Source organism: Microchirus variegatus, assembly GCF_963457635.1.
Source record: "Microchirus variegatus genome assembly, chromosome: 4".
Lineage (NCBI taxonomy): Eukaryota > Metazoa > Chordata > Actinopteri > Pleuronectiformes > Soleidae > Microchirus > Microchirus variegatus.
This window is the reverse complement of record NC_139805.1, coordinates 36495268-36639446: the sequence shown is the minus strand read 5'-3', so window position 1 is coordinate 36639446 and position 144179 is coordinate 36495268. Positions and strand designations below refer to the sequence as shown.

The window sequence follows — 144179 nt, the reverse complement described above, 5'->3', positions numbered from 1 at the left end:
AAGTTAAAGTAACATAATAGATTTTATTTATTTTCTTTACCTTATTTGAACACACCCAAGCTAGTTAGCATTTTTTTTTCATTCTTGATGCTATGCTAAGCTAATCGATTGCTGATTGTTAGCTAGCTTTAGTGTAAGTGTTAACGTTGATTACGTTACACTTTGGATTTGTTTTAAACGTGTTTTTATGCAACTTGATTTCTTTAATAGAGATTGTACTTTCTGTTTCAAGCTCAGGGACAGCAGGTGGAAGCTAACCTTAACGCTAATGTAGCCATCAAGCTGTTTATTGCTAACTTTAACGCTATACAACCATACTTTAAAAAAACCCAAAAACACTGAAATAACTCTTTAATAATATGACATGATAGCTAGCAACACAGCTAGCTGAGCTAGCTAAAATGTCCGAAGAGCTTCAAGAGAACATTTTGTTCAATCCTGGCGTAAAAGCTAAAATAACATAATAGATTTGATTTATTTTCTTTACCTTATTTGGACACAGCCAAGCTAGTTAGCATTTTTTTTTCCCTTTCCAATCTTGATGCTATGCTAAGCTAATGGATTGCTGATTGCAGCCTGTATTTAAACCTAACGACATAAGCGTCATATCAGTCTTGTAAATGAAACTCTTGGCATTTTTTGAAATGATTAAAGAACATTATGAGCGAACACTATTGTTCTCTTATCGCTCGATGAATCGCACAAATTGCACGCAACCACTTTTATTTTGGCATCGGAACGGAGCGTCCCGAGGAAGAGGGCGGAGCCACTTTGAACAAACCACACGTGTGAAAGGGAAAGACATCGAAACCACACTGTTTCATAAAAACCCCTCGAATCCCCGCGGTTTAACGTTTACTGCGGCTAATATAAAGGAAGTGTTTGAGTCTCGGCGGAGGACGAGGTGCAGCTGAGAGCCTCTCATGTGTCGCTCTCCCTGTCTATTGATTTGTGCCCCATTGATTGCAGCTGATGGGAAAAGCCAAATCCCCGGTGATTTAATCAGCGTAATGACGGCAGATTAGCAGATACTTTTACCGCCATTTACTGCAAGAGAGATGTTGTCCTTTTAATGACCCTTCGCTCTTTCTCATGCTCGCCCTCCCTGGTCTCGCTCTTCCCTTTGATCATTTTCCATCAACAAATAATCCCTTCCTCTTTCACACGTACGTACATAGATATATATATATATATATATACCTTATATTTTTCACAGCGTAAAACATCAACATCTCTTACTCAAACACTTCTACTTTTACCGTTAACATCACTTCTGTCATGTTTATTTCACGGAAAATCAATCGGCACCGATTAATGTTTAACCGTAGACATGTTACAACACTGTTAGCGTGCGCAAAAAACCACGTACAGCTTTGCTATCGCCTCGTATTGGCTAACAATGGCTAGCAACGAGATGCGTAGCAGAGAGTGTGTATAAGACGCGGCGTTTCTGTCTAAGATGGCATGACGTGACAGCTAGCAACACAGCTTGCTGAGCTATAATGTTGTTGCCCCTGTCAACGCAGACGTTAGCCAAAATGTTAGCGGTAATAAGCTAGCTTTAGTGTAAGTGTTATTGTTTTAAACGTGTTTTTATGCAACTTAATTTCTTCAATTGAGCTTTTAGTTTCTGTTTCAAGCTCAGGGACAGCAGGTGGAAGCTAACCTTAACGCTAATGTAGCCATAAAGCTGTTTATTGCTAACTTTCACGCTATACAACCATACTTAAAAAACAACAAAACTGAAATATCTCTTTAATAATATGACATGATAGCTAGCAACACAGCTAGCTGAGCTAATGTTCTTGCCCTTGTCAACGCAGATATTAGCCAAAACATTAGCGGTGATTAGCTAGCTTTTTTACATTTGGTTTAAACATGTTTTTTTATTATTTTAATATGTTTATTTTGATTTTGTAACTTTAACCGGGGGCAACGGGTGAAAGCTAACCGCTACGCTTACGTAGCCACAAAGCTGTTTATGGCTAACTTTCACTTTATTTTGAATTTGTAACTTAAACCAGGGACAATGGGTGAACGCTAACGTAGCCACAAAGCTGTTTATGGCTAACTTTGACTTAATTTTGAATTTGTAACTTAAACCAGGGACAACGGGTGAAAGCTAACCGCTACGCTAACGTAGCCACAAAGCTGTTTATGGCTAACTTTGACATTATTTTGAAAGTGTAAGTTAAACCAGGGACAATGGGTGAAAGCTACCCGATACGCTAATGTAGCCACAAAGCTGTTTATGGCTAACTTTGACTTTATTTTGATTTTGTAACTTAAACCGGGGACAACGGGTGAACGCTAACGTAGCCACAAAGCTGTTTATGGCTAACTTTCACTTTATTTTGAATTTGTAACTTAAACCGGGGACAACGGGTGAAAGCTAACCGCTACGCTAACATAGCCACAAAGCTGTTTATGGCTAACTTTGACTTTATTTTGAATGTGTAACTTAAAATACATGCTGTTTTAATGCTAATTGCGTCCTTTTTGTATTTGTACATGGTGAAAAATGTGAATTTCCCCAGTGTGGGATCAATAAAGTAATAGTAATAATATTTTTTTTCCACTTACACTTGAAGTGGAATTCCACAAACCCACAGAAAACCAAAGCTTTTGTATGATCTCAGCTCATATTCCAATTTTCAGCACTTCAAAGTCGAAAATGTCGCTGAATTCAACTTTACGTTCAGACTTTAAACCTGACTGTGTGTCGGTGTGTCTCATAACGCAGTCATAGATGGACGGAATAGACGTGTTTCCACAGTTTTGAGGCTGGAAAAGCCCCTGACTGTCATCTGTCAGTGTCTGAGCTCGGCCTCTTGTTCTGCTGCCAAACTCCGGCAGAGCAGCAGGAAGAAAAGCGTCTAAGTGGCTCTTTGAGGTTTTGACTCACACACAGAGACCAGATCCTTATCGCCGAGATCGTCTCACTCCACTTAAGAAGGAGCGTGTCGGTCGGAACAAAGATGTGTCTATTAATACTCGGAGGTGTTTTTTGTGCTTGAACCCTCTTTCAAAAAAGTCCTCAAACACCACACACACACACACACACACACACACAGACGCACAATTCGACGTAACGTCTGCTCTCGCTCACACAGGAAGTGTTTGATCGGCGCTGTCGTTAGCGCGATTAGCGCGTTCGCTGTCTGTGTTCAATGTGTTCGTCACATGTGGATCTGCTGCGTGCGGTCTGTGTGTAAAGTACCTTAAAGTACATGCTTAAAAGTATGTAAAAGTACAAGTGTGTGACCAGAAAATGACTTTTAGTAGAAGATGAAGTCACTTTAATAATAAAAACCACTTCAGTAAAAAGCCTTAAAGTTTGTCGGAGTTTACCGCGCTCCAGTTCAAACGTGGTAAAAACACAAAGATGCAAATGTAGGGCAACTCACTGTTAGCAAGACTCGCTGTTAGCAATACTCACTGTTAGCACTACTCACTATTTGCAATACTCACTGTTAGCAATATTCACTGTTAGCAATACTCACGGCTAGCAATACTCACTGTTAGCAATACTCACTATTAGGAACACTCGCTGTTTGCAATATTCACTGTTAGCAATACTCATTATTAGCAATACTCACTGTTAGCAATATTCACTGTTGCAATACTGACTGTTAGCGATACTCATTGTTAGCAATAGTCACTATTAGCAATACTCACTGTTAACAATACTCACTGTTAGCAATGCTCACTGTTAGCAATACTCACTGTTAACAATATTCACTGTTAGCAATAAACACTATTAGGAATAGGCCTACTCAGTGTTAGCAATATTCACTGTTAGCAATACTCACTGTTAGCAATACTCACTGTTAGCAATACTCACTGTTAGCAATACTGACTGTTAGCAATACTCACTGTTAGCAATACTCACTGTTAGCAATATTCACTGTTAGCAATACTCACTGTTAGAAATACTCACTGTTAGCAATACTCACTATTAGCAATACTCACTGTTAACAATATTCACTGTTAGCTATATTCACTGTTAGCTATATTCACTGTTAGCAATATTCACTGTTAGCAATACTCACTGTTAGCAATACTCACAGCTAGCAATACTCACTGTTAGCATTACATGGTCTTTTACTCATGTTTACGTTTAAACGTACGATGTTTACGGAGCCTTCAAGAGTCTGCTGTCATTAAACGGTGAAACGTTTTATTTACGTTTTATTTTGACGAGACGAGATTGGATTCCTTGAGTTTTTAATGTCCCGCCACAATAAAAGCGTGAGTTATAAACGTCCTGCTGCTGCTGCTGCTGCGTTCGTTAACCGAGACGACGTTTCTGACATCGCCTGAAGGGAACGTTGTGACGCCACAGAGTTCTATTCTGAAATAAAATAAACATTGAAAACAGAAGAAGAAGAAGAAGAAGAAGAAGAAGAAGAAGAAGAAGAAGAAGAAGAAGAAGAGGAAGTGGCATCTGGAAAAAATAAAGTCTAACGTTTAATTAAAATGAGGGAAAAATGCACAATTGCAATTCGAGGAATGAGTAATTTTAAGGCAAAGTCGACCGCGATCTTTGTCAACTTTGTTTTTTATTAGGTTTTTATTATGTGATGTTTAAAGAGACTGGAAAAGAATCTGATGTGACTCTGAGGAGAGGAGAGAGGAGAGAGGAGAGGAGAGAGGAGAGAGTGGAGGAGAGAGGAGAGAGGAGAGGATAGAGGAGAGGAGAGAGGAGAGAGGAGAGAGGAGAGGAGAGGAGAGAGGAGAGAGTGGAGGAGAGAGGAGAGGAGAGAGTGGAGGAGAGAGGAGAGAGGAGAGAGGAGGAGAGGAGAGAGGAGAGAGGAGAGGAGAGGAGAGGAGAGAGGAGAGGAGAGGAGAGGAGAGGAGAGAGGAGAGGAGAGGAGAGGAGAGAGGAGAGGAGAGAGTGGAGGAGAGAGGAGAGAGGAGAGAGGAGAGAGGAGAGGAGAGAGGAGAGGAGAGAGGAGAGAAGGAGAGAAGGAGAGAGGAGAGGAGAGAGTGGAGGAGAGAGGAGAGGAGAGAGTGGAGGAGAGAGGAGAGAGGAGAGAGGAGAGAGGAGGAGAGGAGAGAGTGGAGGAGAGAGGAGAGAGTGGAGGAGAGAGGAGAGGAGAGAGTGGAGGAGAGAGGAGAGAGGAGAGAGGAGAGAGGAGGAGAGGAGAGAGTGGAGGAGAGAGTGGAGGAGAGAGGAGAGAGGAGGAGAGGAGAGAGGAGGAGAGGACAGAGGAGAGGAGAGAGGAGAGAAGGAGAGAGGAGAGAGGAGAGAGGAGAGGAGAGAGAGGAGAGACCTACATTCATTTGAAGGTTGTTAAAGGACGATCAGCGAGAAAATTGAGAGAGAGTGTAAATGAGTGAGTGAGTATAAGTGAGTGAGTGCGTGAGTGAGAGTGTAAATGAGTGAGTGAGTGAGTGAGTGAGAGTGTAGGTTGAGTGAGTGAGTATAAGTGAGTGAGTGAGTGAGAGTGTAAACGAGTGAGTGAGAGAGAATGTAAATGAGTGAGTGAGAGTGTAAATGAGTGAGTGAGTATAAATGAGAGAGTGAGAGTGTAAGTGAGTGAAAGTGTAAATGAGTGAGAGTGTAAGTGAGTGAAAGTGTTAGTGAGTGAGAGTGAGTGAGTGAGAGTGTCAATGAGTGAGTGAGAGTGTAAATGAGTGAGTGAGTGAGAGTGTAAATGAGTGAGTGAGTATAAATGAGAGAGTGAGAGTGTAAGTGAGTGAAAGTGTTAGTGAGTGAGAGTGAGTGAGTGAGAGTGTCAATGAGTGAGTGAGAGTGTAAATGAGTGAGTGAGTGAGTGAGTGAGAGTGTAAATGAGTGAGTGAGTATAAATGAGAGAGTGAGAGTGTAAGTGAGTGAAAGTGTAAATGAGTGGGTGAGTGTGAGTGAGTGAGAGTGTAAATGAGTGAGTGAGTGAGAGTGTAAGTGAGTGAGAGTGTAAATGAGTGAGTGAGAGTGTAAATGAGTGAGTGAGTGAGTGAGTGAGAGTGTAAGTGAGTGAGAGTGTAAATGAGTGAGTGAGAGTGTAAATGAGTGAGTGAGTGAGAGTGTAAGTGAGTGAGAGTGTAAATGAGTGAGTGAGAGTGTAAATGAGTGAGTGAGTGAGAGTGTAAGTGAGTGAGAGTGTAAATGAGTGAGTGAGAGTGTAAATGAGTGAGTGAGTGAGAGTGTAAGTGAGTGAGTGAGTGAGAGTGTAAATGAGTGAGTGAGAGTGTGTATGTCGCTCAGATTCTTTTCTCCAACACACAGAAAAAGAGAGAGAGAGAGTTCTTTAACCACCTTCATTCATTTGAAGGTGGTTAAAGAACGATCATCAGAGTCAGAGTCAGGACTCAAACCTTCATCCACCTGATCTCTAATGTTTCCCTGTGACCTCTGACCTCTGACCTCTGACCTCACGCTCAGATAAGACGCCCGATCGCCCGCTTTACCCCCGCGGGGTCACCTCCACATGGAGCTCATTAACAACAGGAGGAAATAAAAGAAATAAGAGACGCTTTATTTTCAACACAAATAAAGACGGACTTTCAGTGTGTGTGTCTGTGTCTGTGTGTGTGTGTGTGTGTGTGTGTGTGTGTGTGTGTGTGTGCTTGTGTGTGTGTGTGTCCGTGTCCGTCTGTGTGTGTGTGTGTTTCTTTAAGGAGGTTTGAAGGCAGATTTATGTTGGTCCATCCGTGGTGAACTCCATCACTGCTCGGCACTTCAGGGCCAACGTGCGGATTGGAGTGTGTGTGTGTGTGTGTGTGTAGGAGCCGCACACACACACACACACACACACACACACACACACACACATAGATCTCCTGGAGCAGAGCCTTCACCACAGTCTGTACCAATTCATTAATGAGCTGTTACATCGTCCAAGAGAACCAGACCTGCTTTGGTTTGGCCCGACTGCAGAACAGGTCCTGTGTGTGTGTGTGTGCGTGTGTGTGTGTGTGTGTGTGTGTGTGTGTGTGTGTGTGTGTGGACCTGTCTCCCGGCCATCCACAACATCACTCACAGTTTGACTTTCAGAACTCTCCACATCATCAAAACCACCCCGAAAAAAAGGAAACGCTGGCACTGTTGCACTGTTGCATGATGGGAAAACACAGAGCCCAGTTTCCTTCTTCTTCTTCTTCTTCTTCTTCTTCACAGTCGTACATGTAACACTGTGACCTGGAGAACACAGAACACTGGAACACAGGTTCTGTGTCGGCATGTGGAACTGAAGCTGAGGCTGAGCATGGTGGTTCTGATGGTTCTAATGATGGTTGTGATGGTGGTTGTGATGGTTCTAACAGTTCTGATGGTGGTTCTAATGGTGGTGTTGGAGGTTATGATGGTGGAGATGGTGATTCTAAAAGTGATGATGGGAATTGTGATGGTTCAAATGGTTCTAATGATGATTCTAATGCTTCCGATGGTAGTTCTGATGGTTCTGACGGTGGTTCTGATGGTGGAGATGGTGATTCTAAAAGTGATGATTGTAATTGTGGTGGTTCAAATGGTTCTAATGATGATTCTAATGGTTCCGATGGTGGTTCTAATGATGGCAGTGGAGGTTCTGGTGGTGGAGATGGTTATTCTAAAATTGATGGTGGTAATTAATTATGGTGGTTCCTATGGTTCTGATGGTGATTGTGATGGTTCTAATGGTTCTGATGGTAGTTCTAATGATAGCGCTGGAGGTTCTGATGGTGACTGTGATGTTCTAATGGTTCAAATGATGGTTCTGATGGTGAGTGTGATGGTTCTAACGGTTCTGACGGTAGTTCTAATGATGGTGGTGGAGTTTCTGATGGTGGAGATGGTTATTCTAAAAGTGATGATGGTAAATATGGAGGTTCTAATGGTTCTGATGGTGGTTCTGATGGTTCTAATGGTTCTGATGGTGGTTCTGATGGTTCTCATGGTGGTGCCGCTGGTGGTTCTAATAGTGATGGTGGTGACAGTGGTTCTGATGGTTGTGGTTCTGAGTGATGTGGCTCACGGTTGATTACAGACAACAACAGACGCTGCTTCATGGGAAAGTCGTCCCGTCAACACACACACGCACACACACACACGCACGCACACACACACACGCACACACACACACACACACACGCACACACACACGCACACATATTTCTGTTAAACACCTGTCGTCCATCTCTGCTCATCATTTTCATATTAGTCCAGGTTTTGTCTCAGGTTTGTGCAAAACATTTCTTTCCTGCTGTTGTTGTCGTCGTCGTTGTTGTTGTTGTTGTTTTCTGGATCTTAAAAATAAACTCAACGAACCGTCGTTGGCTTTTTCCCAAACGACTTTGACTCTGTGTCGTTTTCTACGTCCTGAAGATTTTCAAACAACGACACAACAACAACAACAGTGTGTGACACAACATAGTGAATATATTCATATCAGAATCAGCAGCAGAATCAGAATCAGCAGCAGAGACGCTGCTGCTGATTCTGATTCTTTCACTCTCACAGTTTTCATATGCAAATCACGGTTTAGTTACGGTATGTGACAGAGACCGTCCCATTTACACACTTTTGTCCCCCTGTGTGTGTGTGCGTGTGTGTGTGTGTGTGTTGTTGCAGTTTCTCTGCAGCAAAAACACGCAGGAAGCTCACACTCAGTGCGCGTGCAAAGACTCTCGTTAAGCACGCGACACTTTCGTTTTTTATGATTTGATTATTTCTTTCTTTTTTTATTTATTTATTAGTTTGTTTGTTTGTTTGTTTTTAACGTCCCGCGCGCTCAAAAACTACAACAACAACAACAACAACAACAGCAGCAGCTCGGGCACTTTTACACTTTTACGCGTGCGTAAAAGCGCAAAAGACGCGAAAGGTTTGTAACGGAATGAAGACTCCGTCACACACACACACACACACACACACACACACCACACACACACTGATGCTGCTCAGTGTGTGTGTGTGTGTGTGTGTGTGTGTGTGTCACGGCCGGGAGCATGGGAACCTCTGGAGGCACAAAAGCGACCGAGTTTCACCACTTTTTCTTTTTTTTTTTCTGGATAACTGTAACGATCCTTTTCATCCGCACTGACACATGTGCTGTGCGCGTGCGTGCGCGCGTGCACGTGTGACACCACAAGAATAAAAAAAAAGAAGAAGAAAGAAAGAAAGAAAGAAGCAGAATTAAAGGCGCATGTTTTTTTTTTAAACTTGAAACGGAACCTTTTCTACCTCGGAAACATTTGTTTCCTCTCGTTTTCCCAAACACTTCCTGTTTATTAAATATCAAATAGTAAATAACAACAACAACAACAACAATACAGGCGCATAACGTGCGAAAGCGTGACGGGGAGGAAAAAGTCCGCGTTTCATTGGCGGAAAACTTTGAATGAGCGAAGAAGAGAAATGTTCTTACCTCACAGTCACTGCGCGCGTGTCACCAACAAATAAAAGTGTCCTCCAGTTGTGTGTCCGCGTGTGTGTGTGTGTCCTCCTGGTGTGTGTGTGTGTGTGTATATGTGTGTGTGTCCTCCCTGTCCCTCAGTTCGGATGATGAGGACACTCTGTGTCGCTCTGGTGCGCGTTTGGAGTTGGAGCTGCGGATTTAACTGCTGCTCTGTGAGTGTGTGTGTGTGTGTGTGTATGTAAATGAGTGTGTGTGTAAATGTGTGTGTGTGTGTGTGTGTGTGTGTGGTTATCCTGGCAGTGCGTCCCTCCCCTGCCTCGCGCCGCCGCCGCTGCTATTGAAACCTCCGCTGGACTGAAGTGAAGGAGAGAGAGAGAGAGAGAGGAGACAAAGTTTGCTCTCTGAGACTGAACCAGCCCACTGCTGCTGCTGCACGAGCTGCACGAGGACACGGAGGAGGAGGAGGAGGAGGAGGAGGAGACACACAGACACACACACACACACACACACACACACACACGCACACACGCGCGCGTGCACACACACTGCTGCAGCTCTGAAACTGCAGCAGTGTGCAACAGAAGAAAAAGTGTCTCAGTTTGACTGAAAGATGTTGAAAATCAGACATTTACTCTGTGTGTGTGTGTGTGTGTGTGTGTGTGTGTGTGCGTTCTTGTCTTTCTATGCCTCTGTGGACCAACCCCTGGCAAAACACCTTTAACGTGGGGACACTTTCCCTTCTGGGGACATTATGCCCCGTCCTGAACGTGGTCCCCACAATGTGGTAAAGACATTTTGATGTGTGTGTGTGTGTGTGTGTGTGTGTGTGTGCGTTCTTGTCTTCCTATGCTTGTATGGACTAATGCATGGCTAAACACCTTTATTGTGGGGACACTTACCCTTCTGGGGACATTATGCCCGGTTCCTGAACGTGGTCCCCACAATGTGGTAAAGACATGTTGATATATAAATGTGTGTGCGTGTGTTGTCTTTCTATGCTTGTGTGGACCAACCCCTGGCAAAACACCTTTAACGTGGGGACATTATGCCCGGTCCCAAACGTGGTCCCCACAATGATGTGGTAAAGACATTTTGATGTGTGTGTGTGTGTGTGTGTGTGTGTTCTTGTCTTTCTATGCCTCTGTGGACCAACCCCTGGCTAAACACCTTTAACGTGGGGACATTATGCCCGGTCCCGAACGTGGTCCCCACAATGTGGCAAAGACATGTTGTATAAATGTGTGTGTGTGTGTGTGTGTTCTTGTCTTCCTATGCTTCTGTGGACCAACCCCTGGCTAAGCACCTTTATTGTGGGGACACTTTCCCTTCTGGGGACATTATGCCCGGTCCTGAACGTGGTCCCCACAATGTGGTAAAAACATGTTGATATATATATGTGCGTGTGTGTGTTCTTGTCTTCCTATGCTTCTGTGGACCAACCACTGGCTAAACACCTTTAACATGGGGACACTTTCCCTTCTGGGGACATTATGCCCGGTTCCAAATGTGGTCCCCACAATGTGGTAAAGACATGTTGATATATAAATGTGTGTGTGTGTGTGTGTGTGTGTGTGTGTGTGTGCGTTCTTGTCTTTCTATGCCTCTGTGGACCAACCCCTGGCTAAACACCTTTAACGTGGGGACATTATGCCCGGTCCCGAACGTGGTCCCCACAATGTGGCAAAGACATGTTGTATAAATGTGTGTGTGTGTGTGTGTGTGTGTGTGTGTGCTCTTGTCTTTCTATGCTTGTGTGGACCAACCCCTGGCAAAACACCTTTAACGTGGGAACACTTTCCCTTCTGGGGACATTATGCCGGGTCCCGAACGTGGTCCCCACAATGTGGTAAAGACATGTTGATATATATATATGTGTGTGTTTTGTGTGTGTGTGTGTTCTTGTCTTTCTATGCTTGTGTGGACAACCCCTGGCTAAACACCTTTAACGTGGGGACATTATGCCGGGTCCCGAACGTGGTCCCCACAATGATGTGGTAAAGACATGTTGATGTTTGTGTGTGTGTGTGTGTGTATGTGTGTGTTTTTGTCTTTCTATGCTTGTGTGGACCAACCCCTGGCTAAACACCTTTAACGTGGGGACATTATGCCGGGTCCCGAATGTGGTCCCCACGATGTGGTAAAGACATGTTGATATATATATGTGTGTGTGTGTGTGTTCTTGTCTTTCTATGCTTGTGTGGACCAACCCCTGGCAAAACACCTTTAACGTGGGGACACTTTCCCTTCTGGGGACATTATGCCCGGTCCTGAACGTGGTCCCCACAATGTGGTAAAGACATGTAGATGTAGTGTGTCTGTGTGTGTGTGTGTTTTCTTGTCTTTCTATGCTTGTGTGGACAACCCCTGGCTAAACACCTTTAACATGGGGACATTATGCCGGGTCCCGAATGTGGCCCCCACAATGTGGTAAAGACATGTTGATATATATATATATATATATATATATGTGTGTGTGTGTGTGTTGTTGTCTTCCTATGCTTGTGTGGACCAACCCCTGGCTAAATACCTTTAATGTGGGGACACTTTCCCTTCTGGGGACATTATGCCGGGTCCCGAACGTGGTCCCCACAATGTGGTAAAGACATGTTGATATATATATATATGTGTGTGTGTGTGTGTGTGTGTGTGTGTGTGTGTGTGTGCTGTGGGGTTTCCCTTCCTCCTGATGCTCCTGGAAATTATTACTTTGGGCAACAGTCACGCAACCGAGCAGCCGTGAGCCTCAGGCTGGAGACAAGTCTGATCACAGGCTTCTTCTGCTGCTGCTTATTCTGCTGCTGCTGCTGCTGCTTATTCTGCTGCTTCTTATTCTTCTTCTTCTGCAGAAGCTCCAGCTTCACCTGCTCCATCCGTTTCATCCACAGCAGCAAAAACTGCTCGTTTAACACCATCTGTGAGGAGCCAAAAACTACAGACTGTCCCTTTAACGCCGTCAACTCACTAATGGCGTCTCTGATCATAAAAGTCGACATAACACAAATAAAAATGTGATTCCTGTGCCTTAAAGAGCTGAAACGGTAAAGAAAATTTAAAGATTTAGAGTGGTAATCTGATGAGAATTGGGATTATGTGGATTTAAAGTTGGTAACAAAAATGAGGTAAATGACAAAGAAGGACACATTTATGAGATTAGAATTGAGATTATGAGATAAAATGTTGTATAATAGAGATAAGAAGTAAAACTTGAGATTAAAGAAGTTGATATAATGACACAAAATGACAATTTTTAGAGGGAAAAACTCGTAATAAAAGGCTGAAAAAGTCAAAATTACTTGATATAAAGTTTTTAAAAAGGGATTAAAAAGTCCATGCTTGAGAGAAAAGTTGCTGTTATTTATTTCTGACTGAACTGCTGTAGGTGAGAGTGTGGACAACAGCGACATCTAGTGTCTGATTTCACAACACACACGTATATTAAACGGCCCCAATGTGTTTCGTGAGAATTCTCTTCAGTGATTCTCTTAATTTACATTTAAAATAATAAAAATGTTTCTCACTGTTGGACAGAAAATGAAAAAAGTTTTTCCTCTCACACCAAACCCCATAGAGAAAATCAGTGATTTTACAAGATTTTAACATCACAGAGACACAGGAGTTGTTGATCCACTGCTGCCTCCATTGGTTAATTTAAGTGTGTTATTTTGTCAAATTCGGCTTTAAAAAAACTTTGTTTAGATTTACTTTAGTGACACAAAGTGACCACACGAGGCAGCAGCAGACCAGCAGCTCCTGTGTCCAACGTGAGCTAAAATCACTGATTTTCTCTATGGGGTTTGGTGTGGGTTATTTTGAGTGAACAAAAACTGATTTTAGCCGCTTAACAAAAAACTCATGTAATAAAATCAACATCAGTTTAAGTTTATGACTTCTTAAGAACACGTTCACGTCTTTATTTCACTGTTAGACAGACTTTAACAACAGGAAACTGAGGATTGAAAACCGTAAACTCTCCCTGCACCAAACCCCATAGAGAAAATCAGTGATTTTACCAAGATTTTAACATCACAGCACATTAGGAGTTGTTGATCCACTGCTGCCTCCATCACTAACTTCAAATGTCTTATTTTGTCAATTCGGCTTTAAAAAAACCTTTGTTTAGATTTACTTTAGTGACACAAAGTGACCACACGAGGCAGTAGTAAGACCAGCAGCTCCTGTGTTCAACGTGAGCTAAAATCGTTGATTTTCTCTATGGGGTTTGGTGTGAGTTATTTTGAGTGAACAAAAACTGATTTTAGCCACTAAACAAAAAACTCATGAAATGAACTCAACATCAGGTTAAGTCTACGACATCTTAAGAGCACGTTCACGTCTTTATTTCACTGTTAGACAGACTTTAACAACAGGAAACTGATGTTTTTAAACCACTCACTCTCTTCACACCAAACCCCATAGAGAAAATCTGTGATTTTAACATCACAGCAACACAGGAGTTCACAGGAGTTGTTGATCCACTTCTGCCTCCATCACTAACGTCAAACGTCTTATTCTGTCAAATTCGGCTTTTAAAATCCTCCACTCAGATTAAAATCAGTGACACAAAGTGACCACACGAGGCAGCAGTAAGACCAGCAGCTCCTGTGTCCAACGTGAGCTAAAATCCCTGATTTTCTCTATGGGTGTGACTGTGTCAGACCTGTGTTTTCGGGGTGTTGCAGGTGTCGGCGAGGGTGCGAGCTGAACTCCGGCAGAGGTCAGAGGTCACGGCGCGAACCTGACGTGTTAAATAAAGCAAAAACAAAAGCCTTTAGCGGTGATTAAACGACACGAGTCGGCAAATGTTCTGTTCAACCAAACCCTCAGTTCTATAATCCAGGACGACAGTCATTATCGGGCTCGTTAGGCCTCGCCAACGTCTGCCATTAAAGCTCATTACGTCAAACTCTCTCTCTCTCTCTCTCATGTCCCGCGTCCTGACTTTACCCCCGAGTGTTCGCTTTAATTTAATCTCACAAAAACCAGGTGGCGCCGATGAGAGGAAACGCCCAGAGGTCAGAGGTCAGAGGTCAGAGAGGAGCGACCGCGTCTCACTCTTAGTTTCAGAATAATATTTGTGTCCAAACAGCAGATTAAAGTTTAATGATACAGTTAAAAATAACTATTACTCACATTATCACTGATATCACAAATAAATATAATGTTTTTTTACAAATATATTATCAACAAAAGTTATAAAAGTTGGTTTTGTGAGATGAAAAAATGACGGATGGATTTTGGAACTTTAAGTAGAATTTGGAAATTTATGTAGAATTTGGAATTCTAAGTAGAAATTGGAACTCAAGGTAGAATTTGAAAATGTAAATAGAATTTGGAACTTTAAGTAGAATTTGGAACAATAATTAGAATTTGGCATTATACGTAGAAATTGGAATTCTAAGTAGATTTTGGAACTTTAAGTAGAATTTGGAATAATAAATTGGAATTCTAAGTAGATTTTGGAACGTTAAGTAATATTTGGAAATTTCAGTATAATTTGGAAATTTCAGTCGAATTTGGAAATTTCAGTCGAATTTGGAAATTTGGAACTATAAGTAGAATTTGGAATTAAAAATTGGAATTCTAAGTAGATTTTGGAACGTTGAGTAGAATTAGGAAATTTCAGTAGAAATTGAGATTCTAAGTAGAAATTGGAACGTAAAGTAGAATTCAAAATGTAAATAGAATTTGGAACTATAAGTAGAATTTGGAATTATAAATTGGAATTCTAAGTAGATTTTGGAACATTAAGGAATATTTGGACATTTCAGTATAATTTGGAAATTTCAGTCGAATTTGGAAATTTGGAACTATAAGTAGAATTTGGAACTCTTAGTAGAATATTGAACTATAAGTAGAATTTGGAATTAAAAATTGGAATTCTAAGTAGATTTTGGAACATTAAGTAGAATTTGGAAATTTCAGTAGAATTTGGAATTCTAAGTAGAAATTGGAACAATAAGTAGAATTTGGCATTATACATAGAATTTGGAACTTAAATTTCTCTCTCTCTCGGTCTCTGGTTCCCGTCTGTTTTACAGTTTCTATTAATGACTGATATCTTCCTCCTCCTCCTCTTCCTCCTCCTCCTCCTCTTCCTCCTCCTCTTCCTCCTCCTCTGTGGTGAAACTGAATATCAGGCGCTCGGTTGTGACACAGTAATAAAATGTGATTTATGTGTCAAACCTCTAATTGGCAGCTTTTTCCTGCGTCTGTGTGGAGGTTATTTTTATGTCTGAAAAACCTTGGGAGAAACACACTTAAAGTGCGTCAGATGGTTTGTCTGAGCTGCTTCTGTCGCTGCCGCCTGACAAACTTTGATTTACGCACTTTCTGCTCGGCGACGTCTCCGAGGAGATTTAAAACAAAACGGCAGAAAAGTGTGAAAGCGTCATGGAGGCGGAGGGTTTAAGGCACAGCTCGTAATATGTTTTACTGCAAACAAACAGATTTTTATCCAGTCTTTTCATTATGAAATCATAAAAATATATAACGTAGTAAAAATATTATGAGCTGTAGTTTAACAGATATTCTCTGTTGTTGTTGTTGTTGTTGTTTTTAAATTAATCTTGCAATATTAAAAACAAGAGACATAAACTGCTCTCAATGCTGTTTTTTCTGTATACCATCGTACATAAAAATGACAAAATTAAAAAATTCATTAAAATGATTCCTTAAGAGGTTTGCAAATATTTTCAACAGATCCTTGTTCAGGGCGATGCCGACTATTATGATGGTAAATTTTAAGTCATTCCATGATAATTTTTGTTTTGCATCATGGCAAATGGATCATTTCCTGAATTTCAAAAATTCATTAAAATTATTCCTTAAGAGATTTGTAAAAAATTTCAACAGATCCTTGTTCAGGGCGATGTCGACTATTATGATGGTAAATTTCAAGTCATTCCAAGATACTTTTTGTTTTTGAGAAGAAAGTCAGCTCACTGTCAAAGTGCATCAGGGCATATTTCAAAAATTCATTAAAATTATTCCTTAACAGCTTTGCAAAAAATTCCAACAGATCCTTGTTCAGGACGATGCCGACTATTACTGTGGTAAATTTCAAGTCATTCCGAGATACTTTCTGTTTTTTTGAAGAAAGTCAGCTCACTGTCAAAGTGCATCAGGGCAAATGGATAATTTCCTGATTTTCAAAAATTCCTTAAAATTATTCCTTAAGAGCTTTGCAAATATTTTCAACTGATCCTTGTTCGGGGCGATGCCGACTATTATGATGGTAAATTTCGAGTCATTCCAAGATACTTTTTGTTTTTGTGAATGAGTACATTTTTGGATGTTATCTTTTCTTAAGAAAATGTTATTTATTGAACAGTTCAACATTGTTTTTCCACTCCGTTACGTTTCATAACAGAGTTTACCGTCGTCCACAAACTCACTCACTCACTCATTCGTTCACGTGTGTCACTGCTGTGTTATGCTAACACGCCGCGCGCCGTCGGCCTCGTAAATCGCGCGGCTCTGGGGAACCAAACGACCTCAGCGGGGCGAAGCCTCGTCGCAGTTAGGGAGGAAATATTAGTTTGATTTGTTTCCTGAAAACGGAGGAAAATTTACAGCCAAGCGTTCGTCCGTCTCTTTCCCCCCGGAGAGCGATCTGTCAGCGTCGGGATCGCCAGGCGTGGAGAATCAGGTCCAGGTTTCCAGGTTTTTCCAGGTCCAGGCAGCAGCTCCAGGTCCTCTGTGGATCTGCAGCGTGTTATTAAAGCAGAGAAAAGTTGTTACAGGGACTGTTGTTCTTGACGGAAACCCAAAGATATCCATATATCGTGCTCGCGGGACGGAGATTTATCGTCTCAGAAGACGGCGTCTCAGTTTCTCTGCTCTGGTTTCGCCTCAGACGCTCACATTTCCATGTTTGTAGCACACAAAACCCGTGTATAGGCTTTTAATGTCGTCACTTTGAGGTGATCATTTTAATTTTGGTCACTACTTTAAAAGGTCCACATGCTAATTAAACTAAAGTAATATTTTTATGTGTAATTTACACAAAACTGGATGTTGTTTTAGAGCCTTTTTTTCTCCCACTGTGACAACAAATACGTTTTGTTGTCATCGTCATACAGAGAAACTTATTTAAAGATGTAAATAATAAACAGCAGAGGGCCCAGTGTTGTTCCCTGTGGGACGCCTGTTTTAATCAATGAGCACCTTTTATTTTGGAACTTAAAGTAGAATTTGGAACTTTAAGTAGAATTTGGAAATTTAAGTAGAATTTGGAACTTTAAGTAGAATCTGGAAAATTTAAATAGAATTTGGACTTATTAGTAGAATTTGGAACTTTAAGTAGAATTTGGAACTTTAAGTAGAATTTAGAAATGTAAATAGAATTTGGAACTTTGAGCAGAATTTGGTAATGTAAATAGAATTCGGAACTCTGTAGAATTTGGAACTATGAGTAGAATTGGAAATGTAAATAGAATTTGGAACTATAAGTAGAATTTGGAACTTTTTGTAGAATTTTTGAAATGTAAATAGAATTTGGAACTATTTGTAGAATTTGGAAATGTAAATAGAATTTTGAACTTTAAGTAGAATTTGGAAATGTAAATAGAATTTGGAACTATATGTAGAATTTTGAACTTTAAGTAGAATTTGGAAATGTAAATAGAATTTTGAACTTTAAGTAGAATTTGGAAATGTAAATAGAATTCGGAACTCTTTGTAGAATTTGGAACTATGAGTAGAATTTGGAACTATGAGTAGAATTGGAAATGTAAATAGAATTTGGAACTATAAGTAGAATTTGGAACTTTTTGTAGAATTTTTGAAATCTAAATAGAATTTGGAACTTTTTGTAGAATTTTTGAAATCTAAATAGAATTTGGAACTATTTGTAGAATTTTGAACTTTAAGTAGAATTTGGAACTATTTGTAGAATCTTTAACTTTAAGTAGAATTTGGAAATGTAAATAGAATTTGGAACTATGAGCAGAATTTGGAATGAGAGGCCCAGTGTTGTTCCCTGTGGGACGCCTGTTTTAATCAATGAGCACATTTAATGATGTTATGATGTATGACATAATGTGGATTAAACACAGCAGATTAATGGATTATGGCGGGAAACAATGTTGGTTTAATAGTTAGTTTAATTCTCTTTCTAAAGTCTGGTTATCACACAGATGTCTTGATTTGCATAATTAGGAAATGTTATTACGGAATTCTCGTCCAACTTTAATTTAAAAAAAATATTCAAATTATTCAAAAAATATTTACTATTATGTTTCCAAGCAGACGTGAAAACACACAAACGTCTCGTTGAGAGTAGAATAAGGAAAAATAAACTTTATTTTTTTGCCTAAAAGGAAATATTTTACGGATATGTGTGTGTGTGTGTACAAATATACGACATTGTAAGGAATCAATTCTTATTTACAGTTGAGTTTGTCCAGTTTTTGGTTTGTTTTTCCTTGTTTTAAGGACATTAATATTATATATATCAGAATATTTTGTGGGTTAGGGCTTTGTGTTTGTTGCATTTGTTGTGTTTGCTGCGTTTGTTGTGTTTGTTGCGTTTGCTGCGTTTGCTGCGTTTGTTGTGTTTGCTCCGTTTGTTGCGTTTGCTGCGTTTGCTGCGTTTGCTGCGTTTGTTGCGTTTGCTGCGTTTGTTGCGTTTGCTGCGTTTGCTGCGTTTGCTGCGTTTGTTGTGTTTGCTCCGTTTGTTGCGTTTGTTGTGTTTGCTCCGTTTGTTGCGTTTGCTGCGTTTGCTGCGTATGCTGCGTTTGCTGCGTATGCTGCGTTTGCCGCGTTTGTTGCGTTTGCCGCGTTTGTTGCGTTCGCCGCGTTCGTTGCGTTCGCCGCGTTTGTTGCGTTCGCCGCCTTCTTTGCGTTCGCCGCGTTCGCTGCGTCCGTTGGTTCGATGCGTTCGCCGCGTCCGCTGCGTCCGCCGCGTTTGATGCGTTCGATGCGTTCGCTGCGTTCGCTACGTTCGATGCGTTCGTTGTGTTTGCTGCGTTTGCTGCGTTTGCTGCGTTTGCTGCGTTTGCTGCGTTCGCTGCGTTTGTTGTGTTGTGTTTGCTGCGTTTGCTGCGTATGCTGCGTTTGCCGCGTTTGTTGCGTTTGCCGCGTTTGTTGCGTTCGTTGCGTTCGCCGCGTTCGTTGCGTTCGCCGCCTTCTTTGCGTTCGCCGCGTTCGCTGCGTCCGCCGCGTTCGATGCGTTCGCCGCGTCCGCTGCGTCCGCCGCGTTTGATGCGTTCGATGCGTTCGCTGCGTTCACTGCGTTCGCTACGTTCGATGCGTTCGTTGTGTTTGCTGCGTTTGCTGCGTTCGCTGCGTTCGCTGCGTTCGCTGCGTTTGCTGTGTTTGCTGTGGTTGCTGTGTTTGTTGTGTTTGTTGCGTTTGTTGTGTTTGCTGTGGCCTCTCCGCGGTTCATCTTCCTCCCGCTGTGTGATGAAGAGGACGATGACGAACGGCCGAGCAGGAGTTTACGACTCAGCGTTTCCTCTCCATCACGGCCGAGGTCGGCCAAGGTCGACCGGGGGGCGAACGCAACAAAGTGTTTGATGCTGGAAACATCAGCGGCCGTTTACCTTGATTCACGACCTCCATCAGGAACCTGGAGATTGAGATTTAAACTGTGTGTGTGTGTGTGTGTGTGTACAGTTGATACGGCAAAAGGCTCGAAAAACAGCGTCAAACGTTCATTTTAATGACATTTTTATGACTTTATTTTAAAAGCATCTCCTCGAAATCCTCGAAAGTTTGGGAATTTGACAAAAAGTAATAATTCAAGGCCCTTGAAAGGTTTTTTTTGTGGGTCATTTAGGTCATTGAAAGTGCTTGAATTTTGTGCAAGAATTAGGGGAAGTTGATATTTAGGTAAAACGTGCCCTTCAGGGTTCCCATAGGTCCTTGAAATCCTTGAAAGTTTGTGAATTTGAAAAAAAGAAATTCAAGTGTTTCCGACTGATCATTTTTGTTCAATAACAACTTCACTCCTTTCCTGCACAAAATTCAAGCACTTTCAAGGATCCATGACATTTTCAAAGACTTTCAAGGATTTCAAGGAGGCTTCCCATGGGTCCTTATATTTTTAACATTTGTACATTTGATTTTTTTTTTTAATTTGTCAAGCCCTTAAAGGTAGCTACCCAAAGGTCCTTGAAGTCCTTGAAAGTTTGTGAGTTTGAATAAAGAAATTCAAGTGTTTCCCACAGAGACTTGCTCAAAATTCAAGCACTTTCAATGACCCATGACATTTTCAAAAACTTTCAAGGTATTGAATAATATATTTTTTTTTTCAAATTCACAAACTTTCAAGGATTTCAAGGAGGCTTCCCGTGGGTCCTTATATCGTTAAAGTTTGTGCATTTTAATTTTTTTTTTAATTTGTCACGCCCTTAAAAGTAGCTACCCGAGAGTCCTTGTAATCCTTGAAAAAAATTCAAGGCCCTTAAATGTTTTTGAAAATCACCCTAAATAGACATGTCTCACTCTGCAGATGTGCACTTCAGGATTCCCAAAGGTCCTTGAAATCCTTGAAAGTTTGTGAATTTCCCCCCAAAAAAAAAAGTTTTTAAACCCTTGAAAGTTTTTTAAAAAATATTTGAAAGTGGTCATTGAAAGTGCTTGAGAGGGTAAGGGACTGAGGAGAGGGAATAAAACAACGGCACAAACCGTTACGTGATCATTTGTCTCCACCTGCTGGTGAACGTGGAGAACTGCTCACACACAGGAGCTGCTGGTCTAACTGCTGCCTCGTGTGGTCGCTCCGTGTCACTGATTTTAATCTGAGTGAAATATTTTCAAAGCCGAATTTGACAGAATAAGACATTGTAAGTTAGTGATGGAGGCAGCAGTGGATCAACAACTCCTGTGAACTCCTGTGTCTCTGTGATGTTAAAATCACTGGTTTTCTCTATGGGCTTTGGTGTGGGAGAGTGAGTGGTTTCAAAAAACTTCAGTTTCCTGTTAAAAAAAACTCTGTCTAACAGTGAAATAAAGATGCAAACATGTTCTAAAGACATTGTAGACTTGAGCAAATTTTAAGATTTTCTCCAATAAATATTTTGTAAAGTGACAATATTCTATATTGTTGCTCAGTTAATTATTATCGCCAAATATGAAACGTCTGATTGTTTTCACTGCAGAGTCTTAGAGAGTGAACTTTACTCTGGAGCCGAGAGAGAGAGAGAAAAAAAACCTCACTTTTCCACACGATCAAAGGTCAAAATGGAACGAGGCAATAAAACGATAGAGTCATTATCGCAATATAACTTTTTCTTCTATAGCAACATAACACACGTCCAATTATACACCTGTGATTGTTCTGTTATGACAGACGTGTTGATTTAAAGACACAGAATCAGTCAAACTGCTGTTAAAACAAAATCCAAACTCAAAAAGTTTGTGAATTTTACAACAAGTAATAATTCAAGGCCCTTGAAGACCCTTTTTTGGGTCATTTAGGTCATTGAAAGTGCTTGAATTTTGTGCAAGAAATAGGTGAAGTTGATATTTAGGTCAAATGTGGCCTTCAGGGTTCCCATAGGTCCTTGAAATCCTTGAAAGTTTGTGAGTTTGAATTAAGAAATTCAAGTGTTTCCGACAGATCATTTTTGTTCAATAACAAAAAAATTCAAGCACTTTCAATGACCCATGACATTTTCAAAAACGTTCAAGGATTTCAAGGAGGCTTCCCATGGGTCCTTATATTTTTAACGTTTGTACATTTGAATTCTTTTTTTTATTTTTCAAGCCCTTAAAGGTAGCTACCCAAGGGTCCTTGAAATCCTTGAAAGTTTGTAAATTTGACAAAAAGTATTTAAGGCCCTTTGCTGTCATTTAGGTCATTGAAAGTGCTTGAATTTTGTGCAAGAAATAGGTGAAGTTGATATTTAGGTAAAATGTGGCCTTCAGGGTTCCCACAGGTTCTTGAAATCCTTGAAAGTTTGTGAATTTGAAAAAAGAAATTCAAGTGTTTCCGACTGATCATTTTTGTTCAATAACAACTTCACTCCTTTCCTTGCACAAAATTCAAGCACTTTCAATGACCCATGACATTTTCAAAAACTTTCAAGGTATTGAATAATACTTTTTTTTTTTTCAAATTCACAAACTTTCAAGGATTTCAAGGAGGCTACCCATGATTTATTTTTTATTTTTTCAAGCCCTTAAAAGTAGCTACCCAAGGGTCCTTGAAATCCTTGAAAGTTTGTGAGTTTGAAAAAAGAAATTCAAGTGTTTCAGACTGATCATTTTTGTTCAATAACAACTTCACTCCTTTCCTTGCAAAAAATTCAAGCACTTTCAATGACCCATGACATTTTCAAAAACTTTCAAGGATTCCAAGGAGGCTTCCCATGGGTCCTTATATGTTTAATGTTTGTACATTTGAATTTATTTTTTTTCAAGCCCTTAAAAGTAGCTATCCAAGGGTCCTTGAAATCCTTGAAAGTTTGTAAATTCGACAAAAAGTATTTAAGGCCCTTTGCTGTCATTTAGGTCATTGAAAGTGCTTGAATTTTGTGCAAGAATTAGGTGAAGTTGATATTTAGGTAAAATGTGGCCTTCAGGGTTCCCACAGGTTCTTGAAATCCTTGAAAGTTTGTGAGTTTGAAAAAAGAAATTCAAGTGTTTCCGACTGATCATTTTTGTTCAATAACAACTTCACTCCTTTCCTTGCACAAAATTCAAGCACTTTCAATGACCTATGACATTTTCAAAAACTTTCAAGGATTTCAAGGAGGCTTCCTATGGGTCCTTATATTTTGAACGTTTGTACATTTGAATTTATTTTTTATTTTTCAAGCCCTTAAAGGAAGCTACCAAAGGGTCTTTGAAATCCTTGAAAGTTTGTGAATTTGAAAAAAAAAATCCCTCAAGGCCCTTAAAAATTTGCCCTGAATAGACTTGGGTCATTGAAAGTGCTGAGAAGTGAAGTTGTTATTTGATATTATTATTATTATATTTGTTGATGATGTGCACTTTGTTCCCACGGGTCCTTGAAATCCTTGAAAGTTTGTGAGTTTGAAAAAAGAAATTCAACTGTTTCCCACAGAGACTTGCTCAAAATTCAAGCACTTTCAAGGACCCATGTCGTCTTAGGTTGATTTAAAAAAAAAAAAATAATACTTTCAAAAGTATTGAATAATATGTTTTTTTCAAATTCACAAATTTTCAAGGATTTTCAAGGAGGCTTCCCTTGGGTCCTTATATTGTTAAAGTTTGTACATTTAAAAAAAAAAAAAAAAATCCATTAGAATAAGCTACCCAAGGGTCCTTGAAATCCTTGAAAAAAAAATTCAAGGCCGACTGACAAGAAAAAGACGCGCGTGACTAACGTACGCTAAGGTACGCTAACATTATTTGTTAGCGCTGCTCTTTTCCTTTAATAAACAGAGCGCTCCAGTTCCACTGTAGGTTAACGCTAACGGCGCTAAAAGGAGCTAATGGGGCTAACTGTTAAACGGTGCCTGGACTCCGGCGTCGTGGCGCGTAAACATGACGTCGAACGCTTCTTTTTCCAGTCAGTCGTCATGGAAACGCGCCATGCGCTAACGTGCGCTAACCTAGCGCCCAGCACTAATATTTTAAAAAACGTAATAGCATAACACGGCAAATTGACAAAAGTTCCAGGCTAACAAATTAGAACGTTTTTTTTTTTAAGTCAGCTGCTCATCAGAGGCCGCCATTTTGGATGTTTACAAAAGTTGCTAGCCGCGTCTCTGTGATTGGTTTCCCCCTCTTTTTTTTTTGAAGTTCTGGATTTAGCCAAAATGGCGTCCTTGGTAGACGTATCACAGGCAGATTCATTATTTTTCTTCAATTAATTAAAATGTTATTGTTTTACGGAAAATAATCTGCAAACGGGGTAAACAAATGTTGCGCTAGCTTGTAGCTTTAGCCCCTTATAGAATATAATGTTCCTTAAAATGGGGAAAAAATCTTATATATTATATTGTGTATATATTATTATATATTATATTTGCACCATACACCAATCTGTGATAATGACACATAATTAGCTTGGTAATTGAAGCTTAAAGTAAATTTGTGATATCCTATTAAGACAAAATTAGATTTTTTTTCCCTCCTTATAATTAGCTACATTTCTGAATGTGGCTTGTTTCACTTTCTGGTAAAATCAACTTTTTTGCAATTGCAAACATACTTCAAATACCTGAAGTCCCTTTAAACTGCAACCCTGACAGCACAAGGATCAGAAAAGACGGACGTTTGTTTCGCGTAAACCTTGACACCGCGGCGGGCGGGCGGGCGGCGAGCAGGGATCGTCTCGCCGCCTTCGGAGAGACAGAACCAGTTTGGATGAGTAACAGCTGAGTTTTATGGTTTTATGGATCGCAGCTCAGCGTAAATAAAAAGAAATCTACAGTGAACGCCCCTGGCAACGAAGACACCAGAGGGCGAAACACCGTGACCTTCTGTGGACTGTGCCAACATGACAGGTGGGCGGGGGGGGGGGGGGAGAAACACATTTATATATAAGATAAAGAAAGAGCTGTTTGACGCTGTTTGTGAGGTCGAAACAAGTCTTTTTGATTGATTGCGCGTGTGTGTGTGGGCGAAGGCGCGTTGAAACGCAGCGTTCCAAAGGTCGAAGGTAAGACTCCACTGATTTTTTTTCCGCACAACGTGGGTCTCCTGAAGTCACACGGGGTGACGCCGTTCCGTCGAACCAAAACGGGGTTAGTAATTAATTAACCGGGTCAAATCGTAAAAAAAAAGCGCAAGCGAGAGCGTCTTTGTAGGCGTCGCCGTCGCCGCCGCGCCACACTTTGAGTCTGTGCGACTGGAGCTCGCGCGTCGTAAATATCGAGGGGTCAAGGTCAAAGCCGGTGGGAAGATTGTTGGAACCAATTATATCACATGAAAACCATAAAGTTACTGCACAGGAGCCGAGCGCGTGGCCTCTAAATGCCGTTTTTTAATCAATAACCAGCAACTTTCTTCATCGCTAACGATCGGTATTACGTTGTTATTGTTACGCGTCAAACGCTAATAGTGATTTATGAGCGGGGGAAATGTCGAGTCGGCGTTCTACACTCGTGTTCTACATTCTTTGTTGTTGTTATTATTGATTCCGCCGTAACTCGTAAATTCACAGCGAGAAGGACGGCAATTTTGGATCCAGGTGTGCCCGAGGGCCTTCAGATTCAGGCTAATTGGACACTCTTGGTTGCCGTAGTGGTTTGCGCTCTTGCCTTTGCAGCGAGAAGACCCGGGTTTGAGCTCCCCGTTGAAACAAGGACCTTTCTGCATGGAGTTTGCATGTGGTCCCCCATGTCCCCCACAGTCCAAAATCATGCAAATTTGGGTATTAGGTAAGGATAAAGCTAAAAAGATAATGGATGTTCGGATGGGAGTGAATGGTAGTTTGTCTCTGTGTACTGGCCATGTCATGGCTCAGTTTGGTTCAGTACGGTACATGTTACGCAAAAATAACCACCCGGAACCATTCCATACTTGGGGTACCATTGTAAAATGGTATAGTCGGTGTGTCCACCCACCACCCACGATTGAGTGCCAAGGGCAAAGGAATTGGACGGGCAGCCCATGGCCAAGTGGAAAGGGAACTTGGCTTGTACCCCGAGGGTTGCCCACCACGTCAAAGTGCTGGGGTGCCCTTGAGCAAGGTCCACAACCCCTATAGCTCGCAGGGCCCTGCTCAGTGGCTGCACACTGCTTCTAAGTCTGGGAAGGTTTCTACTAGAGAATGGGGTTAAATGGCAAGAAATTACTCATTTATTTAAGGTAACTGGTTGAATCCCGGGATGGGCGAAGGCCTGGGTGCTTCCAAGCAAGGCACACCTAACCCCCCACTGCTCCTGCACCTGGCTTGTGTGTGCAGAGGACAAGTTCACTGTGCAAAAATGACTTCTCGTACAAAGTATGACGTCTTGTTGAGTCAAACTGCCACAAACCGAGCAGGGAACGTGTTTGGGTCGATCCGAACCAAGTAGAGTTGCTCTTCTCAGTCAAAACACAACCCAGGACTTCAGCTTCCTCCCACAAATCGCCTCATGGCTAATGGGAGTATAGTAGCATTAGGTCTGGATCTGTATCCTGGAGTCACAGGTACCTGCAGAACGAGGGGTAGATCATCATTATTAGTCGTATGTAGAATTTTTACCCTAATTTAACAGCTTCGGCGTCATCGTGAATTATAAACGCGGAACTATAACCAGCAAATGAACGAACGGATGTCAACCGGACATGGACCTGTTTTGGCTGAGTAAGGGAGGGGGGAGGTTTTTACAAAAGTACTCCCAAACTGTAGAGGAGCTCTGCAGAGAAGAAGGCTTAAAAGGCAAGCAGACTTGCAAGGTTCTGCTTTAAAAGGTCTGGATCTGGATCCTGTCATCCTGGAGCCAAACTTAGGGCGTGAACACATGAGTTCCCTCAAATCAGACTCAGCAGGTGGAGCTAAAGGCTAAATCTCCCCCAGAGTTAGCGGCGCGACCGCTAAGCTGTTAGCATGTTTGTTAGCAAGTATGTTTAATGTACACAAGTCAAATGTTTTTTTTTTTTTTTTTAAAACGTGGCAAAGTGAAAAAAATTCTGCTTTAAAAAAAAAAAGGATCTGGATCTGGATCCTGTCGTCCTGGAGCCGGACTGACCTGCAGACGACCTACAGGGGGAGGAGGATCCAGAACGCTGAAGTCACATATAAGTCATAATATGACCTGCATTCAGATTGTGAGGTCGTGAACACACGAGTTCCCTCAGTGGTTCAGGTTCTACAGCAGCAGAACCAGGGGATCGACGGGGTTCCCCTGAACCTGAATACATTAAATTTAATAATATATATAAGTGAGTTTTTTGGTTTCGTGCCAACAGCAACTCTGTGAACTGTCTTTCACGAGTGCAGCGTTAAATGTGTTGTGATTATTTTACTGCAGTCACTGCAACATAATCCTGGATTAATCATTCACTCACACGCACACACACACACACGCACACGCACACACACACACACACACACACACACACACACACACACACACACACACACACACACACACAGGTTTACAGCTGCTCCGATTGTTCATCCACACAAACATTTATCTCTTATTTAGTTTGCTTTTACAAGAGCGTGTGTGTGTGTGTGTGTGTGTGTGTGTGTGTGTGTGTGTGTGTGTGTGTGTGTGTGTGTGTGTGTGTGTTCTTAAATCCTCATGGAGACCAAAAACCTGGACCTGACCTCTGTTCTGAGGAACTGATTCAGTTTACTGATAAGTTTTGATTAAAAAAAAAAAAATATATATATATATATATATATATATATATTTATATATATATATATATTTGTAAGCTTTTATTTTGTTAAATTATTCTTATTAATGTTTAATGTGTGATTCCAATAAATATGACAAAAATAAATTTGCCTTGTTATTCTTTTGTGTCTTATTGTCATTTTTAAAAACATATATATATATATATATATATATATATATATTCCCCAAAAAGCCTCAATGCAATTGTTTATATGTATATATATATATATATGATTTATGGTTATATATATACATTATACATATGTGTGTGTGTGTAAGTGTGTGTGTGTGTGTGAACATTGATAAATCAAAAAATATATATAAAAATAAAATGTAAAATTAAATGTTTATACATTCTATATATATATATGTATATATATGTTAATATCGTGGAAATGAATTGTCCAAAATGTATTATTTTGATAATCAAATAATTCATTTAGAACCAGTTTCTTTGTTTTTTTAACTTCTTAAATGTGAATATAATATATATATATTTATATAAATATAAATATATATATATGTATATATATATATATATATTAAATATGTTCTAATGTTGAAGTTATTAAACTCAGTTTAGCTCAGTAAAGAAATACACATTTTCCAGAATTTATTTACTGTTTTGAGAATTCTAGTCGTGCAAAAATCTTTTAAATTTTAAAACAATAAAATATGAAATAATTTAAGAATAATTGGTCGTATTCCCCATAGCGTGTGTGTGTGTGTGTGTGTGTGTGTGTGTGTGTGTGTGTGTGTGTGTGTGTGTGATAAATACATACAACATAAATAAATGACTCAAAGTGATAAACACACACTCGTGTATAAATGATGTCACAGAGTTTCGTGCGGTTCCATCTTCCCGCCAGCAGGGGGCAGCAGCTGCGGTTCTTCCTGTGCTCGAGACCCAGGTGTTTGTTTACCTGTTCCATTATTTATGATCCTTCATCAGTCAATAAGAAGTCATTGATTTATTGATTTATTTAAGATTTATGATTATTATTGTTATGATTTGTCAAATAATCTCATGTTTATAAAGAAAGAGGAAATGTTTGTTTACCTTTAGTCTAATCTAATCTAATCTGAGCTCATTAAATATTCAAAATAATCCATCACTTCATCCATCGATTATTATGATGATGATGATGATGATGATGATGATGATGATGATGAAGATGGTGACGGGTTCACGGTTTTATCGCCAACATTCATTTGCAGTCACTCTGCACGTGAACACGACCTTTGCTCTGTGTGTGTGTGTGTGTGTGTGTGTGTGTGTGTGTGTGTGTGTGTGTCCTCGGCCGTTATAAAAGCAGCCGCTCGCGCTCTCTCTCTCTCAGCGGCAGCAGCAGGTGAAGCAGCGACAGGTGAGTTTTCAGCTTCCGTCCTCGCGCGCTCCCGCTCCCGCCCGGTGCTGCAGGTGCGTTCGCGGTCATCGCGGTGAAAATCGCTTCAGTCGTTTCAAACACTTTATTTTATTTTATTTTATTTAACAATCCGTGAAATGACGCCGTGTTTTTCGCGTGTTTTTATTGTGAAATGAACACAGGAAGTGTAATTATACTGCATTTGTACTGTAAAAAAAATCACTGTAAAATCACAGTAATATGTGGCATAACTGCAGTTACAATAAAACACCTGGCAATCTACAGTAATTAAGTGTAAAAATATGCAGTGACTTATTGTGAAAGTACATATATTTACTTTAAATGAACTCACAGTGTACATTGAGTATATATTATATATTTTTATATATAGTTTTCTTTAAAAGTATATATATTTTTTTAAATTACAGGCATTAAATAAGATTGTTATTCATCACTTGGAAAGAATTTGTTAATAATAATATTATGTGTCACAGTTTTGCTCCTCATTGTATAATATTTCTGGAAATTGTGTCATTTATTGTGTAATTTTTTTAGTAGAATTTTATTAAATGTTCCTGTTAGCATTTTTATTTTTTATTTACGTCTCAATGGGCGAGAAAAAGTTAAATTTCCTGAATTTCCATATTTATTCTAACAAACTTTCTCTTTTGCAGTGAACCATGGCTCCAAGACCACAAGTGGGCACTGGCTCCTCCCATAATATGGGTAAATATTTTCTCTCTTACGTTGTTTTTTTTTTTTTTACGTGTAGGCTAATGCTAATGCTAACGCTATCACCAACCAATTTGTTTGGTTTTTGTTATTATTCCCGCCTCTGTTTGTGAACTTAAAATCATTAGCATCTATTACACCAGCACAGCGGCTGTTACGTGGAGGCTAATGCTAATGCTAACGCTATCACCAACCAATTTGTTGATTTTTGTCATTATTCCCGCCTCTGTTTGTGAACTGAAATCAATAGCATCTATTACACCAGCACAGCGGCTGTTAGCGACCGATCGTCTTGCTTTTTCTCTCTTACGTTGTTTTTTTTTTTTTTACGTGGAGGCTAATGCTAATGCTAACGCTATCACCAACCAATTTGTTGATTTTTGTCATTATTCCCACCTCTGTTTGTGAACTTAAAATCATTAGCATCTATTAAACCAGCACAGCGGCTGTTAGCGACCGATCGTCTTGCTTTTTCTCTCTTACGTTGTTGGGTTTTTTTTACGTGGAGGCTAATGCTAACGCTAACGCTATCACCAACCAATTTGTTGATTTCTGTTATTATTCCCGCCTCTGTTTGTGAACTTAAAATCATTAGCATCTATTACACCAGCACAGCGGCTGTTAGCGACCGATCGTCTTGCTTTTTCTCTCTTACGTTGTTTTTTTTTTTTACGTGGAGGCTAATGCTAATGCTAACGCTATCACCAACATTTGTTGATTTTTGCTATTATTCCCGCCTCTGTTTGTGAACTTAAAATCATTAGCATCTACTACACCAGCACAGCGGCTGTTAGCGACCGATCGTCTTGCTTTACTCGCGCAATGTCGCTTCTGTCTGTTTTGTTTTCTTTGCCGCATCTTTCCGAACTTTCCCACCGTTTTTTATTTATTTTATTTTTTTCTACGTTCTAGAAGGCAGAGATAAAGACCACAAGGAGATGCCGCCGGCGTACTCCACCACGGACCTGGTGTACGAGGATCCGGACGCCGATCCGTGGAATATTCCCGAGCTCAAAGACACCGGGGTCAAGTGGTCAGGTGAGGCAACTGCTCGACGTGGAGAGAAAATCGTTTATCTATTCTTTACGTGGAGGAGAGTCACTGGAGAATGCTGACAGTTATGTTTGGATTTGCCACCAGGGGGAGCCTGCGTCCTTACCCAATGAGCTCATTTACGCTTTACCGCGTTCCGTTTACAGTCGGAAGTCAGAAAATTGGGTCGGAAAAACCACAAACGTATCGCGAGCTAGCTGTTGTTAGTGCTAGCGGTGAATAAAAGTAGGTGACGTTGCTCTGACTTTCCAAGTTGAACTCGGAAATTCCGAGTTTCGACTTCAAATGGAACGCACTGTGTCAGATTAGATGGTTAATTTAAAGGTGCGTTACGTAATAAAAAAAAGAAATCCTCCTAATATGTCACAGAGATTTAGGAATAATGTTCATATAACAAACTGAACTCACCAACAACAACAGTACAGACAAAATATTTGCATTAAAAAACAAATATTGTTGCAGACTGCAAATCATGTTTATGTTTTGAAATCATGTTTTGGCGTCATGTGGCGCCACCTACCGCCGTCTACCAGTCACTGCAGTCAGTAGAGTCTCAGCTGCCGAGCAACCACGGGTTGCCAGTTAAGTCAGAAAACGAAACCTAAAAGACATTGGTGTTTTGAATTTGAGTGTAGTAACCGTTTTTGGCCACATTCTTACATATGGCGCCTTTAAAATACAAATAAAAAGTCATATTTTAAAAGCGACAAAAACCAACGTATATTTGATTTTAAAGGGATTATACACTTGTATTTTATACCCTGCTGTATCTTACGTACTGGTTCTTTAAGATTCCTCCAGTCGAATGTTAACATTTTTTGTAAAATGTCACACTTTTTTTATTAAAATAAGTTGTTTTTTTTCCTCTCAATTTCTTTGCTCGGCATCTCAAAAATCACGTCATGTACTTAAATACCATATACTAACACATTGGTTCTCAAAGTGCGGCCCGGGGGCCAATGGCGGCCCGCAGAAACATTTCTGGCGGCCCCGCAATAAATCACAGTTGATAGCTTTAATCCAAGAGCTACTAAGCTTGTTAAATGTTTATATTGGACATTACTGGATACAGACCAATAAGTGTAAACAAAAATACTGGGTATTTACCTGGTTTCTATATGGTGAATTTTAGTGTATTATTGTGTTATAAGCTGGTAATAAGCAGGTAGCTACAGCCCCCAATTACTAGCTATTTACCCAGTAAATCGTGTTTTTACGATCATAAAAACATGATAATCAAAGAAAAACCTTTAATAAACCGCATGGTGCGGCGTGTTTGTAAATTACTATGCTCAAAAAACACCTCGAATGCACCCGTGTTGCGTACAGCTGCATCAAGCATGTGACGTGTGTAATTTTTTAAAAATAATTAATAAAAAAATGTTTTATTATTATTTTTATTTTTATTTTTTTTCATATTTTTCTTGGAAAGTCGATATCTTGAGTTTCCAAAAAAATATGGATTTTTTCTTTTTTTTTTTCTTATTTTTCCTCATGTCACTTCGGGGGCTCCGTAATTTCTGGCTCAATAAAATTAAGTTTTGAAAATAAATGAATATCGTGTCTATTAATCATGATTTCAATAACTTTAACATTAAAAATTAAAAATTAACATGACTAATATTTTTTGCCGTAATGGTTCAGCCCGAGTTTAAACATGTTACAGTGTCATTGAAAAGCTGTTTTCTTTTACCCTAAAGATCTTTGTCATTTCAGTTTTACATAAATGATCTACATACATAATACACTTTGCATGCTTTATTATCCTTTATAAACAGACAAAATATAAATAATTTTATTAGTAATTTTGTATTTTTAATGTTTTAATGAATTCCAGTCCAATGTAGGGTTCCTAAATTGGCCCTCAGGTATCAGAACTTTGAGAACCCCTGTGGCTTACAGACGTGGACAAAACGAGGGTAAAATACACTCATAAAAAATATTAAAGTTAAAATGTTGTCGTCTTCAGAGCTGGACGCGAAGGGGAAGATCATGCGAGTGCTCTCGGCCTTGGTGAAGCTGATTCTGCTGCTCGGGCTCCTCTACCTGTTCATCTGCTCCCTGGACATCCTCAGCTCAGCCTTCCAACTCGTCGGAGGTGAAGATGAAGTGAACTGAGCCGCTAATGCTTATGTGATGTGTGTGACGCTGTGTGTTTAACCTGTGTGTGTGTGTGTGTGTGTGTGTGTGTAGGTAAAGCTGCAGGTGACATCTTCCAGGACAACGTGGTGTTGTCCAACCCCGTGGCCGGACTGGTGATCGGTGTGTTGGTCACCGTGCTGGTGCAGAGCTCCAGCACCTCCTCCTCTATTGTGGTCAGCATGGTGTCCTCTGGATGTAAGTATTTATACATATATATATATATATATATATAAATATATGTGTATATATATATATATATATATATATATATGTATATATATATGTATATATATAAATATTAGGGCTGTCAAAAGATTAAAATTTTTAATCGGATTAATCACAGGGTAGCTGTGGATTAATCACGATTAATTACCGTTCGTAAATATGCCCAAAAAAAAATAAAATTTTCTCTTTATATTGTTTAAGGAACGGAGATATAAATAAAGTGTGTGAAAATATAAATGTAAAGAACAATAAAATACTGTAAATAACTTGTAAAAACCTATACAAACTTAGTAATAAAATGTACATTACATTGTAAAAAAAAAAACCCACATTATAAGACAATATAAATTAATAGAAAAAATAAAATGCTGTAAATAACTTTTAAAAAAAACTATACATTGCACTGTAAATAACTCACATTATAAACAAAATATAAAGTATAGAAGTTAAATAGTTTTCTTACTAAACCCACAGCAGGAAATTCCTCATCAGCACCTTTGAAGCACTGCTTCTACTAGTTAGCGTTAGCGTCAGCTAGCGTTCTGACGCTAATGTTAGCTGCTGTCTGTGTCCCCGTTAGTAAGACAGTGACTGTTAATGTTATATCATTATATATATATAAGTATTAGGGCTGTCAAAATTAACGCGTTAACGCACTTTCTCACTTTCATCACGCTAACGAGTAGAAGTGAAGTTTATGAACAGGCAACTGGTTGGGGCCCCCGAGCCGATAGGGGGGCCCCCCCGACACTCGGAGCCCGAGGGCTGTTGCCTAAATACGGATAAATACTAAAAAAATAAAGAAAGACGCACAGTAGTAAGTGGCGCTGCTGGCGCCGATAATGATATAATGATAACATTAACAGTAAATGACGGCTGTTTACTGAACAATGACTTTGTCTAAGTAACGGGGACACAGACTTGAACGGCAGCTAACATTAGCATCAGAATGCTAGCTAGCGCTAACTAGTAGAAGCAGTTGCTGATGAGGTTCAGTACCGCCAAGAAAACTATTTAACTTCTATACTTTTTTTTTTACAATTCTAAATCTCTGACTAAACCCAATTCAAACATTATGCAGAATCTGCCAAGACAGGTTGTGGTGAAAGGAAAAATGGCCTTTACTCACCGATTTCCTCCGCGATTCACTGAAAATCGTACTTTTGCTCGTTTTATTTGTTAAATAAACGTTCAAATGGTTCAACAAATGACAGTGGAAACGGGGTTTGTAGTTCACACTGACATCATCATAATAATAATAGTAATAATACGTGGAACTAAGATAAGGTAAAGTGGGTATTTGACCTCTGTCTCCACTGTTGATAAGTTAATCAGTTCAGTTCACTCTCCCCACACCAAAGCCCATGGAGAAAATCAACGATTTTAGCTCACGGTGGACACGGGAGCTGCTGGTCTACTGCTGCCTCGTGTGGTCACTTTGTGTCACTGCGGTCAATCTGAACGAAGGATTTTTAAAAGCCGAATTTTACAAAACAAGACGTTTGACCTTAGCGATGGAGGCAGCAGTGGATCAACAACTCCTGTGAACTCCTGTGTCCCCGTGATGTTAAAATCACTGATTTTCTCTATGGGGTTTGGTGTGGGAGAGTGAGTGGTTTACAAACCTCAGTTTACCCAAGCAAAAGTCCGTCTCACAGTGAAATAAAGACGTGAATGTGTTCTTAAGATGTCGTAGACTTGAACTGACTTAGATTTTATTTGGTGAGTGTGTTGTTAAGCTGCTAAAATCAGTTTCTCTTCACTCAAAGTTACTCTCACCAAACCCCATAGAGAAAATCAGCGATTTTATCTCACGGTGGACACAGGAGCTGCTGGTCTACTGCTGCCTCGTGTGGTCACTTTGTGTCACTGCGGTCAATCTGAACGATGGATTTTAAAAGCCGAATTGACAAAATAAGTCACTCGAAGTTAGCGATGGAGGCAGCAGTGGATTGACAACTCCTGTGTGCTGTGATGTTAAAATCTTGTAAAAATCACTGATTTTCTCTATGGGGTTTGGTGCAGGGAGAGTGAGCGGTTTACAATAGTGACACAATATTTGTTTAATAACTTGCACGAGTGAACAGTTCAATTTTTCAAAGTTATCTTTGTTATCTGTATGATTTGTTAATCAGGTGTTCAAACTATTTACTGTGATACTATAATTGTGTTATCAAACGAGATATTCAGGGAATTCATGGACGTTTTAGAGCAGAATTCAACCCGTTTTCTGTCACTTGTTGAGGTTTATCCCTCTCATGTCTTTATGTTCAGTGCTGGAAGTGGAGTCTGCCGTGCCGATCATCATGGGCGCTAACATCGGGACGTCCGTCACCAACACCATAGTCGCCATGATGCAGGCGGGCGATCGCAACGAGTTCCGCAGGTAAATCGTGCCACGTTTTTTTTTTTGTTTACATCCAATGAAGAAAAAAAAACAAAAACAAATATGAATGGTTAAAACTTGACGTCCAGGGCTTTTGCCGGAGCGACGGTTCACGACTTCTTCAACTGGCTCTCGGTCATCGTTCTCCTCCCTCTGGAAGTGGCCACGGGCGTTTTGTACAAACTCACGCTTCTCATCATCCAGTCCTTCAACCTCCAGGGCGGCGAAGACGCGCCCGACCTCCTCAAGGTCATCACTGACCCGCTCACTAAGTCCATCATCCAGGTACGGCTGCTGACCACAGAGACCATATGTGTGTATATGTATGTATTGTATATGTATATATGTGTATATGTGTGTATATGTGTGTATATGTGTATATATTTGTATATGTGTATATATTTGTATATACATATGTGTATATATGTGTATATATGTGTATACATGTATATATGTGTATATGTGCATATATGTGTATATATTTATATATGTATATATGTGCATATATGTATATATATACTGTATTTATAGGTATAGGTGTATGTATGTATATATGTGTATATATTTGTATATGTGCATATATGTGTATATATTTATATATGTATACATGTGTATATATGTATATATGTTTATATGTGCATATATGTGTTTATTTGTATATATATATGTTTATGTGTATATGTGCATATAAATGTGTATATATTTATATATGTATATATGTTTATAAGTGCATATATGTGTTTATATGTATATATATATGTTTATGTGTATATGTGCATATAAATGTGTATATATTTATATATGTATATATGTGTGTATATGTATATATGTGTATGTACTGTATATATGTGTATATATGTATATATGTTTATATGTGCATATATGTAGATATATATACTGTATTTATATGTGTATATGTGTATATATTTATATATGTATATATGTGCATATGTGCATATGTGTATATATGTATATATGTATACATGTGTATATATGTTTATATGTGCATATATGTATATATGTTTATGTGTATATGTGCATAAATGTATATATGTTTATATGTGCATATATGTGTATATATGTATATATGTGCATATATGTATATATTTTTTATATGTATATATGTGCATATATGTATATATGTATATATATTTATATATGTATATATGTGTTTATATGTATGTGTATGTGTTTATATTTATATATGTATATATGTGTATATATTTATATTTGTGTTTATATGTATGTGTTATGTGTATATATATGTATAAATGGTTATATTCTCATCTTCTCGTCTCTCAGCTGGACAAATCTGTGATCACCCAGATCGCCACAGGAAACCTTGCAGCGAGGAACATGAGTCTGATCAAGATCTGGTGCAAGAAGAAAACAAACACGGTGAGAAATGTTGTCCTTTCTCACACTTTTCCGTAAAAACAAAGAACTTCTTTCCCTAACGTACCAAACGTTCTTCGTAAACTTGAAGAAATGATCTAATCCCCTCAAGCTTTTACGCAAAGTCGCGAAAACGACTTTGACTCCAGTTTCAGAGACAGTTTAGATTAGCATTTTAAGCTAATTCTCACAATTTTCACAATAATATGCATCTTTTTCGCAATCTTTTGGTTTAGGATAATCTTGACGTTAAATTTGTCGTACGAAGCTTAGTCTATTAGCAACATCGGCTACACTCGTCGTCGTCCTTCCCCAACACCTGAAGGATTTTCAAGCTAAATTGAAATCGTTTTTTGCTCACGATAATTGTGTTTTCTCATCTCATGCTAAGCTAAGTTAGCTTCGTGTTTCGTAATTGGCGGGAAACGAAATAAACCTTGTTTTAGAATTCTCCGTATTTTGAGCTTCTTCTTCTTACGTTTTTGCCTTCGTCTCCCAGACTTACTTCAATGAAACGGTGGTGAACTGCACCGCCGGTGCCGTCTGCTGGGAGGAAGGAAACCAGACGTGGACCGAGATGAACACGACCTGGATCGATTACCAGCAGAAATGTAAGTGTGTCCGAAGGACTGGAACGTTTTTAAGGAATCATTTACAACAAGAAAAAATACCTGCTCGGTGAAACGCGAGAGCGCCTCCACGAAAACAACGACCTCCTTCATTCGTCCAGAGCTTCTACCCTTCAAGAGTCCTCACGGTGACTCAGCAGAATGCCCTCGTCTGATACCCCCACCCCCCACCCCCCCCCCGGCTCGAGCACCTGCTCAATGGGTCCATTCATTCACGAAGCTCGCTGAAGCATCCGAGAGCCACTTAAAATGGTTTATTTCCTCAAAATATTCTGGTGCTGAGATTTAAAAAAAAAAAGACACGTAGAGTGAGATTTTATGATTATTTTGTTTCTTACCTTCCAGTCCACCTTTTTTTTCGTCTTGTCCATTATTTTGGTGCAGTCCTACTCGTTTTTTTCTGTGATGCTCTCCTGGTTTTTATCAGCTCCAGTCCATTATTTTGGTCTAGTCCAACTTTTAGTTGGTTCAGTCCATTATTTTGTTCCTGTGCACCATTTTGGTCCGGTCCAGTCCACCTTTTTCTGGTCCAGCCCATTATTTTTGGTCTAGTCCACCTTTATTTTACGTCCTGTCCATTATTTTGGTCCAGTCCACCTTTTTTGTTGGTTCAGTCCATTATTTTGTTCCTGTCCACCATTTTGGTCCGGTCCAGTCCACCTTTTTCTGGTCCAGTCCATTATTTTTGGTCTAGTCCAAATTTTTTTTTCGTCCTGTGCACTATTTTGCTCCAGTCCACCATTTTGATCCAGTCCATTATTTTCGGTCCAGTCCATTGTTTTTGGTCCAGTCCACCTTTTTTTTGTCCTGTCCATTATTTTGGCCCAGTCCACCTTTATTTCGTCCTGTCCATTATTTTGGTCCAGTCCACCTTTTTTTTTTCGTCGTCCATTATTTTGGTCCAGTCCACTTTTTTTTTCGTCCTGAGCACTATTTTGGTCCAGTCCAACATTTTTATCCAGTCCATTATTTTTGGTCCAGTCCACCTTTTTTTTCGTCCTGTCCATTATTTTGGTCCAGTCCACTTTTTTTTCGTCCTGTGCACTATTTTGGTCCAGTCCAACATTTTTATCCAGTCCATTATCTTTGGTCCAGTCCACCTTTTTTTTCGTCCTGTCCATTATTTTGGTCCAGTCCACCATTTTGATCCAGTCCATTATTTTGTTCCAGTCCACCTTTTTGTTGGTTCAGTCCATTATATTGGTCCAGTCCACTTTTTTTTCGTCCTGTGCACTATTTTGGTCCAGTCCACCATTTTGATCCAGTCCATTATTTTTGGTCCAGTCCACCTTTTTTTTCGTCCTGTCCATTATTTTGGTCCGGTCCACCTTTTGTTTCGTCCTGTGCACTATTTTGGTCCAGTCCAACATTTTTATCCAGTCCATTATTTTTGGTCCAGTCCACCTTTTTTTTCGTCCTGTCCATTATTTTGGTCCGGTCCACCTTTTTTTTTCCGTCCTGTCCATTATTTTGGTCCAGTCCACCATTTTGATCCAGTCCATTATTTTGTTCCAGTCCACCTTTTTGTTGGTTCAGTCCATTATATTGGTACAGTCCACCTTTTGTTTCGTCCTGTGCACTATTTTGGTCCAGTCCACCATCACCATTTTGATCCTGTGCATTATTTTAGTCCAGTCCACCTTTTTTTTTTCGTCCTGTCCATTATTTTGGTCCAGTCCACCATTTTGATCCAGTCCATTATTTTGTTCCAGTCCACCTTTTTGTTGGTTCCGTCCATTATTTTGGTGCAGTCCTACTCGTGTTTTTCTGTGATGCTCTCCTGGTTTTTATCAGCTCTGTTTGCTCTGGCTTTTCTTAGCCAGAGCAAACTGTAAGAATAATAAAAAAGCGTTGACCGTGTACTTTCTGAACGCCACTTTCAGGCCACCACATCTTCGCCAACGCTAATTTGCCCGACCTGGCGGTGGGCCTCATCCTGCTCGCCGTGTCCCTGTTCTGCCTCTGCACCTGCCTCATCCTCATCGTCAAGCTGCTCAACTCCATGCTGAAGGGCCAGGTGGCCGTGGTCATCAAGAAAGTGCTCAACACAGGTACGCTCGCGCAGAGACGCCGCCGCCGCCGCCGCCACGCTAGGCCTGTTTGATAGTCGGCACATCAGCTGTGATGGTGATGCTCGATGAGCAGCGCAGGCACAGCAGCTTCCCTGTGGCTTCAGCTTCACCTGCAGGTGTCGACCGTCCTGCTGCGTGACCAAGACGAAGCTCAGGCACAGATATTAAAAGACGCCCTGAACGGGGTTTATCGCTCACTTCCTGTGTTTTTTCTTCTACAGACTTCCCCTTCCCCTTCGCCTGGGTCACCGGCTACATCGCCATCGTGGTGGGAGCCGGGATGACCTTCATCGTTCAGAGCAGCTCCGTTTTCACTTCGGCCATCACTCCGCTCGTTGGTAAGTAACAGTAAACTCAGGATTTGTATCATTTAAAGAGCGATGATTCCAGGACTTAAAGGTTCCCCCCGATCTCTGCCCAGGTATCGGCGTCATCAGCCTGGAGCGAGCGTACCCTCTGACCCTGGGCTCAAACATCGGCACAACAACCACGGCTATACTCGCTGCTATGGCCAGTCCTGGAGAAACACTGCCCAACTCGCTGCAGGTGAGATTTAAACTCAAGTTTTTCCGGTAATAGCAGGGTGACACTTGGTACTGTCCACCTCAGTGGTCCAGTCCATTGTTTTAGTCCACCTTTTCTTTGATCTTGCCCACCATTATTTGATTTAGTCCATTATTTGGGTCCAGTCCACCTTTTTTGGTCCTGTCCACAATTTTGATCAAGTCCATTATTTTGGTCCAGTCCATTAATTTGGTCCTGTCCACCATTTTGATCCAGTCCATTATTTTGGTCCAGTCCACTTTTTTCTTGATCTTGCCCACCATTTTTTGGTTCAGCCCATTATTTTGGTCCTGTCCAACTTCTTTTGGTCCAGTCCATTATTTTGGTCCAGTCCACTTTTTTCTTGATCTTGCCCACCATTTTTTGGTTCAGCCCATTATTTTGGTCCTGTCCACCTTTTTTTTGGTTAGTCCATTAGTGTAATCCAGTCCACCTTTTTTTTGTCCTGTCCAATATTTTGGTCCAGTCCATTATTTTGGTCCAGTCCACCATTTTGATCCAGTCCACCTTTTTTTTTGGTCCTGTCCACCATTTTGGTCCAGTCTATTAATTTGGTCCAGTCCACATTTTTTCGGTCCTGTCCAGCATTTCTTTGTTTCAGTCCATTATTTTGGTCCAGTCCATTTTTTTTTCAGTCCATTCCACCATTTTTTGATCCAGTCCACCTTTTTGTCGTCCTGTCCATTATTTTGGTCCAGTCCACATTTTTTTGAGTCCATTCCACCTTTTTTGATCCAGTCCACTTTTTTTTCGTCCTGTCGATTATTTTGGTTGAGTCCACCATTATGGTCCAATCCATTATTTTGGTCCAGTCCACCATTTTTTGTAGTCCAGTCCATCTTTTTTGATCCAGTCCATTATTTTGGTCCAGTCCATTATTTTGGTCCAGTCCATCATTTTGGTTCAAATGGGTCAGTAGTTTGGGACAATCCTCGCAGGTGTGGTTAAGGCCACTCAGTAGATCCCAGACACTGCATAAACATACCATAATAATAATAATGTTGTTCTGTAACAGTGATAGACTTCTTCTTCTTCTTCTTCTTGTTTTTTCTAGATTGCACTTTGCCACTTCTTCTTCAACATCATGGGCATCTTACTGTGGTATCCCATCCCCTTCACACGGGTGCCCATCCGGTTAGCCAGAGGTTTGGGGAACCACACGGCCAAATACCGCTGGTTCGCCGCCCTCTACCTCGTCCTGTGCTTCCTGATTTTCCCTCTGACGATCCTGGGCCTGTCGCTGGCCGGCTGGCAGGTCCTGGTCGGCGTCGGCGTGCCCTTCGTGGCGCTGATCGTCTTTGCCGTCGTCGTCAACGTGATGCAGTCCCGGTGCCCGCGCTTCCTGCCGGCCTTCCTCCGCGACTGGGAGTTCCTGCCGCGGCCGCTGCACTCGCTGGAGCCGTGGGACGCCGCGGTGACGTCGGCGCTCGGCTTCTGCGGCAAACGCTGCTGCTGCTGCTGCAAGCGCTGCAAGTGCTGCAGGCGGGACGAGGAGGACGGGAAGGTCAGCCGGAAGAGCCTGGAGATGTACGACAACCCGGCCATGGCCACGGACGACGACGTGAGGGCGGCATATAAAGGCACACACCTTTAATAATCGCTGTAATGTACAAAAACAATACAATAATGCAATAATGTGTTCTCAGGCTGTGGTTTGGGGATGATTTGCTTAATCTGGATGATAATCTGATTGTCTATCACCGTCACGCTGGAGAACATTAGAAGTGGACTTATTTAATGGTGTTTATTTTAAATGTATTGTTGCTACTCATCGAATTCATCTATGGGTGTTTGTGAATGTTAAGACTTATTTTTATATTTTTTATGACGTACGGTACGATATGCACGGGGCCTTTGGGCCAACTTTAAAAATGTTTGTTTGTTTGTTTGTTTTCCTTCTCTATTTAAGATGTTTGTGAATAAAATAATTCCTTATTTTTAAATTGCAGCTTGTGTCACATTTATTGGTCCAGTCCACCTTTTTTTTAGTCCAGTCCACCTTTTTTTGGTCCAGTCCACCTTTTATTTGATCTTGCCCACCATTTTTTGGTTCAGTCCATTATTTTGGTCCAGTCCACCATTTTGCTCCAGTTATTTTATTTTATTTGGTCCAGTCCACTATTTTTTTAGCCCAGTCCATTCCACCTTTTTTCGTCCTGTCCATTATTTTGGTCCAGTCCATTATTTTGGTCGAGTCCACTTTTTTTTTGGTCATGTTCACCATTTTGGTTCAGTCCATTATTTTGGTCCATGTTTTTTGGTCCTGGCAATTATTTTGGTCCTGTTCACCATTTTGGTTCAGTCCATTATTTGTGGTCCAGTCCACCTGTTTTTTTAATATTTTGGTCCAGTCCACCATTTTTTGGTACAGTTCATTATTTAACGTGAGTTGGTGGACTGAATGTTTGTTTGTTTGTTTGTTTTCCTTACTCTATTTAAGATGATGAATGTTTGTGAATAAAATAATTCCTCGTTTTTAAACTGCAGCTTGTGTCACTTTTATTCCGACCTCCATTTTTAGTTTAAGCTACGGCTAACGGTGTTTAAGTCACGTCAAAAGTGATCATAGATGAGAAGTGTTTTGTATTTACAGTTCACAAGAGGTGAAACAAGGACTAATAATCAGTGAGAGTGAGCTAACTGTGATGCTACACCGGCTAGTTCCTGCGCTTTTAGCAGTAGCTAGCATTAGCATTAGTTGGAGACTAACAATAAACTTAGAAACCCTTGTTTCTAACTTGTAGCGCCTCTATGAAATATCACAAATAATTGAATAGTTAAAAGGTAAAAATAAAAAAGTGTGTGGTCCTGTGTTCTATCTTTCCTACATTTTTTAACTCCATTAATATAAGAAAACATAGCTTTTTCTGTTTGTGTGTGTGTGTGGCCCCTGCAAAAGTGCAGTGGAAACCCCCTACACAGCCAAATCCCCTAGTTAGCTAATTGTGATGAGTGTGAGCTAACTGTGACGCTACACCAGCTAGTTCCTGCGCTTTTAGCAGTAGCTAGCATTAGCATTAGTTGGAGACTAACAATAAACTTAGAAACCCTTGTTTCTAACTTGTAGCGCCACCTTAAGCCATGTTGGCGCCGTCTTCTCAGCCACAAACGCTAACTTTTTGACAGTTTTTCGGTGCAAAATAAAAGCGACTCTATTAAATATCCCAAATAATTTTAACAGTTAAAATGTAAAATAAAAAAGTCTGTGTTCAGTCTTATGACTAAAATATTAAAAATTGTTAACGTCTTTTAATTTATTTGAGGTTTTCTAAATTTTTTAACTCCATTAATATGAGAAAACATAGCTTTTTTCTGTTTGTGTGTGTGTGTGGCCCCTGTAAAAGTGCAGTGGAAACCCCCTACACAGCCAAAGCCCCTACAAAAGTGCCCCAGAAACCCCACGCGGCCACATCCCCTGGAAAATTGCCTAGGAAACCCCACACATCACCTCCTTCACTGCTGTGCCACACCAAACTGTCCTGTTTGGATCAGGAAATCCAGGTCAGAACAAACATTTAAGTTGCTAATATTTAATAAAGTTATGAATAAAATAAACGTTAGATCTCCTTAAGCAGATAGATGATAAAACAGTGCTGATAGAGTTGATTTTGCAGCCAGAGTTCTTTAGAAACACACATTGTTTATGGTAAATGTTTGTAGCTCTTAGCTAGTGTGGTTAGCATAGCTGAACTATATGTTTCAGATCGACTTGTGATTTGTTCAAACACGTTTGAAAATATGTGAAAATGCATAGTTATAATGTGAAGACGCTGGGTGATTTTACTGTGTTTAGCTCAAAGGTTTAGTTGAAAACAAGCGTTAGCCTTGAGCATGAGGTCTTTTGGTGAGCTAACTAATGCTAGCTTGCGTCCTTCGACCTCTCTCTCTGCTTCCTGGTGGTAAATAATGACACATTATCTCCAACTGTTGACGAATACGCGAAATGTTGTGAAAGTGCTGCTGTTTCTGGGATGCGTGTCATTTATTTTAATACCATTTTTTTTATTTTATGTTTATCTTTATTGTTGAGAATCACTGTCTGCTGTAATATAACTAGGGGTTGTTGTGCATTTTTATATTTTTATGAAGTCGTATTTGGATTGATTTTAAATTCCGTTTATGTTTTTATGCGATTGTTTTTCGCGAGGTTTAACGCAGCGTTTTAAATATATCTAATATATTAGACCATATATTCAAATCACATTTTTGTCATCTTTCTTCCACCATGTCACAGCACAGACTCCTTAGACCTTGCACTCGATATTAGTCATAGATCATTTTCCTCAGATCATGTATGAACTTTAAATGATTCGGTTTATTAAGAAAATAAAAAACCCTTCCAGGCGTCAGTGGGTTCCAGCTTTTATTTTTTATCTTATTGGCCTTTGAACAGCGACTTTATGACTTTACTGAGATGCCAACAAAAGTTTTACTGCTTTGTAATTGGCACAAACTTTGGATGAACGTCGGGGTAAAGACGCTAAATATTCTTCTGTTTATTTTCCTTATTTAACGGAAAACCAAACCGGCTGAGTTTGCGTTTTACGGTCTTACGGCTAACGGTTTGCGATGTTTGTCGTCCTCCGGTCGGTGGCAGCTCTTTGGGTCAACACATCTCAAACTAACTTATCTTAAACAACTTCGTCGAACACGTCTAAGACACGAAGTCGTTTGCAGATTGTAAAACAGATGTCGTCTCTGACCTTGTCAGTCTAATCAGACTATCTGCACCATCGCCACCACCACCACCCACGCTGCTGCGCCTGGACGCTGTTTACGAGGTCCAGGAGAAACTTTAACCACATCTTTTATGGCTTTATTCCATTGATTATATGTATATGTATGTATATATATATATATATAATCAATAATAAGGCGTCGTTCGTCAGGACAATGTACAACCCCGACTTTGTTTACGTAACCGTAAAACGTAATTTTGTCTCACAGTGAAGTGCAGCAGGGCAATTTACTCTTAAGATATCGCAGATTTAAGATGATGTAGATGTTTTAGGATTTCAAAAGTAGTACACACTTTAGCGAGGCTAACGCGTGTTTGTGTCGCCCGCGTTGCTTGCGTAAATGGTGTAATTTGCCGTATATTTGCCGACTCTCGTGGACGTACCCTAGCACAGCGTTTTTTCAGCTGGTGGAATTCTTGATGAGAAATTGCTGCGATTGTTTTTACGCCTAATTGTGAAGCAGCGATGTGTCTGCGATAAATCAGTTAGCATGTTTTTAAGACATAATCTGGCAAAGATTCTACGGTGAGGTGAGTCTTTTCTGACTCGGCTCAAATTGCGTCCTGCGTGTTTACATGCAGGTTAAAAGTCCGGTTTTAGTCAGACTAAGACGATAATTCCGCTTTGCTAGCGTCATTGTAAACACGGTCGTCCGATTAAGATCTAGCTAGTCTTAGTCAGGCTAATTGTCTTAGCCTGGACAATTGTGCAAAAAAAAAACCTGAAACAAAAAAGGCTTCAAATTTGGCATTTTTTAATTCTTATGGAAGGTGGAAAAGTTAGTTAGTATCGATCGTATCACTTGAGTCAGTTCATTCGACTAAAATCGAGCTAGTCTTAGTCGGACTAACATACCTGGACTATGTGATTAGTGGTCCGATTACTCCTGCATTTATATGCTTAGTCGGACTGGAGTCGGACTGGAGTCGGACTAGAATCAGACTGGAGTCGGACTGGAGTCCGTTTGTTTGACTAAAATCGAGCTAGTCTTAGTCGGACTAACATACCTGGACTATGTGATTAATGGTCCGATTACTCCTGCATTTATATGCTTAGTCGGACTGGAGTCGGACTGGAGTCGGACTGGAGTGTCACTGGAGTCAGTTTGTTCAACGAAAATCGAGCTAGTCTTAGTCGGACAGGAGTCAGACTGGAGTCAGTTTGTTTGACTAAAATCGAGCTAGTCTTAGTTGGACTAACATACCTGGACTATGTGATTAGTGGTCCGATTACTCCTGCATTTATATGCTTAGTCGGACTGGAGTCGGACTGGAGTCGGACTGGAGTCGGACTAGAGTCAGTTTGTTTGACTAAAATCGAGCTAGTCTTAGTCGGACTAACATACCTCGACTATGTGATTAATGGTCCGATTACTCCTGCATTTATATGCTTAGTCGGACTGGAGTCAGACTGGAGGTGCACTGGAGTCCGTTCGTTCGACTAAAATCGAGCTAGCCTTAGTCGGACTAACATACCTGGACTATGTGATTAGTGGTCCGATTACTCATGCATTTATATGCTTAGTCGGACTGGAGTCGGACTGGAGTCGGACTAGAGTTGGACTAGAGTCAGTTTGTTTGACTAAAATCGAGCTAGTCTTAGTCGGACTAACATACCTCGACTATGTGATTAATGGTCCGATTACTCCTGCATTTATATGCTTAGTCGGACTGGAGTCGGACTGGAGTCGGACTGGAGTGTCACTGGAGTCAGTTTGTTCAACGAAAATCGAGCTAGTCTTAGTCGGACTGGAGTCGGACTGGAGTCAGTTTGTTTGACTAAAATCGAGCTAGTCTTAGTCGGACTAACATACCTGGACTATGTGATTAGTGGTCCGATTACTCCTGCATTTATATGCTTAGTCGGACTGGAGTCGGACTGGAGTCGGACTGGAGTCGGACTAGAGTCAGTTTGTTTGACTTAAATCGAGCTAGTCTTAGTCGGACTAACATACCTCGACTATGTGATTAATGGTCCGATTACTCCTGCATTTATATGCTTAGTCGGACTGGAGTCAGACTGGAGGTGCACTGGAGTCCGTTCGTTCGACTAAAATCGAGCTAGCCTTAGTCGGACAAACATACCTGGACTATGTGATTCATAATTCGATTACTCCTGCATTAATATGCTTATTCGGACTGGAGTCGGACTGGAGTCGGACCGGTGCGTCACTGGAGTCAGTTCGTTCGACTAAAATCGAGCTAGTCTTAGTCGGACTAACATACCTCGACTATGTGATTAATGGTCCGATTACTCCTGCATTTATATGCTTAGTCGGACTGGAGTCAGACTGGAGGTGCACTGGAGTCCGTTCGTTCGACTAAAATCGAGCTAGCCTTAGTCGGACAAACATACCTGGACTATGTGATTCATAATTCGATTACTCCTGCATTAATATGCTTATTCGGACTGGAGTCGGACTGGAGTCGGACTAGAGTCGGACTAGAGTCAGTTTGTTTGACTAAAATCGAGCTAGTCTTAGTCGGACTAACATACCTCGACTATGTGATTAATGGTCCGATTACTCCTGCATTTATATGCTTAGTCGGACTGGAGTCAGACTGGAGGTGCACTGGAGTCCGTTCGTTCGACTAAAATCGAGCTAGCCTTAGTCGGACAAACATACCTGGACTATGTGATTCATAATTCGATTACTCCTGCATTAATATGCTTATTGGGACTGGAGTCGGACTGGAGTCGGACCGGTGCGTCACTGGAGTCAGTTCGTTCGACTAAAATCGAGCTAGTCTTAGTCGGACTAACATACCTCGACTATGTGATTAATGGTCCGATTACTCCTGCATTTATATGCTTAGTCGGACTGGAGTCGGACTGGAGTGCCACTAGAGTTTGTTCGACTAAAATCGAGCTAGTCTTAGTCGGACTAACATACCTGGACAATGTGATTCATAATTCGATTACTCCTGCATTTATATGCTTAGTCGGACTGGAATGTCACTGGACTCAGTTCGTTCGACTAAAATCGAGCTAGTCTTAGTTGGACTAACATACCTCGACTATGTGATTAATGGTCCGATTACTCCTGCATTTATATGCTTAGTCGGACTGGAGTCAGACTGGAGGTGCACTGGAGTCCGTTCGTTCGACTAAAATCGAGCTAGTCTTAGTCGGACTAACATACTTGGACAATGTGATTATAGTCCGATTACTACTGCATTTATATTCTTAGTCGGACTGGAGTTGCACTGGAGTCCATTCGTCTGACTGAAATCAAGCTTGTCTTAGTCGGACTAACATACCTGGACAATGATCGTATCTTCCACATTTTACTCTACCAGGAAATTTAGCAAAAAACAGTGGGCAAGAAGTGGCGGATTAAGGAAATCGTACAAGAAAGATGCAGCTTCTTATTCCTCCGTGCGCCACCTACTGCTCATTGTAGTGAACTGCCAATACTTGCTTTAAAGCAGCTGATGCTTTAAACACAGATTTCTTTGAACTGTATCTCCAAAAATTCACGGAGACCTCATGTATACGACCATCGGTCAGAAACTGTAACTTTAACATCTTTCAGGTGTGAATTGGGAGTTTATTTTGAAATATATCAAATTCACTTTCACCTGCAGTCTTTCCCTTGACCCAGGAAAAAGCCGTCGGCGACGTTTGTCGCGTCGCGTTCACTATCGTTGACGTTGTGCAACGGAAGCGTCCACAGAGTTATCGCTGAGCTGTGAATGCAGAGCAAACGCGAAAGAATCTGCCGTGGTTTCACAAACTGGACCAAACTTCATCAGCTTTTACTGCACGGCCTGAAGAAAAGCTTTAAAGTTTAAAGGAGCACAGGTTATCTGAGAGGCTGATACGGCAACAACTGTGACGCTTATCGCGATCCTCAGTGATACCAACAGCTTTCTCAGAAAGTAATTCATTAGTTATTGTTATTGATTTAAAGGGCTGAGATTAGAGCAGCGTAACTCACTTTAAAGTAAACCTCAATTAAAACGTGACAAGAGTGTCATAAATCATCTTTAAACATTATTATGCGACAATTTGTAAACACAATGATGGAATATTATTTAGGTTCAAAGGTACAGTGTGTACTGTAATAAACAATTAAATAAACTACACACACACACACACACACAAACTCTTTAATCATTTACTCGACGGTGACTCATTTTTGTCCAAAACCAAGTCTTCGTTAACTGAGATCATTCAGACGAAGAAAAGAGCAGCAAAGACGTCGGAATGTGTCAGAGTGTTTACGTTCGTGTTAAAAGTCCGATTTTAGTCGGACTAAGGCGACAATTCGGTTTTCTTAACGTCATGGAAAACATATTTGTCCGGTTACAAAACGAGTCAGACGAATAATAACTCCTGCAATTACATGCTTAGTCGTACTGGAGTCCGTTCGTCCAACTAAAATCAAGCTAGTCTTAATCAGACTAACACCCCTGGACAATGCGATTCATAGTCTGACTACTACTGCATGTATATGCTTAGTCGGACTGGAGTCAGACTGGACTTGGACTGGGGTCGGACTGGAGTTTGATTGGAGTCCGTTCGTCCAACTAAAATCAAGCTAGTCTTAGTTAGACTAACATACCTGAACAATGTGATTCATAGTCCCATTACTACTGTATTTATATGCCTAGTCGGACTGTTGTCGGTCTGTCGGTTGTCGGACTGGAGTCCGTTCGTCCAAATAAAATTGAGCTAGTCTTAGTCAGACTAACATACCTGGACAATGTGATTCATGGTCCGATTACTACTGCATTTATATGCTTAGTCGGACTGGAGTCCGTTCGTCTGACTAAAATCAAGTCAGGCTTAGTCGGACTAACATACCTGGACAATGTGATTCGTAGTCCGATTACTACTGCATTTACCGCGACAAATTGCATGCTGTGTGTTTACATACCAGTTAAAAGTTCGACTTTAGTCAGACTATGACAATAACTTGGTTTTCGTGATGCCGTTGTAAATACGTTCGTCCGATTTAAGATCGAGCCAGTCTTAGTCAGACTAACACACCTGGACAATGCGATTCATAGTCTGACTACTACTGCATGTATATGCTTAGTCGGACTGGACTTGGACTGGAGTCGGACTGGAGTTGGATTGGAGTCCGTTCGTCCAATAAAAATCAAGCTAGTCTTAGTCAGACTAACATACCTGAACAATGTGATTCATAGTCCCATTACTACTGTATTTATATGCTTAGTCGGACTGTAGTCGGTCTGTTGTCGGTCTGTCGGTTGTCGGATTGGAGTCCGTTCGTCCAAATAAAATTGAGCTAGTCTTAGTCAGACTAACATACCTGGACAATGTGATTCATGGTCCGATTACTACTGTATTTATATGCTTAGTCGGACTGGACTTTGACTGGAGTCGGACTGTAGTTGGACTGGACTTGGACTGTAGTTGGACTGGAGTCTGTTTGTCCAAATAAAATTGAGCTAGTCTTAGTCAGACTAACATACCTGGACAATGTGATTCTAGTCCGATTACTACTGCATTTATATGCTTAGTTGGACTGGACTTGGACTGGAGTCGGACTGTAGTTGGACTGGACTTGGACTGGAGTCGGACTTTAGTTGGACTGGAGTCTGTTTGTCCAAATAAAATTCAGCTAGTCTTAGTCAGACTAACATACCTGAACAATGTGATTCATAGTCCCATTACTACTGCATTTATATGCTTAGTCGGACTGTAGTCGGTCTGTTGTCGGACTGGAGTCTGTTTGTCCAAATAAAATTGAGCTAGTCTTAGTCAGACTAACATACCTGGACAATGTGATTCATGGTCCGATTACTACTGCATTTATATACTTGGTCGGACTGGATTTGGACTGGAGTCGGACTGTATTTGGACTGGACTTGGACTGGAGTCGGACTATAGTTGGACTGGACTTGGACTGGAGTTGCATTGGAGTCCGTTCGTCCAACTAAAATTGAGCTAGTCTTAGTCAGACTAACATACCTGAACAATGTGATTCATAGTCCGATTACTACTGCATTAAATGCTTAGTCGGACTGGAGTCAGACTGGACTTGGACTGGAGTCCTTTTGTCTGACTAAAATTGAGCTAGTCTTAGTCGGACTAACACACCTGGACTATGTGATTCATGGTCCGATTACTACTGCATTTATATGCTTTGTCGGACTGTAGTCAGACTGGACTTGGACGGGAGTCGGACTGGAGTCGGACTGGAGTACGTTTGTCTGACTAAAATCGAGCTAGTCTTATTCGGACTAACCTACCGTAATAAAATGTAAATCATACAACGGCGTCTTTCTTCTGACAACCACAAGAGCCATGCTCCATCTGACGGATGCGCAGCAGGCGACAAATTGCGTGTCCAAAAAAGTCCAATTTTAGTCAGACTGAGACAATAATTTGGTTTTCTCAACGTCATTATAAACACGTTCGTCCGGTTAAGATCGAGCCAGTCTTAGTCAGACTAACATACCCGGACAATGCGAGTCATAGTCCGACTACTCCTGCATGTATGCGCTTAGTGGGTTTCACTTGTCACGTCTCTGTTGTTTGGTCACTGTCTCGCTCTGAGCTTTTGTGTCTGAGCAGAGATTGTTATGTTTTCAGCGGCTGCTCTCGACCACAGGCATGAACTGTGTGTGTGTGTGTGTCTGTGTGCGTGTGTGTGTGTGTGAGAGAGAGTGTGTGTGTAGCACAATATGTCAGGAATGTTATCGGAATTCCTGATTCTGCTGCTTTTTTAAAAAAAAGTGTTGACTCATCCAAGGTCAGGAAACCACTTAGAGCGAGAAAAGTGATTAAAAGTACTGCACGTTCTGCGTGTGTGTGTGTGTGTGTGCGTGTGTGTGCGTGTGTGTGTGTGTGTGTGTGTGCGTGTGTGTGTGAGAACAGTTGTACTCTTACGGGAAAAAAAAACATGAGTCGGTGAAATCCACTTTGCACAAAAAATAAAAGACAGAAACTCGGTAGGAGGATGTTTACTGGAGCCACTTCGTACCATTGAGTCATGTTGTTGTTGTTGTTGTTGTTGTTGTTGTTGTTGTGAGCGCCCCCTGCTGCTGAGAATCAGCCTCAGACGTTGAGGCGCTCTCTATTAATCAAAACTTTGTTTGGGTTCGTCTGCAGTGTCTTAAAAACGTGTTCACTGCTTTATCTCGTCGGATTAACTTCAGTGACACAAAGTGACCACACGAGGCAGCAGCAGACCAGCAGCTCCTGTGTCCAACGTGAGCTAAAATCGCTGATTTTCTCTATGGGGTTTGGTGTGAGAGAAAAACATGGAGTGGTGAATGTTTTATAGGTTTCAGCTGATTGTTTTGGAAAACCTTTATCGTGTCCTTGTGTCCTCGTGTCCTCGTGTCGTCCTCGTGCGACTCCACCCAGCGACAACCAGAGCACAGATCTAATCAAATACAATAAATTCACCTGTGCAGGTGTAGGAGGCCGTTTATCAGTTTATGTTATAACTCTCTGCTTTTTACGACCGATAAAAAACACTTTTATTGAAGCTCGGTGTGTAATGATGTGCAGAGAGATCGACTGAGACGTCAAATAATATTATTCATAGAAGAGACAAACTGTCCAGTAATCTGACATGAGACAGTAATGTTACACACTGCGCCACCGTGTGGCCTGGTCTCAGAAACTCAGTCAATAAAAAAAAAAAAAAAAGTGGTTTGTGAAAGTAATGGGATTTACTACGTTTCCTGAATGCAACATCATAAGTTGTGAAAGTACTAGAATTGACTAATTTCCCTGAATGCATCATCAGTATAAGTGGTTTGTGAAAGTACTGGGATTTACTAGTTTCCTTGAACGCATCATCAGCAGTTGCAAAAGTATTTTAATTTACAAGTTTCTTTGAACGCATCATCAGCATCAGTTGTAAAACTACTGGAATTTACAAGTTGTCTTGAATGCATCATCATCGTCAGTTGTTGCAAAAGGACTTTAGTTGACGAGTTTCCTTGAACTCATCATCAGTATAAGTGGTTTGTGAAAGTATTGGGATTTTCTAGTTTTCCTGAACGCAACATCATAAGTTGTGAAAGTACTGGAATTTACTAGTTTCATTGAATGCATCATCAGCATGACTTATTTGAAAAAGTACTGGAATTTACTAGTTTCCTCGAACGCATCATCAGTTATAATTGGTTTGTAAATGTGCTGGAATTTACTGGTTTCCTTGAATGTATCATCAGTATGAGTGGTTTGTGAAAGTACTGGAATTTACTATTTTCCTTGAACGCATCATCAGTATAAGTGGTTTGTGAAAGTAATGGAATTTACTATTTTCCTTGAACGCATCATCAGTATAAGTGGTTTGTAAATGTCCTGGAATTTACTGGTTTCCTTGAATGTATCATCAGTATGAGTGGTTTGTAAAAGTACTGGAATTTACTATTTTCCTTGAACGCATCATCAGTATAAGTTGTTTGTAAATGTCCTGGAATTTACTGGTTTCCTTGAATGTATCATCAGTATGAGTGGTTTGTAAAAGTACTGGAATTTACTATTTTCATTGAACGCATCATCAGTATAAGTGGTTTGTAAATGTGCTGGAATTTACTGGTTTCCTTGAATGTATCATCAGTATGAGTGGTTTGTAAAAGTACTGGAATTTACTATTTTCCTTGAACGCATCATCAGTATAAGTGGTTTGTGAAAGTAATGGGATTTACTAGTTTCCTTGAACGCATCATCAGTATAAGTGGTTTGTAAATGTAATGGAATTTACTAGTTTCCTTGAATGTATCATCAGTATAAGTGGTTTGTGAAAGTACTGGAATTTACAATTTTCCTTGAACGCATCATCAGTATAAGTGGTTTGTGAAAGTACTGGGGTTAACTGGTTTCCTTTAACGCATCATCATTATAAGTGGTTTGTGAAAGAACTGGAATTTACTAGTTTTCCTGAACGCAACATCATAAGTTGTGAAAGTACTAGAATTGACTAGTTTCCCTGAATGCATCATCAGCATGAGTTGTTTGTAAAAGTACTGGAATTTACTATTTTCCTTGAACGCATCATCAGTATAAGTGGTTTGTAAATGTGCTGGAATTTACTGGTTTTCCTGAACGCAACATCATAAGTTGTGAAAGTAGTAGAATTGACTAGTTTCCCTGAATGCATCATCAGCATGAGTTGTTTGTAAAAGTACTGGAATTTACTATTTTCCTTGAACGCATCATCAGTATAAGTGGTTTGTAAATGTGCTGGAATTTACTGGTTTTCCTGAACGCAACATCATAAGTTGTGAAAGTAGTAGAATTGACTAGTTTCCCTGAATGCATCATCATTGTAAGTGGTTTGTAAATGTGCTGGAATTTACTGGTTTCCTTGAATGTATCATCAGTATGAGTGGTTTGTAAAAGTACTGGAATTTACTATTTTCCTTGAACGCATCATCAGTATAAGTGGTTTGTGAAAGTTATGGGATTTACTAGTTTCCTTGAACGCATCATCATCTTAAGTTGTTTGTAAAAGTGCTGAAATTTAGTCGTTTCCTTGAGCTCATTATCAGTATAAGTGGTTTGTGAAAGTAGTGGGATTTACTAATTTTCCTGAATGCAACATGATAAGTTGTAAAAGTACTGGAATTTACCGGTTTCCTTGCACTCATCATCAGTATAAGTTGTCTTGAATGCACCATCATCATCAGTTGTTGCAAAAGGATTTTAGTTTACAAGTTTCCTTGAATGCATCATCAGTATGAGTGGTTTGTGAAAGTACTGGGATTTACTGGTTTCCTTGAACACATCATCTATATAAGTGGTTTGTGAAAGCACTGGAATTTACTGGTTTCCTTGAATGCATCATCAGTATAAGTGGTTTGTGAAAGTACTGGGGTTCACTAGTTTTCCTGAATGCAACATCATAAGTTGTAAAAGTACTGGAATTTACCAGTTTCCTAGAATGCATCATCAGTATAAGTGGTTTGTGAAAGTACTGGGATTTACTAGTTTTCCTGAATGCAACAGTAGTATAAGTGGTTTGTGAAAGTGCTGGGATTTACTAGTTTCCTTGAACGCATCATCAGTATAATTGGTTTGTAAATGTACTGGAATTTACTGGTTTCCTTGAATGTATCATCAGTATAAGTAATTTGTGAAAGTACTGGAATTTACTATTTTCCTTGAATGCATCATCGGTATAAGTGGTTTGTGAAAGTACTGGGATTTACTTGTTTTCCTGAATGCAACATCATACATAGTAAAAGTACTGAAATTTACTATTTTCCATGAATGCATCATCAGCATGACTTATTTTTTATAGTACTGGAATTTACTGGTTTCCTTGAACTCATCATCAGTATAAGTGGTTTGTTAAAGTACTGGGATTTACTAGTTTGCCTGAACGCATCATCAGTATAAATGGATTGTGAAAGTACTGGGATTTACTAGTTTTCTTGAACGCAACATCATAAGTTGTAAAAGTACTGGGATTTACCAGTTTCCTTGAACGCATCATCAGTATAAATGGATTGTGAAAGTACTGGGATTTACTAGTTTTCCTGGGATTTTAAGTGTCATTTCATAATTTTACCATCATTAATAAATTAAAACTAAATGTTGTTCCATATGAACACAGATACTTTTATTTTGAAATTGTAAGAAAACCTCAAAAGGAAAGCATGAAGGAAATGAAGTAGATGAGAGAGAGAAGAGGCTGCAGTACCACTGATAAAGACAGAGGGCGACAGAGAGCAGGTTGAGACAAAACAAACTCATATTAAAGAAAGAAAGCATTTAGAGCTCAAATGAATTGATTTATAGCCTCAGAGGAGCTGGATGTCAACATTGGACGACTCTTTCAAAGTAAAAGCATATACTCTGAGGGGAATAATGTGCTGTAAATTCATTTGTGAATGAATTTTCCATTGAAATCAGAGTATTTTAGTCAATAATTTGCTCTTTTATTGACCTTAAAACATCACAGAACAGACTTTATTGACACCACAACCCCCCACGTGTATAAATATATATATATATGTATACATATTTATATATTCTAGTTAAGCCACTTTTCTCAATAAAATGAATAATAATAATTTATCTGCCTTTATTCTAGTTTGTGTGTTCGTCAGAGGAGTTGAGGGAGGAACACGGCGCAGAAAACAAACACACAGACGCCCGACAGCGTCACGGCGAAGTCGCTGGTCTGTCGCAGCCACCGCTCTGCGTTCACTCCCATGATGCTTTGCTCCTCCGCTCTGTTCAAAGTGACGCCGCGCGGCGACGTCGTCCTCGCCCTCCGTTCAGCTGCTCTGCGGCTGGAGACTCTTTGTTCTGTGAGAGACGTTAGAGAGTATTTTAATTTACAAGTTTCTTTGAACGCATCATCAACATCAGTTGTTTGTAAAAGTACTGGAATTTACTAGTTTCATTGAATGCATCATCATCATCAGTTGTAAAAGTACTGGAATTTACTAGTTAACTTGAATGCATCATCATCATCAGTTTTTGCAAAAGTATTTTAATTTACAAGTTTCTTTGAACACATCCTCATCAGATGTTTGCAAAAGCAGTGGAATTTACTAGGCTCCTTGAATGCATCATTGGCATAAGAAGTTTTTGGAAGCAGTGGGATTTATTAGTTTTCCTGAACACATCATCAGCTTCAGTTGTTTGGAAAAGGACTGGACTTTACTAGTTTCCTTGAACCTATCATCAGCAGTTGCAAAAGTATCTTTGAACGCATCATCAGCATCCGTGTTTGTAATAGTAATGGAATTTCCGAGTTTCCTTGAACGCATCATCATCATAAGTGGTTTGTGGAAGTAGTGGGATTTACTAGTTTTCCTGAACGAATCATCATCAGTTGTGAAAGTATTGGAATTTACTAGTTTCCTTGAATGCATTATCATCATCATATATTGCAAAAGTATATTTAATTTACAAGTTTCCTTGAACGCATCATCGTCAGTAGTTGCAGAAGTGTTATAATTTACTAGTTTCCTTAACTGTATCATCATCAGTTGTAAAAGTTCTGTAGTTTACAAGTTTCCTTGAATGCTTCATCTTCGTCAGTTGTTGCAAAAAGTATTTTTAATTACAAGTTTCCTTGAACGTATCATCAACATAAGTGGTTTGTGGAAGTAGTGGGATTTACTAGTTTTTCTGAACGCATCATCAGCTTAAGTTGTTTGTAAAAGTGCTGGAATTTACAAGTTTCCTTGAACTCATCATCAGCAGTTGCAAAAGTATTTTAATTTTCAAGTATCTTTGAACGCATCATCAGCATCGGTTGTTTGTAATAGTAATGGAATTTCCGAGTTTCCTTGAACGCATCATCGTCAGTTGTTGTAAAAGTGCTGGAATTTACTAGTTTCTTTGAACGCATCATCATCATCATCAGTTGTTGCAAGAGGATTTTAATTTACAAGTTTCTTTGAACACATCATAGTAAGTTGTTTGTAAAAGTACGTAATTTACTAGGCTCATTGAACGCATCATCGGCAAAAGTAGTTTGTGAAAGTACTGGCATTTACTTGATTGCTTGAATGCATCAAGTTCGTCAGTTGTTGCAAATGTATTTTTTAATTCACTAGTTTCCTTGAACGCATCATCAGCATCAGTTTACTTAATGTGTTTGAGTTTCATTTATTTCTAAATATTTGTTATTAAACTAAAACAAAAGGGAGGAAATTAATAAGCTGTGAAATGTCGCCACCTTGTGGTGTGTGTGTGTGTGTGTGTGTGTGTGTGTGTGTGCTCACCCAGAAAGCTCTGTAAAGGCATGAAGACGACGAGAACACAGACAGAGAGCAGACACAGAGGCTCCTACAGAGAAATCAGAATAAAAATGTAAATAAATCTTGAAAAGAGCTTTAAAGTCTCTTTCACGTCCATATTTGTATTAAATAATCTATAAAACAATGACAGGAGAATATTTTAACAGAGTAGTTTAAAGTCTAACTCGCTCACACTCACCAGGATGAAGTTCATTCTCCTCAGAGCTGCTTTCACCTGCAGCTGCAGCAGAGCTAAAGAACAGGGCGTGACCACGCCGTCAGGCTCCGCCTCCACACACCTGAGGAACAACAACCATTTAATAACATCAGCTACTGACAAACAAACAAGCAAACAAACAAACAACAACGTCCTACACTTTGGATTTATCAAATTATCCACTGAACTAAAACTAAACAGTTAACTTTTCAACATCAGGTGTAAATGTACTGGAATTTACTAGTTTCCTTGAACGCATCATCAGCATGATTTGTTTGTTAACGTACTGGAATGTACTAGTTTTCTTGAATGCATCATCAACATCAGTTGTAGAAGTAGTGGAATTTACTAGTTTCTTTGAATGCATCATCATCTTTAAATTTCAATAGTACTGGAATTTGGAAAAGTACTGGAATTTACTGGTTTCCTTGATTGCATCATCAACATCAGTTGTAAAAGTAATGGAATTTACTAGTTTTATTGAACGCATCAACATCAGTTGTAGAAGTACTGGAATGTACTAGTTTCTTTGAAAGCATCATCGTTATCAGTAGTTTGTAAAAGTACTTGAATTTACTGGTTTCCTTGAATGCATCATCAACATCAATTGTAAAAGTAGTAGAATTTACAAGTTTCATTGAACGCATCATCAGCTTTAGTGGTTTCCAAAAGTACTGGAATTTACTAATTTCTTTGAACACATCATCAGTAGAAGTAGTTTCTAAAAGTACTGGAATTTACTAGTTTCCTTGAATGCATCATCAGCATGAGTAATTTGTAAAAGCACTGGATTTTACAAGTTTTAATGAACGCATCATCAACATCGTTGTAAAAACGTTGTAAAAGTACTGGAATTTACTAGTTTCTTGAATGCACCATCAGCATGAGGGGTTTGGAACAGTTCTGGAATTTACTAGTTTCCTTGAACGCATCATCGTAATCAGTTGTTTGTAAAAGTACTTGAATTTACTGGTTTCCTTGAACACATCAGCAACATCCGTTGTAAAAATACTTGAATTTACTAGTTTCCGTGAACGCATCATCAGCTTTTCTAGTTTCCAAAAGGACTGGAATTTACTAGTTTCTTTGAATGCATCATCAGGGGAAGTGGTTTCCAAAATTACTGGAATTTACTAGTTTCCTTGAATGCATCATCAGCATGAGTTATTTGTAAAAGCACTGTAATTAACAAGTTTTATTGAACGCATCATCATCAGTTGTAGAGGTACTGGAATTGACTAGTTTCTTGAATGCACCATCAGCATGAGGTGTTTGGAACAGTTCTGGAATTTACTAGTTTCCTTGAACGCATCATCGAAATCAGTTGTTTGTAAAAGTACTTGAATTTACTGGTTTCCTTGAACACATCAGCAACATCCGTTGTAAAAATACTTGAATTTACTAGTTTCCGTGAAGGCATCATCAGCTTTTGTAGTTTCCAAAAGGATGGAATTTACTAGTTTCCTTGAATGCATCATCAGCATGAGTTATTTGTAAAAGCACTGTAATTAACAAGTTTTATTGAACGCATCATCATCAGTTGTAGAGGTACTGGAATTGACTAGTTTCTTGAATGCACCATCAGCATGAGGTGTTTGGAACAGTTCTGGAATTTACTAGTTTCTTTGAACGCATCATCGTAATCAGTTGTTTGTAAAAGTACTTGAATTTACTGGTTTCCTTGAACACATCAGCAACATCCGTTGTAAAAATACTTGAATTTACTAGTTTCCGTGAACGCATCATCAGCTTTTGTAGTTTCCAAAAGGACTGGAATTTACTAGTTTCTTTGAATGCATCATCAGGGGAAGTGGTTTCCAAAATTACTGGAATTTACTAGTTTCCTTGAATGCATCATCAGCATGAGTTATTTGTAAAAGCACTGTAATTAACAAGTCTTATTGAACGCATCATCATCAGTTGTAGAGGTACTGGAATTGACTAGTTTCTTGAATGCACCATCTGCATGAGGTGTTTGGAACAGTTCTGGAATTTACAAGTTTCCTTTGTACGCATCATCGTAATCAGTTGTTTGTAAAAGTACTTGAATTTACTGGTTTCCTTGAACACATCAGCAACATCCGTTGTAAAAATACTTGAATTTACTAGTTTCCGTGAACGCATCATCAGCTTTTGTAGTTTCCAAAAGGACTGGAATTTACTAGTTTCTTTGAATGCATCATCAGGGGAAGTAGTTTCCAAAACTACTGGAATTTACTAGTTTCCTTGAATGCATCATCAGCATGAGTTATTTGTAAAAGCACTGTAATTAACAAGTTTTATTGAACGCATCATCATCAGTTGTAGAAGTACTGGAATTAACTAGTTTCTTGAATGCACCATCAGCATGAGGTGTTTGGAACAGTTCTGGAATTTACTAGTTTCCTTGAACGCATCATCGTAATCAGTTGTTTGTAAAAATACTTGAATTTACTAGTTTCCATGAACGCATCATCAGCTTTTGTAGTTTCCAAAAGTACTGGAATTTACTAGTTTCTTTGAACGCATCATCAGGGGAAGTAGTTTGAATGCATTATCAGCATGAGTAATTTGTAAAAGCACTGTAATTGACAAGTTTTATTGAACGCATCATCATCAGTTGTAGAAGTACTGGAATTTACTAGTTTCTTTGAAAGTATCATCAGCTTAAACTTCAAAACTACTCAAATTTTTAAAAGTACTGGAATTTACTAGTTTCTTGAATGCACCATCAGCATGAGGTGTTTGGAACAGTTCTGGAATTTACTAGTTTCCTTTGTACGCATCATCGTAATCAGTCGTTTGTAAAAGTGCTGGAATTTACTGGTTTCTTTGAACACATCATCAACATCAGTTGTTAAAGTACTGGAATTTACTAGTTCCCTTGAATGCATTATCGTCAGTTGTTGCAAAAGTATTTTACTGTACATGTGTCTTTGAACGCATCATCAGTATATGTATATACAGAGTTTAAAGCTACATATTTACAATTATTAGCAAGGAAAAAAATTGTTGATGGATTTTTCTTTTTTTGTTTTGTTTTTTTTCCTAAAAAAAAGACAAAAAAAAGCACCTGGTCAGCATCTTCTCCAACACGTCGTCCTCGCCGTCGTCACGTGACGCGTTAAACGCGGCGTAGACGCTCGCCGGTAAAGCGTGGCCCTGTTGTGCCAACGTGACCAGGTTGAAGATTCCCTGCGTGTGAAATTAAAAACATAGAACGAGCTGTGATAATAATAATAATAACAATAATATAATAATAATAACGATAACAACAGTAATAAAAACACCGTCTGTGGGTTTTATTGCCGCGGGCCCGGCGTCCGTGCCACTTTAATTAACTTTATCTCTGGATGATGAGATTCCAGTGCTCGGTAAATCTGTCACCTGAGGGCTTCCCGCCTGAGCGGCTCTGCTGTACATCCGCAGCGACGACGACAGCGAGTGTGTGCGCTGCAAGTAGAAGTCGCCCATTCTCAGCAGAGCTGCAGAGGAAGATAAATACTCACTGTTCATTCATCAGACGCAGAGAGACAGAGGGAGGAGGAGGAGGAGGAGGTTAGAGGGAAGTGAACTCACCAGACGGATGAGGATCATAGTTGAACACGGAGTAGTTGTGGTATCTCCACTCACAGTCCAGATCCAGCTGCTGTGTGAGACACAACGACCGGTGATGAAGGTCAGCGTCATCATCTGTGATCACGTTTCACAGAATTTTAAAAACAAAAGTGTCTGTAGTGACGTGGAACGAGATGGAGTAGCGACGACGACAGGGGCTGATTTTAGCCACTAAACAAAAGACTTGCGTGATAAAATCTACGTCAGATTGTGTGTCTGTCCTCTACAACTGATGATGATGCGTTCAATAAAACTTGTTAATTACAGTGCTTTTACAAATAACTCATGCTGATGATGCATTCAAGGAAACTAGTAAATTCCAGTAGTTTTGGAAACTACTTCCCCTGATGATGCATTCAAAGAAACTAGTAAATTCCAGTCCTTTTGGAAACTAGAAAAGCTGATGATGCGTTCACGGAAACTAGTAAATTCAAGTATTTTTACAACGGATGTTGCTGATGTGTTCAAGGAAACCAGTAAATTCAAGTACTTTTACAAACAACTGATTATGATGATGTGTACAAAGGAAACTTGTAAATTCCAGAACTGTTCCAAACACCTCATGCCGATGGTGCATTCAAGAAACTAGTACATGTGTCTTTGAACGCATCATCAGTATATGTATATACAGAGCAGCGGCGACGACGACAGGGGCTTTTATTTTTAGACATGCAAACCTCACGCTGTGGGGTTTGGCGTGAGTTATTTTGAGTGAAGGGAAACTGATTTTAGCCACTAAACAAAAGACTTACGTGATAAAATCTACGTCAGTTTAAGTCTACGACATCTTAAGAACACGTTCACGTCTTTATTTCACTGTTAGACGGACTTTTGCAACAGGAAAGTGAAGTTTGTAAACTGGAAAACTCTCCCACACCAAACCCCATAGAGAAAATCAGTGATTTTTACAAGATTTTAACATCACAATTCACACGAGTTGTTGATCCATTGCTGCCTCAATCACGAAGTTTATATGTATTATTTTGTCAATTCGGCTTTTTAAAACCTTTGTTCAGACTCACCTCAGTGACACAAAGTGACCACACGAGGCAGCAGCAGACCAGCAGCTCCTAGCGAACTAAAATCACTGATTTTCTCTATGGGGTTTGGTGTGTGCAGAGTGAGTTTGAGTTTACAAACTTCACTTTCCTGTTGGCAGCCGTGAGAACGTTCTTTGTAGTTGTAGAAGTACTGGAATTTACTAGTTTCTTGAATGCACCATCAGCATGAGGGCTTTGGAACAGTTCTGGAATTTACTAGTTTCCGTGAACGCATCATCGTAATCAGTTGTTTATAAAAGTACTTGAATTTACTGGTTTCCTTGAACGCATCATCAGCTTTTGTAGTTTCCAAAAGGACTGGAATTTACTAGTTTCTTTGAATGCATCATCAGGGGAAGTAGTTTCCAAAATTACTGGAATTTACTAGTTTCCTTGAATGCATCATCAGCATGAGTAATTTGTAAAAGCACTGTAATTGACAAGTTTTATTGAACGCATCATCATCAGTTGTAGAAGTACTGGAATTAACTAGTTTCTTGAATGCACCATCAGCATGAGGTGTTTGGAACAGTTCTGGAATTTACTAGTTTCCTTGAACGCATCATCGTAATCAGTTGTTTGTAAAAGTACTTGAATTTACTGGTTTCCTTGAACACATCAGCAACATCCGTTGTAAAAATACTTGAATACTTGAATTTACTAGTTTCCGAGAACGTTCTTTTACTGAACCGGTGCCTCGTACGACCACAGTCTAAAGAGCAGCGTTTGAAACGTGAAGGGTTAACAAACGCAGAGGACGGACGTTTACCTCGCACAGGTGCGCCGCGTTGCTCTGAGCCAAACCCAGACCAGTTTCAGCTGCCAACACATAGTTGACAAAGGCCTCTCGCCTGCAGGCGACACAATAAAACACACAAGAAGGACACGGTGAGGAAGCTCAGACACACACACACACAGAGAGAGAGAGAGAGAGTGTGTGATTTAAATGTGCACCATTGCAAAGTAATTGGTGAGTAAATGTCCGTACCAGGAGCGGCGGAGGAACGCCCGCAGAGCCTCCCTGAGCATAAATCCAAGGTGTCCGTTCACGTCGCACACCTTTTTTAGCATTCTGCGAGGAGGAGGAGGAGGAGGAGGAGGAAACGGCTGATGAATTATGGAATATCGTTTCAACATTATCTTAAAATAGAGCTGCGATACGTTGAGGTCAGCGCGTACGCGAGCAGCGGGAGCCGCTTTAAATTCATAAGATAGCAGTCGGTGAGCAGGACACAATAACACAGCAGCAGCGACGACGACGACGTGGGCTTTTATTTTTAGACATGCAAATGCTAAGGTTCTGACCTTGAATTAACCGCCGCGCCGCAGGGAAAAGAAAAAAGCACACGCGCAACGCAGCTCGTACTTACATCACAGCCCGCTCGGCGTCCCGAGACACGCCCTCCAGGCGTCCTGTGGACAGGAACCAGGACGCCTCCACCGCCGCCGCCGCGTGGCCGTTGAGCGACGCGTTCAGGAAGTGCAGGAACGCGGCCTTCTGTGGGGTCAAACGGGCAGAAAAATACTTTATTTAACAGTTAAAGTGACTCATAAATGCACTGTTTTTTATCATAACTTTTACTTTCATTGTTGTTTAACCTTTAAAAGTTCACTCTGACAGTGAGCTGACTTTAGTTGAAAACAAAAAATATCTCGGAATGTCTTGAAATTTACCACCAACATAGTCGGCATCGCCCTGAACAAGGATCCGTTGAAAATATTTGCAAATCTCTTAAGGAATAATTTTCATGAATTTTTGAAATTCCGAAAATAAAAAGTATCTCGGAATGACTTGACATTTACCATCATAATAGTCGGCATCGCCCTGAACAAGGATCTGTTAAAAATATTTGCAAATCTCTTAAGGAATAATTTTAATGAATTTTTGAAATCCAGGAAATGATCCATTTGCCCTGATGCACTTTGACAGTGAACGGACTTTAGTCGCAAAAACAAAAAGTATCTCGGAATGACTTGAAATTTGACATCAACATAGTCGGCATCGCCCTGAACAAGGATCATTTGAAAATATTTGCAAATCTCTTAAGGAATAATTTTAATGAATTTTCGAAATTCCGGAAATGATCCATTGGCCCTGATGCACTTTGACAGTGAGCTGACTTTAGTCTCGACAACAAAAAGTATCTCGGAATGGCTTGAAATTTACCATCATAATAGTCGGCATCGCCCTGAACAAGGATCCGTTGAAAATATTTACAAACCTCTTAAGGAATAATTTTAATGAATTTTTGAAATTCAAGAAATAATCCATGCACTTTGACAGTGAGCTGAATTTCTTCTCGAAAACAAAAAGTATCTCGGAATGACTTGAAATGTACCATCATAATAGTCGGCATCGCCCTGAACAAGGATCCGTTGAAAATATTTGCAAACTTCTTAAGGAATAATTTTCATGAATTTTTTAAATTCCGAAAATAAAAAGTATCTCGGAATTACTTGAAATTTGCCATCAACATAGTCGGCATCGCCCTGAACAAGGATCCGTTGAGAATATTTGCAAACTTCTTAAGGAATAATTTTAATGAATTTTTGAAATTCAGGAAATGATCCATTTGCCCTGATGCACTTTGACAGTGAGCTGACTTTCTTCTCGAAAACAAAAAGTATCTCTGAATGACTTGAAATTTACTATCAACATAGTCGACATCGCACTGAACAAGGATCTGTTGAAAATATTTGCAAACATCTTAGGGAATAATTTTAATGAATTTTTGAAATTCAGGTAAGTTTTAAAAAAACTTACTAATTTGTTCCTAGGGACAAAAATGTCACCTTCCCCAAAACAGCTGAACAAACAAAAAGTAAATTAATATTTTTTTCCAGTTTAAATGAGTCTGTATTTTAAATCTACTTCAGCTTGAAATATACATAAACAAATAATAATAATAACATTTTTTGAAATTTTAACGCTTTAAAGGTTTTTTTCAGCCTCAGAGTTAACAAAAAAAAAAACTTACTAATTTGTTCTTAGGGGCAGAAAATGTCACCTTGCCAAAAACTTATGTAAAAACATTTCGAGACATCACAAAATGTCTCGGAGTTACGTTAATGCTAAGTGACTGGCTCTACCGCTGAGCTAACGTCGCCACCTTGTGAACCGGAGTGGGAAGACTCCCCGTTTGTGTTTTTTTTTTTTTACTGAAATATAGCTGTAGCTGGAGCTAACGCTGCGGGGCGATTGCGTTTCGCACTCGGACTCGGACTCTGACCTCGTCCCTGGCCGGGCTGCGTGGCTCCGCCCCCCTCAGGCAATACAGTCCCAGGTTGAACATGGCGTCGGCGCTGCCGTTGCGCGCCGCCCGCTCAAAGTACTTGACGGCCTGCTCGTGGTCGTTGAGCTCGACGCTGTGGTACCAGCCCAGGCCGTTCAAGGCGGTGACCGAGCCCTGCAGCCAGGACACACACACACACACACACACAGTCAGGGACGGACACACACACACACATAAACACACACACACACACACACACAAACCATCGCCGCCGCTTTCTTCATCAGCTGAAAACCCCGGGTTTTGTTTCTCTTCACGCCTTCGCCCTGAGGGAATCAGCATCAATCAGAGAGTCAATAACTGTCTCACACACACACACACACACACACACACACACACACACACACACACACACACACACACACACACACACACACACACACACACACACACACACATTCTTGTACTTGCTGCATACTGAGGACTGGGTTGCTGACAAAGCGAGGACCAGCATTTCCACTTTATATATATAAATCAACACAATTACAAATATCTACTTCATGAATGACATCTACTAAAATTTGACCCAAAATGTTTGGTCCAAAATTTGACAAAAAAAATTTGACCCAAAATTTGACAAAAACGTTATACTATACGTTTTTGTCATCCAAAATTTTTGGTCCAAAATTTGACGCAAATTTTTTGTTTTTTTAAATTGGACCCAAAATTTTTGGTCAAACATTTGAAAAAGAATGAATGCAAAATTTTTGGTCAAAAATTAAAAAAAAAAAATTGGACCCAAAATTTTTGGTCAAAAATTTGAAAAAAAAATTGATGCAACATTTTCTGTCCAAAATTTGAAAAAAAAAATTGGACCCAAAATGTTTGGTCAAAATTTTGAAAAAAAATATGACACAAAATTTCTGGTCCAAAATATGAAAAAAAAATTTGACCCAAAATGTTTGGTCCAAAATTTGAACAAAAATTGAATGAATGAAATGAAATGAAAACAAAGTGAGGACCGGCCAAAATGTCCTCACTCTGTAAAAATGACCTCACTTTGTTGGTTAAAAACCCTCACTGGTCCTCAGTATGCCGCAAGTACAAGAACACACAAACACACACACACACGCGCGGAGGGGGAAAAACAAACATAAAATCCCCAGCGCGGAGTCGTAAAACAGGTCTTTATAACGTTATAGCACCTTCACGAGGAGCATGGCGTAGTCGTACATCGCCGAGGGATCCTTCATTTGCATAGAACTCCTCGCCATCCACTTCCCGGCGCTCTCCACGTCTTTGGAGATGCCGTTCTGTCCCCAGTAAAGCATCGCTCCGAGGCGTCTCTGAAGACGGCGAAAAAAGGCTTTTGTTAGTTAGTTCAGTGAGTTTGAGCGATTTTTGTCTCCTCCCGGCAAACTACTTTTATGGCAGCAGCTTTGTTGTTGTTGTTGTTGTTTTAGCAGTTTTAGCTAACGATCGTTTAATCTCGTCTGCGATTATTTTAGGAAACACTTTTAGTGGCTTTGTCTCGCCGTTTTCTTCAGAGAAGTTTGTGAACCACTCGCTATCCCACACACCAAACCCCATAGAGAAAATCTGTGATTTTAGCTCATGGGGGGGGGACACAGGAGCTGCTGGTCTGCTGCTGCCTCGTGTGGTCACTTAGTGTCACTGAAGTAAAGCCGAATTGACAAAATAAGACATTTGAACTTAGTGATGGAGGCAGCAGTGGATCGACAACTCCTGTGTGCTGTGATGTTTAATTCTTGTAAAAATCACTGATTTTCTCTATGGGGTTTGGTGTGGGAGAGTTCTCCGGTTTACGGACTTCAGTTTCCGGTTGGAAAATTCCATCTAACAGCGAGATAAAGACGTGAACGTGTTCTTAAGATGTCGTAGACTTAAACTGACGTTGATTTTGTGAGGTGAGTCTTTTGTAAAGTGGCTAAAAATCAGTTTCTCTTCACTCAAAATAACTCACACCAAACCCCATAGAGAAAATCAGTGATTTTTAGCTCGCAGGGACACAGGAGCTGCTGGTCTACTGCTGCCTCTTGTGGTCACTTTGCGTCACAGAAACAAATCTAAACAATGGTTTTAAAAAGCCGAATTGACAAAATAAGACATTTGAACTTAGTGATGGAGGCAGCAGTGGATCAACAACTCCTGTGTGCTGTGATGTTAAAATCTCGTAAAATCGCCAATTTTCTCTATGGGGTTTGGTGCAGGGAGAGTTCAGAGGTTTTTCCTGAAGATAAACTAATATGACGTGATATTAAAGAGTGAATACGTTGTGCTCGTCCGAGTCGTACCTGAGATTCTGCGTCTCCTCTCGACGCCTGAAATTCCAGGTACTGGAAAGTGTCGCTCGTTTCGTGCATCAGGTTGTCCAGGTGCTCTTGGTTGCTCAGGTAGATGTGTTCAGGTGTGTATTGCTGAGAGAAAGAAACAGAAATATATAGATATATGTTCATTTATTCACATCACTACACAAATACAAAGTTCTAACCTCGGTCTCGTGTATGTTGGCGGCGTCGTCGCTGCTCTGAGCTCCGGCGTTGGAGTAGTAGCTGTACGCCATGTCCAGGTTTTTGGGAAAGCCGTCGAGTCCTTGCGAGTGTTTGTACCCAGCATGCATCAGGGCGAAGCGGTCGTCGGCCGACGCGCCCATCAAACTGTAGACGTGACCCTGAGAACGCACTATTATTAGAGACGGGGTTTTTTCTTCCTGTATTGCGCTTGTGCTAAAACCAAGGTCAGTGCTGACTCACACCAAACCCCATAGAGAAAAACAACGATTTTTACAAGATTTTAACATCACAGCACACATGAGTTGTTGATCCACTGCTGCCTCCATCACTAACTTCAAATGTCTTATTTTGTTAATTCGGCTTTTGAAAATCTTAAGTTTTATTTATTTAAGTGACCACACGAGGCAGCGGTAGACCAGAAGCTCCTGTGTCCCCCCGTGAGCTAAAATCACTGATTTTCTCTATGGGGTTTGGTGTGAGTTATTTTTAGTGAACAAAAACTGATTTTAGCCGCCTAACAAAAGATTAGTCTCATAAAATCTACGTCAGTCTAAGTCTACGACGTCTTAAGAACACGTTCACGTCTTTATTTCACTGTTTGACGGACTTTTCCAACAGGAAACTGAAGTCCGTAAACCATAAACTTTCCCGCACCAAACCCCATAGAGAAAATCAGTGATTTTTACAAGATTTTAACATCACAGCACACAGGAGTTGTTGATCCACTGCTGCCTCCATCACTAACTTCAAATGTCTTATTTTGTTAATTCGGCTTTTGAAAATCTTAAGTTTTATTTATTTAAGTGACCACACGAGGCAGCAGTAGACCAGCAGCTCCTGTGTCCCCCCGTGAGCTAAAATCACTGATTTTCTCTATGGGGTTTGGTGTGAGTTATTTTTAGTGAACAAAAACTGATTTTAGCCGCCTAACAAAAGATTAGTCTCATAAAATCTAAGTCAGTTTAAGTCTACGACGTCTGAAGAACACGTTCACGTCTTTATTTCTCTGTTTGACGGAATTTTCCAACAGGAAACTGAAGTCCGTAAACCGTAAACTTTCCCACACCAGACCCCATAGAGAAAATCAGTGATTTTTACAAGATTTTAACATCACAGCACACAGGAGTTGTTGATCCACTGCTTCCTCCATCACCAAGTTCAAATGTCTTATTTTGTCAATTCGGCTTTTGAAAATCTTAAGTTTTATTTATTTAAGTGACCACACGAGGCAGCGGTAGACCAGCAGCTCCTGTGTCCCCCCGTGAGCTAAAATCACTGATTTTCTCTATGGGGTTTGGTGTGAGTTATTTTTAGTGAACAAAAACTGATTTTAGCCGCCTAACAAAAGATTAGTCTCATGAAATCTACGTCAGTCTAAGTCTACGACGTCTTAAGAACACGTTCACGTCTTTATTTCTCTGTTTGACGGAATTTTCCAACAGGAAACTGAAGTCCGTAAACCGTAAACTTTCCCACACCAAACCCCATAGAGAAAATCAGTGATTTTTACAAGATTTTAACATCACAGAGACACAGGAGTTGTTGATCCACTTCTGCCTCCATCACTCACTTAAAATGTCTTATTTTTGTCAATTCGGCTTTAAAAATCCGATGTTTAGATTCACCTCAGTGGCACAAAGTGACCACACGAGGCAGCAGTAGACCAGCAGCTCCTGTTTCTCTGTTCACTAAAATCGATGGTTTTCTCTATGGGGTTTGGTAACAGTGAAAATAAATGCCGTCAAATGCTGGGGGAACAAAAACCCATTAACGTTACCTGTGTGCGATCGACGCCGCGTCCTAAGCCGCCGAGGTGGACGGACGCTAACAGGAGCGTCGCTCTGTGGTTCCCGAGGCAGGAGGCGGCCCGCAGCAGAGACGTGGATCTTGCGGTGACGTTAATCTGCGTCTGATCCACAGAGAACATCGAGTCGAGTGCCTCCTGAAACAAAGCTGCCCTGAGGCTCCTCATGCTCAGAGACTCTACAGAGAGAAAGGGGGGGGAAAAAAAGGAGAGAAGCCACTTTTTGTTATTTTTACAATATAATAAAACATTTTTGTCAAGGCACACAAGGCGAATCTGTAAATATACATATATATATGACACTTTAAGTCTATAATGTGTTCACTATCTCACTGTTAGACAGATTTCTCCAACAGGAAACTGAAGTTTTTAAACCACTCACTCTCCCTGCACCAAACCCCATAGAGAAAATCAGCGATTTTAGCTCACGGGGGACACAGGAGTTGTTGATCCACTGCTGCCTCGTGTGGTCACTTTGTGCCATTGATTTTAATCCGAGTGAAGGATTTCTAAAGCCGAATTGACCAAATAAGACATCTGAACTCAGTGATGGAGGCAGCAGTGGATCAACAACTCCTGTGTGCTGTGATGTTTAATTCTTGTAAAAATCACTGATTTTCTCTATGGGGTTTGGTGTGAGTGACTTTGAGTGAAGAGAAACTGATTTTAGCCACTAAACAAAAGACTCACCAAATAAAATCTATGTCGGTTCAAGTCTACGACGTCTTGAGAACACGCTCGCGTCTTTATTTCACTGTTAGACGGACTTTTCCAACAGGAAACTGAAGTCCGTAAAGCGTAAAACTTTCCCACACCAAACCCCATAGAGAAAACCACTGATTTTTACAAGATTTAAACATCACAGCACAGTAGGAGTTGTTGATCCACTGCTGCCTCCATCACTGAGTTCAGATGACTTATTTTGTCAATTCGGCTTGAAAAATCCTTCACTCGGATTAAAATCAATGGCACAAAGTGACCACACGAGGCAGCAGATCTATCTTCTTCAGATGTCGTAGACTTAAACTGTCACAGATTTGACGATCACGAACGCTCACCTGCTCTCGGCTTCTCCTCCTCTCTTAGCAGGAAACAGAAAAGCGTGTTGTACTTCTGCGTCGTTTCCCAGCTCCACGTGGGCGTGCAGGTGCGTTTATCGAACCGACCCCAGCGTTCGCGTGAAGCTGAAAGACACAAAATCAGCTCCGTCAACAGCGAGAATCCTGTTCTCAGCGGATCGAGCCGTTTTTTTAAAGGACTAATACGTAACCTCCTCCTCCGGGCGCCGGCGAGCGCCGCCGCTGGCTGCTGGTGACGTGTTTCAGAAAAGCTTCAGCGAGCGTTTTCATTTCCCGACACCGACGGTGAGTCGTCTCCAGCTCCTGTAACGTCGTCTCGGGGCGAAGAGGGTTTTTTACCTGCGACAGGAACACGAATAACACCGTCGTTTTTCGTTCAGACTGGAATTAAAAGATAGTCGATAAATGCCGAAAACGCAGATTTATCCGATACCTCGTCGGCGCCGAGGCGGTAAAATCGGACGGGTCCGAAGTATCCGTGGATGCCCGGCATGAATTTACCTCCTCCGATCACGAAGTATCCGTCGGTGTCGTCGTAAAACACGCTGTCCTGAAATCTGTCAGACATTTGTGACGCCACTCACAACGAGCTATCATCACCACCACCACCAGGGGGAGCCTGAACGTTCTCCGAGGGTTAGGGAAGGAGCTTGAACGTTCCCCGAGGGTTAGGGAAGGAGCCTAAACGTTCCCCGAAGGTTATGGAAGGAGCCTGAACAATCCCTGAGGGTAAGGGACGGAGCCTGAACGTTCCCAGAGGGTTAGGGGCGGAGTCCTGAGGGTTAGGGACGGAGCCTGAACGTTCCCCGAGGGTTAGGGGCGGAGTCCGGAGGGTGAGGGACAGAGCCTGAACGTTCCCCGAAGGTTAGGGACGGAGTCTAAACGTTCCCTGAGGGTTAGGGGCGGAGCCCAGAGGGTTAGGGACAGAGCCTGAACGTTCCCCAAGGGTTAGGGAAGGAGTCCGGAGGGTTAGGGACGGAGCCTGAATGTTCCCCGAAGGTTAGGGACGGAGCCTAAACCTTCCCCGAGGGTTAGGGGCGGAGCCTGAACGTTCCCCGAGGGTTAGGGGCGGAGCCTGAACGTTCCCCGAGGGTTAGGGGCGGAGCCCCGAGGATTAGGGACAGAGCCTGAACGTTCCCCAAGGGTTAGGGGAGGAGCCTGAACGTTCCCCGAGGGTTAGGGGCGGAGCCCGGAGGATTCGGGACGGAGCCTGAACGTTCCCAGAGGGTTAGGGACAGAGCCTGAACGTTCCCCGAGGGTAAGGGACGGAGCCTGAACGTTCCCCGAGGGTTAGGGGCGGAGCCTGAACGTTCCCCGAGGGTTAGGGGCGGAGCCCGGAGGATTAGGGACGGAGCCTGAACGTTCCCAGAGCGTTAGGGACAGAGCCTGAACGTTCCCCGAGGGTAAGGGACGGAGCCTGAACGTTCCCCGAGGGTTAGTGACGGAGCCTGAACGTTCTCTAAAGGTTGTATGGAGGTTGTGACAAAGTAAAGTGAGGGGAACATTGTAGGAGCCTTTAGAGAAGGTTCTCAGAACAAAGACAATGTTCTCTAAAGGTTGTGACAAGTTACGTTAGAGGAATGTTCATGCAACCTTTAGAAAAATTCTCTAAAGGTTATGACAAAGTTATGTTCTTGGAACTTTTGGAGAATGTTCTCTAAAGGTTGTATGAAGGTTGTGACAAAGTAACGTTATAGTGTAGGAACCTTTAGAGAACGTTCTCTAAAAGTTGTGACAAAGTAATATTATAGGAACGTTCATGCAACCTTTAGAAAACGTTCTCTAGAGGTTGTATGAAGGCTGTGACAAAAGGTGGTTATGGGGATGTTCATGCTAACCCTTGTATGAAGGGAAGGTTGTGTCAAAGTATCGTTGGGGGAACGTCCAGGGAACCTTTAGAAAACGTTCTCTAATGATTGTATGAAGGCCGGGACAAAGTTACGTTTTGGGAACCGAACGTGCAACCACCAACTAACTTTAGGGGAACGTTCGGAAAAAACTTTCCATGTCAACCACAGGAGACCAGAACTTTCAGGGAACCTTCGGGGAAACTTCCGAGGTTGTGTTGTGTAAAATCTTCGCGTAAACTTACTGGAAAACGTGCGTGAAGGTTTCGTCGTCCCACGTTGTTCGGAGCAGCACCTGAAAACCATCATCATCATCATCATCATCATCATAAAAACACAAAGAAAGAAAGAAAAACAGGGAAAGAGGAGAAGAAGAACCGAGCGAGGCGTGAACGACTCGGAGTGAAATTATGGGCCCCGGAGTTTCCCAGCTGGAGCGGAGCCATCGTTCAGCGTCTCCCAGCTGTTTCCAAGAGGAAATTAAACACTGCTGCAAAAGCCGAATGAAACTGGGCAGAGGAAGGATGACTCTGAGACGTCGCCTCCAGCCTTTTTCATTTCTTCTTCTTCTTCTTCTTCTTCTTCTTCTTCTCCTTCTGCTGCGTTAAAACCGTACCTTTGAGTCCTGCACGGAACAGTCCAATCTAATCCACTTCCGCAGCGGCAGCGCGGCGCTGACTCGGAACGCCTCGTCCTCTCCCGAGGTCAGGCGGGCCTGGATCACCACGTCGCCTAACGCCGGAGAGGGAGAGAGCATGGTTCTTTATTAACACACGCACACACACGCACACACACACACACACACACACACACATTCTTGTACTTGCTGCATACTGAGGACCAGCATTTCCACTTTATAAATCAACACAATTACAAATAACCACTTCATGAATGACATCTATATAGAACTACTGGTTGCAGTACCATACAATGTCTGCAGGTGGAGCCCCAGAGCAAAAAGGGCTGGAAAACTGTTTCGATTTTTTTTTTAAAATTTTGGTCAAAATTTTGTCGACCAAAATGAAAAAAAAAAATTGACCAAATATTTTTGGTCCAAAATTTGACAGAAACGTCCTACTATACTATGTCATCCAAAATTTGAAAAATAAAAAAAAAGAGAGAGGGAAATTTTGACCCAAAATTTGAAAAAAAAAATTGGTCCAAAATTTGAAAAAAAAAATTGGTCCAAAATTTGACAAAAAAAATTTGGTCCAAAATTTTACCCACATTTTTTGGTCCAATTTTTTTTTTTTTTTTTTTGACAAATTGAGTATAGCATGTTACAGCAACCTAAGGAAGTGATTTCAATGAAAACAAAGTGAGGACCGTCCAAAATGTCCTCACTCTGTAAAAATGACCTCACTTTGTTGGTTAAAAACCCTCACTGGTCCTCAGTATGCCGCAAGTACAAGAGCACACACACACACACACACACACACACACACACACACACACACACACACACACACACACACACACACACACACACATTCTTGTACTTGCTGCATACTGAGGACCAGCATTTCCACTTTATAAATCAACACAATTACAAATATCTACTTCATGAATGACATCTATATAGAACTACTGGTTGCAGTACCATAAAATGTCTGCAGGTGGAGCCCCAGAGCAAAAAGGGCTGGAAAACTGTTTCGATTTTTTTTTTAAAATTTTGGTCAAAATTTTGTCGACCAAAATGAAAAAAAAAATTGACCAAATATTTTTGGTCCAAAATTTGACAGAAACGTCCTACTATACTATGTCATCCAAAATTTGAAAAATAAAAAAAAAGAGAGAGGGAAATTTTGACCCAAAATTTGAAAAAAAAAATTGGTCCAAAATTTGAAAAAAAAAATTGGTCCAAAATTTGACAAAAAAAATTTGGTCCAAAATTTTACCCACATTTTTTGGTCCAAATTTTTTTTTTTTTTTTTTTGACAAATTGAGTATAGCATGTTACAGCAACCTAAGGAAGTGATTTCAATGAAAACAAAGTGAGGACCGTCCAAAATGTCCTCACTCTGTAAAAATGACCTCACTTTGTTGGTTAAAAACCCTCACTGGTCCTCAGTATGCCGCAAGTACAAGAGCACACACACACACACACACACACACACACACACACACACTCACCTGAGCGCGTGAGCTTCATCATGACCGAGCCGTAGGAGCTCTGGCCGTCCACATGATGGACGACGCCGCACATCTGCTGCCGACAGCGCTCCGCCACGTAGATCCACACAGACACGGTGACGCTAGACACACACACAAAAACAAACACACAAAAACACACAAAATAAACTGATCACTTAAGCGTAAAAAAGACAAATAACTCAAAGGTCTCGCGTCGGTATCGCGTTGCTCCGCCGAAGACGCTTCGCGACGCTCGTAAAAGAGTGAAAGTGGAACAGAGGCGGTGACCTGTGACCTCTGAGGATCCGCTGACACCGACACGTTTATAAAACCGACTCGGTGAATCATCGTTAAACATCTGCTGCTCTTCACACACCACTCGCTCTCCCACACACCAAAGCCCATAGAGAAAGTCAGCGATTTTAGCTCAAGGGGGGGGACACAGGAGCTGCTGGTCTACTGCTGCCTCGTGTGGTCACTTTGTGTCACTGAGGAAAGTCTAAATGAATTATTTTAAAAGCCGAATTGACTAAAATAAGATGTTTGAACTTGGTGATGGAGGCAGCAGTGGATCAACAACTCCTGTGTGCTGTGATGTTTAATTCTTGTAAAAATCACTGATTTTCTCTATGGGGTTTGGTGTGGGAGAGTTTCCCGGTCTACGGACTTCAGTTTCCTGTTGGAAAATTCCGTCTAACAGTGAAATAAAGACGTGAACGTGTTCATAAGATGTCGTAGACTTAAACTGAGGTTGATTTTATTCGGTGATGCTTTTGTTAAGCGGCAAAAATAGGTTTGTTTTCACTCAAGGTGACTCACACCAAACCCCATAGAGAAAATCAGCGATTTTAGCTCACGGGGGGACACAGGAGCTGCTGGTCTACTGCTGCCTCGTGTGGTCACTTTGTGTCACTGAGGTGAATCCCAACGAAGGATTTTAAAAGCCGAATTGACAAAATAAGACATTTGAACTTGGTGATGGAGGCAGCAGTGGATCATCAACTCCTGTGAACTCCTGTGTCTCTGTGATGTTAAAATCACTGATTTTCTCTATGGGGTTTGGTGTGGGGAGAATTTCCGGTCTACAAACTTCAGTTTCCTGTTTGAAAATTCCGTATAACAGTGAAATAAAGACGTGAACATGTGACGATATATGCTGAAATGCACAGTGAGTCATCTCTACCACTAGGGGTCTCTGAATACACACAATAAAATGGGGAAAAAAATACAAATACTTCAATATCTGCCCAAAAAATAACACAATAACTGCAGTCACATTAAAAAGTAGTTAGAAAGAGTTATTTCTGTCAGTTTCAGTTATTTACAGAACCATTTTTGCATCGTAACACTGCAGTTTGTTCAATGTGAACACAAACAAAAGACTTTTATTTTGAAATCCGGGTTTTTTGTGACATCATAATGGACCATCTTGGTATAATCTTGTTAAAAACATCACGGTTTAAAGTCCTCACCTGGGCTTGGTCACAGCTCGGCGGCGAACTCTCTCCAGGGATTCGTCGACGAACGGCTCGAACCTGCGGATGGCGCCGAAGTACTCGCCCGTACTCGCCAGAGGGAAGTCGAGGACGTCGATAACGTCTGCACAACCACACACAGTTTCCTCATCATCCATCATCGCCTCGTAAAGACGACGCGTTAAAAAACAAATAAACAAACAATCAAAACTGTCGCGAAAACTAGCGATCGCGTCGAAAAAGTGGATAAGTGGATACAGAGCTGCTTTGAAACTATCTGTTTTTTGGGGGGCGGGGTTTAAAGATACTCAAAAACGCTTAAAACTTTGGTCAAATTCAAAACTCTTGACTTGAGAGCGCCCCCTACAGACGTGACCGTAAAACCACTTGTCCAAGAGGTGTCAAACTCTTGTCGTGGTAAATATTAGCAAAACTTTGTGGTCATTTTTGGGCGATATTTACACTTTATCTCATCGTCCTTTGGGCCTTTGTGATTTAAAAAAGTTCTTGCAGTTTTTCTGTGTACGTTGTTTTCCAGAAGACGTCGGTCACATGACCGTCAACTGTACGAATATTTGTGCGCGACACAAACAAGAAAACAGCAGCCGAACTTCGGGTTTGACTCGTCCTACAGTCGCCAATCGAACTTGACCTGCGCGCCTCTCCGTTCTTGGTAGCTCGCAAAGTCCTTAACGTAGGGGCTAGGACCACGCGGCAGTGACCTTCACACCAAGGAGATGTTCTGTTCGAATCCCGGTTCGACTTAAGGTCTCTGGGTTAGCATGAGCGAGGGTACTCCTAGTCTTTGAGTGACCTACTAAGTTCCCAAAGACCTTCTAAGGTCCAAAGATTGGACCGTCCATTGACCCGCCTACCCTCTTTTTGACCCTACGTTAGCTGGGATTAGCCTCAGCCCTCCTTCAACCCTCAAAAGTCGCCTTCAGACCAAGAAGATGTTCCATTTAAATCCCGGTTGGTCTTAAGGCCTCTCGATTAGCATGAGCGAGGGTACTCCTGATCTTTGAGTGACCTACTAAGCTCCCAAAGACCTTCCAAGGTCCAAAAATTGGACCGTCTATTGACCCGCCTACCCTCTTTTTGACCCTACGTTAGCTGGGATTAGCATCAGCCCTTCTTCAACGCTCATAAGTGGACTTCACACCAAGAAGATGTTCTGTCCGAATCCTGGTTCGACTTAAGGCCTCTCGGTTAGCATGAGCGAGGGTACTCCTGATCTTTGAGTGACCTACTAAGCTACCAAAGACCTACTAAGGTCCAAAGATTGCACCGTCCAAAGATTGGACCGTCCATTGACCCGCCTACCCTCTTTTTGACCCTACGTTAGCTGGGATTAGCATCAGCCCTCCTTCAACCATCATAAGTGGCCTTCACACCAAGAAGATGTTCTGTTTGAATCCCGGTTGGACTTAAGGCCTCTCGGTTAGCATGAGTGAGGGTACTCCTAGTCTTTGAGTGACTTACTAAGCTCCCAAAGACCTTCAAAGGTCCAAAGATTGGATCGTCCATTGACCCGCCTACCTTCTTTTTGACCCTACGTTAGCTGGGATTAGCTTCAACCCTCATAAGTGGCCTTCAGACCAAGAAGATGTTCTGTTCTATTCCAGGTTCAATTTAAGGCCTCTCGGTTAGCATTAGCGAGGGTACTCCTGATCTTTGAGTGACCTACTAAGCTCCCAAAGACCTTCTAAGGTCCAAAGAATGGACCGGCCATTGATTCGAAGTTCTACAGAATCGAGTGATCAGACCTGACTCGTGCGGACACCGTCTGACTCCGCCTCTGGCCATGCGCCGCTTCAGTTGCGCGAACCACGACGGACACTCGGCGGGAGCTTCCTCAGTCGCCATCATGGGCAGAACTTTATCGATCCTCCACGTGGACGGTCGGTACGTCGCGGCGTCTCCCGCGCCCTCGCTCAGATGCTCCAGCCAAGCGCGGACGGTCACGAACCCGACGTCTGCGACGATCCCGCCGACCGCGTCCGACGCGGCGGACGGAGGCCTCCGCAGCGCCACCCGCTGGGTCCTGAGGACGCCGGGCGTGCCGTTGAGCCACGTCCTCCTGAAGATGACCGCGTCCTTCTCCGTCAGCGTGGACGCGGCCGCCTCTGCCGTGAGCCGACACGGCCTGGAGCACCTGTAGCGCACGTGGACGACGGCGTTGTCGACCGCTCGGTCGGGAGCGGCGGTGAACTCGAGGAAGTCGTCGGGCAGACTCTGACCACGCTGTGACACACTTTCCGCCTGAGTGAAGAGACGATAAATCAGAACGACTCTCACGTCGACTTCATTGATTCATTTTTTTGCATTCTGCTTTGAAAATCCTTTGTTTTGACTTCAATGACACAAAGTGACCACACGAGGCAGCAGTAGACCAGCAGCTCCTGTGTCCCCCGTGAGCTAAAATCACTGATTTTCTCTATGGGCTTTGGTGTGGGAGAGCGAGTGAGTTTACAAACTTCAGTTTCCTGTTTGAAAAGTCCGTCTTACAGTGAAGATAAAGACGTGAACGCGTTCTGAAGATGTCGTAGACTTAAACTGATGTTGATTTTATTAGTTTAGCTTTTTTGCTAAGTGGCTAAATCTGTTTTTTTAGACCATTTTCATACATTATAAGTTGAATTCTTTGTGCACGTACAAAGAATTTCCAAGCCATTAAGTAAATTCTTTAAATTCTCTAAATTGAGTCCGTCCTTGGATGTGCCTGAACGTTCCAATGGAAATCTAATCGTGACCTTAAAGGCGCCATATGTAAGAATGTGGCCAAAAACGGTTACTACACTCAAATTCAAAACACCGGAGTCTTTTAGGTTTTCGTTTTTCCGACGTAACTGGCAACCGCGTGGGTCGCTCGGCAGCTGAGACTCTACCGACTGCAAATGACTGGTAGACGGCGGTAGGTGGCGCCACATGACGCAAAAAAAAAACATGATTTCAAAACATAAACATGATGATTTGCAGTCTGCAAAATTTTTTTTTTTTTTAATGCAAATATTTTGTCTGTACTGTTGTTGTTGGTGAGTTCAGTTTGTTATATGAACATTATTCCTGAGTCTCTGTGACGTATTAGGAGGATTTTTACGGCCACTTGCTTTAGATTTATTACATAGTGCACCTTTAAATAGTACAAACAGTGATTGTTTTCCTGGACGGGGGAAGAAACACAGCGGCCGCACGGCGGCGTGAAGCAGAACAATAAGGTTTGAAGTCCAGCAGCAGCTTTATGAGCCGAGACGTGCTTTAAAACACACTGAAGCTGAGCCGAGGTGATAATAATAATAATAGTAATAATAATAATAATAATAATACGCTGCAGAGAGGAACAGAACAACAACCACACACATTCACCATATCTATTAGAACATGTAATAATCCATATGTTACAGATATTAGGGGCCTTACCTTTAGAACGAGAGCATGCGCAAACACGGCGACATGTAAAATATTCATTTTTAAATACGAATATTCAACAAAACGCGTAAAAACGCTCAATAAATAAAGCACATTTTGAGTGAAATCATCGCCGCGTCAGTCGTTGACACTTCAGTGTGTGTGTGTGTGTGTGTGGATACACCCAGTGTAACGATGGATTACCGGATATTCTGGTGTCGCAGGTTTGGTTGAAGCTATTTGCATGAGTCACGTTTAAAGGTAGAGTGAAAATGTGAAAACAGAGACCAAAATAGACCTTAATCCACACAAGATTAGGCTTTAACCGCGTACCAAACTGAACCAAACTGAACCGTACCAAACTGAACCGTACCGAACTGAACCGTACCAAACTGAACCGTACCAAACTGAACTGTACCAAACTGAACTGTACCAAACTGTACCAAACTGAACCAAACTGAACCGTACCAAACTGAACCGTACCAAACTGAACTGTACCAAACTGTACCAAACTGAACCAAACTGAACCGTACCAAACTGAACCGTACCAAACTGAACCGTACCATTATGGAAACACAACTATTCGTAGTCGGACTAACTGGTCCGATTGATCCTGGGTCATCATCCTCATCTAGACCCAGGATCAATAGACCCAGTAGAACCACATAAGGTTCTTCGGCTTGTTCTCATAGGAGAACCCTTTAACCAAATACAGGTAATAATCTAATATATTACAGACGTTAGTGGTCTATTTGCATGAGTCTAACCCTAACCCTGTCAACAGAGACCAAAGTAGAACTTAATCCATCCAAGATTAAGCTTTAGCTCTGAACCGTACCATACTGAACCGTAGCATGATGGAAACGCGGCTCAAGACAATAGTTTCGGATTTCTGAATCAAACTTTTCGTAGTCGGACGAACTTGATTCCAAGTCCTATTTCTGCTGCCGTAGTCGGACTTTGCGTTCTATGCGTGCGCACAGGTCTTTGACCCGGAAGTAGACGATCTACATATTCCATCTCGCCGTTCACCGTTTGTTTTTCTGCAACGTAAACTGATCCAGTAGCACTAGCTTACAGAGAGGTACAGCGCCAGATGTATAATTTCCCTTCCGACTCATACGACTAAAGTTCTAAAAAAAATACCCTGGACTGTCTCTTTAACGTGGGTAAAAGTAGCTAAAATGCTGCGTTGGATGTTTTCTGTTGTCATGACACGATCTCACTTCACCACCGCGGCAGCGACGCGTCAAAGCCCCGAAGAGTCTGAACTCGACCCCCGCGGCTTCGCTCTCTCAAGACTTTTAAAGAAACGAGTGCGAGTCTGAGGAACAAACCCGATATCCACAAACTTAATCACCCGTGACGTTTCAGAGTCTGGCCAAACGAGGCGTTGCTAACGGTCGCCGAGGGGGCGGTTGTTATAAAAAGCTGCTGCGAAAATCGATGAGATGAGCTACGACGTTAGATGACACGAGAACCCTCGTTGATTTGATTTGAGAATGGCTTTAGAGGACCTCTGCAATTTCCACCACGTCTTTCAGGACCGTGGACGTTCTTCAAGGGAGATGTTTGAGTCAAACTATCACAGCGGTTCTTCCTTTAGCAGCAGCAGCGCACGTCTCTTTGACTTTTATATCCCAGTCGCCGACTACCTCGAAGAAAGTCCAGTCCAGTTTGGACAAATTAGCGCCGCGCAGCGCGACGGCTCCATCTTCTCGCAGGACTCCATCCTGACCGGCTTCTCCGCACCCGGTAATAACAACCCTCAGCACGTCGTCCCTTTGCCTTTCCCCCACGCCCACGGCACCACGACGCTGGCGTTCGTGTTCCAGGGCGGCGTGCTGGCGGCGGCGGACACGCGCTCCAGCTGCGCCGGGCTGGTGGCGTGCCCGGCCGCGCAGAAGGTCCTGCCCATCCACAGCCACCTGGTGGGCACCACGTCGGGCACCTCGGCCGACTGCGCCCTCTGGAAGCGGATCCTGGCGCGCGAGCTGCGGCTCTACCAGCTCCGCCACGGACGCCGCCTGTCCACGCGGGGCGCCGCCAAGCTGCTGTCGCACATGCTCCACCCGTTTAAGGGAACCGAGCTGTGCGTGGCTGCCACGCTGTGCGGGTGGGACGGCGGCGAGGCCGACGACGGCGGCGGCGCGGCACGAACTGAGAACGTCGAAAAGACCCAACAAAACGTCGCCTCCTCCGGACCCAGTTTGGTTTACGTGTGCAGCGACGGCACTCGCCTGCAGGGGACGCTCTTCTCCGTGGGCTCCGGGTCGCCTTACGCGTACTCCATCTTGGACCAGGCGGTCCGGTGGGAGCTGACGCCGCAGGAGGCCACGTCGGTCGCCAGAGAGGCCGTGTACCGAGCCACGCACAGGGACGCGTACTCGGGCAACCACGTCGACGTCTATCGCGTCGCCGCCGCGGGGTGGACACGCAGGGACAGGGAGGACCTGAAAGAGGAATATTACCGGGAAAAGGAAAGAAGGGAGCGTCGGAGGAGAAAGGATCACGAGACGTCCGTCTGAGCGGAAAACAAGAATATGGCTCTGACTTTTTTTTGGAACAGAAGAAGAAGAAGAGGTTGAAAATCAATCAATCAATCAATCAATCTTTATTTATATAGCCCACAGTTTACAAAACATAGTTTGTCTCACGGGACTTCACAGGGTTGGTAACATCCTCTGTCCTTAGACCTTCGACCAGGGTAAGGAAAAACTACCAGGGAAAAAAAAAACCCTTGTAAAAGGGAAAAAGGGTAGAAACCTTAGGGAGAACCACAGGTGAGGGATCCACTCCCTGGACGGACAGACGTGCAGTAGATGTTACCCAAAACATACAATACACAATGACAAGAATAAAAAGTGAAAAAAAGAAAAAAGTCTTTAAATGCCAGGATCATCTGGATCACTGGGTTTATCACAGCCTGTAGTGAAGACTGTTGTGGTCAGAGACTTGAGGATGACGGAGTCTTCTTTCCTGTCCTGACCTCATGTCGTTCACTGGTGTCAGCAGAACTGTAAGAGATTAAAATCAGTTAGAGATGTGCTATATGTAGATTTATGTGCTACATCTCATGGGGGTACATCAGGTAAGTGGTGAGGGATGAAAAATCGAGGACGGGGTAGAGAAAGTGCGGCTCGTGCAAAGTCTGTGTGCTCATTCTAAGTGCATGATGGGAAATTCCCCCAGCAGTCTAAGCCTATGGCAGCATAAGATAGACTATTCTAATCAGGACTACCTGATCTAGCTTCGACTATAGGCTATGTTAAAAAGGTAGGTTTTCAGTCTCACCTTAAAGGCAGAGACCGAGTCAGACTGTCTGACTGAAAGCGGAAGTTGGTTCCACAGGAGAGGAGCCTGGTAGCTAAATGTTCTACCACCGATTCTACTTCTAGTTATTTTAGGAATAACCAGTAGACCTGAGTTCAAGGAGCGCAGCGGTCTATTCGGCTGATATAAAGTGATTAAATCACAAATGTAAGAAGGTGCCTGATTGTTCAGGGCCTTGTATGTAAGTAAAAGTATTTTAAAATCGATTCTACTTTTCACTGGAAGCCAGTGAAGAGAAGCCAGGACAGGAGTTATATGGTCACGTCGTCTGGTTCCAGTCAGTATCCGTGCTGCTGCGTTCTGGACCAGTTGAAGGCTTCTCAGGGACTTACTAGGACATCCAGACAGTAAGGAGTTACAGTAATCCAGCCTAGAGGTTATAAAGGCGTGGATAAGTTTCTCAGAGTCTTGTCTTGATATAATATTTCTAATTGTCTTGATGTTGCGAAGGTGGAAGAAGGCTGTTCTACATATATGCTTAATATGTTCATCCAGCGATAAATCCTGGTCAAACAGGACTCCTAGGTTCCTTACTGTAGTGCAAGGGACTGGAGTGTTACTGCCTAGGTTTAGAGCTCCAAGTGCTGCTCTTATATCTTTTGGCCCAAGGACCATGACCTCAGTTTTTTCTGTGTTAAGCATCAGAAAATTACGAGTCATCCACGTCTGTATGTCTATGAGACAATCCTGTGGAGTTTCCTGGAGAAAACATGAAGAGACGGTGATGGTGTTTCTGCAGCAAACTTTATCATGCTAGCTTACCCCACAGGTTATAGTTTGGCTAACTTTAGCCACATTCTGTTCTATAATTGTAACTTTTTCAGTTTCGTTAACAAACATTATCATGCTAGCTTACTCCACAGGTTAAAGTTCGACTAACTTTAGTTGCATTCTGTTCTATAATTGTATCTTTTTCTGTTTCGATAACAAACATTATCATGCTAGCTTATCCCACAGGTTATAGTTTGGCTAACTTTAGCTGCATTCTGTTCTATAATTTAAATGTTTTCTGTTTCGATAACAAACATTATCATGCTAGCTTACCCCACAGGTTATAGTTTGGCTAACTTTAGCTGCATTCTGTTCTATAATTGTAGCTTTTTCTGTTTCGATAACAAACATTATCATGCTAGCTTACCCCACAGGTTATAGTTCGGCTAACTTTAGCTGCATTCTGTTCTATAATTGTAGCTTTTTCTGTTTCGATAACAAACATTATCATGCTAGCTTACCCCACAGGTTATAGTTTGGCTAACTTTAGCTGCATTCTGTTCTATAATTTAAATGTTTTCTGTTTCGATAACAAACATTATCATGCTAGCTTACTCCACAGGTTATAGTTTGGCTAACTTTAGCCACATTCTGTTCTATAATTTTAACTTTTTCAGTTTCGTTAACAAACATTATCATGCTAGCTTACCCCACAGGTTAAACTTCGACTAACTTTAGCTGCATTCTGTTCTATAATTGTAGCTTTTTCTGTTTCGATAACAAACATTATCATGCTAGCTTACCCCACAGGTTATAGTTTGGCTAACTTTAGCTGCATTCTGTTCTATAATTTAAATGTTTTCTGTTTCGATAACAAACATTATCATGCTAGCTTACTCCACAGGTTATAGTTTGGCTAACTTTAGCCACATTCTGTTCTATAATTTTAACTTTTTCAGTTTCGTTAACAAACATTATCATGCTAGCTTACCCCACAGGTTATAGTTTGGCTAACTTTAGCTGCATTCTGTTCTATAATTGTAGCTTTTTCTGTTTCAATAACAAACATTGTCATGCTAGCTTATTCCACAGGTTATAATTTGGCTAACTTGAGCTTCATTCTGTTCTATAATTGTGTCTTTTTCTGTTTCGATAACAAACAATATCATGCTAGCTTACCCCACAGGTTAAAGTTCGACTAAGTTAAGCTGCATTCTGTTCTATAATTGTATCTTTTTCTGTTTCGATAACAAACATTATCATGCTAGCTTACCCCACAGGTTATAGTTTGGCTAACTTTAGCTGCATTCTGTTCTATAATTGTAGCTTTTTCTGTTTCGATAACAAACATTATCATGCTAGCTTACCCCACAGGTTATAGTTCGGCTAACTTTAGCTGCATTCTGTTCTATAATTTTAATGTTTTCTGTTTCGATAACAAACATTATCATGCTAGCTTACCCCACAGGTTATAGTTTGGCTAACTTTAGCTGCATTCTGTTCTATAATTTAAATGTTTTCTGTTTCGATAACAAACATTATCATGCTAGCTTACTCCACAGGTTATAGTTTGGCTAACTTTAGCTGCATTCTGTTCTATAATTTAAATGTTTTCTGTTTCGATAACAAACATTATCATGCTAGCTTACTCCACAGGTTATAGTTTGGCTAACTTTAGCCACATTCTGTTCTATAATTTTAACTTTTTCAGTTTCGTTAACAAACATTATCATGCTAGCTTACCCCACAGGTTATAGTTTGGCTAACTTTAGCTGCATTCTGTTCTATAATTGTAGCTTTTTCTGTTTCAATAACAAACATTGTCATGCTAGCTTATTCCACAGGCTATAATTTGGCTAACTTGAGCTTCATTCTGTTCTATAATTGTGTCTTTTTCTGTTTCGATAACAAACAATATCATGCTAGCTTACCCCACAGGTTAAAGTTCGACTAAGTTAAGCTGCATTCTGTTCTATAATTTAAATGTTTTCTGTTTCGTTAACAAACATTGTCATGCTAGCTTACTCCACAGGTTATAGTTTGGCTAACTTTAGCTGCGTTCTCTTCATTAACTTAAAAGTTTGTGTTTCATTAAGACACTCAGGCCGTTTACGTTCATGCTAAGAGTCCAATTTTAGATTTTAGTCAAAAGTAAAACAATAATTTGGTTTGCTTAATGTCATGTTTACTAAAATGTCGACTAAAATCAAGCTAGTCTTAGTCGGACTTATGTGATTCATAGTCCGATTACTCGTGTGATTGTTGTGCCTGTGATTAACACATTATTAAATGTAATAATATTTAAATGAACGCTGTCACATACAGAACATTCAGTAAGAGACAGCTGACGTCAAAGATTTGACACAAGATTTACAATAAAAACAACTTCACCCGCTGAATTTCCACTTAATTTCAACCGTTTCCTATTAAAAAACAACCATGCTAAGAACTTATAACACGCATAAATACTTGATAAATGAGAGAACACTTCATAAATACTGTATAAACTCCCTCTGGAAAACGCTGTCCTCATGAAAAAACCACCAAACACAGAACCCGATGTGTACTTTTAATCCTTGATCCTGCTGTTATGACTGTAATTATCTGTCATTTTTACTTCCTGTTTCTGTAGCCGGTTCCTTTCTGCATAAAAAATAATATTTACTTAGATAAGACGTAGATAAGCTGTCATTTAACTCTGATTTCCTCGAGCGCTGCAGGCATTTATTTACCAGAAAGTAAAAATAAGTCTCGTTTCTGGCAATGTTTTCTACAGTTTTGCCAAAAAAAGATAAATAAATGCATTTGAGGAATAATCTAATTTTAAGAAAACACATCAAACCATGTCTCAATATGCAAATGTTCTATGTGCATTTTAAGGACATGAAAAACAACATTAAAGTCTGAAAAATGTGAATGAGTTTAAGAATATTTGGCTTATTTTGTTTTTGTAGCTCTGTTTTTGCAGTGTGGTAGCTTAGCTAACAGCTCATAGTTTGGCTAACATTAGCTATATAGACTGTTCTTTTAACCTTAACCCTAACACTATCGTGCTAGCTTACCCCACAGGCGCTAGTGTGGTTATTAGCTTTAGCTACAGTCTGTTTTTAAACTTGATTTCATGAACAAAGCAAGAGTTGATATCCTATCATGATAATATCGTATTGTGATAATATCATAAATCGTGACTTGAATAACGTTATCGTGACTTAACTATCGTGATAATATCATATCGTGATAATATCGTATCGTGACTTAAATATCGTTATCGTGACAACTATCGTGATAATATCGTATCGTGACTTAAATATTGTGATATCATATCGTGATATCGTATCGTGATATCATATTGTGATAATATTGTATCGTGACTTAAATATCGTTATCGTGACTTAAATATTGTGATAATATCGTATCGTGATATCATATTGTGATAATATCGTATCGTGACTTAAATATCGTTATCGTGACTTAACTATTGTGATAATATCGTATTGTGAATTAAATATCGTTATCGTGATCATATTGTATCGTGATATTGTATCATGACTTAAATATCGTTATCGTGACTTAAATATCGTGATATCATATCGTGATAATATCGTATCTTGATAAAGTATCGTGATAATAGCATATTTTGAAATATCGTATCGTCACTTAAATATCGCTATCGGGACTTGACTATCGTGATAATATTATTTTGTGATCATATTGTATCATGATCATATTGTAATAATATCGTATTGTGATAATATTGTAACATGATAATATCGTATCGTGACTTAAATATCATGATCATATTGTATCACGATCATATCGTAATAATATCGTATTGTGATATCGTATCGTGATAATATCTATCATGATAATATCGCATCGTGATAATATCGTATCGTGATATCATAACATGATAATATCGCATTGTGATAATAACGTATCGTGATAATATCGTATCATGATAATATCGCATCATGATAATATCGTAACATGATAATATTGTAACATGATAATATCGCATCGTGATAATATCGTAACATGATAATATCGTATCGTGATAATATCGTACCGTGATAATATCGTATCATAATTATATCATAACGTGATAATATCGTATCGTGACTTAAATATCACGATCATATTGGATGGTGATAATATGAAGTAAGTTACTCTAAGACAGTAGATTCTGTCCCAGTGTCTGTCACACGCGTTGCTATGGCGACAGCCGGCCACCAGCTGACGTGTGATTTGTGTGCGCTGACAGAACATATCTGAAGTTTCTCTGACGCTCCACAGAGTTAATGGATTTCTGCCGACCTTGCTTGTTCCTCCGCTGTGAGTGGTGTGCTAGTAAATTAAAAAATACTTGTAATTGTTCGACTCTTTGAAGGATGTTAAATATTCGGCGGCTTCTTATCCACAAAGTTCAGCCTCGGCTAAAAGCTGCTGCCTGTAATGAGGTTTTTGTGAAGAACAGAAGTGAGACGTTAGCGAAACATCCATCGCGTTGTCACGGATTATTACAGCGTTTTTTAACTGTTTGTGGATTACCATAAAAAAAATCAATTCACTTTTCAGTCCACTAGAGGGTGCCAAGCGCTCACGCTCACTAGAATATATGATTCCACAAAAACTAGAATTAAATAGCACTTTGCGATAACGTGACAATTCATCGTGACAATGTCGTATTGTGACGTGAATATCGTCATAATAATGTAATGTGACTTAAATATCGTTATCGTATTGTATCGTGATCATATCATATCGTGATAATAACGTATAATGACTTAAATATTGTGATAATATCGCATAGTGATAATATCGTATCGTGACTTAAATATCGTTATCGTGACTTAAATATCGTTATCGTGACTTAAATATCGTGATATCATATCATGATAATATCGTATCATGATAATATTGTATGACTTAAATATCGTTATCGTGACTTAAATATCGTGATCATATCGTTTTGTGATAATATATCATGATAATATCGTATCGTGCCTTAAATATCATTATCGTGAATTAAACATCGTGATAATATCGTATCGTGACTTAAATATCGTGATATCGTATCATGACTTAAATATCGTGATAATATTGTATCGTGATCATATCATATCGTGATAATAACGTATCATGACTTAAATATTGTGATAATATCGTATCATGATAATATCGTATCGTGATAATATCGTATAGTGACTTAAATATCGTTATCGTGACTTAAATATCGTGATATCATATCGTTATATCGTGATAATGTCCTATCATGATAATATCGTATGACTTAAATATCGTTATCGTGACTTAAATATGGTGATAATATCATATTGTATTGTGATAATATCGTATTGTGATAATATCATATCGTGACTTAAATATCGTGATCGTATCGTTTTGTGATAATATATCATGATAATATCGTATCGTGCCTTAAATATCATTATCGTGAATTAAATATCGTGATAATATCGTATCGTGACTTAAATATCGTGAAAATATCCTATTGTGACCTAAATATCGTGATAATATTGTATCATGACTTAAATATCGTGATAATATTGTATTGTGACCTAAATATTGTACTGTGATAATATCGTATCATGACTTAAATATCGTGATCATATCGTTTTGTGATAATATCGTATTGTGGTAATATCGTATCGTGACTTAAATATCGTATCGTGACTTAAATATCGTGATAATATCATATCGTGATCATATCCTATCGTGACTTAAATTTCGTTATCGCGATCATATCGTATCGTGATAATATCGTATCGTGATCATATCGTTTTGTGATAATATATCGTGATAATATCGTATTGTGACCTCAATATCGTGATAATATCCTATTGTGACTTAAATATTGTGATAATATCGTATCATGACTTAAATATCGTGATCATATCGTTTTGTGATAATATCGTATTGTGGTAATATCGTGTCGTGACTTAAATATTGTTATTGTGACTTAACTTTCGTGATGATATTGTATTGTGACTTAAATATCGTGATAATATCATATCGTGATACTATGGTATCGTGACTTAAATATCGTTATCGTGACTGAAGGACCGACCTTCAGCCTCCAAACTAATGGCGCATTCCATTTGTACTTCATTCCATTCAACTCGGAGCAACCTCACAAAAACCTTGTTAATCGACAAGTATTGTCCCTTTGCAATGGTACGTTCCTTTTGTAGTCGGAACTCCAGGAGTAAGTAAATCAGGACTGTTCTTATTTTTAATGTGAGGACTTGTTGTGCAGAGCTTTGTTGTCGACGACCTCCAGAGACATTTGTGTCCGTGTTTTGTTTTTGTTGTTGTTTTAGTTTGTGTGTGTGTGTGTGTGTGTGTGTGTTTTTTTTCCCCACTTCTCTACTGGAACGCAGTCAAATCCGAGTTGACGTCGCCTCCGTGTTTTAGTGTTTTATTCATCTCTCTGCGTTCAGTTCCCCGTGTTCTCGTCTTGTTGGGATTAATTTTTATCTTTCGCTAACATGTTTGAAACAACAAAACACAAGCCCCTCATAAATAACTGGACTGAGTGTGTGTGTGTGTGTGTGTGTGTGTGTGTGTGTGTGTGTGTGTGTGTGTGTGTGTGTGAGCAGCTGAGCAGAGGGGAGGAGTGTGAGCTCTCTCTCTCTCTCTCTCTCTCTCTCTCTCTGTCAGATGAAACTCGACGTTTTCTCCCACGTTGAATCACTTCAGCTGTTAAACCTCAGGACTCACGGCGGTAAGATCCTCTTCTTCTTCTTCTGCCATCATCATCATCATCATCATATCATAATTTATCCACATGAAGAAGTTGTTTCCATCCTGCTGTTTTATTTCTTTCTTTCTTTCTTTCCACTTATTATTTATTCGATTTTTATTTTAATCCACTGTCACTTTGAAGACGCTGCACATCGCGAGCACGTGTTTTACAGCGCGCTAACTGTCCTCTAAGAGGCAGCAGCAGCAGCAGCAGCAGCAGCAGCATCAGCAGCAGCAGCATCAGCAGCAGCAGTGACTGAAGCTGAACGACCTGATTACTAAATTACTGTTTTCTAACATTTTATCGTAGATTTAAAAACAGTGATGATGTCACTAACTGTTCATGTTCTAACGCAGAGATACAGCTTAGAAAATATGAATTAATAGGGATTAGAGGAAAAGACCTGCAGGCGTTTTGTGATCATTTGAAAAATAATATTTGGCTGTTTTTATGGATTAATGAGACAATTATTCAGAAAAAGGAATCTGCTGTTTATATGAATTTGAGAGACAATTCTTCACGAAAATTTAAAAAAAAATCAGTTTTTCATGAATTTATGAGACAATTCTTCTGGATAAATTATAATAATTAGCTGTTTTTATGAATTTGAGAGACAGTTTTCAGAAAAAAAATCTAATGTTTTTCTGAATTTATGAGACAATTCTTCAGGAAATTAAAAATAATCAGCTGTTTTTATGAATTTGAGAGAAAAGTTTTCAGAAAAAAAAATCTACTGTTTTTATGGATTTATGAGACAATTCTTCAGATGTTTTTCTGAGTTTGAGACAATTCTTCAGGAAAAATTTAAAAAAATAATTTTTTAATACATTTATGAGATAATTCTTCAGGAAAAAAAAAAAAAAAAAACAGTTTTTTATAAATTTATGAGACAATTCTTCCGGAAAAATAAAAAAAATCTGCTGTTTTTATGAATCTGAATCAATATTTCAGAAAAAAAAAATCTACTGTTTTTATAGATTTATGAGACAATTCTTCAGAAAAACTGTTTTTTTATGAAATTATGAGATAATTCTTCAGGAAAAGAAAAATCAGATTTTTTATGAATCTATGAGACCATTTTTCAGAAAATATAAAAAAAATCTGCTGTTTTTCTGATTAATGACTTCATTTAAAAAGTTCCTCATCTTAAATCCATGAACACTTGCCATATTTATTTAACAGATCTGACTGAAAGTCATTTCCCTCTGCAAACTCCTGATGTTCCGGCACAAAGTCGACAAACCAACAGCAAATATCTCTGAATTAAAGAATTAAAGCGGAGAGTCTGGAACGCGTCGACCTCTCGAGAAGGAAAATGAAGCTTTTCGAGTGTCTCATGAATTCAGAAAACCTTTAACAGCGAAAGATAATTATTTTCTTTATTTCATTATTTCAGTGGAATGTAATCTGAGTCCATGCAGAATGCAGCCTTTGCAATTTATTAATGATGGTGTCTGAAATTGCGTCGCAGTGAAGAAGAATAAGTGGACGATGACGAGGCCTCCTCCAGTATTCATGTAATGAAATAAATAAGGACGTAAAGATGGTGGAGAACAATAATGGTGACAATGATATTTTTACTTTTTGCGATACGAAGCACTTACAGTAAGTTAATCGTGGTGAATTGTGGAGCTGTATCTTTCATCGTGACTTATTATGATCGTATTATTTTACACAAAATGTACTCTGTTTGTGAAGTTTTGTGCAGATCGGTCGATGTACAGCCAAGTTACAAGGCCACTTCCTGTTTTGCGGCTATATTTAAAATGGCCGACTTCCTGTTGGGCGAAGTTGTTGTTGATGTTCGTAGACGTGTTCAGAGTCGGTCTCTTGTGTCGCGTATGAAGTTTTCGAGCCGATCGGTCAACGCGTGGCAAAGCTACAGCCCACTTCCTGTTTCGTGGTCGAAATTCGCCAACCGACCGATGGTTGCCGTGGCCACGCCCCCTTTTGAATCTGCGATACCTCTGGATAACTTTTTATCTTTGATGTGTCTCGTACAAATTGACATAAGCATTTTTTTATTTTTGTTTTTAGTTTAAATGTTGTTACGATTAACGAGCTCTGACGAGTTTGTTCATTCACATGATGCGCAAATCGCCAAGAACGACGATGCTAAATTCAAAATGGCCGACTTCCTGTTGAGTTGACACCATGGTCCCCAGAGACTTTTTTGTTCGTCTTGGGCTGTGGCATGTTTCCACCAAATTTTGTGAAATTTGGTGCAACTTAATTTTCGACCTTGTCATACCGGGTTTCACCTTTGGGGGGTGCTACTGAGCCATTTTGCAACATAAATGTATATATTTTGTTAGAAAAAATATAAAAATGTTAACCTCTTCCGATTTGCGTGCTAATTTTTGTCCGTTTTCACCGTTTAGTGACTCAAATACGCGCAAATCGCCAAGAAAGACGTGGAATTTTGTGAAATTTGGTGCAACTTCATTTTGGTTTTGTTCTACTGGGTTTCACCTTTAGGGGGTGCTACTGTGCCATTTTGTACTATTATGTACGTATTTCCCTTATGTTATAAAATATAAAAACATTTAACCTCTTCTGATTTGCGTGCCAATTTTTGTCGGTTTTTACCGTTTAATGACATCAAATACGCGCAAAAAATAGCCAGGAATGACGCTAAATTAGAAATGGCCGACTTCCTGCTGAGTTTACGCCACGGTCCCCAAGATACTTTTTTGTTTGTCTTGGGCCGTGGCATGTTTCCACCAAGTTTTATGAAAATTGGCGCAACTTCATTTTGGTTTTGTCCTACTGGGTTTCACCTTTGGGGGGTGCTACTGAGCCATTTTGCAACATAAATTTATATTTTTGTCATAAAATTGTTGACCTCTTCTGATTTGCGTGCTAATTTTTGTCCGTTTTGGCCAAAGTTTAGTGACTCAAATACGCGCAACAACTTCAACAACGACAATGCTAAATTCAAAATGGCTGACTTCCTGTCGAGTTTACGCCATGGTCCCCAGATACTTTTTTGTCCGTCTTGGGCCGTTGCATGTTTCCACCAAATTTGGTGAAATTTGGTGCAACTACAATTTTCAGTTTCAAATTTTTCAATAATATCGTGAATCACAGTTATTTTTTCGTCCGGATAATCGTGTCGTCCATTTTCCCTACATTTTTTTTTTTTTTTTACAGCAAATGGACAAAACATCACTGTCAACAGTGCATTCAAAGTGGATCTAAGGCCAAGCTGTGCTCACAGCGCCCTCTGCTGGACCCCTTGGTCATTACTTCAGACAGACGGACTGAGGCACTTCTAGGCTGTTTGTGCTGAACTCAAACAGGTTTTTAAGCTTCAAAATTCTCACTTTCCCGCCAAACTCTGAGCGGATAACGGACCCAAAGTGACAGACGGAGCTGTTTCCGTGCTTTGGTTTGACCTCGTTGATCTGACCTCAGAACAGCTGGACGTCCACAGCTGTTATAATAAGTCATTATTATGATAATATAACGTTACGTTTGCGTTCATTAACACAGTTATGTGCGTAAAATCACATTAACGCGCTTCAGCGAGGTCACGGCGTTTGTGTCTGCGTTTAACCAGACAAGGTCACCCTGCGGGGTGTGTGTGTGTGTGTGTGTGTGTGTGTGTTTAAACACTGACAGAGACACAGGGACAGATCTGGGACCTGCTCAGCTCCTCCTCCTCCTCCTGTAAGCGTGGACCATCACTTCAGCTTAAGTTGTCTTGATTGTAAAGCGTTGACGTTAATGAGGAGACTGATGCGCTGCTGAGTACAGTCACTCTGCTGCAGCAGGGGGAGGAGGGGGGAGGAGGGAGGAGGGGCCACGCTAGCACTTTAGCGACGTTCACACTCGTGTTCAGAGTAGAATAAATGTCAGCTCTTATATTTGGGTCCATGAATTCAGGCCAGAGAGAAGATTCTGCTTTGACCAAAGAAAATAAACTGAGGTAGATGGATGATGAATGGATGGATGGATGGTTGGTAGATGATGGATTGATGGATGGATGGTTGGTAAATAGATGAATGTTTAGGTAGATGGATGGATGGATGGGTAGATGGATGGTACATCGATTGATGGACGGATGGTTGGTAAATAGATGGATGGATGGTAGATGATGGATGGTGGGTAAATAGATGGGTGTATGGATGATGTGTAAATGGGTAAATGGGTGGATGTGTAGTTTGATGGATGGATGCTTAGATGGATAGGTAGATGTTGGATGGGTAGTTGAATGGATGGATGAAAAGATAGATAGGTAGATACATGGATGGATGGATGGTTGGTAGATGATGGATTGCTAGGTAGATGGATGGATGATGAATAGGTGGATGGTTGGTAGATGGATGGATGGATAGGTGGATGGATGGTTGGTAGATGGATGGATAGGTGGATGGATGGTTGGTAGATGGATGGTTGGTGGATAGGTAAATGAATGGATTATGGTTGGTAGATAGATGGTTGGTGGATGATGAATAGATGGATGAATGGATGATAGGAAAATGGATGGATGGGTGGTTGCTAATTAGATGGATGGATGGCTAGGTAGATGGTTGGTTGGATGGATGATAGGTAAATGGATGGATGGGTAGATGGATGGATGGTTGGTTGATGGATGTGTAGTAGGATGGATGAATAGATAGATGGATCGATAGGTAAATGGATCGATGGTTGGTAAATAGATGGATGGATGATAGGCTGATGGATGATTGGGTAGATGGATGGATGGTCGGTTGATAGATGGACGGATGTGTATTTGGATGGATGGATGATTAGATGGATAGGCAGATGGATGGATCGATTGGTTGTTGGATGGTTGGGTTAGATGGATAGGTAAATGGATGGATGATGGTTGATAGATAGATAGATAGATAGATAGATAGATAGATAGATAGATAGATAGATAGATAGATAGATAGATAGATAGATAGATAGATAGATAGATAGATAGATGGTTGGTGGATGATGAATAGATGGATTGATGGATGGATGGATGAATGATAGGAAAATGGATGGATGGTTGATAAATAGATGGATGGATGTTTGGTAAATAGATGGATGGATGATAGGCTAATGGATGGTTGGTTGATAGGTGGATGGATGGATATGTATTTGGATGGATGGATGATTAGATGGATAGGCAGATGGATGGTTGGTAGATAGATGGATCGATTGGTAGATGGATAGGTAAATGGTTGATAGATAGATAGATAGATAGATAGATAGATAGATAGATAGATAGATAGATAGATAGATAGATAGATAGATAGATAGATAGATAGATAGATGATAGGAAAATGGATGGATGGTTGGTAAATAGATGGATGGATGTGTATTTGGATGAATGAATAGACGATGGATGGATGGTTGGTAAATAGATGGATGGATGATAGGCTAATGGATGGTTGGTTGATAGATGGATGGATGTGTATTTGGATGGATAGATAGATAGATAGATAGATAGATAGATAGATAGATAGATAGATAGATAGATAGATAGATAGATAGATAGATAGATAGATAGATAGTTGGTGGATGATGAATAGATGGATGATGGGAAAATGGATGGATGGTTGGTAAATAGATGGATGGATGATAGGCTAATGGATGGATGGGTGGATGGATGGATGGTTGGTTGATAGATGGATGGATGTGTATTTGGATGGATGGATGATTAGATGGATAGGCAGATGGATGGTTGGTAGATAGATAGATAGATAGACAGATAGATAGATAGATAGATAGATAGATAGATAGATAGATAGATAGATAGATAGATAGATAGATAGATAGATAGATAGATAGATAGATAGATAGATAGATAGATAGATGTTGGTGGATGATGAATAGATGGATGATAGGAAAATGGATGGATGGTTGGTAAATAGATGGATGGATGATCGGCTAATGGATGGATGGGTGGATGGATGGATGGTTGGTTGATAGATGGATGGATGTGTATTTGGATGGATGGATGATTAGATGGATAGGCAGATGGATGGTTGGTAGATGGATGGATGAATAGTCAGAATTTCTGACTTTTAAACTCAGAAGTCAAATATAGTTTTCCTGTATGGCTCTAATCCTCTTCCATACAGGAAAGAGTTGATATCATGTGGAGGAGGAAGAGGAGGAGGAGGAGGAGGAGGAGGAGGAGAGTGGAGGCATTAACATGAACAGGAGATGCAGAGAAGGATAAAGGAGGTGGAGCAGGATGTGTCCACGACTGGGTCATTAGAGCCAGTCAAGCTCCAACACACACACACACACACACACACTTTCACCTCCTCTGCCTCCATCACACTTCTTTTTTTCTTTCTTTTTTTTTTTAGTCCCTATGTTAAAAGAAAAGAAAAAGTGCTCTGACATGCACAGAGGGCTATTTTTAATAAAAATGAAACAGTCTTGTAGCCGCGAAAGTAAAGTGGGGCTGAAAAACAGCGATTTGCAATTTGGAGCCGTGTCACCGCTCATCACCGCACGGCTGAAGTACGTCCTCACGCTTTCATCCTCCTCACACACTCACACACTCACACACACACACACACTTTCACTCACACACACTCCACGCCGAAAGACTTCAAACACGGCGTGAGTGACGCGCACCGAGGGTTTGAAGCAAAGCTGGCAGCGGGAAATGTGAGCGTCGTCGTCAACGTCTACGCTGATCAACAACAGCTGAGGGAAGAAAGAGTGTGTGTGTGTGTGTGTGTGTGTGTGTGTGTGTGTTCTTGTACTTGAGGCATACTGAGGACCAGTGAGGGTTTTTAACCAACAAAGTGAGGTCAGTTTTACAGAGTGAGGACATTTTGGCCGGTCCTCACTTTGTTTTTATTGAAATCACTTCCGTAGGTTGCTATAACATGCTATACTCAATTTGTCAAAAATTTTAATTTTGGACAACTTTTTCTCAAATTTTGGACCATAATTTTTTTTTTCAAATTTTGGACCTAATTTTTTTTTTCAAATTTTGGACCAAATTTTTTTTTTTAAATTTTGGACCAAAAACTTTTGGTAATTTTTTTTTTTCAAATTTCTGACGACATAATTTTGGGTCAAATTTTTTTTTTTAATTTTGAGTCAAATTTTTTTTTTTTTTAATTTTGGAAGACATAGTATAGTATGACGTTTTTGTCAAATTTTGGACCAAATTTTATTTGTCAAATTATTTTTTAAATTTTGGTCGACATAGTATAGTATGACGTTTTTGTAAAATGTTGGACCAAAAATGTAAAAAATAAAATAAAATCGAAAAAGTTTTCCAGCCCTTTTTGCTCTGGGGCTCCACCTGCAGACATTTTATGGTACTGCAACCAGTAGTTCTTTGTAGATGTCATTCATGAAGTAGATATTTGTAATTGTGTTGATTTATAAAGTGGAAATGCTGGTCCTCAGTATGCAGCAAGTACAAGAATGCGTGTGTGTGTGTGTGTGTGTGTGTGTGTGTGTGTGTGTGAGGATCCTCTTCCTATGTTTTAATTAATTTAAGGCGGCCACGCCAAAACCGCCCTCGGGTCGGCGTTCGACGTATGGAAGAAGAAGAAGAAGAAGCGGAAGAAGGAAAAGGAGAAGAAATTACTTCATTTTTCTCCTAAAATCAGATTCTCGGGCTTGAAACAGTAAAGTAGGTCAGCGAAAGTTTCACGTTGAGCTTCACTCCTCAGATCAGACAAATCTTCTGCCGCTGCCGTCAAAGGCTCGCGTCGTTATTGCGGTTTCTCCGCGCCGCGTACGTTTATCAGCGGCGTTCGCGGTCCTTCTGGTCGCCCGGAGCGTCGCGGCAGAAAAACGCCGCTGTAGCGCTATCGGTTTTAGCCGTTGACTCATTTATTTATAGAAATGTGCGCCAATATTTACTCTTAATCTACACTTTACGTACATATGAACAGTATTTTCACTGAATAAATGACGTAAAAAGTAGTGCTGCGCACTTTAGCGCGGCAACGCTAACGCACATTAACGCGCGGCACGTTTCCATGACGACTGAGCGCACGTGACGTCATGTTTACGTGACTCCCCATTGTTCAAATGAGTCTCTAAAGTAACGCTAAACTTTAAAAACAGAGGCACACATACGCAGTACACAGGCGCTAAAGGAGCTAACGCAGCTAACGCAGCTAACTGGTAAACTGGTGCCTGAACATGACGTCACATGCATATTTTTCCAGTCAGTCACCATGAAAATGAGTCATGCAATAATGTGCGTTAGCGCGTTGACGCGGCTAACCGCCGTTAACACGCTAACGTGCCCAGCACTAGTTCTGACTCTTAATCTACACTTTACGTACATATGTACAGTATTTTCACTGAAGAAATGATGTATAAAGTAGTGCTGGGCACGTTAGCGCGTTAACGCTAACGCACATTAACGTGTCATGTTTACGCGACTCCCGATTTGTTAAAATGAGTCTCTAAAGTAACGCTAGACTTTAAAAACAGAGGCACACATACGCAGTACACAGGCGCTAAAGGAGCTAACGCGGCTAACTGGTAAACGTGCATATTTTTCCAGTCAGTCACCATGAAAATGAGTCATGCAATAATGTGCGTTAGCGCGTTGACGCGGCTAACCGCCGTTAACGCGCTAACGTGCCCAGCACTAGTTCTGACTCTTAATCTACACTTTACGTACATATGTACAGTATTTTCACTGAAGAAACGACGTATAAAGTAGTGCTGGGCACGTTAGCGCGTTAACGCTAACGCACATTAACGTGTCATGTTTACGCGACTCCCGATTTGTTAAAATGAGTCTCTAAAGTAACGCTAGACTTTAAAAACAGAGGCACACATACGCAGTACACAGGCGCTAAAGGAGCTAACGCGGCTAACTGGTAAACGTGCATATTTTTCCAGTCAGTCACCATGAAAATGAGTCATGCAATAATGTGCGTTAACGTTGACGCGGCTAACCGCCGTTAACGCGCTAACGTGCCCAGCACTAGTTCTGACTCTTAATCTACACTTTACGTACATATGTACAGTATTTTCACTGAAGAAACGACGTATAAAGTAGTGCTGGGCACGTTAGCCCGTTAACGCTAACGCACATTAACGTGTCATGTTTACGCGACTCCCGATTTGTTAAAATGAGTCTCTAAAGTAACGCTAGACTTTTAAAACAGAGGCACACATACGCAGTACACAGGCGCTAAAGGAGCTAATGCGGCTAACTGGTAAACGTGCTAACGTGCCCAGCACTAGTACTGACTCTTAATCTACACTTTGCATACATATATATACAGTATTTTCACGAAAGAAATGATGTTTAAAGTAGTGCTGGGCACGTTAGCGCGTTAACGGCGTCAACGCTAACGCACAATAACGCGTGGCGCGTTTCCAATGAAGCCTGAGTGGTAAAAGATGCACATGACGTCATGTTTAAGTGACTCCCGATTGTTCAAATGAGTCTCTAAAGTAACGCTAAACTTTAAAACCAGAGTCACACATATGCAGTACACAGGTGCTAAAGGAGCTAACGCAGCTAACTGGTAAAACTGGTGCCTGAACATGACGACACGTGCATATTTTTCCAGTCAGTCGCCATGGAAACGTGTCATGTGTTAATGTGTGCTAATGTTGACGCCGTTAACAAGCTAACGTGCCCAGCACTAGTACTGACTCTTAATCGACACTTTACATACATATATAAACAGTATTTTCACTGAAGAAATGATGTATAAAGTAGTTTAGTTACTCTAAAGACGCTAACAGAGGCATACATACGCAGTACACAGGCGCTAAAGGAGCTAACGCAGCTAACTGGTAAACGGTGCCTGGACTCTGAACTCATGTGCATATTTTTCTGCTCAGTCGTCATGGAAACGATGTGTAATATGTACATGTAATAATGTGTGTTAATGTTAACGCGGCTAACAGCCATTAGCCTCTTAATCTACACGTTGCACACATATATATATACACAGTATTTTCACAAAAGAAATGATGTACAAAGTAGTGCTGGGCTCTTTACCTTTGATAAACAGACCGGTCCAGTTCCACTGTAGGTGTGCTAACAGCGCTAACTAAAGGAGCTAATGGAGCTAACGCAGCTAATGGAGCTAAAGCCGCTAACTGGTAAAGGGTGCATGGACTCCGGTGCCGCGGCACGTAAACATGACGTCACGTGCGTCTTTTTCCGTTCAGTCGTCTTGAAAATAACGCACATTATCGCGTGGCGCGTTTCCATGACGACTAAGCGGAACAATATGCTTGTGACGTCGTGTTTACGTCACTCCCCGATTTTTAAAATGAGTCTCTAAAGTAACGCTAAACTTTAAAAACAGAGGCGCACATACGCAGTTACACAGGTACGCTGGTTATTTGTTAGCGCCGCTCTTTTCCTTTAATAAACAGCCCGCTCCAGTTTCACTGTTGGCATGCTAACGGTACTATAGGAGCTAATGGAGCTAACACAGCTAACGGAGCGAACACAGCTAATGCAGCTGACACAGCTAATGAAACTAACGGAGCTAACGCCGATAATGAAGCTAACTGGTACCTGGACTCTGAACTAATGGGTCATACCTTAACGTGCGTTAGCGTTGACACCGCTAACTGCCGTTAACGGGGTTAATGTTCCCAGCACGAGTTCTGACTCTTAATCTACATTTTACATACATATATAAATATAGTATTTTCACTAAAGAAATTATGTATAAAGTGTAAAAATCTTTTGCTTGAGTTTGTTTTTGTTTGTTTACTTGCTGAATTTCTAATTTAAAGTTCTGTCGTGAGAGGTTTTTGGGCCGGATCACTGATGCATTATTCCTCGCTCATTAAGGCCGAGCTGGAGTTAAAGCGCTGTGGCGTCCGCTCACATGTGCCGCCGCGTGCTCATTTATCCTCTTATTTTTCCTCTTTAAGTGAGAAGATCATTTATACGAACTGACACCGTGGGTTCTGCTGGAGGAGATGAATGTAGAAGAAGAAGAAGAGCTGGAAACTCCAGTGATGGAGGCCATTAACTCTTCAGCAGAGACGTTTACGGCCGTTATAAATCAAGGAAATCTTGTTTTTTGCAGCTAGCGGAGGACAAGATCTAGGATATTTTTAAGTGCCGGGCGTTAGCGTTAGCGGACGGCGCGCTTCCACGACTACTGACCGGGAAAAAGACGAGCGCGACGTCATGTTTACGTGACTCCCGATGTGTTAAAATGAGTCTCAAAAGTGGTAACAAAGTTTTTCATGCCGCGGCACCAGAGTCCAGGCACCGCGTTTACCAGTTAGCTCCGTTAGCTGGAGCGGTATGTTTATTAAACGGACAGAGCAGCGGTACAAATAACCACGTAAACGTGACGTCACAACCCGTCTTTTTCCGGTCAGTCGTCACGGAAACGCGTCATGTGTTAACGCCGCTTACGGTAAGAGTAGCGCCGGTAGTGCAGGTTAAGCCGTTAACGGTAGCGCTGGTAACACCGTTAGCTGCATTAACGGTAGCGCCGGTAACACCGTTAGCTGCATTAACGGTAGCGCCGGTATCAACGTTTGCGGTAGCGCCTGTAACGACGTTAGTGGTAGTAACAGTAACGACGTTATCGCCGGTAACTTTGTTAACAGTAGCGCTGGTAACGACGTAAGCGCTAGTAACAGTAACAACGTCAGCGCCGGTAACTTTGTTAACAGTAGCGCTGGTAACGCCGTTAGCGCCGGTGACTTCGTTAACGGTAGCGCCTGTAACGACATTAGCGGTAGCGCCGGAAACGACGTTAGCAACAGTAACAGTAACAGTAACGACGTTAGCGCCGGTAACTTTTGTCAACAGTAGCGCTGGTAACGCCGTTAGCGCCAATGACTTCGTTAACGGTAGCGGAGGTAACACCATTAGCTGCATTAACGGTAGCGCCTATAAGGACATTAGCGGTCGCGCCGGTAACGACGTAAGCAACAGTAACGACGTTAGCGCCGGTTACTATTGTTAACAGTAGCGTTGGTAACGCCGTTAGCGCCAGTGACTCCGTTAACGCCAGTGACTCCGTTAACGGTAGCGCCTGTAACGACATTAGCGGTATCGCCGGTAACGACGTTAGCAACAGTAACAGTAACGACGTTAGCGCCGGTAACTTTTGTCAACAGTAGCGCTGGTAACGCCGTTAGCGCTAGTGACTTCGTTAACGGTAGCGCCTGTAACGACATTAGCGGTAGCGCCGGTAACGACGTTAGCAACAGTAACAGTAACAACGTTAGCGCGGGTAACTTTTGTTAACAGTATCGCTGGTATCACCGTTAGCGGCAGTGACTTTGTTAACGGTAGCGCCTGTAACGACATTATCGGTAGCGCCGGAAACGACGTTAGCAACAGTGACAGTAACGACGTTAGCGCCGGTAACTTTTGTTAACTGTAGCGCTGGTAACGCCGTTAGCGCCAGTGACTCCGTTAACGCCAGTGACTCCGTTAACGGTAGCGCCTGTAACGACATTAGTGGTATCGCCGGTAACGACGTTAGCAACAGTGACAGTAACGACGTTAGCGCCGGTAACTTTTGTTAACTGTAGCGCTGGTAACGCCGTTAGCGCCAGTGACTCCGTTAACGCCAGTGACTCCGTTAACGGTAGCGCCTGTAACGACATTAGTGGTATCGCCGGTAACGACGTTAGCAACAGTAACAGTAACGACGTTAGCGCCGGTAACTTTTGTCAACAGTATCGCTGGTAACGCCGTTAGCGCTAGTGACTTCGTTAGTGGTAGCGCCTGTAAGAGCTTTTAAACTCTTTATGCAGCGATTACGGACCGGGTTTTCTCAAGCATGAACTTCATAAAATCCAAATATTTCTTTATGTATTTGAAGTGTTTGATTTCATTCATTTGCTGCTTTTGCTAGGATTGGCGGCTCCATTTAGTTTATTTGGGTGGAGAGGAGGCAAAAAATGGCTCTTTTTAATGCTAATGGCGCGCTGGCGGTTAAGTTGCTAGACCTTAGGGTTCGTCGGTAACTGGTTAGCGCTAGCTGCTCAAACCTGTGTGTGTGTGTGTGTGTGTGTGTGTGTGTGTGTGTGTGTGTGTGTGTGTGTGTGTGTGTGTGTGTGTGAAGGTGAAAATAAATGTCCCAAAATCCCCGTTCATCGCAGCGAATCAGCGTCAGATTGATTGACAGAAAAGCACTTTTCAGCTCATCAGCTCTTCAAAGATCAATCGCCCGCCGCCCGACGCCAACACAAACCCAACCCCTCGGCCGTTAAACTTTAGCAAAACGAGGACAAGTCGGCGATTAAGCTGTTTACGAGCGCGATTCATCTCCCGAGCGGAACTTCTTTGTCTGGTGGGCGTGGAGGCGTGGAGGGCGAGCAGATACCGTCTTTGGGAAAGGGGCATCAATCACGCCGAGCTCCGCCTCATCGCCAGCACCTGAGGCTGCGGGTTAATTGAAATTTGTTAAGACTTCACTCAATCAATCAATCACAAGAAACACACAGCGACGAGCTTCTTCTTCAGAGTCAGTGTGGTGGTGCAGTGGAGAGCGCCGATGCCTCGCAGGGTCCTGATTCGAGTCCAAGTTGTTGTGTGTGTGGAGTTGGCGTGAGTTTCCAGAGAAGTGTTGTTTTTCTTGAGGGTTTTCAATCATCAACGATCAAAATGGCCTCAAAACAACAAACATATTCAGTTTTTTTCTGGGTCAGTTGCTCTTTATCTTCACTGTTAGACGGACTTTTCCACCAGGAAACAGGAAGTTTTTTCAACCGCTCACTCTCCCACACCAAAGTCCATAGAGAAAATCTGTGATTTTTACAAGATTTTAACATCAGAGCACACAGGAGTTGTTGATCCACTGCTGCCTCCCACTAAGTTCAAATTTCTTATTTTGTCAATTCGGCTTTTAAAATTCTTTGTTTTGATGTACTTCAGTGACACAAAGTGACCACACGAGGCAGCAGTAGACCAGCAGCTCCTGTGTTCCCCCCTGTGTCACAGATTTTCTCTATGGGCTTTGGTGTGGGGAGAGTGAGTGGTTTACAAACGTCAGTTTACACGAGGAAAAGTCCGTCTAACAGTGAAAATAAAGACTATATCGTAAACTTGAACGGACGTAGATTTTATTCGTCTTTTTTGTTAATTAGCGTTTTCGTCACATCGTATTCATTTTAGTGCGTTTAATTTATTTTTGCCTCAGTTTTACTCTTCATTTGCCAATTTTTTTTTTACCTTTTAAATACGTTTCTGTAATTATTTTGCTCTTGGTTCGACCCTGGTTGTTCTTGAACGAGCTTATATATATATATATATATATATATATGTATATATATATATATATATATATATGTACACATATATATATCAGATGAAAGGAAGATTCTCTCCATGTTCTTGTGAGTAAATTTGACCTCGGAAATTACAAGTTCCGACGCTCATGCAAAGACGTGTTAACGACTACAGTGGAAATCATAGTAATCTTGTGTTCTCTGTGTGTGTGTGTGTGTGTGTGTGTGTGTGTGTGTGTGTGTGTGTGTGTGTGTGTGTGTGTGTGTGTGTGTGTGTGTGTGTGTGTGTGTGTGTGTGTGTGTGTGCAGAACAATGAAGACGGAAGAAAGTGAAACGACGCCGCGGCCCGAGCTGCAGAAGAAGAAGAAACAACAGCGTCATGGCGACGCCGTCTTCCTCTGATCTCAGCTCTTTAATTTAAAAAAAAAACTAACCGATCGGTGAACCCCGCGCAGCGATGGCGCCGCAGACGTTCGTCCTCCTGCTGCTTTTATTCTCCGAGGCGCAAAGACGGAGTTGTCTTTGTCTTTCAGCGGGACGTCGGGAGTTGAATGCGACGGCGTCGAGTCGGGATCGCGAAAGTCCTCCGTCTTTGAAAACCAACGGCGGTACGAGTCGCGGAGACGCCGAAGAGCTTACGCGTTTGGAACCCGCCGACACCAGAGTTCTGCGCGAGGACGGAAAGCGGGCGGGGCCTCGCTCTGGCGCTCGCCGCCAGAGGAGGAGCTGGCTCTGGAACCAGTTCTTCGTCATCGAGGAGTACCGAGGACCCGAGCCGGTCCTCATCGGACGGGTAAGAGCGAGATGCTAAGATGCTATGTTCTTGTGTTTGCTAGGGAACCTTTGGAGGTCCTCGTGGAGACCAAAAACCTGGTCCTAATGAGACCCCCTGGTTCAGTTCAGGGCTGGGATTTGAAATCGTGGGTCATTGAAAGGTTAAAACCGGGACGACTCCCGTGCTTGTTTGTGGTTATTTAACGTGTTATTGCTTCCGGGTTTGATTCACCCTGTCAACCAGAAGACGAGTATTTTGGTGACTTGGAACAAAGAAAACATGGTAGAATAAAACATTACTTTTGCTTTTTGTAGATTTAGAATAAGACAAATCACTTTTTTTTTTTGCTGGTGAAACAAGCGCCAAACTCAGCTTTTGTGCGCAGCGACAAAATATCGGTAGAAATTTGGCATATTTATCGTTAAATGAGTCGCTTCTACATGTGTGAAGACAGTCGTGCCAATAGAGAAAAGATACGGGTCTCGATCTTCTGGACGATCTCCGTTCCTACTTTAACATTAGCTGGTACGAGTGCCCGAAATGCGTCTTCTCAGAACGGTGTCTGAAGTCTTGTGACGACGTTTATAAACGAAGTCAACGCACAAACGCGATTTTTGCATCTCCTGAACCGAGAGGTACGATGATCATGAAGGCCGCCCGTCACTTCTATCGCTCAAGTTGAGATCTTTCAACTTTTTGGTGAAGAATCGCCATCAGAACTCCATGACATACGTTTGTCAGATACCCTCTCTCTCTCTCTCTTGTGGAAACATCTGCAGAGAAGAAGAAACCATCTCCTCCAGGGTTAGGGTTCCGTCTTCTAGCCGGACAAGCTAGCTAGCTGGGGAGGCGTCTGCTCGCCGTGTGAAAGTATCGTTGGAAGGAGGTTCTCGTCCATACGGAGCTCCAGTAGTGAACGGTTAAACTGGCTGGTAAACAGGTTGATGGCCCGTTGATGGTCCTTTGCATGGAAAGAAGCCCAGTTGAGGCGGTTTGGAAGACACCGGATCTCCTTGGGAGAAGACCTCAGGCAAGGAACAAATCCCTATGGAAGGAGATCCGGTGTCTTCCAAACCACCTCAACTGGCCTCCTTTCCACGTAAACTAAAGAAGTCCAGTTGAGGCGGTTTGGACATCGGATCTTCTTCCTTAGGGGGGATGTTCCTGACACGTCCACCTGGCAGGAGACCTCAGCGCAAACCAAGGACCAGGTGGAGAGATTCTATCTCAGTGAAAAAGTGAGAAGCTCATCCTGGAGACCTGCTGCTCCTTTACGTGGAAATGAGCCAGTTGAGGTAGTTTGGACACTTGATCTTCTTCTTTAGGGAGATGTTCCTGACACGTCCACCTGGGAGGAGACTTCAGGGCAAACCATGGTCCAGGTGGAGAGATTCTATCTGTGAAGATGTGAGAAGATCATCCATCCCTGAGGATCTCGAAGTAGACATTTGAGGTGCTGGTTGACACCAGAAGACACCAGGCCTCCACCCTGGGGGAGATGTTCCTGGCTCCTGGTATTGTGATTGGCGTCAGAAGAAGTGAGAAGCTCATCCTGGAGACCTGCTGCTCCTTTACGTGGAAAGAAGTCCAGTTGAGGTGGTTTTGGAAAACACCAGGTCCACCTGGGAGTAGACCTCAGGGCAAACCAAGGACCAGGTGGAGAGATTATATCTCGGCGAATAAGTGAGAAGATCATCCATCCCCGAGGAACTCGAAGGAGACAGTTGAGGTGCTGGTTGACACCAGAAGACACCAGGCCTCCTCCCTGGGGGAGATGTTCCTGGCTCCTGGTAGTTACTTCTGTCTTCTCTTATGGCCAAAAGGCGGCGACTTCTGAAGGGAATGCACACAAATGTACAAACCGATCTCGGTCGATTGACGCGGTTGGCGTCAGAAGAAGTGAGAAGCTCATCCTGGAGACCTGCTGCTCCGAGATCTCGAAGGAGACCTGGTGCTCCTCTGCGTGGAAAGTTGAGGTGCTGGATGACACCAGAAGACACCAGGCCTCCTCCCTGGGGGAGATGTTCCTGGCTCCTGTATTGCGATTGGCGTCAGAAGAAGTGAGAAGCTCATCCTGGAGACCTGCTGCTCCTTTACATGGAAAGAAGCCCAGTTGAGGTGGTTTGGAAAACACTAGGTCCACCTGGGAGTAGACCTCAGGGCAAACCAAGGACCAGGTGGAGAGATTCTATCTGTGAAGATGTGAGAAGATCATCCATCCCCGAGGATCTCGAAGTAGACAGTTGAGGTGCTGGTTGACACCAGAAGACACCAGGTCTCCTCCCTGGGGGAGATGGTCCTGGCTCCTGGTATTGCGATTGGTGTCAGAAGAAGTGAGAAGCTCATCCTGGAGACCTGCTGCTCCTTTACGTGGAAAGAATCCCAGTTGAGGTGGTTTTGGAAAACACCAGGTCCACCTGGGAGTAGACCTCAGGGCAAACCAAGGACCAGGTGGAGAGATTCTATCTCGGCGAAGAAGTGAGAAGCTCATCCATCCCCAAGGATCTCGAAGGAGACAGTTGAGGTGCTGGTTGACACCAGAAGACACCAGGCCTCCTCCCTGGGGGAGATGTTCCTGGCTCCTGGTAGTTACTGCTGTCTTCTCTTATGGCCAAAAGGCGGCGACTTCTGAAGGGAATGCACACAAATGTACAAACCGATCTCGGTCGATTGACGCGGTTGGCGTCAGAAGAAGTGAGAAGCTCATCCTGGAGACCTGCTGCTCCGAGATCTCGAAGGAGACCTGGTGCTCCTCTGCGTGGAAAGTTGAGGTGCTGGATGACACCAGAAGACACCAGGCCTCCTCCCTGGGGGAGATGTTCCTGGCTCCTGTATTGCGATTGGCGTCAGAAGAAGTGAGAAGCTCATCCTGGAGACCTGCTGCTCCTTTACATGGAAAGAAGCCCAGTTGAGGTGGTTTGGAAAACACTAGGTCCACCTGGGAGTAGACCTCAGGGCAAACCAAGGACCAGGTGGAGAGATTCTATCTCAGCGAAGAAGCTCATCCATCCCCGAGGATCTCGAAGGAGACAGTTGAGGTGCTGGTTGACACCAGAAGACACCAGGCCTCCTCCCTGGGGGAGATGTTCCTTGCAGGTCTTTGGTCTGTCCTGAGGTCTCCACCCAGGTGGAGGGATTATATCTCCTCACAGGCAGAACCTGGGAAGAACCTGAGGAGCCTCCAGTCTGGGTTTGGACGACATCTGGCTCTCTCTCTGCCGGAGCTGCTAGCCTCTGCGATCCGATCTTGGATGAACAGAACGCTAATTTGTCGTCGTGCCCCGAGGACGGAGACGCAAACACGACTAAACCAGTGTCGTCATACCACCGTGTGGGTTAAGGTTATTGTTGTGTGTGTGTGTGGCTGATTAAATCCCCGACACACCTGATCCACCGCGCGTCCCTCTGGGGGTTTGTTTTACGCGGAACATTTCACCGTCGGATGCTCGGCGCTAACGCAGCTGCCGGCAGCTCGGGCTCCGCTCAGAGCAGGATTATATCAAGTGTAACACTCACTCTGAGAGCGTTTCCTGGGCCACTTTATAGCCGGCGCTACGGCTTTATCGTTGACACACACACACACACACACACACGCTCGTAAATGTTTAATCTGCCTGGTTGTTATTGATACAGTGAGCGAGCGCAGAGGGCGTCGTTAAAGGAATCTTCTGATTCTTGTTGGAGTCGGTCGTGGTTTTTATGACTTCGTGAGCGCGTTTGTTGTCGTTTTTCTACGGAGACCGGGAGAGGACAATAAGACGACAATCACCAACCGCCTTAAAATGTTATTGAATTTGATATAAAAATAAAAATATAAATGTAAGTAAATAAACTCCAACACAAACAAATAAGTGTTTCCAAAAAGCTTGGAAAACACCATCATAGTTCGTATTCTCTGTAGTTTCTAAGTTAATTCCAGTGTTGTTTATGGATTTAATTCACTCTTTTTTAATGACTTACTCCCTGTGTAGCCGTGTTTGCGGGGCCTTTACTTTTTTTGACACTTCATTATAAAACTATTGTTTTATTTTATGTTAGTTAAAGTGTATATTTTAGTTTGTTTATCGCCTAATTGTCAGTTTCTTTATTCTTTATATTCTTTCTTTGGAGGGTTAACCCGTTAGCTTCAACAAAGTGGTCGCTAGTCTTCCCGGGGTTCCTCACAGGAAACGACAACAATTAAAACAAACTGTATATATATCATACAACAAAAACAAAACAACCAAAAATAACAAACAAACAAACAAAAACAAACAATCTCAGCCTCACAAATAACCAGGGAAGACGTGAAAACGCACCACATTAAACAAAACAACAATAACTAAAAGCGTTATTAGCATTATTGTTCTTTTCTATGCAGATGACATTCTCTTGTTTATATATATATGTATATATATGTGTGTATATATATGTATATATATGTGTGTATATACTGTATAGATGTATATATATGTATGTGTATATATGTATGTGTGTGTATATATATGTATGTGTATATATATATGTATGTATATATGTGTATATATATATATATGTTTATATGTGTATATATATGGATATATATGTATATATATATGTATATGTATACACATATAAACATACATATATATATATCCATTTATATACATATATATGTGTGTATATATATGTATATATATGTATGTGTATATATATATATATACATACATATATATACATATATATATGTATGTATATATATATATATATATATATATATACATATACATATATATATGTATATATGTGTATATATGTATACATATATGGATATTTATACACATATATAACTTGATATCACTTGTTTTTCCTCCCTATATCATTTATTTTTAAGTGTTAGCTCAGCGAGCTTGTCCTCAGTAGAGTCTCCCCCTGCTGGTCGTATATAATATTACAGCAATGATGCATAATTAGATTAATTCAATTCTTTTGCTTGATTATGTTAATGATTTACCACCTTTTTTCCTCGGTTTCATGTTCCTCGGTTTCAAAGCGTAAATCCGTGGTTTATTTTGCCACCGCTTTGATTCTCCTCCCGTCTCCGTCTCCGTCTCCGTCTTCTTCTTCTTCTTATAATAATAATAATAATAAAAAGCTTATATATCGCAAACCCGAGAGAAGCCGCCCGCTCGGGTTTCGCTTGCCAGAAATAGCGAGCGCGAGAAAAGACGAGATGAAAGCCGTTAACTGAGGTTTGAGGGCAAAGACACAGCAGCTGCTTCACAACCTGGATCACGGCTGGTGTGTTTGGCTGCTGAGGACGAGCAGATGAAGCAGCTGTAGGTGAACGTACACGTGTATATATATATATACATATATATATATATATACACAGTATATGTACGTGATGAGAGGAGGGGAACGTTCAGATCACAGTGTGGGAGAGAACGTGACAGAGGAAGTGCTTTTGTTGTTTGTACGGGGTTGAATACATTTCTTTCCCGCCGTGAGATTGTTTTTCCACGGTGACTCAAGCACAGCAGGACTGAGGCAGCAATTAGACGGAGTGTGTGTGTGTGTGTGTGTGTGTGTGTGTGTGTGTGTGTGTGTGTGTGTGTGTGTGTGTGTGTGTGTGTGTGTGTGTGTGTGTGTGTGTGTGTGTTTGCGCTTTAGGACCTTTTTCTTCTTTTACACCAAGAACAACAAAACAAACAAGCAAAAGGATCTGGATTTTGTTGTTGTTTTTCTTGGTCTCTGGGACTTGAGCCGTGTTTCCTTTAGGAACACGTTTGGAATTAGATTTTGTGTCAATATTTACAAACAACAACTAAAACGTCGGTTAAATCGTTCAAAAATATCGTACGTTGTTGTTTGAAAATACACTTGGAGTCGATGTCCGTCTGGAACTCGTTCCCCGTCGGCATCCGAAAAAATAATTGATAGCCAATCGGCAGGCAGCTTTCTAAGGCCCGCCCACAAACAATAAACCACAGCGCAAGTGAGGGAGCGGAAATAACTAATAAGGGAGCGTTAAGAACAAGTGAAGGAGTCTATAGAACAAATAAGGGAGCGTAAAGAACAAGTGAAGGAGTGTAAAGAACAAATAAGGGAGCGTAAAGAACAAGTGAAGGAGTCTATAGAACAAATAAGGGAGCGTAAAGAACAAGTGAAGGAGTCTAAAGAACAAATAAGGGAGCGTAAAGAGCAAGTGAAGGAGTCTATAGAACAAATAAGGGAGCGTAAAGAACAAGTGAAGGAGTGTAAAGAACAAATAAGGGAGCGTAAAGAAAACAAGTGAAGGAGTGTAAAGATCAAATAAGGGAGCGTAAAGAGCAAGTGAAGGAGTCTATAGAACAAATAAGGGAGCGTAAAGAACAAGTGAAGGAGTGTAAAGAACAAATAAGGGAGCGTAAAGAAAACAAGTGAAGGAGTGTAAAGAACAAATAAGGGAGCGTAAAGAACAAATAAGGGAGTGTAAAGAACAAGTGAAGGAGTGTAAAGAACAAATAAGGGAGCGTAAAGAACAAATAAGGGAGCGTAAAGAACAAGCGAGGGAGCGTAAATAACAAATAAGGGAGTCCAAAGAACAAGTGAGGGAGCGTAAAGAACAAATAAGGGAGCGTAAAGAACAAGTGAGGGAGCGTAAAGAACAAGTGAGGGAGCGTAAAGAACAAGTGAGGGAGTACAAAGAACAAATAAGGGAGCGCAAAGAACAAGTGAAGGAGCGTAAAGAACAAATAAGGGAGCGCAAAGAACAAGTGAGGGAGCGTAAAGAACAAGTGAGGGAGCGTATAGAACAAATAAGGGAGTGCAAAGAACAAGTGAAGGAGCGTAAAGAACAAATAAGGGAGCGCAAAGAACAAGTGAGGGAGCGTAAAGAACAAATAAGGGAGTGGAAAGAACAAGTGAAGGAGCGTAAAGAACAAATAAGGGAGCGCAAAGAACAAGTGAAGGAGCGTAAAGAACAAATAAGGGAGCTCAAAGAACAAGTGAGGGAGCGTAAAGAACAAGTGAGGGAGTGTAAAGAACAAATAAGGGAGTGCAAAGAACAAGTGAAGGAGCGTAAAAAGAACAAATAAGGGAGTGTAAAAAGAACAAATAAGGGAGCGCAAAGAACAAGTGAGGGAGCGCAAAGACAAATAAGGGAGCGTAAAGAACAAATAAGTAGTTGTGCTGGTTATGGTCCCCGTTAAGAATGATGTGTGAGAACGTGTGTGTGTGTGTGTGTGTGTGTGTGTGTGTGTGTGTGTGTGTGTGTGTGTGTGTGTGTGTGTGTGTGTGTGTGTGCGTGTGTGTGTGTGTGCATCAAGGAAGAACAGAGTGAGTGAGGATGAGTGAAACCCAGAGTGAGTCTCTTATCTTACAATTTTTAGGGTTTTTCCTGTATAATTATATATATATATGCTATCAGGAGTCTCTATAATCCCTAACTTCATCCTCCTGACACTCTCACACACACACACACACACACACACACACACACTCACAGCGAGAGAGCGAGTGTGTGAGTGCTAATCTCCCATATTCTCTGCGCTCCGTGCTGTTTACTCTGTGAGAAGCACTCAAGCGTCGACATATGTTGTTGCCATATATTACCTCCTAATATGTAAATACTGTCAAGCGAGCAGCGCTCACACACACACACACACACACACACACACACACACACACACACACACACACACACACACACACACACACTCATACTGTATATAATTACAGTACACACACACACACATTATAACACTACACACTGTATGGTTACACATATGATCATCAAAGCACTTTAAACCACATATATATATAAATATGTATTTATAAGTTTGTTTGTATGTGTGTTTGTACATTAGTATGTGTGTTTGTACGTGCTTATACATGCGTTTGTATGTGTGTTTATACATGTGTTTCTACGTGTGTTTGTACATGTGTTTGTACGTGTGTTTAAACACGCGTTTGTACGTGTGTTTGTACGTGTTTATAAGTGTGTTTGTACGTGTTTATACATGCGTTTGTACGTGTTTATAAGTGTGTTTGTATGTGTGTTTATACGTGTGTTTTACGTGTTTATAAGTGCTTGTACGTGTGTTTGTACGTGTTTATACATGTGCTTGTACTTGTGTTTGTACATGTGTTTATACGTGTGTTTATAAGTGTGGTTGTATGTGTGTTTATACGTGTTTTACGTGTTTATAAGTGTGTTTGTACGTGTGTTTATACATGTGTTTTTACAGGTTTGAAAATAATCATATGTGTTTATACGTGTGTTTGTACGTGTTTGTTCGTGTTTGTACGTGTTTTTGTACATGCGTTTGTACGTGTGTTTTTACGTGTTTATAAGTGTGTTCATAAGTGTGTTTTATGTGCATTTGTACATGTTTATACATGTGTTTGTACGTGTTTTTGTACATGCGTTTGTACGTGTGTTTATAAGTGTGTTTGTACATGTGTTTTTACGTGTTTATAAGTGTGTTCATAAGTGTGTTTGTATGTCCATTTGTACATGTTTATACGTGTTTGTACATGTTAATATGTGTGATTGTATGTGTGTTTATACGTCTGTTTATACGTGTGTTTGTATGTCTTTATATCTGTGTTTGTACATGTTTGTGTGTGTGTTGATACTTTTGTGTATACGTGTGTTTACGTGTGTGTTTATACGTTTTGTTTATGTGTGTTTGTACGTGTTAATATGTGCGATTGCATGTGTGTTTATTAGCGTGTTTATAAGTTTGTTTATACATGCGTTTGTCCGTGTTAATATGTGTTTATACATGTTTATATGTGTGTTTGTACGTGTTTATATGTGTGTTTGTACGCGTTAATATGTGTGATTGTACGTGTGTTTATACGTCTGTTTATACGTGTGTTTGTATGTCTTTATATCTGTGTTTGTACATGTTTGTGTGTGTGTTGATACTTTTGTGTATACGTGTGTTTACGTGTGTGTTTATACGTTTTGTTTATATGTGTGTTTGTACGTGGTAATATGTGCGATTGCATGTGTGTTCATTAGCGTGTTTATAAGTTTGTTTATACATGCGTTTGTCCGTGTTAATATGTGTTTATACATGTTTATATGTGTGTTTGTACGTGTTTATATGTGTGTTTGTACGTGTTTATAAGTGTGTTTGTACGTGTGTTTATACATGTGTTTGTACGTGTGATTGTACGTGTTTATATGTGTGTTTTTACGTGGGTTTATACGTGTGTTTTTCAGTGTTTATATGTGTGTTTATAAGTGTGTTTATATGTGCATTCATACATGTTTATGTATGTGTTTATATCTGTGTTTGTACGTTCGTACGTTTGTTTATATGTGTTTATACGTGTGTTTGTACATGTTTGTAAGTGTGTTTATACGTGTGTTGATATTTTTGTTTAAACGTGTGTTTACGTGTGTGTTTATATGTTTTGTTTATGCATGTGTTTGTCAGTGTTTGTACCTGTGTTTGTATGTGTGTTTGTATGTGGTAATATGTGCGATTGCATGTGTGTTTATTAGCGTGTTTATAAGTTTGTTTATACATGCGTTTGTCCGTGTTAATATGTGTCTATACATGTTTATATGTGTGTTTGTACGTGTTTATATGTGTGTTTGTACGCGTTAATATGTGTGATTGTACGTGTATTTATACGTCTGTTTATACGTGTGTTTGTACGTCTTTATATCTGTGTTTGTACATGTTTGTGTGTGTGTTGATACTTTTGTGTATACGTGTGTTTACGTGTGTGTTTATACGTTTTGTTTATATGTGTGTTTGTACGTGTTAATATGTGCGATTGCATGTGTGTTTATTAGCGTGTTTATAAGTTTGTTTATACATGCGTTTGTCCGTGTTAATATGTGTTTATACATGTTTATATGTGTGTTTGTACGTGTTTATATGTGTGTTTGTACGCGTTAATACGTGTGATTGTACGTGTTTGTTTGTCCACACGTACAAACAAGCGATAATAAACACACGTACGTCCGCGCAGAATATAAAAGTAAGACGTGAAGAGAAGTGAGATCATCACTGTTTTTGGTTGTATTTATGTATATATTTAATATATATATATATATATTTAAGGAGTATGTGTGAGGATGAGTTAATCTGTGGTGGATTACGTGATGAAGGCTCCTGGTCAGAGCCCAATAATCTCTGAATAAGCTTTCTATTTCAGCGTGTTTGGCCTTTTTACCTTTTATCTCACTCACTCATTAATACTCTCTCGCTCACTCGTTCGCACTCTGCCGTTAAATGAACCGAAGCGATGATGTTGTGCAGGAGGAGGAGGAGGAGGAGGAGGAGGAGGAGGAGGAGGGAGCAGATGGGCCTCCTGTGTGACTGAGGAAGAGGTGATGAGAAGAAGAAAGAGAGAGTTTTAAAAGGTAGAGTGAAGCGAGGAGATGAAAGAGAGACAGACGGAAACAAACATGGAGGTCGACCACGCTGACGCTCTTTCAGCCTCGTGGTCCACTGCACTGATGACATCAACACATCAGCGATTGTGTGTTTCCTCCCCCACACACACACACACCTGCTGCCGCTCACTGCACACACACACACACACACACACACACACACACACACACACACACACGAGTCCACGTCGAAACATAAATCACCGCCACGTTTAACAACCGGGAGAAGGGATGAGCGTTAATGAGCACGACCTGAACCTGAAGGCAACTCACGTAACACAGAGAGAGAGAGAGAGAGAGAGGGAGAGAGAGAGAGAGAGAGGTCTGACTGAGGCATGTGAAACACACGGGTAATATAAACACATACAAACACGTACAAACACACATAAACATATGTATAAACACACAGGTAATATAAACGCGGGCAAACACACGTATAAACACGGACAAAATACGGAAAAACACAAGGAAAAAACAGGCATAAACACACTTATGAACACAAGCAACACACACAAATAAACACACGTACAAACACGGATAAACATCCGGGTTAATATAAACACGGACAAACACACGGACAAACATGGATAAACACGGACAAACACACGGATAATTTAATGCGGACAAAACCATGGATAATATAAACACGTGCAAACACGTACAAACACACGTACAAACACACGTACAAACACACGTATAAACACATGTATGAACATGTACAAACACACGTATAAACACGTACAAACATGGACAAACGCATGTATGAACATGTACAAGCACACGTACAAACATGGACAAACACACGTATAAACACGTACAAACATGGACAAACACGTACAAACACATGTACAAACACACGTATAAACACGTACAAACATGGACAAACACGTATAAACACGTACAAACATGGACAAACACGTACAAACACACGTACAAACACACATACAAACATGGACAAACACACGTACAAACACACGTATAAACACATGTATGAACATGTACAAACACACGTATAAACATGGACAAACACACGTACAAACACATGTATGAACATGTACAAACACACGTATAAACATGTAAAAACATGGACAAACACGTATAAACATGGACAAACACGTATAAACACGTACAAACATGGACAAACACACGTATAAACGCATGTATGAACATGTACAAACACACGTACAAACATGGACAAACACGCGTATAAACACGTACAAACATGGACAAACACGTACAAACACATGTTCAAACACACGTACAAACACACATACAAACATGGACAAACACACGTACAAACACACGTATAAACACATGTATGAACATGTACAAACACGTATAAACATGGACAAACACACGTACAAACACACGTATAAACACGCACAAACATGGACAAACACGTATAAACATGGACAAACACGTATAAACACGTACAAACATGGACAAACACACGTATAAACATGGACAAACACGCATAAACACGTACAAACATGGACAAACACACGTATAAACGCATGTATGAACATGTACAAACACACGTACAAACATGGACAAACACACGTATAAACACGTACAAACATGGACAAACACGTACAAACACATGTTCAAACACACATACAAACATGGACAAACACACGTACAAAATAACATATAAACATATGTATAAACACACGGATAAACGAGAATATAAACAAGTACAAACACAGGTATGAACATGTACAAACACACATAAACACACATACAAACACACGTATAAACACGCATACAAACACATGGATAAACACGTTCAAACACACATATAAACGCGTATAAACACATGGATAAACACATCCAAACACGTACAGTATAAACATAGGGATAAACAGGTACAAACACACATAAATACACATAGAAACACACATATAAACACGAATAAACAAATATACAAACACATACAAATGTAAAAACGGGAGTTTAGAAATCACGTGACTGAATCATCGGTTCAGCTTCCAGAGTTTTGTTTCACTGGAAAAATATCGTAAACAGTGGAAGCAGCGGGCGAGAGGAGGGACGTGTGGACAGATGTGGAACTACAGATGTGGAGTTACTACAATGTCGAATCAAAGCAGCAAACGCGACGCAGACCTCTGCGCCCCCTGCTGCTCATCTCGGTGAACTAACCCCCGTTTGTCTGCAGCTGCACACGGACATGGACCGAGGGGACGGTCACACCAAGTACACGCTGCAGGGCGAGGGCGTGGGCTCCGTGTTCGTCATCGACGGCAACACGGGCAACATCCACGTCACCAAGTCCCTGGACCGCGAGGAGAAGGACCAGTACCGCCTCGTCGCCACGGCGACCGACCGCCGGACGGGCCGAGCCCTGGAGCCGTCGTCGCAGTTCATCATCCGAGTGCAGGACATCAACGACAACCCGCCCGTCTTCCCCAAGGAAGCCTACGTGGCCACGGTGCCGGAGATGGCCAACATCGGTAAACCACTCACTCGTCCCACACCAAACCCCCGTAGTGAAAATGTGCGTTTTTAGCACCTAGCTTAAACTTGGCTTTCATGGCTCCTGTGTTTCCCCTCACAAACAGGAACCTCCATCATCCAGGTGACGGCGCGGGACGCCGACGACCCCACGTACGGGAACAGCGCTCGGCTGGTGTACGCCGTCACGCAGGGACAGGACTTCTTCTCCGTGGACGCGCAGACAGGTCTGCGCACGTCACAGCTGAGCATCATAACTCCCACGTTAACACCGCACACGTTCAAATCCCAGCAGAGCCGTGAGACATATGCTGTGTGTTTTCCCGCCATATGTGCAGCGTAGACAGCGACTTCACCGTGTCCTGACTCACTTGTTCTTTACGCTCCCTCATTTGTTCTTAAGCTCCCTTATTTGTTCTTTACACTCCCTCACTTGTTCTTTGCGCTCCCTTATTTGTTCTTTACACTCCCTCACTTGTTCTTTACACTCCCTTATTTGTTCTTTACGCTCCCTCACTTGTTCTTTACACTCCCTTATTTGTTTTAGTGCTCCCTGATTTGTTCTTTGCGCTCCCTCACTTGTTCTTTACGCTCCCTCACTTGTTATTTACGCTCCCTCACTTGTTCTTTGCGCTCCCTCACTTGTTCTTTTCCCTCCCTCACTTGTTCTTTACGCTCCCTCATTTGTTCTTTTCCCTCCTTCACTTGTTCTTTGCCCTCCCTCGTTCTTTGCGCTCCCTCACTTGTTCTTTTCCCTCCCTTGCTTGTTCTTTACGCTCCCTCACTTGTTATTTGCACTCCCTCACTTATTCTTTTCCCTCCCTCACTTGTTCTTTACGCTCCCTCACTTGTTTTTTGCGCTCCCTCACTTGTTCTTTACGCTCCCTCACTTGTTCTTTGCACTCCCTTATGTTCTTTGCGCTCCCTCACTTGTTCTTTTCCCTCCCTCACTTGTTCTTTACGCTCCTTCACTTGTTCTTTTCCCTCCCTCACTTGTTCTTTACGCTCCCTCACTTGTTCTTTGCACTCCCTTATGTTCTTTGCGCTCCCTCACTTGTTCTTTTCCCTCCCTCACTTGTTCTTTTCTCTCCCTCACTTGTTCTTTACGCTCCCTCACTTGTTCTTTTCCCTCCCTCACTTGTTCTTTTCCCTCCCTCACTTGTTCTTTTCCCTCCCTCACTTGTTATTTGCCCTCCCTCCCTCGTTCTTTGCACTCCCTCACTTGTTCTTTGCACTCCCTTATGTTCTTTGCGCTCCCTCACTTGTTCTTTTCCCTCCCTCACTTGTTCTTTACGCTCCCTCACTTGTTATTTGCCCTCCCTCGTTCTTTGCACTCGCTCACTTGTTCTTTTCCCACCCTCACTTTTTCTTTGCGCTCCCTCACTTGTTATTTGCACTCCCTTATGTCCCGCATGCTAACAACATGCTAGCCACCAGCTAAACCAGAATCAAGCTCGGGATCGTATCGCCGCCTACTCGAGTCCGTTTACATTGGAACTCAGAATTCGGAAAACTCAAAATCTCCCACACGTTCCGACTTCCGAGTTCCATTTCATCCGCTCCGATGACGACGACCCTCCTCTCCACCAGGCGTCCTGCGAACAGCCGTGGCCGACATGGACAGAGAGACGCGGGACGAGTATCTGGTCGTCCTCCAGGCCAAGGACATGGGCGGACATCTGGGCGGATTATCGGGGACGACGACCGTCACCGTGAAGCTGAGCGACGTCAACGACAACCCGCCTCACTTCAGACGGAGTAAGTGCTGCTGAGATTTTACGTTTAACTCTCTGCTGCCTCTTGTATCCATAGCTTTCATGTGTGTGTGTGTGTGTGTGTGTGTGTGTGAAGATAAAAGTGATGAAACGTGGTGTAACTGCATGTGCGGTAGCAGACTGAATCATACATGATTTTTCTTTCTTCTCCGACATCTTAAGAATAAGGTTTAAAGAGTTGTGCGAGGCACTGATGCATACAAATGAAACGAGACAGACGGGCCCTTTAATGAACAAAAAAAAAACAAAAACGTGGCTTCTCGTGCGGAAAAAGAGACTTTGGCCACTTTGCAAAAGGCTCACATAATAAAATCATCCGCTTTACTCTTTATCTTCAACCGTCAGACAGACTTTTCCAGTCGGAAAACTGAAGTTAGTAAACCGCTCACTCTCCCACACCAAAGCCCATTGAGAGAATCACAGAGACACAGGAGTTCACAGGAGTTGTTGATCCACTGCTGCCTCCATCACTAAGTTCAAATGTCATATTTTTATGAATTCGGCTTTTGAAAAACTTTGTTCAGATTGACCTCAGTGACACAAAGTGACCACACGAGGCAGCAGCGGACCAGCAGCTCCTATGTCCACATGAGCTAAAATCACTGATTTTCTCTATGGGGTTTGGTGTGGGATTTACAAACTTCAGATTTTGTTGGTTCTTATTGTTAAGAACTGATAGTAAGTGGCTAAAATCTAGCTTTCGTAGTGAGTGAGTGTCAGGATCTGGGTACACGGGCTAGCTAAGGGCATGGTTTTAAATTGATATCAGACAATGTTAAAATATCAATATAAGTATTTAGACTAACAATACCGCCGTCTGTATTTATAATATATGTATTTTAACTTTGCTAAAGAACGCGTAGGAACGAACAGAAGCCGACTGAAGCGCTGTTTGCTAGCATAACCTGCTTGCTAGCCGTCAGCTAACGATGACAAATCGTTTATGTGCGACGTCACGGTGGATTAGTTTGGGCTCACTTTGCTGAATTTAGTGAAAACAAAAGGTACGCGAACGTAGTAGCAAGCCGCGTAGCACGTTTGAATGCTTTAGCAAAGCTTAGCCAAGCTAATGTTTAGCCTAGCTGCTGCTGACGAGTGTCTATTCATAGCTTCTCTGCTCCGACATTTTCTAAAAAGTAAACATTTTTGCTTTGTTTGCTTCAAAACTGGATTATTTTTGGTTCGCGGACAAAATGTAAACATTTGAGAACGTCGTCGTTTTGAGGTTTGACTAAAATAATTGTTATTTTGTGGATAAAATCGCTCTTACGCCTGCACAAAAAAACCCCACAAAATGGAACTATCTTTTATCACTAACAGCCTGTCAGTGAGACGTCTTCTTCTTCTTCGTCTTTTTGTCCTCGCCCTCACGTCTGAAGTGACCGAACCCTTTGCGAGGGTCGAGCAGCATTAGCATTCGTTAGCCGTCCAGCGGGTCTCAAACGCGGTGAGAGACGACGTCTGCTGCTCTTTCTCTTCCCAGAGCGTTCCCCTCCGTTTCATTCCATTAATATTTCAGTTAAAGTTCAGCGCGTTCCACCTCAGCAGAGGCTGGAGTCGGCGCGGAGATGTGTCGGACACTTTGAGACGCTCGTCCTCTCCCTCTGTTTGTGAAGGGAATCCATCGGCGCTCGGTCACGCTGAAGCTTCACTGGATGTTGTTTGTTATGAACACGGATCCACGGTCCAGTTGTTAGCAAGACGTGACGCTGGACAGAGTTAGCTTCAAGAAGAAGAAGAAGCAATAGAATCCAATCAGAGCCCAAAACATTTGATTCTCACTTGTTCTTTGTGCTCCCTTATTTGTTCTTTTGCATTCCTTTATTTGTTCTTTACGCTCTCTTATTTGTTTTTTGGGCTCACTTTTTGTTATTTACTGTTCCCTCGCTTGTTCTTTGTGCTCCCTTTTTTGTTTTTTGCACCCTTATTTGTTTTTTGCGCTCCCTTATTTGTTCTTTTGTACTCCCGTATTTGTTCTTTTGGGCTCCCGTATTTGTACTTTGCTCTCCCTTTTTTATTCTTTGTGCTCCCTTATTTGCTCTTTATGCTCTCTTATTTGTTCTTTACACTGCCTCACTTGTTCTTTGCTCTCCCTTTTTGTTCTTTACGGCTCCCTCACTTGCTCTTTGCGCTCCCTTATTTGTTCTTTTGCACTCCCTTTTTGTTCTTTACGGTTCCCTCACTTGTTCTTTGCGCTCCTTTATTTTCTCTTTGCGCTCCCTTTTTGTTCTTTACGGTTCCCTCACTTGTTCTTTGCGCTCCTTTATTTTATCTTTGCGCTCCCTTATTTGTTATTTTTGCGCTCCCTTATTTGTTCTTTTGCGCTCCCTTATTTGCGCTCCCTTATTTGTTCTTTGCGTTCCCTCACTTGTTCTTTGTGCTAATTTGTTCTTTATGCTCCCTTAATTGTTCTTTATGCTCCCTTATTTGTTCGTTGCACTCCCTTATTGTTCTTTACACTCCCTTATTTGCTCTTTATGCTCCCTTATTTGTTATTTGCACTCCCTTATTTGTTTTTTTGCCCCCTTATTTGCTCTTTGCGCTCCCTTATTTGTTCTTTGTGCTCCCTTATTTGTTCTTTGCGCTCCCTCACTTGCTCTTTGCGGCTCCATCGCTTGTTCTCTGCGCTCCCTTAGTTGTTTTTGCGCTCCCTTTTGCGCTCCCTTATTTGTTCTTTGTGCTCCCTTATTTGTTCTTTGCGCTCACTCACTTGCTCTTTGCGGCTCCATCGCTTGTTCTCTGCGCTCCCTTAGTTGTTTTTGCGCTCCCTTTTGCGCTCCCTTATTTGTTCTTTGTGCTCCCTTATTTGTTCTTTGCGCTCCCTCACTTGCTCTTTGCGGCTCCATCGCTTGTTCTCTGCGCTCCCTTAGTTGTTTTTGCGCTCCCTTTTGCGCTCCCTTATTTGTTCTTTGTGCTCCCTTATTTGTTCTTTGCTCTCACTCACTTGCTCTTTGCGCTCCCTTATTTGTTCTTTACGGTTCCCTCACTTGTTCTTTGCGCTCCTTTATTTGCTCTTTGCGCTCCCTTATTTGTTCTTTGCGCTCCCTTATTTGTTCATTTGCGCTTTGCGCTCTCTTATTTGTTCTTTGCGCTCCCTCACTTGTTATTTACATTCCCTTATTTGTTCTTTACGTTCCCTTATTTGTTCTTTACGCTCCCTCACTTGTTCTTTGCGCTCCCTTTTTGTTCTTTATGGTTCCTTCACTTGTTTTTTGTGCTTATTTGTTTTTTATGCTCCCTGACTTGTGCTTTTTGCTCCCTTAATTGTTCTTTCTGCTCCCTGATTTGTTCTTTGCGCTCCCTCACTTGTTCTTTATGCTCCTTCACTTGTTCATTGCGCTCCCTCACAAAACATTTGATTGTGTTGGAGCCGATAGCGGATTATTCCAGAGAGAGTTTGCGGAACGTGTTGAAGGATGATTACATGTGGCATCTTGACGACTGGATCTTCAGTCGGCGAACACGTCTGTCATGATGTCGCCTCGGGGCCAAAACATGGACCGTACGTCCTTCTCCACTGTTCTCCAAAAGTTCCCCCGGCAGTATTTTTACGGTGACAAATCGTTATGTCATGATTTAATTGACATTCACAGGGTCGGGGTGTGAATTTTTCTTTGTATTTAATCACTAAGAAGTCGTTAATCACATCTATTTTCATCCGTAACACAAGAAAACTGAAGTTCGTAGACCGTAAACTCCCCCACACCAAACCCCATTGAGAAAATCAGTGATTTTCTCAATGGGGTTTGGTGCAGGGAGAGTGAGTGAGTTTACAAACGTCAGTTTCCTGTTGGAAAAGTCTGTCTAACAGTGAAATAAAGTCGCGAGCGCGTTCTATTCAAGATGACGTCGACTTAAGCTGACGTCTTTTTGTTAATGAGCATTTTAGTCACATGGTATTAATTTTAGTGCGTTTAATCGACATTATTTAAATGTGCTCGCGACGATTTAATTTATTTTTGCTTTAATGGCTTTTGTTTTGCTCTTTCTTTGCCCGTTTTTCTTTTAAATAGGTTTCTTTTATTCTTTTGCTCTTTCTTCGACCCTGGTTGTTCTTGAATGAGCTTTATAATTAAATTTGATTCGAGCGTCGTCCGATAAAGCTGCGCGTGACGCATTGTGCAGCAAAGAAGAAGCAATTCCGTCTCAGCGCATAGCGTTTTTACTCAGTCATTATTATCATTATGTGGGGGAGTTTAAGAATAATGCCCGACTTTAAGTAAAAGGCCTCATATTCGATGCTCTTTGAACGTGTGACGGGTGTGATCTCACACAGCAGCTGAATAATTAACCATCAGTGAGATGGAGCTGCGCTGATGAAAAGGGGGAAAGTGTTTCGCCGCACTTTGGCGAGCTGACACGCCGCGCACGAACGCCGAGGTCATTCCTGTTCCTCAGGTGGATGATGATGATGATGGTGATGGTGATGTGATCTGTCGCGGATCGCCGCCCTCGTTTTCACGCCTGCCGCGTTGACGCTTACAACGTTGCGGTGACAAAAAATAAAATCTCACACACTCGTTCATAAATAAGTGAGCGGGACAAACACGGATGAATTAATCAGGGACTGTCACAGAGTTCTGTTCACTCTCGCTCTAACGCGGTGAGTCACGGGGACACGAGGCTTAAGCGAGTGCACTCATTTCTTCTTCTACGTCTGCTTCGTTTTGCAAATTTCCGGCATCGTTTTCATGCCACAGCAAGTGGCAGCTACGGTAGCCGCTAGCAGATAGGTTACAGCTGCCTAAACAGCAAACTACTGCCAAAGCAGCAAACTAGCTAATGCCAAAACTGCAAGCTAGTGGCTCTGTTTTAGCCGCTAACGTCAAAACCTGTTGCCAGCAGCTGCTAGCAGTTAGGTTAAAGCTGCCTAAACAGCAAACGACTGCCAAAACAGCAAGCTAGCTACTGCCAAAACAGCAAGCTAGTGGCTGTTTTAGCTGCTAACGTCAAACCCTGTTGCCTGGAGCTGCTAGCTGCTGCTAGCAGTTAGGTTACAGCTGCCTAAACAGCATACTACTGCCAAAACAGCAAGCTAGCTACTGACAAAACAGCAAATTAGCCACTGCCAAAACGTCAAACTATCTACTGCCAAAACAGCAAGCTAGTGGCTCTGTTTTAGCTGCTAACGTAAAACCCTGTTGCCTGGAGCTGCTAGCTGCTGCTAGCAGTTAGGTTACAGCTGCCTAAACAGCAAACTATTGCCAAAACAGCAAGCTAGCTACTGAAAAAACAGCAAATTAGCTACTGCCAAAACGTCAAACTAGCTACTGCCAAAACAGCAAGCTAGTGGCTCTGTTTTAGCTGCTAACGTCACACCCTGCCGCTAGCAGTTAGGTTACAGCTGCCTAAACAGCAAACGACTGCCAAAACAGCAAGCTAGCTACTGCCAAAACAGCAAGCTAGTGGCTGTTTTAGCTGCTAACGTCAAACCCTGTTGCCTGGAGCTGCTAGCTGCTGCTAGCAGTTAGGTTACAGCTGCCTAAACAGCAAACTACTGCCAAAACAGCAAGCTAGCTACTGACAAAACAGCAAATTAGCCACTGCCAAAACGTCAAACTAGCTACTGCCAAAACAGCAAGCTAGTGGCTCTGTTTTAGCTGCTAACGTAAAACCCTGTTGCCTGGAGCTGCTAGCTGCTGCTAGCAGTTAGGTTACAGCTGCCTAAACAGCAAACTATTGCCAAAACAGCAAGCTAGCTACTGACAAAACAGCAAATTAGCTACTGCCAAAACGTCAAACTAGCTACTGCCAAAACAGCAAGCTAGTGGCTCTGTTTTAGCTGCTAACGTCACACCCTGCCGCTAGCAGTTAGGTTACAGCTGCCTAAACAGCAAACGACTGCCAAAACAGCAAGCTAGCTACTGCCAAAACAGCAAGCTAGTGGCTCTGTTTTAGCTGCTAACGTCAAACCCTGTTGCCTGGAGCTGCTAGCTGCCGCTAGCAGTTAGGTTACAGCTGCCTAAACAGCAAACGACTGCCAAAACAGCAAGCTAGCTACTGCCAAAACAGCAAGCTAGTGGCTCTGTTTTAGCTGCTAACGTCAAACCCTGTTGCCTGGAGCTGCTAGCTGCCGCTAGCAGTTAGGTTACAGCTGCCTAAACAGCAAACTACTGCCAAAACAGCAAGCTAGCTACTGCCAAAACAGCAAATAAGCTACTGCCAAAACGTCAAACTAGCTACTGCCAAAACAGCAAGAAGGTGGCTCTGTTTTAGCTGCTAACGTCAAACCCTGCCGCTAGCAGTTAGGTTACAGCTGCCTAAACAGCAAACGACTGCCAAAACAGCAAGCTAGCTACTGCCAAAACAGCAAGCTAGTGGCTCTGTTTTAGCTGCCAACGTCAAACCCTGTTGCCTGGAGCTGCTAGCTGCCGCTAGCAGTTAGGTTACAGCTGCCTAAACAGCAAACTACTGCCAAAACAGCAAGCTAGCTACTGCCAAAACAGCAAATTAGCTACTGCCAAAACGTCAAACTAGCTACTGCCAAAACAGCAAGAAGGTGGCTCTGTTTTAGCTGCTAACGTCAAACCCTGTTGCCAGCAGCTGCTAGCTGCTGCTAGCAGTTAGGTTACAGCTGCCTAAACAGCAAACTACTGCCAAAACAGCAAGCTAGTGGCTCTGTTTTAGCTGCTAACGTCAAACCCTGTTGCCTGGAGCTGCTAGCTGCTGCTAGCAGTTAGGTTACAGCTGCCTATACAGCAAACTACTGCCAAAACGGCAAACTAGCTAATGCCAAAACGGCAATTAGCTACCGTCAAAACGACAAACGAGCTAATGCCAAGACAGCAAGCTAGTGGCTCTGTTTTAGCTGCTAACGTCACACCCTGCCGCTAGCAGTTAGGTTACAGCTGCCTAAACAGCAAACGACTGCCAAAACAGCAAGCTAGTGGCTCTGTTTTAGCTGCTAACATCAAACCCTGTTGCCTGGAGCAGCTAGCTGCTGCTAGCAGTTAGGTTACAGCTGCCTAAACAGCAAACTACTGCCAAAACAGCAAGCTAGCTACTGCCAAAACAGCAAATAAGCTACTGCCAAAACGTCAAACTAGCTACTTCCAAAACAGCAAGCTAGTGGCTCTGTTTTAGCTGCTAACGTCACACCCTGCCGCTAGCAGTTAGGTTACAGCTGCCTAAACAGCAAACTACTGCCAAAACAGCAAATTAGCTACTACCAAAAAACGTCAAACTAGCTACTGCCAAAACAGCTTCCATTTTGCAAATTCCGGCATCGTTTTCTCGCGCTGTTATCTTCCGCGTTTGTTAGCATGGCCCGTCAGCGATTAACGCTTTTAACGAACCTTGCTTTTCACAATTTTGTTCCAGTGCTCGGTATCTCACTTCATTTTATTAGCGCATTAAAATCATTCACGCACCATTAAAGTGTGAATGAGGAAACCGGAGATGAACCCTGCAGTAACAGGTGAAAAAATTTAAGTTTTATTTTGAAAGTCAGAGGCTGCTAGCCACATGCGGTCCCCCGATCAATGTCAGGCGGGCCAACCACTTCATTTCTAATGGTATAATGACTTATTTCTAACAGATTTTGCATCACAAATACATTTATCATGAGCATATATTGTTCCTTATCAAAACAGACACTTTTATTTTGACATCTAATTTAATATTGTAATGAAAACCATAATTATGTAATATATATATAAAGATTAGGGCTGAAACAATTACTTGATTTTATCGATTACTAAACTAATCGTCAACTATTTTGACAATTGACTAATCGGTTTGAGTGTTTTTTAAGGTTTTCTGATTTTTCAGCTTCTTAAATGTGAATTAAGATCATAATTCAGCATACGATCATATGATGAAATAAGATTTTAACTTCGTCGTTGTTGTTTTCCTCTCTCTCTGCAGGTGCGTGGTCGTTCTCCTTGTCAGAGTTGGCAGCTCCCGGTGTGGAAGTGGGCCGTCTCACCGCCACCGATCCCGACCTGGGAGAAAACGCACAGCTGGAGTTTACGATCTTGGACGCGGAGGAGGCCGAAATATTCAACATAACGGGGAGAGACCAAGAGGGCGTCATCGAGCTCAACAAGGTTAGGGAGGAAAAAACGATGCCCGAACGTAAAGGCTAACATTATACAAACACTGTGCAACCTGTTTTCAGGGCCAATTGATCATTTCCTGAATTTCAAAAATTCATTAAAATTATTCCTTAAGAGGTTTGCAAATATTTTCAACAGATCCTTGTTCAGGAGGATGCCGACTATTAGGATGGTAAATTTCAAGTCATTCCGAGATTATTATTTTTTATGAAGAAAGTCTGCTCACTGTCAAAGTGCATCCAGGAAAATGGATCATTTGGTGAATTTCAAAAATTCCTTAAAATTATTCCTTAAGAGGTTTGCAAATATTTTCAAAGGATCCTTGTTCAGGGTGATGCCGACTATTATGATGGTAAATTTCAAGTCATTCCGAGATACTTTTTGTTTTTGAGAAGAAAGTCAGCTCACTGTCAAAGTGCATCAGGGCAAATGGACAATTTCCTGAATTTCAAAAATTCATTAAAATGATTCCTTAAGAGGTTTGCAAATATTTTCAACAGATCCTTGTTCAGGGCGATGCCGACTATTATGATGGTAAATTTCAAGTCATTCCGAGATACTTTTTGTTTTTGAGACTAATGTCAGCTCACTGCAGCTCTGCGTTAGAAATCTGTGTCCGTCCACAAGCTCACAAATCTCCACTACTACCGAGTGATGCGTGTAGATGTCCTTGACTTTATTTGATTGAATCCAGATCACTGGGTCACTGCAAATAAAGCAAAGGGAGACTTTACGCCCTGCTAGGTGCCTTTAATTTGAATGTTTGTTCTTACTGAACGAGTAAAATTCAACAATACTGCTTAACTTTTAAGTTAATTCCAATATCACTATGTTACACAACTGTTATTTAGTGTAAAATTGCTATAATTTAGTTTGGGTTTTATCTATTAAGTGGATTTGTTTGTACTGGTACTGGTTCAGGCAACGTAGCTGCTACTGTAGCTGATGACATGGCATCTGGCCACAGCAACGGTAGCCGCTAGCAGCTAGGTTACAGCTGCCTAAACAGCAAACTAGCTACTGCCAAAACAGCAAGCTAGCTACTGCCAGAGCATCAAACTAGCTACTGCCAAAACAGCAAATTAGCTACTGCCAACATAGCAAACTAGCTACTGCCAAAGCAACAAGCTAGCTACTGCCAAAACAGCAAGCGAGTGGCTCTGTTTTAGCTGTTTAGCTCAAACACCGCTGCCAGCAGATGTTTGTAGCAGCTAGCTGCTGCGAGGCCTCCTCAAAGGACATGAATATGATGAATAGGTTCAGTGTCTGGTTTACTTTTACTTTAGTAAATATTTTGTGAAACATTTATAGGAGACATTTATGTTATCAGAGCTACTTTAACACTGCTAGTCATGTTGTTCAAAGCTTCATTTTACATTTCTTTTTAAGATATAATTGTTATTTGTTTGAATTAAAGAGTAGAAATACTGTAACTTAGTGATATAAAATAAGTCCAGCGTGGATGATGTGAGCTCTATGGTGAGCTGAAGGTAAAGTACCTTCTTGTTTATGAATTATGAAGCGATGTAAAGTGTGAGTGGTGAGGAAATATAAAGCCCACATGTGAATGAATCATAAATGAAAGGCCGTGTGTAAAGTGTAGCCCGGAGCCTAAAGACTGAAGCTGCATCTGTTTGTTCTTCAGCTCCTGGATTACGAGACACGCAGCTCTTACACGTTCTCTGTGGAAGTGGCCAACCCCGTCGTGGACTCGCGGTTCCTGAGGAAAGGGCCCTTCAAGGACCAGGCCACGGTCCGGGTCATGGTGCTGAACGCCGACGAGCCGCCGCAGTTCTCGCAGAAACGCTACCATCTGAATGTTTCTGAGAACTGTCCACCGGTCTGCGCCGTGGGACGAGTCCACGCCATCGACCCCGACACCGGACAAAGCTCCCTCATCAGGTGGCCGTTACTATATCTGTCTAAAAGGGCAAACTAGCTACTACAAAAGCAGCAAACTATCTATTGCCAAAACAGCAAGCTAGCTACTGCCAAAACAGCAAACTAGCTACTACAAAAGCAGCAAACTATCTACTGGCAAAACAGCAAGCTAGCTACTACCAAAGCAGCAAACTAGCTACCACCAAAGCAGAAAATTTAGCTACTGCCAAAGTAGCAAGTTAGCTACTACCAAAACAGCAAACTAGCTACTGCCAAAACAGCAAGCTCGCTACTGCCAAAATAGCAAGCTAGCTACTACCAAAACAGCAAGCTAGCTACTACCAAAACAGCAAGCTAGCTACTGCCAAAACAGCAAGCTAGCTACTACCAAAACAGCAAGCTAGCTACTGCCAAAACAGCAAACTAGCTTCTACCAAAACAGCAAACTAGCTACTGCCAAAACAGCAAACTAGCTACTGCCAAAACAGCAAGCTCGCTACTGCCAAAATAGCAAGCTAGCTACTACCAAAACAGCAAGCTAGCTACTACCAAAACAGCAAGCTAGCTACTGCCAAAACAGCAAGCTAGCTACTACCAAAACAGCAAGCTAGCTACTGCCAAAACAGCAAACTAGCTTCTACCAAAACAGCAAACTAGCTACTGCCAAAACAGCAAACTAACTACTCCCAAAAGAGCAAGCTAGCTACTAGCAAAGCAGCAAACTAGCTACTACCAAAACAGCAAACTAGCTACTGCCAAAACAGCAAGCTAGCTACTGCCAAAGCAGCAAAGTAGCTTCTACCAAAACAGAGAACTGTCCGCCGATCTGCGCTGTGGGACGAGTCCACGCCTTCGACCCTGACACCGGACAAAGCTCCCTCATCAGTTGGCCGTTACTATATTTGTCTCATGTATTTTCAGTTTCATTAGAAAATGCCTCATTTATCACTGCAAGATATTTTGACCAGAGATTCTTATTCTTCTCAGGTTAGAACCAAAAGAGAATGAATGATTTTGTGTTTACTGACACAGTTAGAGAAAGAACCTGAGGGCTAATTTTTGACATAATAAATATAAAGTGAAGTCTGTTGTTATTTTTTTGCCAAAGTAAGGCAAAATACAGACTTGGCTGAAAATTCTAATTTACTAACTTTGCAGAGCCAGAAGTGGATGCTGCAATTTACTGATGCAGTAAAATTTTGGCAATTTAACTGCTTCAATAACATTTTTATGACCAATAATTGACAATAAAATACAGTATAAACAAAGGATACTCAACATGAAATATGACTCATTTCATTGTTTTATTCAAGGCAAGATTTAAGCACAACAGATAAACTTGATATTCTACTAAATTTGCTTGAAAAAAAACAATTGTATTTCCCTTTTGGCCAGAAAGTTTATTCTTCTATTTATCGTGGATGTTCAAATTAATTTTATCTCACTGAAAAAACATTAACTCAGACATCTTCTTGTCCTTCATGGGAAGAGCTTTCACTGCAGCTACAGCTGCCACTGTAGCTAATGACACTGCATCTGGCCACAGCTACGGTAGCAGCTAGCAGATAGCTTACAGCAAACTAGCTACTGCCAAAACAGCAAACTAGCTACTGCCGAAAACAGCAAGCTAGCTACTGCCAAAACGGCAAGCTAGCTATTGCCAAAGCACAAACTAGCTACTGCCAAAACAGCAAACTAGCTACTACCAAAACAGCAAACTAGCTACTAACAAATCAGCAAACTAGCTACTACCAAAACAGCAAGCTAGCTACTCCCAAAAGAGCAAGCTAGTTACTAACAAAGTAGCAAACTAGCTACTGCCAAAACGGCAAACTAGCTTCTATCAAAACATTAAGCTAGCTACTGCCAAAACAGCAGGCTAGCTACTGCCAAAACAGCAAGCTAGCTACTGCCAAAACGGCAAGCTAGCTACTGCCAAAGCACAAACTAGCTACTGCCAAAACAGCAAGCTAGCTACTCCCAAAAGAGCAAGCTAGCTACTACCAAAGCAGCAAACTAGCGACTACCAAAGCAGCAAGCTAGCTACTGCCAAAACGGCAAGCTAGCTACTGCCAAAGCAGCAAACTAGCTACTACCAAAAGAGCAAACTAGCTACTGCCAAAACGGCAAGCTAGCTACTAACAAAGCAGAAAACTTGCTACTACCAAAACAGCAAGCTAGCTACTGCCAAAACAGCAAGCTAGCTACTGCCAAAACAGCAAGCTAGCTACTACCAAAAGAGCAAGCTAGCTACTACCAAAGCAGCAACGTAGCTTCTACCAAAACATTAAGCTAGCTACTGCCAAAACAGCAAACTATCTACTGCCGAAACAGCAAGCTAGCTACTACCAAAAGAGCAAGCTAGCTACTACCAAAGCAGCAACGTAGCTTCTACCAAAACATTAAGCTAGCTACTGCCAAAACAGCAAGCTAGCTACTGCCAAAGCAGCAAACTAGCTACTACCAAAACAGCAAACTAGCTACTGCCAAAACAGCAAGCTAGCAACTAACAAAGCAGAAAACTTGCTACTACCAAAACAGCAAGCTAGCTACTGCCAAAACAGCAAGCTAGCTACTGCCAAAACAGCAAGCTAGCTACTACCAAAAGAGCAAGCTAGCTACTACCAAAGCAGCAACGTAGCTTCTACCAAAACATTAAGCTAGCTACTGCCAAAACAGCAAACTAGCTACTGACCAAACAGCAAGCTTAGCTACTGCCAAAATAGTAATTTACTAACAACAAAGATTTTACGTGATGTCACTCCCATTTCCGACTCGGATGCTAATAGAACGCAGCATAATAAGCTGACTGCTTGCTGTTAAGAAGCTAGCAACTCCCATTTCATGTAGTGGTAAAAATGAAAGTTTCTCTGTGACTCACCCATCTCCCTCTGCAGATACTCCATCGACCCTCAGTCCGACCCTCAGGCTCTCTTCCGGATCTCCTCAGACGCCGGTTTCATCAGCTCGGTGATGGAGTTGGACCGCGAGCAGGAACAGTGGCACAACATCACTGTCATGGCCACGCAGAGAGGTGTGTCACAGCTCGCACGCCCTGGGGCGACACACGGGGGTCGTCATGAATGATAGAAACTCCACATTAGTGTCACTTCCCGTTTCTTTCAGACAATCCCAACCTGGTGTCCAGGGTCGTGGTTGCCATAGAGACACTGGACCAGAATGACAATGCTCCAGAGCTGGACAGGCAGTACTCGACATCTGTGTGCGACTCCAGCGCTCCCGGACAGGTACGTTATAAATTCTCTCTGTCGCTATAGATTTCTTACTTTTTTTAAAGCTGATATTGAAATGCCACACAGGGCGGACAAGTGGCTAGCCGTGTCTCACAGCAAGAAGGTCACATTTGGATCAGAGTTCTCAAACTCGCGGGCCTCACTCGTATAGAGTTCTAGTAGCTGACGTTTCATAATGAAGATAACTTTTTCACCTCAATAAACGTACAACAGTAAGGCCCCGTCCCAATACCTCAGCTAACCCTAAATATTTGCCCTAACCCTAAATTTTGCGCGTTCACGTGTAGAAATTGCGATTTTGCCCTTATAATTAACCCTCAAAAATGTTTTTTTCAACAAAAATGGCGGCCACATCGGCCGAGGAACAATTTCGTTGTAATATATTTCCGCAAATAAGCACGTTACAATGTCGAAGTGTGTTGGAATATGTTGGTTTGATATACGTCACTAATGTCAGAAAATAACTGATTATTTATAAAAGCAGCTAGCTAAGTAGCTAGCTAGCTAGCTAGCGGCTATTTGCAGAGTGCTTCGAGAGAGTAATGCCCGTCATGTAGAGCTACATAACGCGCAAACGCTCTCAAAGCACTCGGTAAATAGCTGCTAGCTAGCTAGTTAGCTAAATAGCCCCTAGCTAGCTCTGCTACATCTGGGTAGTTTTGTCAGTGTTTCGGATGTGTGTACCGGCGTTCAATCGAGCACGAATACCCTGGACTTGTCAGATTTCAATCACATTTGTGATATAGCGTTGACTAGGACAGAGAAAAACTGGCGTCGACGGAGAAAAACAAACACAGCCAACACAACAGACAACACAACAGCTGGATCCGCCGGCATTTTTCCTGAATGAAAATAGTAGCACGCTCCACCAGTAGAATTGTAGTAAAAAATGTAGTTGCGTACAGTCTGTGTTTTAGTGACACACGTGTGTCATGTTATTTCTCAGTGCAAGCTAGCTACTGCCAAAACAGCAAGCTAGCAACTAACAAAGCAGGAAACTAGCTACTTCCAAAACAGCAAGCTAGCTACTACCAAAGCAGCAAACTAGCTTTTACCAAAGCAGCAAACTAGCTTCTACCAAAGCAGCAAACTAGCTTCTACCAAAGCAGCAAACTAGCTTCTATCAAAACATTACGCTAGCTACTGCCAAAACAGCAAGCTAGCTACTGCCAAAACAGCAATCTAGCTACTGCCCAAACAGCAAGCTAGCAACTAACAAAGCAGCAAACTAGCTACTGCCAAAACTGCAAGCTAGCTACTGCAACACAGCAAGCTAGCTACTACCAAAGCAGCAAACTGGCTTCTACCAAAGCAGCAAACTAGCTTCTATCAAAACATTAAGCTAGCTGCTACCAAAACATCAAGCCAGCTACTGCCAAAACAGCAAGCTATCAACTAACAAATCAGAAAACTAGCTACTGCCAAAACAGCAAACTAGCTACCAAAACATCAAGCTAGCTACTGCCAAAACAGCAATCTAGCTACTGCCCAAACAGCAAGCTAGCAACTAACAAAGCAGCAAAGTAGCTACTGCCAAAACAGCAAGCTAGCAACTAACAAAGCAGCAAACTAGCTACTGCCAAAACTGCAAGCTAGCTACTGCAACACAGCAAGCTAGCTACTACCAAAGCAGCAAACTGGCTTCTACCAAAGCAGCAAACTAGCTTCTATCAAAACATTAAGCTAGCTGCTACCAAAACATCAAGCCAGCTACTGCCAAAACAGCAAGCTAGCAACTAACAAATCAGAAAACTAGCTACTGCCAAAACAGCAAACTAGCTACCAAAACATCAAGCTAGCTACTGCCAAAACAGCAATCTAGCTACTGCCCAAACAGCAAGCTAGCAACTAACAAAGCAGCAAAGTAGCTACTGCCAAAACAGCAAGCTAGCAACTAACAAAGCAGCAAACTAGCTACTGCCAAAACTGCAAGCTAGCTACTGCAACACAGCAAGCTAGCTACTACCAAAGCAGCAAACTGGCTTCTACCAAAGCAGCAAACTAGCTTCTATCAAAACATTAAGCTAGCTGCTACCAAAACATCAAGCCAGCTACTGCCAAAACAGCAAGCTAGCAACTAACAAATCAGAAAACTAGCTACTGCCAAAACAGCAAACTAACTCCAACATGTTGAATCCAGCAATTTCCGGATCATTTAGTTTCAATGGAAACAACAAAATGCTAACTGCAAACTGCTAAAAATGTAGTCGCGTACAGTCGGTCAGTCAATTTCTCAGTGCTGCCACCCGGTGTTCCTGCCAGCTGGGTGCTTTTACTGCAGCGGGACAGTGTTTGCTTTAGCAGCAGCAGCTAAAAGCAGCTGTGATGCAGTGTGAGGAGAGTGAAGCGTAAACGGTGAAATTAAAACGCAGCAAAACTGGATTTCACGTTTCATTGTTTCCCCCTTTTAAATCCCCCTGTGGTGGACTCACATCACCACTGCACTGAGGTAATTATAGAAGGAAAATAACTGTGAACGGTTGTGGTGAAAACAAAGTCATGACAATAATACAAAAACAACAAGGTTGGATTGAATAAAAATCGGACACATACAGACAGTTACTCTGATTTAAAAGATTCACCTCATTCAAAGATGCTTTGAATGAGGTTTCACTTAAGACGTTTTCTATTATTTTGTATAAACGGAGCGTTAAAAGAGAACTTCCTGTCGTGCAGGTGGTTCAGGTTCTTCGAGCCATCGACAGAGACCAGGGAGGTCAGGACTCTCTGATCCACTTCAGCGTCCCCCCAGAGTCCAGCTCTGGACTCAATCTCACCATCAGGGAAACTGGAGGTAACTTGGTGTCATATTCACTACTAGGCCACGCCCCCCTGCACTGACCCCTCCCCTCTCATCGCCCTCATTTGTATATTTCCGGGCTGTTTGCATACTCGTGCAAAAAGGCACCAGGGGTCGCTATACCTGTCATATCTCAATCTCCATGGATTTAAACGTGCGTAGTGAACTCTGTTTGGCAGGAACGATTTTCCTGCCAACATGGCGGTGTAAACAAACCTGGGAACTCTATAATCAGCCGTTTTTGCAATAGAAATCCACTCTACTGCAGTTTTAATACACAAAACTGAGACCAGCATGCCTCTGTATTTATGTTTTAATGCCTAAATGCTCTGTGTTCTAAGGGTTAAAGTGCGTAGTGAACTCTTGCAGAAGCTTTTCCTGCCAACATGGCGGTGTAAACAAACCTGTGGGAACTCTATAATCAGCCATTTTTGCTATGGAAATCCACTCTACTGCAGTTTAAATACACAAAACTGGGCCCTGCGTGCCTCGGTATATATGTTTTACTGCCTAAATGCTCTGTGTTCTAAGGGTTAAAGTGCATAGTGAACTCTCCCAGAAGCTTTTCCTGCCAACATGGCGGTTTTAGCAAACCTGTGGGAACTCTATAATCAGCCGTTTTTGCGATAGAAATCCTCTCTACTGCAGTTTTAATACACAAAACTGGGCCCTGCGTTTAATTTTAAGGCCTAAATGCTCTGTTTTTAAGGGTTAAAGTGCATGGTTAACTCTTGCAGAAGCTTTTCCTGCCAACATGGCGGTGTAAACAAACCTGCGGGAACTCTATAATCAGCTGTTTTTGCTATGGAAATCCTCTCTACTGCAGTTTTAATATACAAAACTGAGACCTGCGTGCCTCTGTATATATGTTTTACTGCCTAAATGCTCTGTGTTCTAAGGGTTAAATTGCGTAGTGAACTCTTGCAGAAGCTTTTCCTGCCAACATGGCGGTGTAAACAAACCTGTGGGAACTCTATAATCAGCCGTTTTTGCGATAGAAATCCACTCTACTGCAGTTTTAATACACAAAACTGGGACCTGCGTTTAATTTGAAGGCCTAAATGCTCTGTGTTCTAAGGGTTAAAGTGCGTAGTGAACTCTCACAGAAGCTCTTCCTGCCAACATGGCGGTGTAAACAAACCTTTGGGAACTCTATAATCAGCCGTTTTTGCAATAGAAATCCACTCTACTGCAGTTTTAATACACAAAACTGGGACCTGCGTGCCTCTGTATATATGTTTTAAGGGTGTGTTCTAAGGGTTAAAGTGCATAGTGAACTCTCACAGAAGCTTTTCCTGCCAACATGGCGGTGTAAACAAACCTGTGAGAACTCTATAATCAGCCATTTTTGCTATGGAAATCCACTATACTGCAATTTTAATACACAAAACTGGTACCTGCATTTAATTTTAAGGCCTAAATGCTCTGTGTTTTAAGGGTTAAAGTGCATGGTTAACTCTTGCAGAAGCTTTTCCTGCCAACATGGCGGTGTAAACAAACCTGTGGAAACTCTATAATCAGCTGTTTTTGCTATGGAAATCCTGTCTACTGCAAATTTAATACACAAAACTAGGGCCTGCGTTTAATTTGAGGCATGTATATATGTTTTAAGGCCTAAATGCTCTGTGGTTTAAAGTGCGTAGTTAACTTTTCCTGCCAACATGGCGGTGTAAACAAACCTGCATGTGGAAATAATCTATATAATCAATGTTTTTGCTGTATAAATCCTGCCTGTTACAGTTTTAATACACAACACAGGCTAAAACTGAGACCTGCGTGTTGTGCAGTGACCTTGTTTCATCTCATTTGTAGCGACGTCCTCCGGCGTGACGGCTAACCTGGTGCTACAGTCTGCGCTGGAGCCCGCGCCCGGCTTCTCCTCGTCCTCGCTCACGCTCCTGGTGCCGGTGGTGCTGCGCGACGTCGCCTCGGGTCTGACCAACACCGGCACGGTCACGCTGACCGTGTGTCCGTGCGTGCGCGGCGGCATGCAGACGGAGGACAGGGGGCGCCAGAGGGACAGGAAGTGGGAGAGACACGCCGTGTGCCTGCCAGTGCCGTCGTCCGCGCCCTCGCTCATCTTCAGCCTGGTCACGTTGCTGGCCATGCTAGCCTGCATCACCACGCTGCTGGGTACGTCTGTCTGTGAGTGTGTGTGTGTGAGCTTCTCAGGGTCAGGTAAATCTCCCGTAATGTGTGATCACGTGTGTGGGTGTCTCTACTTCGCCCTCTAGTGGTGTGTGCGCTCTCGCTGTCGTTGCGCCACCAGAAGCGAGACGCCCACTGCGCCTCGGAGGAGGACGACGTCCGCGAGAACATCATCTCCTACGACGACGAGGGCGGCGGGGAGGCGGACACCGCCGCCTTCGACATCACGGCGCTGCAGAGCATGCACAGGATTCAGCACATGAACCATAGGAACATGTGAGACCCAAAACCTGGTCCTAATGACACAGAGACTCATTCCCTATGCTCGGCTTAAATTAATCACTGTAGCTGTAGCTGCTACTGTACGCTAGCAGATAGTTTACATCAAACTAGCTACTGCCAAAACATCAAACTAGCTGCTGCCAAAACAGCAAACTAGCAAGCAAGTTAGCTACTGCCAAAACAGGAAACTGGCTGCTGCAAAAACAACAAGTTAGTTACTGCCAAAGCAGCAAACTAGCTACTAACAAAGCAGCAAACTAGCTACTGCCAAAACGGCAAGCTAGCTAATGCCAAAGCAGTAAACTAGCTGCTGTCAAAACAGCAAATTCGCTACTGTCAACGCAGCAAACTAGCTACTAACAAAGCAGCAAACTAGCTACTGCCAAAACAGCAAGCTAGCTACTGCCAAAACGGCAAGCTAGCTACTGCCAAAACAGCAAACTAGCTAATGCCAAAATAGCAAGCTAGCTACTGCCAAAACAGCAAGCTAGCTACTGCCAAAACAGCAAACTAGCTACTGCCAAAAAATGTAAATTAAAATATTATTTACTAAAATCTCCAATTAAGAGTTTAGAAATTGAGGAATGGATTTAATAAAGTCCGGTGGTCCAGGGACGACAGAGATTATTTTAATCCTTCAATTTAAACTGAAATAAGATAAGATAAAATAAAATAATCCTTTATTCGTCTCACGTGGGAAATTTGCAGTGTTTCCGCAGCGTAAACTCACAACAATGGAGAAAAGTAGAAGTAAGATAAGGAAATAAAGATTATTAAAGACTATTTAATATGTTTAATTTGACAATAAATACAAATTATTCAATTGTGTATACATATATTAGCAGAAAAAGGTTGGTGTAAATGCAAAGAAAACACAGAAAAATATTACGTACATATTTTAAATTAAAAACATAATAAGCAAACACACAATGTATTGAAATATTATGGGTTGAATAAATAATTAATTCTAATTTAAATCAAACTTACAGATGGTTCACGCAGCAGAATCCCCAGAGGGTCAGGACGTACAGCTGGAGCCGTAACCCTCGCCTCGGCCTGGACCCTCAGCAGCGCCCAGGCTCCGCCCCCCTCTACGGACGCCTCTGCTACGGCGTGCACGCGCTGCCCGTGCTCGCCGATTACCCGACGGGGCCTCTGGAGGCCGGCGTGCAGCTGACGCCGCTGACCACCGGGGGGCTCGGTGGAGCGGCTCAGCGCGTCGTCCAGGACCACTTTGAACGCGCGCACGCACACGCGCTGAGCCGGAGACGAGAGGACGGTGACTCGGCGATAAACACGGCTGAGGTCAAAGAGGAGGTCAAGGTCAGGAGACACGCACACAAACACACAAATACGTGACAGCAGGTCCAATTATTATTTTTCAGTTTCCTGTATTGGTTGGGGAATGCTGACTCAGCATTTCCAACTGTTTTTGTCCCTTTTTGTTTGTTGGTTGAGAATGCTGAGTCATCATTTGCAACCATTATAGTCCAGTTTCTTTATTGCTTGAAAATGCCAAATCATAATTTCCAACCTTGTAGTCCTGTTTCTTTATTGCTTGAGAATGCCGAGTCATCATTTGCAACCATTGAGGTCCTGTTTCTTTATTGCTTGAGAATGCTGAGTCATCATTTCCAAACTCGTAGTCCTGTTTCTTTATTGCTTGAAAATGCTGAGTCATCATTTGCAACTGTTTTTGTTCCCTTTTTGTTTGTTGGTTGTGAATGCTGAGTCATCATTTTTAACTATTGTTTACCAGATTTGTTGTGTTGGTTGAGAATGCTGAGTCATCATTTCCAACCTCGTAGACCTGTTTCTTTATTGCTTGAGAATGCTGAGTCATCATTTGCAACTATTGAGGTCCTGTTTCTTTATTGCTTGAGAATGCTGAGTCATCATTTCTAACTATTGTTTACTAGATTTTTTTGGTTGGTTGAGAATGCTGAGTCATCATTTCCAACCATTGTAGTCCTGTTTCTGTATTGCTTGAGAAAATGCTGAGTCACCATTTGTAAGGATTGTCCTGTTTTGTTTGTTGGTTGAGAATGCTGAGTCATTATTTCTAACTATTGTTTACCAGATTTGTTTGTTGGTTGAGAATGCTGAGTCAGCATTTCCAACCTCGTAGTCCTGCTTCTTTATTGCTTGAGAATGCTGAGTCATCATTTGCAACCATTCTAGTCCTGTTTCTTTATTGCTTAAGAATACTGAGTCAGCATTTTCAACTATTGTTTACCAGATTTGTTGGTTGGTTGAGAATGCTGAGTCATCATTTGCAACCATTGAGGTCCTGTTTCTTTATTGCTTGAGAATGCCGAGTCAGCATTTCCAACCTCGTAGTCCTGTTTCTTTATTGCCTGAGAATGCTGAGTCATCATTTGCAACTATTGTTTACTAGATTTTTTGGTTGGTTGAGAATGCTGAGTCATCATTTCCAGCCATTGTAGTTCTGTTTCTTTATTGCTTGAGAATGCTGAGTCATCATTTCCAACCTCGTAGACCTGTTTCTTTATTGCTTGAGAATGCTGAGTCATCATTTGCAACCATTGAGGTCCTGTTTCTTTATTGCTTGAGAATGCTGAGTCATCATTTCCAACCTCGTTGTCCTGTTTCTTTATTGCTTGAGAATGCTGAGTCATCATTTGCAACTGTTTTTGTTCCCTTTTTGTTTGTTGGTTGTGAATGCTGAGTCATCATTTTTAACTATTGTTTACCAGATTTGTTGGTTGGTTGAGAATGCTGAGTCATCATTTCCAACCTCGTAGACCTGTTTCTTTATTGCTTGAGAATTCCGAGTCATCATTTCTAATTATTGTTTACTAGATTTGTTGGTTGGTTGAGAATGCTGAGTCATCATTTGCAACCATTGAGGTCCTGTTTCTTTATTGCTTGAGAATGCTGAGTCATCATTTGCAACCATTGAGGTCCTGTTTCTTTATTGCTTGAGAATGCTGAGTCATCATTTCCAACCTCGTAGACCTGTTTCTTTATTGCTTGAGAATGCTGAGTCATCATTTCTAACTATTGTTTACTCGATTTTTTGGTTGGTTGAGAATGCTGAGTCATCATTTCCAACCATTGTAGTGCTGTTTCTTTATTGCTTGAAAATGCTGAGTCATCATTTCCAACCTCGTAGACCTGTTTCTTTATTGCTTGAGAATGCTGAGTCATCATTTCCAACCATTGTAGTGCTGTTTCTTTATTGCTTGAGAATGCTGAGTCATCATTTCCAACCTCGTAGACCTGTTTCTTTATTGCTTGAGAATGCTGAGTCATCATTTCCAACCTCGTAGACCTGTTTCTTTATTGCTTGAGAATGCTGAGTCATCATTTGCAACCATTGAGGTCCTGTTTCTTTATTGCTTGAGAATGCTGAGTCATCATTTGCAACCATTGAGGTCCTGTTTCTTTATTGCTTGAGAATGCTGAGTCATCATTTGCAACCATTGAGGTCCTGTTTCTTTATTGCTTGAGAATTCCGAGTCATCATTTCTAATTATTGTTTACTAGATTTGTTGGTTGCTTGAGAATGCTGAGTCATCATTTCCAACCATTGTAGTCCTGTTTCTTTATTGCTTGAGAATGCTGAGTCATCATTTTTAACTATTGTTTGCCAGATTTGTTGGTTGGTTGAGAATGCTGTCAGCATTTCCAACCTCGTAGTCCTGCTTCTTTATTGCTTGAAAATGCCAAGTCATCATTTCCAACCATTGCAATCCTGTTTCTTTATTTCTTGACAATGCTGAGTCAGCATTTGCAACCATTGTAGTCCAACTCAGCATTTTCAAATATTGTTTTCCCATTGCCTTTATTGTTAGGGAATGCTGAGTCATCGTTTCCATCTAACATTTCCCTGTTTTTTGTTGGTTGACGACGTTGAATTTTGTGCCGTTTGTTTTTTCCGTGCTTACGTTATTGGTCGGGGATGCTGAGTCAGCACTTTCTACCATTCCTTTCCTGTTTCCTTTTGGACCGAGAATGCCGAGTCAGCGTTTCACGCGTTTCCTGTTTCCTTCGGCTCGTTTGTCTATATCGTTTTTGTCTCCGTGTCTTCGTCTCTGTCTTCAGACTGAACCGGCGAACGACAACAACGTCGACGGCGACGACGACGACGACGACTCAGCGACGCCGCCGAACCCGCCGGAGCCGCGGCCCGAGTCGTCGCAGACTCGCGCGAGCACCGGCGCCACCAGCTGCACGCTGGACGACGTGGACACCGACTCCTCCTCCTTCTTCCTCGCCGCCGCCTCGGAGACGAGTTACCCTCCGGCGTACGACACGTACAGCGTCGTGGGCTCGCTCAACAGAGGCTCGGGCGCTAACGGCGGCGCGTTGTACCCGGCGCCGTCGCAGCTACTGAGCATGTGCAGACTCCAGAGAAAGGAGCCGCCCTTTAGCAGCGGCTGGCCTGCGATGACGGCGGCGGCGGCGGCGGTGCCCTCGAACCCGCCGCGGCCTCTCCACATGGAGGACCTCCTAAAGATCCGCCTGGATCGGGTGACCTTTGACCCGTCGCAGCCGCCCTACGACTCGCTGCAGACGTACGAGTTTGAGGGGCGCGACTCGAGGGCGGAGTCTCTGAGCTCGCTGGAGAGCGAGCGGGGCGGGGAGGAGGCGGGGCCAGAGGCGGGGCCGGAGGGGGGCGGAGGGCTGGAGGAGCTGAACCAGCGGTTTCAGAGGCTGGTGGAGGTCGTACGAGAGCGCGAGAGGGGGAGGGCAGCGCGGGGAGGCGGGGCTACACAGGCCACGCCCACACAGGCCACGCCCAGCGGGACTCCAAACACACTGATGAAGGACAAAGAGAAAGAAGTGCAGCGATGGGACTTTTAGACGGAACAGAAATGAGAAATGAGACTCTTTCGAGTGATGGATCTTCACTGGATATGCTGTGAGTGCCCCCTACTGCTGAGAAAGGGTAAAAAACTATTGATTTTAGTCATTAAACAATTCAAAATCGACGTTATTTTAAGACTTCTCCAACAGGAAACTGAAGTTCGTAGACCGTAAACTCTCCCACACCAAACCCCATAGAGAAAATCAGCGATTTTAGCTCACGCGGACACAGCGGCTGCTGGTCTACTGCTGCCTCGTGTGGTCACTTTGTGTCACTGAGGTCAATCCGAACGAAGATTTTCAAAAGCCGAATTGACAAAATGAGACATTTGAACCTGGTGATGGAGGCAGCAGTGGATCAACAACTCCTGTGAACTCCTGTGTCTCTGTGATGTTAAAATCACTGATTTTCTCTATGGGGTTTGGTGTGTGGGGAGAAAAATGTCAGTTTTCACGCGGAAAAGTCTCTTTAATGGCAAAATAAAGCCCTTTAGTGTTTGAAATCCTCCGTTCGGCACGATCCCCGGATAAATATTGACTTTTTAAACATTTCCTTTGCCGTGTCTCAGTTTAGTTGTCACTGCAGGGGGCGCTC

The 144179-nt window shown here is 41.6% G+C and overlaps 5 protein-coding genes across 5 annotated transcripts in view; 3 read left to right on the top strand and 2 right to left on the bottom strand.

The window, feature by feature from the left end:
• The window catches only part of ndnf (neuron-derived neurotrophic factor), a gene marked incomplete at both ends in the record, with an annotated part of 9515 nt that extends 8384 nt beyond the window's left edge, over window positions 1–1131 (bottom strand). The window contains one exon of the mRNA XM_083888333.1: window positions 1049–1131. Coding sequence (XP_083744459.1) covers window positions 1049–1131 — 83 coding nt within the window. The remainder of the gene's footprint in view (window positions 1–1048) is intronic.
• A 28508-nt stretch (window positions 1132–29639) lies between these two features.
• On the top strand, window positions 29640–41751 carry slc34a2b (solute carrier family 34 member 2b; the record flags this gene model as incomplete). The annotated part of the gene is made up of 12 exons (XM_083888332.1): window positions 29640–29685; window positions 30604–30729; window positions 32714–32842; window positions 32938–33081; window positions 35386–35497; window positions 35587–35782; window positions 36800–36895; window positions 37392–37503; window positions 39405–39572; window positions 39815–39931; window positions 40015–40139; window positions 41212–41751. 12 exons carry the CDS (start codon window positions 29640–29642, stop codon window positions 41749–41751), a joined length of 1911 nt encoding a protein of 636 aa, XP_083744458.1.
• Window positions 41752–55883: 14132 nt separating this feature from the next.
• LOC310926232 (protein sel-1 homolog 3) lies at window positions 55884–80524 on the bottom strand (the record flags this gene model as incomplete). Its single annotated transcript, XM_083888330.1, has 23 exons — window positions 55884–56146; window positions 57577–57640; window positions 57791–57890; window positions 60861–60982; window positions 61175–61272; window positions 61367–61436; window positions 63215–63296; window positions 63434–63517; window positions 63816–63943; window positions 65676–65852; window positions 65942–66004; window positions 66884–67024; window positions 67994–68116; window positions 68191–68370; window positions 69990–70195; window positions 71075–71200; window positions 71287–71434; window positions 71529–71645; window positions 73559–73674; window positions 75076–75197; window positions 76548–76674; window positions 78317–78812; window positions 80507–80524. 23 exons carry the CDS (start codon window positions 80522–80524, stop codon window positions 55941–55943), a joined length of 3114 nt encoding a protein of 1037 aa, XP_083744456.1. The 3' UTR covers window positions 55884–55940.
• Window positions 80525–81460: 936 nt separating this feature from the next.
• Window positions 81461–82486, top strand: psmb11b (proteasome 20S subunit beta 11b; the record flags this gene model as incomplete). The annotated part of the gene is made up of 1 exon (XM_083888329.1): window positions 81461–82486. One exon carries the CDS (start codon window positions 81461–81463, stop codon window positions 82484–82486), a length of 1026 nt encoding a protein of 341 aa, XP_083744455.1.
• Window positions 82487–105401: 22915 nt separating this feature from the next.
• On the top strand, window positions 105402–143581 carry LOC310926230 (cadherin-24-like; the record flags this gene model as incomplete). Its single annotated transcript, XM_083888328.1, has 13 exons — window positions 105402–105737; window positions 118259–118553; window positions 118662–118781; window positions 120145–120312; window positions 128196–128377; window positions 130032–130288; window positions 133165–133301; window positions 133394–133515; window positions 136198–136315; window positions 138134–138454; window positions 138556–138745; window positions 139741–140074; window positions 142820–143581. The coding sequence occupies 13 exons, from the start codon at window positions 105402–105404 to the stop codon at window positions 143579–143581; spliced, it is 3342 nt and encodes a 1113-aa protein (XP_083744454.1).
• Window positions 143582–144179: the final 598 nt, after the last annotated feature.